The 144,179-nt window shown below is 38.8% G+C and overlaps 1 protein-coding gene across 2 annotated transcripts; it reads left to right on the top strand.

Annotated features, from left to right (window-relative positions):
* Positions 1–25,819: 25,819 nt before the first annotated feature.
* Sym (symplekin) lies at positions 25,820–117,350 on the top strand. Of its 2 annotated transcripts, XM_067155734.2 has the most exons (21): positions 25,820–26,124; positions 26,834–27,024; positions 30,792–31,025; positions 32,418–32,573; positions 33,309–33,457; positions 41,951–42,105; positions 61,695–61,964; positions 64,405–64,578; positions 68,908–69,069; positions 71,192–71,393; positions 79,604–79,814; positions 84,342–84,537; positions 86,638–86,879; positions 88,656–88,834; positions 90,686–90,857; positions 94,397–94,515; positions 101,157–101,344; positions 103,736–103,912; positions 105,019–105,105; positions 105,191–105,279; positions 117,126–117,350. In XM_067155734.2, exons 1-20 carry the CDS (start codon positions 26,032–26,034, stop codon positions 105,263–105,265), a joined length of 3,432 nt encoding a protein of 1,143 aa, XP_067011835.1. In that variant the 5' UTR covers positions 25,820–26,031; the 3' UTR covers positions 105,266–105,279; positions 117,126–117,350. The 2 variants fall into 2 exon arrangements, with proteins under 2 accessions (XP_067011835.1, XP_068085676.1); XM_068229575.1 differs by lacking the exon at positions 26,834–27,024.
* Positions 117,351–144,179: the final 26,829 nt, after the last annotated feature.

The raw sequence follows: 144,179 nt of genomic DNA, 5'->3' as shown, positions 1-144,179 counted from the left end.
ACAGAGTCTGGACCGATGTAGAATGTTCTACGAGTTTCGACCGATCAGATATAAATACGTACTGTTTCGCTCAGCAGTGTCTATTCCAGCAGGTTACAGTACGCTGCAGTGTATGTGTTCCAGCAGGTTACAGTATGTTGCCTGAGTGTAATACCAGTGTGTGGCCGGAATTTCTATGTGCACACTAGACTGTAGTATTCGCACAGTCAGTTCGCGGGTACCGTGATCGAGCGTGAAGCCGCTATTAAGTTTCAAGTTCGTGGAATTTAATCTCATCGTGTTGAATGTGGACTTATGCAGATTTCTTTATAATGTGACAACCTTTTACTCCGATAGGACGTGAGGTGAATTGTGTATCGTCTGGACATTATCTATTGACTGTTACCCTATACGAGTGTCTACGACCCACAAACGTTTTCGAGTGCTCGAAATTGAAATTTTATGGACTTAGAACTGATTACTCCTTGCCGAGTACTAAATACTTTGAGTTATAAACTGTGTTTGAATCCAAATTTAATTTACTAATCCATAAACTGTATCGACATTTTAGGTCATAAACTGTGAATTGTGCATGTGTGAACAGTACATTTCTATTCTAATGAACAGTGTATTTCAATTCTGCGAACATTTAGTTTACGAACAGTCGAACCAAGGACTGTCAGTACTCAATTAATTTCGTCTTTGGTTTCATGTTATTTTCAATACGTGAATGAGTTCTGATTCACGAGCGGAACATCTTTATTTCATTTAAATTATATTGAACAGTGCTTCAATGAACTGAGTCATGTGACATTACTGCACGTTGTACTAGTAACTCTGTTAAACTCGACAATCAGTTCCGAGTGGACTTTATGTTATGAATATTTCTTTCACTTGGCACGTGACAAAATTAAGTGACATTTCACCGAGACATTGGTGTTTGGACTTTGTTAAAAGCATTTATAAACACTCTCTCATCTGTGCAGAAGCAGCCGTTGCGTTAACTCGCCCCAGAGCTTAACGATGTTCATTCATGTTCACCATTTACAAGGACTACCTCAACGCCATGGATTTTCAAGACACCGAATAGATCTTCTAGAACTTCCATCGGGGGACGAATGGTGGTTCGCTGCTATGGAAAATGGAGCTGCCGGAATCCAAGGACATCGCCAGCCATAGGACGAGGAACATTTTCGACTGTATACGCTGTACAGAGGTGATATTAATTTCAATCTTTTAATAAACTCTGAAAAAAGTTTTTAGGATTTCTTTTCAACAAACCCTCTCCCTCTGTACGCACTTCAGCGACTGGTACACGCCCTGCGTCTCATCTCTACCGAAGTACCAAATTTACTGTTACAATATAGTTGTTCGTTTATAATGCTGTTGCTGAACGTGAATAAGTGTTTGTCTAATTGCAAATAACTCTGCAGAAAATATAGAAAAATTATTTGGTAAATGGAAAGGTTCAATTATATTGAAATTGGGAATAAAGAATGCTGCTCCTACGCCTTTTTCGGACTTAGAACCGTCAGTATGTATACTGATTTCGTTCTCAGATAAAGAAATTTTAATTTTTTTGGATTCGGAAGGACTATGAAGAACGTTGTGTTCTAAAGGAGAAAGGTGAGTTGTAGAGGATATTATGATCTTAGGTTGGAAAAGTAGGCTATTATAAGGGATAGAATACATAGGATGTTTTGGCAAACGTAGAAATTTATCGCTGTGCGTGCACAACAGTTTGTATGCCTGATAGATAGCAGGGGTTCGTTCTCCTCTTGGGGGATGTTTCGTATAATATTCATGTAGAAGCTGTAATTTTCGAATTAATGGTGACCGAGCCAAAGCAAATTTCTTTAGAAGGTATTTACCTGCTAAAGACTTTCTACGAATCCACAAAGGATATTCACCTGTTTCTACAAGTAAGGCATTTGTAGGAGTAGTTTTTAATGCACCTATACATATTCGAAGCGCTTTGTATTGTATGGTATTGAGATGTGAAACTATGGAAGGTGCGGCCATATCTATAAAAATGCACAATAATCTAATACAGAGTGAATTGTAGCACGATAAAGCGATAAAGTTACTAATGGATCTGCTCCCCAACTTCTACGTGTCACTGTTTTAAGGATTTGGATATACCCGTCCGTTTTTTTGCCGAATTGCATTAATATGATGTTTCCACGAGAGCTTATGATCAAATATGATACCGAGGTATGTGTGTTGAAGTGAGAACGGAACTAGAAATTCATCAAGTATTAAGGGGGAGTGGTCATACGATCTCTTGTGCGTAAAAAGCATTGCTGTGCATTTAGGAATTGATAGAGTTAGACCATGGGTATCCAACCACTTAATTACGTCACGCATTACACTAGCTAAGATCCTCCTGCATTCAGGGATGCTCTCATGGGAGATATATATAGTAAAATCATCAGCGTAAGACAAAACTCTAGCGTATGGTGAAATTATCTGTTCTAATTCACGCATATAAAAAGCAAATAGAATACCGCTTAAAACGTCCCCCTGCGGTACACCGGTCGAAGTCTGTCTACCCTCAAGTGGAGTATGTGGTGTTTTAACGATAAGAGTGCGGTATGTAAGTAATTGATATAAAAGTAATATGAACTTATACGGAAATCCATCTGATCAAAGTTTTTCCCATAGTAAATGTAAGAGGACTGAATCATATGCACCTTTGATATCTAAAAATAGAGCAATTGTACTATGTTTGCGATATCCAGCTAACGAAAGATCAACGATGAAAATATTAAGGGGGTCTTGTGTACACCTTCCTTTAAGGAAAGCATATTGTGATTTGGGTATGAGGTGATAATATTCCATAATCCAGACCAAACGATTTAATAGTATTTTTAGGAATGTTTTTCTTACACATGAACCCAACACGATTCCTCTATAATGCACCGGGTTGGTTGGCGTTTTTCCAGGTTTAAGTATTGGTATAAGATGAAAGATGTTCCATTCTGTAGGGATATTTCCAGCAGCTAAGATATTATTAAAATATTCGAGTATTATCTTATGGGTTGAAGATGGCAACAATTGAAGCATAGCATAGGTTATTGAATCTGGACCGGGAGCAGAACTTGTCAAAGATATAAGTGTTTGAGTTAATTCATGAAGTTGAATAGGTTGTAATAAAGTTGAATATAGAGTAGATTGGGAAACATTTTGAGGAAAAGGGAAGGGAACGGTATAATCTGGACTAAGAGAAATGAGAAACGGGGTAAGAATCTCTCGCGGAATGGTTGAATATGGGCGTTGTTGGGCAGCACGTATAAGAGTTTTAATTGCATTCCACAAATAGGCAGTGGACATTTGTGAAGTCAAAGATGATATGAAGGTTTTCCAGGCTGTCCGTCTCTTTTCATGAAATACTTGTTTCATTCTTGCATTATGACGCTTTAAACATAAATAATGTTGTAACGTCATATCATTTCGGTACGTCTGAAATAAACGTTTTCGTTTTAATACTAATTGGTGGCACTCACTATCCCACCAGTGTATATACTGATAGGGTCGTAAATACGTGGACACACAAGGTTTGTAAGGATGAAATATATCAATGTAGGTATTAATAATAGAATGAAGTGTATTATACGAGATAGGAGTTTGCTGAAGGTTACTAAGTTGATTGTGTATAAATGTGCAGTAAGTTTGCTTATCGAAAGTGTGAAATGAGCGGATATTGCTACGGATATGAGTTGCTCCTTGCGGTAAGCATGGTTTTCCAATACCATGCGTGATAAATATAGGATAATGATCACTGGAATATGTGTCTGATAGAGTTTGCCATGTGATTATGGGAGCCATGTGGGATCTACAAAGAGTTAGATCTACAGCACTAGGAGGTGTGTCAGGAGGGGATATTCTCGTGGGAGATCCATCATTTAATAATGTGAAATCATATTGCTGAAACTCAGATAGGAGATGAATTCCCTTTGGTGTATCATGCTCACTTCCCCATAACGTATGGTGACAGTTGAAGTCTCCGAAGATAATGACGTGATCTAAAGTATGAAATTGACAAAAAAAATTGTGCCCATTGATTTGCAGTAATGTAAACATCAGGAGGGCAGTAGACATTAATGAAATGGATATTATTGTGCGTAACACCTATGGCGAAAGTATAAGGAATTAGGTAAGTGATAGGTAAAATATGATAGGTAAGATTTTGTGGAATAAAAACCGCTACGCCAGCACTACCTGGTCCATCTTGTCGTTCAAGTTTGAAACCCGGTAAACGAAATATGGAAGAGCTAGAAAACCATGTTTCCTGAATGATAATGATATTAGAAGAGGTTTCGCGGATTAATAATTGTAACTCATGTTTTTTAGGAACTATGCTTCTTGCATTCCACTGCAAAATGCGAATCATATAATGCCATCATATTAGTTATTTGATCCATTAAAAGATATATAGTATGTGAGAGTTGCCCTTCTTCTCCGGCACTTTGTAATAGGAGTCCTATGATTTTTAGAATTTCTTGTTGAAGGTGACTTTTTTCTGATGTAGAATAGTTGCCTGTTGTGATTGTGAATTGCTGATACTCTTAGAAGGGGGCGAGGTAGAATAAGAAGAAGTGGAAGGATCAGTAGGGGTTACCTGGTGGGATAGATAGACTGGCCCCTGTGAGGGAGTTCGTTCATTACGTAAAATTGCCATATATTGCTCCTTATCAAACCCGGGGGTTGGAGTGGGTCTTGGAGTTTGTATTACCACTTGGGTGAATTTTATTTTTTTAGGATTTTCTGGAGGAAGGGGAGTAGAGGGGTCATTTCGTGGAAGGGAGGGAAGTGATTTGGATGCTGTTGTGGATAGTAAATGGGTAGCGTAACTTTCGCTTTAGCCTCTTCAAACGAAAGGTAATCCGTACTCATAACTTTTTTATTTCTTGTTGGTATTTATGCTCTGGACATCCGTTAGATCCGGTTGAATGACTACCCTTACAGTATGCACATTTTTGAAACTCTTCGGTACACTGATTGGTGGGATGTGCAAGAGAACATTTTCTGCATCTGACAAATTGAGCTTTGCACTGTTTTTCTGTGTGACCATATCGTTGGCACTTTCGACATAATATGGGTGAGAAAATGAACTGTTCAACTTGTAAATATACGCTAAAAAGAGAAACGTATTGCGGCAAAGCCTGGGTTCGAAAAATAATTTTAACAGACCCTGGAGGTAGATACTCAATATTCTCATTATTGACTACCCGTCTGTTGAGTCTTTGTACTGACTTAATGGGAACGGTAGATTGTATGTATTTGAGTATTTCATCATCCGTGAGGTTTTTATCAACGTCTCGGATCAGGCCAACTCTTAGTATATTTGAGGACGGAATGTATGCTTTTAACTTTAATGTGTCGAGAATGGAATGGCACAAAAAAATCGTTAGCTTGTAAGGCAGTAGTAAATGACACTTGTAAACGATTCCTCCCTTTTCGGGTAATGGATTTCACATTTAAAGCATTTTCGTGAAAATATCGCCCAAGTGCCATAGGGTGTAATTGTCCAAGATGCTGGTTATTATTGGATTCTACGAATACGTTAAATGGGCCATAATGATTGGGAGGGTAACAATCCTTTTCTATTTGAACACTAGCACCGTTATTTACTTGATTATTCTTTTGAGCAGGTGATTGTTCAGAGCTTTGAAGTGATTCATTTTCCATTAAATCTTCTACTTCCTGATTCATTGGTATTTGATCACTCAAATTATGTCCGCCTCCTCCGCTGGAGGCGGCCATCGTACCCACAAATAACTAACAATTAATATTGATTAAGTGATAAACACAGTATATCAAATGTATAGGAAGCACACGTGACACACTCAGTGCACTAGTGAACTTAAGCGAACAGCTTGAATGATCCGCACGAACTCGTAAAAAATCACTAACGCAATCGCAAAAACGTTATGCAGATCTCAGAAATCCTCAATGTGCCACGCGGATACTAATAAATACTAATAAACTTTCTGCGGTATTATGACTTTTTATTGTTCTTCTTCTTCTCCCCGCACTTGTTTTGTTTTGGAAGTAAATATGACCACGGCAGGCTGGATCCTTCGCTGCGTTCCACTCCGGCAGGATCGTGAAGCCCTGATCTGGCGGCCGCCGCCAACTTATGTGGCTACACTACCCCAAAGAATTAACGGAAAATAGTGGCCGAACGGAAATATTGTAAAGGAGATAATTAAAATAATTAAAAGTACATCGAAAAACTAACAATGAAATTGATTAATAAGACCTATTTGGTCCTTCATTTTACTGTTAAATAAAGAAAGACTGGTATATCATTTTACCAAAGCTTAAAAATAACCAACCTGTTTTAGACCGAACTGTGGTCAGATCAGTTTCATCGCAAAATTGCACGTATATTCAGGTTTGTTTGTCCAATCCTTGTCTTATTTCTCTACGGGGTCGTGTATGAGATGAGATGGAAATGTCGTGGAGGATTTTTATGACAGGACGCTCTTCCTGACGTCAACCTCATCAGAGGAGTTAATGAGAAGAAACGAATGTCGTGATATATGATAGTAGGAAGAGAGAGGGTGAAACTCAGTTCCGGCACATTGACTACTCCTGTCGAACAGCACCAAGGGGTCTGCCCAAGGTTTAAAGTTTCCATCCGACGGACGAATCACCATCAACAGCGTCATATGTCCTATATCCATATGAGTTTTGCGGACAGGTTTGAAATTTAATCCAGGCTTTTGTCACGCAATTTAGTGATAAGAAATTGTATTCCACCACTTCTCCTACCGTGGCGGCCAACATTCTGATGATGAAATATTTTTCAAACAACGGGACTCGAAGCGGCCAACCACGGTTTCACACCGTTTAGACTTCAACGCCTTAACTATCATGGACATTAGACGGGCTCTTCCACGTATATTCAGCCACAGTGATGAAATTACACTAATAAGGTAATAAACTGCGTGTCTTTTGGGTTTAGGCCTAAAGAATGTGAGCTTTTACTTGAAAATAATGTTACATACAACTAAGCTGTGACTTCATTTGGTATGATCCCTTTCATGACTAAGCTTAAACCATTACATGTATTCTCTCCGAAATACATCTCAATAAGTATGCACACATGAACATCTTTCGTAGGAACATACAGATTACCTCTATTCTGGAAAGAAATGAATGGGTAAGGATATCCTAATAATAATGTTTAACGTTATTTATTTTACGTCCGACTAACTACTTTTACGGTTTTTGGAGACGTCGAGGTGCCGAGATATTTTCCCGCAGGAGTTGTACGTGTCAGTAAATATAGCGAAACGAGGTTGACATATTTTAATGCAGGTACATACCTTTAAATACGACTGGACTGAACCAGGATCGAATCTGCCAAGATGGTGTCAGAAAGTCAGCGCCTCAACCGTCTGAGCCACTCAGCCCGGCTAAGGATTTCCTTTTTGTACAACAGCTTCCTTATAAGTATCACATTGTAGAGAATCGGCTAACATCTTTACCACAAATCCTGAGATATATTCAATAATATTCTGTGGTAACAAACCTAACACCCTATTTCGATTGATGCAAGATTACCAATCCTTCCACTCTACTTTTAACAGTAATTTTGACGTCCTTATAGTATATCTTTAAAGATTACAAGAGACTGAGACCGCTGTTATTCAATTATTAACACCAGCATATAAAAAAATTTAACTTATAACCATATGTTATAGTAACTCCGTCACAATGGGGCTAACGACAACAACTACACACCGGAAGGAAGTGAATTAGGCATCTTTAATAGAAAATTTGATTGCATTAATAAGTACGCAACGAATGTACATTGAACAACAGTACACCACTTACCGGTGTATGGAAACTCATATTCCTTCCTTATTCTCTCTTCGTGAATAGGAAAAACCATACCCAAACACTATACGGGTATTCGTCATAATGCCACACAGTAGTTTTCCGAAAATGCACATAAAATCAACATAAAACAAAAGAGAACATAACATAATAGCATACATGTATACAGTGAAAATATAGTGACGTAAGATGGCGGCGGCGGCAGATTTCCGGCTTCACTAACGCCAATTCTACGTGTTACGGCGCTGCCTGTCTATTTACTATATGTCTGTGCTGCGCTCTTTATACTGGCCTTGACAATCGTTTGTGAAGCCAGGCATAGAGCTGTAATCGGAATGTTTCACCATAATGCCGCTGGAGCGTTGGCCACCTAAGTAACTGACAGGAACAACGACATGAAAGATATAGACTGCTAAACATACTCGTTACAGCGCCCCTGGTTGAAGCACAGCGAACTAACTTTTGCCTGCAGCTGTCATGGCGGCTGCCACTTCTTGGTCTTGACAGTTAGCCCTTATTAGTTCAATGAATTGATGAGATTATACGTTATTGCAAATTAAAGATATATTTAAGAATAAACACGACATTTTCAAACATGTTTAATGTTGCATTGATGTTATACTGAAATAAGCGCAGTGAATATGGTGAGCATTTGCTTGGTTAAAACGAGAATTTCGTATGTAGAAGCAGTAGCCGCGACAAAGGGGGCGAGAGAAACAATTACATTTTTATTCCATTTTAGCCGGCTGAAACTAGGAATTACAGGATTATTATTTAAAAAAACAATTTGTGCAAATTTTTAATTATTAACAAAGTTATTGTCGAAAATACGTACAAAATGTCGTTCGTAGTGGCTAACCGATTTGTATAGCGCCAAGCAAGTAGCGGAGACTTCGCAAATGCTATGAGGAAGGGTAAGAGGGGTGTATCTTTTGTCAAGGTCGTGGACACAGGTATGATTCACCTGCTTGCCGCGAGCAATCGTCAGTCTGGCTGTCTCTTTAAAATTGTCTGTTAGTTTCTTAGTGTGTAGTCAAATACGAAATGATTTTTTAAATTTTATAATCACGCCGTACTTCTATTTCATTGTAATACGTGTGTAATATTGTTTCTTTGGTGAAAGTACAGTATTGAATCAAAATCTCAAAAAACTATTTTTGCCGCACTTAAGTTAGTAAACTATCAACCTTTACCTTTCTGTCGAAATTCGCTCAAAGAGCATCAAATCTTACCATTTTGTAGCTTTTTTATTCAGTTTTGATGTGTATACTCCCGCCCGCTAATCCCTCAACCCGCTTTATTCTGTTGTCTGTATATTCCCCCCCCCCCACTTCTAATCCCCAATCGCCGCTACTGTGTAGAAGAATGGATAATTCGGCGTCATGCACTAACATAAAGTCATTCACTACAGAAATACATGCTATACGTACAGCAGTTCATTAAGGAATTCACACGCGTAGAGAAAGATACAACTGCCCTTTCATGACATACCTTCAGTGTCATTCTGGTATAATTTTTGAATTTTGCTTCTTTGTCTGATTTGTTTTGTTTTATACCGTTTGCTACTTATGGCTACTTTCCAAGAACTGCTGTGCGACATGCAGCACATACGTCCGTTGGTTGCGGTGTAGAATATCCCTACGGTACCCTCAGCCTGTCGTAAGGGGCCACTAAATGAGCTAACCCCAGATTCTAAAGTTGAGAACACCTGACCCCTGGTTGAGTGTAGCATTCCTTCCACATACGCTATCCTACCAGCTTTACCACTTTAATATTTCTACCGGACCTCTCTTGGTCAAACCTCGCCTGACTCCATTCTACTGAATTCATAGCATACATTTATTTATTTATTTATTTATTTATTTATTTATTTATTTATTTATTTATTTATTTATTTATTTATTTATTTATTTAATTTAACATTGCACACCTTCTCAAGGATCGTACTCCGTCACACAACAACTTCTGCAGATCTTTCTATGGCAGATTCAGAGGAAATGTAAAATGGGGTGAATAGGGACAAAAAAGGAAAAAATAATAATTTATTCTTCAAAATGTCAACTAAAGATATTTTTGTCATTTAATGGAAATTGAAGTGTTCTTCATTCTTTTACCTTTTCAGAAAGTCTAAGGATTTATGCAAGAACAAATTTTTGTCAGGGTGGCCAGCCTGTAAGGCAGCTGATGTTTTGGCGCCAATTTTTTGGTTGAGGAAAACTTTAGTTGGTGAGCTAATTTCAGATCCTGAAACGGTGTGTTAGGATTATAATTACATTCGGTGATATTCTTTGAACTACTTCTGAAGTTTCTAGACGATTCCTGTGACTAACGTGTGTATTATATAATCTTTTTTAGAGACTTGTACCGTATAACCTGAAAATGGGGTGAATAGGGACAATGGAAAGATGTATAACAGAGACCCTCATTCAAAAAATCATTTACCTGTGGATGCTAAAATAGTGGAAAAGACAGTTTTGAAGGTGAAAGGGTCCTGTTAATACTTTCAGCAGCGGAGAAATTAAACATTTCAAAATCTGCTTGACGAAGATATGTTGCTAACACAGATGGAGCCGTTGTGTCTATGAAGAAAGGTGGGCAGACAATTTTATCATATGATTTCGAGGAGGAATTGGTAGAGTGTATTCTGACATGTTGTAGAACAAGGAATAGGGGAAGGAAGCTGGGTGAAAGTGAAGTTTTTATATGATCGAGGTGTGGAAAAGGTCTGTGTAGGAAAGGTACTGATAAACCCAGGATGAAATTACCTAGGAACATTTCTCAGTCAGTCTACGAAAGTGCCTGGTATTTATCTGTTCCCAAATGTAACCGATGAGTTTGAGTTTGAGCAGACACAGGTGACAACATTCTGAAGCCACCGGTTGTAAGAAAGGAAAGATATATTGTTAGTGAATTGTAAAGATTTCTGTTTGTTTGATGTGCCAAACATGTAAATTCTGCACCCATAATAAATTTATTGTACATTAAAAGCTGTTTAGAAACATATATTGCGTCCCAATCAACCCAAACACCGGATAGAATAGGGAAATCCATTTAGAAAACCGAGTGTCCCTATTGACCCCATCACTGGGGTGAATAGGGACAGCCCTTTAAAATAATATATACGGTTCTACAACTACGGGAGAATTTTCTGTATGTATAAAATATAAACACGCAAGTTCCTTTTTAATAGAAAAAATTACCCCATTAAAGTTAACCAATTCCTTCAAAAGTTACTAAGCAAAAACCGAAAAAAACTGTCCCTATTCACCCCATTTTACGGCATATGTTTTGCCTGCAAGTGTCATGGCTGCCAGTGGTTCAAGTAGAGTCAAAGATGGCCATCAGATTAGCAGTCTATTTTTTAAATGTCGTTGGACTGGAAGCTGTACAACGTAAATTACCGCATTCCCAGTTAAATTTATATTGTTTTACTGTCGTAAGTGTCGGTAATGTGTTCAAAATGAGGTGTTTGTTGCCTTGTTATTGATACTTGATAGTTATGTGCTAATGATACTTTTTTATTCTGTAGTGTGGTGATTTGATATTCTAAATTGTGTTCACAAATTTTGGAATATGTGATATTGTTGTGCGCCATTTTGTACATCGAACAGCAATTTTCTACAAATAAGAACATATGTAATGAGTGGCTCAAAGTGATTTCACGCCGTAACTTCGTCCTAAACAAGAATTCTAATTTATGCGCTAATTCGATTTTTTAATTGTGTAGTGTAGTGATTTGTGTTCGTGGAGTGAAATAACATGTAATCACCTTTTATAAGGTTTTATTAAACTTAAGACGACCAAGTGACGCATAAACAAATTCAGTGGCAACAGTAACATCTGACTAGAAGGTGTCAGAGAAAATATACAAATAAGACAACTTTAAAACTGGATTAAGACATGTCAAAGAGATCACACAAATAAATTAAAACATTCACCCCCACCTAGATAATAGTCCTTAACGTGGGCTGGACAGCGACGGATTCTTGTGCTCTGTCTCGGTAGCTGGTCACGAGTGGGAGAGGCGGTTGGACACCTATTTGTGAAATTGCGACGTGATTTTGAACCCCGTTTTTTCATCATACCATTGCCTACTGTCCATCACACAACCATATCGAGGTCATTTTGCAGTTGCGCACAAACTTGCAACTTATTTATTACTCTGTACAGAAGAATATCATCTGCAAACAGCCTTATTTCTGATTCCACCTCTTTATATATATCATTGATATATATTGAACCCATGACCTTTGTGCCCTAAGAACATTATGAGTTATGTAACAATTAAACTAAAAGTTGGATTCTTGATAGCATGGATTTGACACGTGACGAGGGGGTGATTACCTTTGGTCCCACGCTCTGGGGTACGTGACGTCAACCACACGTGTCGATGGCGGAAGAATCTCGAGTCATTTTTATGAACTATTTCAAAGCGCGTGTACACGGCGTGACCACGCCAAGTCAAAAAAATATAGTGCCTATCAAAGGAGGTCAATCATCTCACAAATCGAACCCGTAAAATTTTTAAATGTCCATGAACACTACCATCAGAAATGTAGCAAGCATGTAGTCACTTTCAAAACTCTTGAAATTGCAGTTTAGGTAAGTCAGAAAATTTATAGGAATTTTCTTGGCGGCAAAGGGAGAGATCCGAAGAGAGGGGGTAACTGCTATAAATATGAAGGGACGCCATGACGAAGCTTCCTTCTCCGGCATTTGTGATACAAAGCGGACGAAAAATTGTTGAGCTGCTCTGCGAAATCAAACCAACGAAAGTAGACTGAGTTCGGCTGCAGATTTTAGCCATTGACTCCATGAGGAGATAGTTTTCTTGAGTGAAATAACTGTACCAGATAGGACGGTCAAAGTACTGAAATATTCTAATGTGATTAAGTAATTCGTGTGCGGGAGTAATTATAATCCATCGTGTGCGTTCAAGCAATCAAGTGAAGGGTATTTTCTTTTTTTTATGCTTTATTCCAGGAAACCTGAAGAAATAATTATAAATTGTGAAGCCATGAATGTAAAAATGGCTAAATAAAATGCCAGGGTCGCAGGTGAGCCCTAAGACGAATACTGGCATGAAGACATGAGGTAGGTGACTTCCCATCTTACTGCCTCTTATATCTCGTCTCGTGATTTCTTAAAGTGTATTTGAATGGGGATATACGACGCAGTGGTCGCCCTACTAATTTTTGTAAATGTGAGAGTACGACTAAAAGAGTCATTGGTTTTATTTTCCACTTGGATAAATTTTGAAGTCTTGCGAAAGCCGTATAAGGTTGTAAAAAGTTATTGATAAGGGTTCTGAAGTGATATCACGTCCAATGTAGATCGTCATCCGTGTGAGTGTACTGCCTGTATTTTGTGATGTCGAAGTAAGATGTTCATTCGATGTAAAATTCTTCTGTCTGCAATTTGACGTTAATAATAATAATCCATGGTTACTCATTTTCAATCGAGAGGAAGAGCGCTGTCGGGTGGGAGCCAAGGGAGATGAATTTGGTCACGGAGAGAAACGTTTTTCTATGCCCATTTTAAGCTGTGTCTGACTGACAATAAAAAGATCTAGTAGAATGTTTCAGTCATTTCTCGTAAAAATCAAGTTATTAAATACGATATCATTTATGCGAAGTTATTCATGAGTAATGCATTGTGCGATATTAGATGTTGGGATTTCTAGTGGGGATTTTATTCCAGTTCTTGGTCGATGATAATTGTGGAGCTGGGAAACAGAGGTTAATTTTGTGAATCAGGTTGGACCTGTCATTGAAGCCGGGACACTGAAGCCCGAGGAATGTTTTATATGAGTTGAGATGAGATGTGCGAATCAGGTTAGAGTCCTGTCATTGAAGCCGGGATATGATAGCCCGAGGAATATTTTATAATGTTGAGAATGGAAAGAAATTCATAGAAATCCATAGCGGTATAATTTGCGACGCGTATAATTAGTGTGGGCATCTTGAAGCATAATCTGTGCATTTTGTTGGTTAGAATATCGTATTTGTTTAATTATGTCGGCAGAGTTTAAAGGGAACATTTGAGAAGTCAGTCAACTGTGAATAAACCAGGTGGTTCCTGTAACTGCCAAGTGAGCGAGGGGGGTGAGACACCTCAGCTAAATAACGGGAATAGGAGTGGAGTCGAGATTGTACTGCAATTCTCGGCCAGGGAGAACGTTAAAATGCTGGATTTAGTTGAAAATTCATAGCCGGTAATGATCTAAGTATTGTGAAATACTGTAATTGGGGACGTAATGAACATTGGAAACCATGAACTTTGAGTATAAGGAACAGAGTAACCCAATTTAAGGTTGTCCAAAATATAGAGCGATGGTCGTGATTGATCGGTTTGTCAGCGAGGGATGTGCAAAATTCATAATGGTAATGACGAGATATGACATCGTAATTATATGGCGAGTTGTTTGGTTTGTACGTAGATTATTAGGATATCCAAGTGTTAAACGGTTAGGATTAGATTAGATTTTTAAGCATGATATCACGAGATGAGATATATAGCTGGACATGAATGATGTAACAAATTCTTTTCCAGCCAGATAAACATCGCAATATTGAATTCACATCACAGCTGCGTAGAAATTTGTGAGGAAACCAGAGTCCGCGGAGATACAATTTGTTGTTTGTTAATATTTCGTTAAATCATTTAAATTTATTAAATTATTAAATTCAGTGAAACCGCATTTTGAAATAACTTTAATCAAGCGAATAACTTGGAGATGCATTCTGGAAATTTTAGTTTGTTGTCTGGGGAATATTAAAAATAAAGTAAAGATTAAAGGGACATATCCGAAGGAAATGGATTTTACTGCCACAAAGTTTGTGAGCATTGCTATTGTTGTAATTATTGAACTTTGATTGATTGAGCAGTGAATGTGCTGGGGATAGTAAAGTGGAAACTTTGGTCATCAACCGATGTAACTTAATTGTGTTTAGCCTTCAGCCTAGAAACTTGGATGGTCAGGGGGTCATCAACCTCAGTGACTTAGATTAGGGCCATATGCCATTGTAGCATCATTTCCTTGCGGTCATCATCCACAATGACTTTAAAGTAACTTAGAAGATTAGATGTCGGTCCATGACATAGACGCAGGTCACATCGATTCAATTAAGGGTCCATGCCGTAGAACCACTGTGTGGCACACACCGATTGGACGGCCTTAATTATACTCAGAGTCCAGAGTTCGTGTTACGAGGGCTGGACCATAACGAATCACTATGATGGTACATGTGGTCTCACATGGAAGCCGAATTTAAGGATTTCCAGACTTTCCTTTCTTAAATGATTAATAATTGAGATAATGGTTTCTAGTAAGATTGCCCATCAGGCAGTTACGTTAAAGTCTCACACCAGTGTTCTGACATTTATGTAAAAATGATTGTGGTGTCCAGTGGACATAATTGACTTCTATGATACCAGTGACAGATCGCTTCAGAATTTCCTGAATAAATAGGAATATTTTAAACAGACCTTTCATTCCAGTAGATAGATTAGAATTAATGAGCCCTACCTTTACCTCAGCAAGTGACGAAGAACCCGAAACGACCCAAGAGACAGATCTCATGAACTTTGCTGATAGGTAAGGAAGGTAGGTATCCCTCAATAAGGACCAAAAGGGTTCAGTAAATATAAGAAAACATAAAGGTCCAGTAATACTGTCTTGAGGAATTCCCCTCTTAATTATTACAGGGACAGATAAAGATTCACCTACTCTAATTCTCTGAGTTCTATTTTCTACAAACATAGCCACCCAGTCAGTCACTCTTTCATCAAGTCCAATTGCACATATTTTTGCCAGTAGTCTCCCATGATCTACTATATCAAATGCCTTAGACAGGTCAATTGCGATACAGTCCATTTGACCTTCTGAATCTACGATATCTACTATATCTTGCTGGAATCCAAGTTGAGCTTCAGTGGAATAACTTTTCCTAAACCCAAACTGCCTTCTAAAAACCAGTTATTAATTTCACAAACATGTCTAATATAATCAGAAAGAATGCCTTCCATGCATCTCAAACTGACTGGCTTGTAATTTTCAGCTTTATGTCTATCACCCTTTCCTTTATATACTATACTATAGCAACTCTCCATTCATTCGGTATAGCTCCTTCATGCAAACAATAATCAAATAAGTACTTCAGATATGGTAAATGAAATGGCGTATGGCTTTTAGTGCCGGGAGTGTCCGAGGACATGTTCGGCTCGCCACCTGCAGGTCTTTTGATTTGACTCCCGTAAGTGACCTGCGTATCGTAATGAGGATGAAATGATGATGAAGACGACACATACACCCAGCCCCGTTCCAGTCAAATTAATCAATGATGGTTGAAATTCCCGACCCTGACGGGACTCGAACACGGGACCCCTCTGACGAAAGGCCAGCACGCTAACCATTTAGCCAAGGAGCCGGACTTCAGATATGGTAGTATATCCTAATCCATTGTCTTCAGTATATCCCCCGAAACCTCATCAATTCCAGCTGCTTTTCTTGATTTCATCTTGAGTATTTTACTGCAAATGCCATTGTTGTCATAGGTAAATTTGAATACTTCTCTAGTATTAGTCATCTCCTCTATCTGGACATTATTCTTGTAATCAATAATCTTTACATACTGCCGACAGAATACTTCGGACTTTTGAAGATCCTCGCATACCCACTCCCCTTGCTCATTAATCATTCCTGGAATGTCCTTCCTGGGGCCTGTTTCTGCCTTAAAGTACCTATACATACCCTTCCACTTTTTACTAAAATTTGTATGACCGCCAATTATGCTTGCCATCATGTTTTCCTTAGCTGACTTCTTTGCTAGATTCAATTTCCTAGTAAGTTGCTTCAATTTCTCCTTACTTCCACTGCCATTTCTAACTCTATTTCTTTTCAACTGCACCTCCTTCTTAGTCTCTTTACTTCTCTGTTATCATATAGTGAATCTTTACTATTCCTTATCACCTTTGAAGGTACAAATCTATTTTCACATTCCTCAACAATTCCTTTAACCCCATACCAGAGTCTGTTTATATTTTATTTACCTTTTTCCTCCGATCATAGTTACTTTTTTAAAACTCCCTCATGCCTGTTTTATCAGCCATAAAGGACTGCGTAATAGCCCTAATTTTATTACCTTCCTTTCACATTTATTTTAAAAAAGCTTCGTGATCACTAATGCCATCTGTTACTTCGGTTTCACTATAGAGCTTACCTGGTTTTACCAACCCCACATTCCGAATGTTCTTCCCTCTAGTTGGTTCAATCACTTTCTGCATCAGCTGCTCTTCCCATATTAACTTATTTGCCATTTTTTGGTCATGCTTCCTGTCGTTTACAATACCTTCCCCATTGACATCTGATCAAACACACCCCTTACTGATAAAGACAAAGCTGACGCATTGCTGAGTATTATTCCACAGTGTTTTCTCCCTCCCCATCTACTCAGTTCACCCACCCTGACGAACCACCTATCCTCCAATATTGAGACCCTGTTCTCCCGCAATACTCCTTTCCCCATTTCTGCGATATTGATTTCACTCTTCCACTGAATGCACCCATCACTTCTCACCAAATCCATAATTTCATTCGCCATAAAGGAAACATTGCTCCTAGTACCGATCACATTACCTACCGCCATATTCGCGAAGCCCCCATGTCCATTCTTTGAGCTCTGTGCTCCATTTATAATACCATTATTTGCACCGGTGTGTTCCCCGAGCACTAGGGACATGGCCTTTCCTTCTCTTTCTTAAACTTCGCAAGACGCCTTCTTATATCACATCTTACCGTCCTATCTCACTTCTACCCGTAATATCAAAAATTTTCGAAGGAATCCTCTGTCAACATCTTTCTCGCTATCTTCAATCCCTTAATCTTCTTCCTTCTTCCCAAGCCGGCTACCGAGCAAATTTTTAACACAAGATGACCTTTTTCATTTTACTTCCTCTCTTTCCACTTCTCTCAAATCCCATCGGCCCGCAGCCCTAGTTTGCCTAGACGTAAATAAGGCCTTCGATTCGGTCTGGCACGAAGGTCTTTTTTACGAACTCAGCTATCTCCCTATACCTTCTATATATATTCTCTTTCGCATACTGTTTCACTACCTAATGTGTAGAACAGCTACCATTACTATTCATGGTACCCTTTCGTGTACTGATAAAACATTACTATTCATGGTACCCTTTCGTGTACTGATAAAACATTCGTGTAAAATCTGGTGTAGTTTAAGGTTCTCCTCCCTCTCCACTTCTGTATACCCTATTCACTTCTAGCTCGTTAATATTACTATTTTGTCTGTTTTGCAGAATGGAACTTCCAAATTTTGTAACAAGGTCGATGAACAGTTACCGATAAATGTGTTTTGTTTAGTACGGTATGTAATCCTGAACTTCAGATAGCGAAAACCACTAAATACGTAGTTGATGGTAATATTCGGTTTGTTAGTAGGGTCTCCATAGAGGTCAATGGAATAAAGATTATTACCTTTGTGTCCCAGTGTTCACTGTTTCACTACGGTAATTGAAATTTAAGTACCAATTGTCTATTAGTTAGAACCATTTAGAATTCCCAACCTTTGTAGTAGAGCATGAACCAAGTCAGTTTGAGGTGAATGTTTAAAGAAGTTACTGTATGTTCAAAGATTGGTCAGACGAAGAAGAGAAAAGGGCTTGTATCTTCATGGGGAGAAGAATTTTATTTCGACATTAACTAAAATAATCTGATAAAACATTAAATGCGAGGACGCATTCATTATTTTCTGAGCATCTATACCGTACATTTTGTGTTAAAGAGTATTGTATTTTACCGGGAAGAAAGGTACGGAACTGAGTCCCCGTAATCAAAATGTAAAACTTCGCGCTACGCGCCGGCCCAGCAGCACAAGACAAGACAAGAACAGTGAGAAACATGTGTGTGTATCGCAGTAGAGTTCGTGCGGCTAGCAGCGAGCGGTCGGCTCGTGAGGACCGCGATACTACGTGAGTGGCAGTCTTATTTCGCCGAGTTAATGACTTAAACTCCACAGTACTGAGTTTGGACTTTAGATAATTTCAACGATACGTGAGTGATAGTCTCATTTCGCCAAGTTCAGGACTTAAACTCCACATTTGAACTTAAAAAAATATTTCTGCGAGTTCCAAGTGATAATTTTATTTCGCCGAATTTCTGTGATTCACGAACGATAGAATCCAACCTTATTTAAAATTTGATGGTGATTTATTTAATCAGATGTTTCAAACTTACATTTCCTACGAGTGTTTTTGATGAAACAATCCGAACAGTGATAAATTGTGAACAATATTCACCTTGTCAAGTAATAGAAATACTTTGCTAATTTTTGTGTGTCGGAGTCCAATCTCTTCAGACTGTGACAAGTGATTAATTATTGAATTAATTTCAATCTATGACTGTGTCTTCGGACTTATTGAAATCATAAGGTTCTACAAATATCTCGTGTAGACATTGGACTGTGTTTAGTTCCAATCCGTGTTCAATCTGTGCAGACCTTGAACTGTGAGCTAACGATAGACTGTGAGTTACATATTCGAACATTGCTCAAGGTAGACGTTGAACTGTGTTGAGAAGTGAACTACATTCATGGTAGACACTAGATTGTGTTTAGGGTGTACATTTACCACAAATTAAACTGTTTATTCAAGACTAGTAATGAACTGTGCATTTAAACTGTGAGTTTTCAGTAGACTATTTTTTTAGTGTGATCAAACCACGGACTGTGGAGGAGTGAAACATATTTTCATTTCATTTCAAGTTGACGAACCAGATCGGTTCATATGTGAAACATTTTTCTTTTCCCGAGTGACTGAGTTAAGATTGCTCGTAACTCTAAACAAATATTTTGCGTGTGATAATTTCAACCTGTTTCAAGTTTCACATTTTCTTTAATCACACTACGAGTGACTCTTTCGTTCAAATCTGTCATTCAAGAAGCTCTTTCCGTGTCCAGATACTAATGTGTACAATCATAAGCCATTCTCCGCGCAACCAGATCTCAATGTTCACACTACTACGTTATTCCGATCTTCTGGACGTCGTATAGATATTCCAGAACTTCTAGAATTTCCATCGCGGGAGAAATCGTGGTTCCATGGTGCCGAGAGGGGACTGATTGCGGTACAAGGAGAGCAACCGGAGTTCGAGTACATCACCAGCCTGGATGAGAAAAGGATCATTGCCTGCATATCTGTTGTATGAAGGTGATATAATTTTAAACTTTGTTAATAAATTCAGAAAAAAAGCATTTTTTCAAAAAACCCTCTCCCTCTCTAAGCACTTCAGTCAGAACGGTACACGCTCTGCGTCTAACTTATGCTCATCAAAGTACCATATTTACTTTTACAGTATGAAATGCCAGTAATATAGATCAATTTGGATGAAATGCCTAAATCCATGAACGTAAGTATGAGATTACATCCCAATACGTCCGTACATACGGGTTAACCTTCGAAGCTCCGTAACTGCTTTGCCTTAGTACTGTTCAATAGTTCAATTCATTCAATCGCACAGTGGGCCAATTTCCAAACAACGCGGACAAAAATAAGAAAAGTGAAGTTTGTCATGTTGATTGTAGTACCCCGTAATACCGTAGGGGGGGGGGGACACACCACTGCACCTCGCTGCAAACCGACAGTACCGTCTACATTAGCATATGCGAGAAGTTCAAACACAGCCAGCTGAGCACCGGTCTCGCACGCATGTTCTCGTGGTTCATTGATAACGTTCGTTTGCACGTGTGTTTTTGAAATCGAATGTGATGGAAGGTGAATATGAAGGCGAGTAATCATTACGCATATGTGGAAAATGGTAATTTAATATTTCTATAGGGTGTACTTATTACAGATAAATATTGCGTTGTTAATGTGTTTGTTTATAAGAAACAGTTATGAGTTTGATGGTTTGCGTTATTTTGTAACAATTTATGAAGTATGTAGATTATTTTAAAACAATATACTTGTCCAAATGCGCCCATTCGTTTTTCACTCCAATTTCCGTTTTTGCTATCTCACTTTAAAACACGGCGCGGTTCCATTTAACTCGATTTGAAACAGAATTTTCTTATTTTTGGCTCGATGTTAGTTCCAAATTTGTATATTTAATGTAATTACATGTATATTATTATTATTATTATTATTATTATTATTATTATTATTTGAGCGCCATCATCACAAACTGAAGGAAGGCAAGTTAAAGAACAAGAAATAAGAACGTCAAGTAGGACAAGGAAACGACCAGTGTTACTAGAGCAGAATTTTCTAAGGTAAGAGGTAACAATAGTAATAAGCTAATGGGCGAGCTAAATTTGTTCCACCAGATTGTTCAGTCTTTAAGAAATAAAATTCTAAGTATGGAGGTTCTGTCGACTGATAACCTACGAGGGTATGATGTTTTATATTTAACTGAACATTGGTTGGTAGAGGATGAGATTTCAAACTTTGTACTAGAAGGTTATGCTCTTGCTCTTGTAGAAAGAAAATGAGGTGTCGAGGTTCATGTATATATGTAAATAATAATATCAAATGTAAGCAGTTGGATAAATTTCAATATCTGAATGTAGAGGAGCATTTCGAGGCTAGCATTGTTGAAATAGTGGATTATAAGTTAATACTTATATGCACTTATAGAAATCGTTCTCGTAATGTTGAAACTTTTTATACCGTAACAATATTGAAATTATTTTAGATGACCTACAGAATAAGAACAAAAATGTAATAATCATGGGCGACTTTAATGTAAAGAATAATGCTGGGCGAGGTAAGCAAAGGCTAGAAATGTTGCTTTCCTTGCATGGTCTAAGGGAAGTTGTAAATTAACCATCTAGAATATCTGGGGATACCAAGTCAGCAGTAGATGAAGTTGTATTGAATGAGGAAATGTGGAATTATGAAATAGAAGTTTGTGACACAGGTTTTTCAGGTCATTTTGCTCAAATTGTTCATCTAAATTTTAGGGTAACAGGAAACCGTAATTTAAGTAATAACAATGTAATTTACAAGGAATCTAGAATGAGTAAGAAGGAAAATATTTCATATTTTAACCAGTTATTGACCAAGGAAACTTGGGAAAGTGTATATAGAAATAACTCAACTAATGAGGCCTTCAGTGAGCTTTTGGGTTTGTTCAGCTATTGTTATCAAGTAGCAACACTAGTCAAAAGGGTAATTGTAAAAAATATGGGAATGGTGAATTACAACAGGAATTAGAAATTCAAGTAGACCATTAAGACTTTTAAAAGAATGTGTGGTATGGAGTAACACCTCATCTGAATTGAAGGATTATTGTAAGAAATATAAGAACATATATCGAGATGTTTTGAAGGCTGCCGAAAATTCCGTAATGAGAATGAGCTAAAAAATTCTAAAAACAGGTCTAAATGTACCTGGAACGTTAAAAAAGGGATAAAGGTTCCCTAGTTCTTATAAAAAAAAGAATATTACTCTTACAAATGCAGGGAAGGAAGACATTGATCCAGAAGAATTTGTAGAAATCTTTAGTAACTATTTTCTAGAAGCAGTTTTGAGGTTAAAGGAAAATGTTCAAACATCAATGACAAGAGCAAACTTGAATACAGTTCACAGGAATGTATCATTCGTGTTTCTTACTCCTGCGACTGAGCAAGAGATAGAGAAGATAATAAAACAAATGTGTAAAAGAAGTCTTCTGGTTTAGATGGTTATTCAAACTTCCTTTTTAAATGCTGTTACCAATACATAATGAAGCCTCTCTGTTATATGAAAAATTTGTCACTAACCACTGCTAAAATTTCAGACAAATTCAAGGTAACCAAAGTTGTTTCGATACAGAAAAAGGTTAGCGAAGGATTTGCTGGTAACTATAGGCCTGTCTGCCTCCTCTATGTATTTTCCAAAATACTGGAGAGAATTATGTATGACAGACTATTATCATTCTTAGAGAAGCATACTGTATAACTGGTTGCCAAAATGGCTTTCGTAAAATTTGACCAACTACCACAGCATTCATTAGCTCTACTGAAGGGATATATGACCCACTAGTTGGGAGGTGTGCATGTTTACAGTAGGTATTTTCTTAGACTTAACAAAACCTTTTGATATAATTGACCACTGCTTGCTTTTGGAAAATTTATACATGTATGTTCGGGGAATGGCCTATAACTGTTTCAAATCAAGAAGACAGATTATTATTATATCATATACCGGTACTGATTTGAGCAAAAATGAGATGAAGAATGTGTATTCCTGTGCCAGAAACATAGATCATGGTCTTCCACAGAGGTCAGTTTTAGGACCATATAATTTTTAGTATTTATTAAACATACGGTATAATCCAAATTGTCGATGATATTCAAGGAGAGCAATTAACTTTTTTTGCAGATAATATTACTGTTTTTTATCTGATGAAAGTGCTGAAGTGTTAGAATTAAAGGCAGGCAATATACTGAGTAATATCCTGAGCTAACTTGAAGATAATAAATTTATCTTAAGTAAATAGAAAACTTCTGTGCTTAGATTTCACCATAAGATTAATATAAATATGGAAATTGGTTCAATATCATTTGGAAAGATCATACTTGAGTACTCATCATCAACATTTTCGGCTTGTGTATGGATGAATCATTAACCTGGGAAAAGCAAACAGAGTTTATAGGGGAAAAAGCTTCGTAGAATTTATCTCATGATAATATGTTTGAAAAAAGTTTTTTATTTAGAGGCTTTCCGAATAATGTATTTTGCATATGTCCATCCCGTAGTAACCTAAGGAATCATTTACTGAGGGAATTCACGATGTAGAGAAGTCATTTTTAAGTTACAAAAGAAAATAATTAGAGGAATGGCCGGTGTCGACAGGAGCACACGCTGCGAGGAATACTTTAAACTTTGTTTTATTTTACCATTGCCTAACCTTTATATCTTCCATACACTTGTATATATGAAGGAGAATGTAAACAGTTTCAACATAAACTCAGATGTACATAGGTATATTGCTAGAAATAGACGCAGTCTGCAAATAGAACCAAAAAACTAAGGTTTATGAATCAAGTTTGAATTACGCAGGAGTACATTCATTTAATAAATTGTTACACTTCATTAAGCATATAAAGCCATGTTCAAAATTTAAGAAAAATTATTCAAATTTGTGTCTAACCATTGTTTTTATTCTATTGAAGAATACTTAGCTTTTGAAAATAAACTTATGTATCACTTTTTTTTTAAATCTGTGCCTCTTTACCACATTGTATATTTCTTTTTATTTCTCATGGCATGTATATTACTGTTTTATCCTTTGTTACGGTACTTTAAATACGATTATTGATGTGTCCCATATCACTGTATGATCAGTTGGATGAAATAAAATACAATACAATTTTATTATAGCAAATTACAGTTATTTCATCCTTAACCGACAGGAAATTTTTGATGCCGTTAAAACGCTGTTCTCATGAGTGTTTGGTGAAAATGTAAAGCAATTAGAAATTGATATATCGGACAAAACAGGGAGACCATTTGAATGCCACGCAGACGACAATGTGGCACTGAAAAACCTCTTCCACACTTTCAAAACAATGTCGTTCGAATGCAACCGAACTACCTCACGATATTATAAGAAGAATGTTGATTAGCTTAAGGGAACAATACACGTTCAGGTGACATTCATAAATGTTAACGAGAGATCTAGAATTTTTTGTTTCAATAAAAGTAGTTTTTCTTTCCGCCATTTTGGACCCGTCATTTTGAATTTTCAAAATAATATCTAATTCATAATTAGCGACGTTGAAAAACTTATATACCATTTTTTGTTTCAATTATTAATAGGAAAAGCACCCGAATACGCATATGCAATATTTTTGTTTCAATGAAACTATTTTTTATTTATGTCCGCCATTTTGAATTTTCAAAATAATAATAATAATAATAAAAAATTCATAATCAGCTTCCTTGAAAACCCTTCTATACTTTTTTGTTTCACTGAAACTAATTTTTTATTCATGTCCGCTTTTTTTCCGGAATTAGCCCACTGTGAAACTGAGGCCACAGCCCTCGAGAGTTGGCGCCTGTCTTTTAACGCTAGCAAAGAAAAAAAAAAGACGAACACCGCTCGAAAATGTTTTGTTGCCATGGTGACGATCCCAGTGATGCCACATTTTTAATAAATAATAATTGCCACGTGGCTTGGCATGCTCGTAGTCACTTTTGTGATGACATTTGGAGTGATATTATGTTAGCTTTGCTTTTATTGCTTTACGTGTTTGTTTTGTGAATACTATGTTTGCTATTAACTCACCCTTGTTAGTTAATCCGTGCCTAGCTGCGCCGTTTTTTAAAGTTTTATTCTCCAAGTGTACCATTAACATTCGGTGTTAAATTGTATATCAGTGTGGGAACTCTATTCTGTATTATATTTTTTTATAACTGGCTGATGGATGGATTTTTTCCCTGACTGAAATTCTTTGTATGTTGTACAATTGTTGATTTCTTGATGGCTTTGTTTTTGATGATGAGATCTCAATCATCTCATATGTATCGGCAGTGACGTATTATATATTAATATAATGACATTATTAGCTCGATCTTAGGAACGGGTCATAGTTTATTGAATTATCGTAGGCCAATATATTTTATTAAACACTCAGCCTGTATTAAAGAATGTTATGTTGCAAGGTTTCGTTACCAAGGCAACGCAGCGCTTGCCGTAGTTTCTGCTTTGGCCGCTCAAATGTCAAACTTCGACCTTAATCGGGATTTTTCCATCGGGGCCACGTACCAAGTACAATTTGTATATCCTCCATTTTCTAACACATATAATATATGATGAAATATGCGTTGCATATATCAGGAACGTGACTGAGTAATATCCGTAGTTCGTTTACATGCATTTTAATTTAATATTAATTTTTCTCAAAGAGTATAAGAGAGGAATTTGCTCTTACAGAGAAAGAGCTTGAATTCCTACCGGAGGAACGAATGCAATAAATGGCGTCTTGTTTTGTAACGTTGTAATATCGGGAATGCACATTTTAATTTTATCTTTTTTAGCTTATCTGCTATTGGTTTAATCTTTTAAGTAATTTAATACCCTAAATTCAACCTCATATTTCTGCCTTTCAATGTACGGTTTCAAACCTTCGACGTTATAGCCAATCGTTTAGTTTCTGAATTGTAAAACACCTAACCTATAAAACAGTGTGGCAAGCCGTAAATATGTCACTACAAGATATTGAGGCTCGGCGAAGTACTGCAGTCCAATTTTTTATGGAAGATGACTCAAATGATCAAAAGTCGTCGTACAATAAGGTAGATGTCACGATTTCAGTCTTGGTCATTTAAGGTTATATAGAGGGAGCAAATTAGCGCACGCAGCATAACCATTTTCGAAGAGTTAATGTAGTTACGTGAGCTAAGATTATATTTTTTGCTTCATTGTCATTTATTTCAATAATTCATTCTTTTGAACTTTTTTTAAAACATTTTCCCTATTCCCCTTTTGTACACAGAATTTTTAAAGTGATGGATTGGTGGATGATATTTATCGATCAATAGGGATAAAGAGAAGGTATAAGTTTCTCGAGACCACACATTGGTTAGTTCCCTGTTTATGTCAGTTGGTCACTTCCCTTGTTATAGGTTGTAGCACCTTGCTCTCTCTTATCCCATATTGGCACTCGATAAGTTAAACAAGCCATTTGAGATTTAAGAGAACAAACCTTTTCTGTTAATAGCCGACTTGTTTAAGTTGAAATCTTATAAAGAAGAAAAAAAAAAAATCGGTATTTGAATACTGAAAAAGCCTATTGAACAATAGAATTTGTCCTTCAAGAGCTCATCTATATAACATCTTTCCTAATTAATAAACTGTGAATTATCCTTATTACGAGTACTTTTAAACATTTACTTATCATTGTGTTTGAAAATATGAAGAATTTTAAGTAGGTATAGTAGATAGTGCATTGCTTGATGTATCATATTTATATAGCCTATATATGTTGATTGTAATTTGTTATAGATCGTAGAATGGTTGAATCAGGCTTCGGTGGCAGTGGAGAATAAGACTGACTATCTTCGTCGTGTTCAAGAGATAATAATTCACAAGGAAGAGAGCTTGCTAGATAACTTCCTTGATGAAGTCTTAGGCTTTCAAAATGATCGTAATACAGATGTTAGGAAATTCATCGTTGGCTTCATTGAGGAGGCATGGTGAGTATCAATTGATCAATAACCCCTGATCTGCATTTACTTAGGGCTATCTCCCATGTTGCACATTCCCTATCAGTTGTTTATCTAGTCTTTTCTTAAATTATTTCAAAGAAGTTGTGAGTTTATCAAGCATCTCCTTCAGTAAATTGTTCTAATCCCTAATTCCTCTTCCTATAAACAAATATTTGCCTCAATTAATCTTCTGAATTCCAATTGTATCTTCATATTATGATCTTTCCTATTCTTAAAAACTCCACTCAGGTGCACCTGTAAACTAATAACATTCCACGCTATCTTTCTGTGGACTTCTTGGGAAGTACTGCTTAGTTGAGCAGCTAGTCTCCTTACTCCCAAGTCTTCCTAGCCTAAAGTTTGCAATATTTTTGTAACTCTACTCCTTTGTTGGATTCCTAGTAGCTTTTTGATCAAGACTGAAAAGAATGTTAGAGTGAAAGGAACCGTTGAATAACTGAGGACTGACCAACTGATGAAGATCTATTGTGCTAATGTACCTGGTGACAGAGCCAGATGAAAGAGCACTGAATATAGAGGGGGGGGAAGGGAGTAGTTCCTGGCAAGGGTGAGTGCAGTTGTAAGTCGTATTTTGAACGAGAAATAATGAGAAAAATCTGTCCTGCCTCCGCTTTGTCCAGCACAAATCTCACATGGAGTGACTGGGATTTGAACCATGGTATCCAGCCAGCGGTGAGAAGCTGCCGCCTGAGCCACGGAGGCTTCTTTTTAAAAATTAAATTGACGTCAGTAAGTAAGAAATCCAAGAGAATTGAATGTCAGATTGGTGATACAAAGCTGGAACAGGCAGATAATTTCAAGTATTTATGATGTGTGGTCTCCCAGGATGGTAGTGTAGTACGAGAGATTGAATCGAGGTGCAGTAAAGCTATTGCAGTGAACTCGCAGTTGCAATCAACAGTATGCTTTAAGAAGGAAGTCAGCTCGTGGACAGTACTATCTTCACGTCGTTCTGTGTTCAGACCAACTTTGCTTTATGGAGGGGAAAGCTGGGTGGACTCGGGTTATTTTATTCGTAAGCTAGAAGTAACAGACATGAAAGTAGCGAGAATGATTGCTAGTACAAACAGGTGGGAATAATGACAGGAGGGTACTTGGAATGAGGAAATAAAGGCTAAGTTAGGAATGCACTCGATGGATGAAGCTGTACGCATAAACTGGCTTCGGTGGTGTGATCATGTGAGGCAAATGGAGGAGGTAACCTGAGAGAATAATGGACTCTTGTTATGGAGGGTAAGATGAGTAGAGGGGAGACCAAGATGATGATGGTTGGACTCAGTTTCTAATGATTAAAAGATAAGAGATATAGAACTAAACGAGGTCACAGAACTAGTTACTAATAGAGGAATGTGGCGGTGGTTAGTAAATTCACAGAGGCTTGCAGCCTAAACGCCAAAAGGTGTAACAGTCTATAATGAAGATGTATGTACTGCATGTATGCACATAATTTTTTTTTGTTAAAACACACACTATTTGTTTTAGTAAAATGTGCAAATTATTTATTATAATGCATAATGTTGGTGGGAGTGGTCCAATGGGCCGAAACATGTGCTAAATAGCCGTGCAGTGAGTTTTGCAATTTAAATTGTAAGTAAATATATTTGTGTTGACTAGGTGGATGAGGAAATTACCAATTTCTATACTATTGTAAATGACAATATAAAATTACACTGAAGTTTATTGTTTATAATCAGTCAGTCAGGTTATCAATTGACCTGTTGGGTTCGTTTCCTCCCTCTAGTGTTTGTCCTGTGTTCTTAGTCTTTTATTACCTGTATTCATCTTTATCTTTTCATCTCTTTTTTTTCCCTCTACTTATCTGCCTTTCTACTTATCTGCCTTTCTTCTTATCCTACACTTACTCCACATCAGAACTGCAGATCTGTCAAGATGGACTCTCAAAGAGTGTTGATGCCTGTCCTTCTGATGAAGCTGAAAAAACACGTTGGGGCCTGAGAAAAAATGGATGTATTAGGGTTGATGAGGAGAGAGTCATATCTGTTTTTAAGGACAGCTGTGTAACCGGGCTGAGTGGCTCAGGTGGTTAAGGCGTTGGCTTTCTGAGCCTATGTTGGCAGGTTCAATACTGGCTCAGTCCAGTGGTATTTGAAGGTGTTCAAATACATCAGCCCCATGTCAGGTACGTAAAAGAAATCCTGTGGGATAATATTCTGGGACCACGGCTTCTCTGAAAACCGTAAAAGTTGTTAGTGAGACATAAAACCAAAAACATTATTTTTATTATTATTATGGTAACATTGTTTGAAGATGTGGAGTTTATCCTTGCCCTTTTGTATTTTTGCATTTAGACAGTTCAGAACAATACTGTCGTAACTAGCATTTTTCATTTTTTACATGAAAGCGAAGTAAAGGCTTTCATACGCCAGAAATCATCCTTGAAACTTATGGCTGTCAGCGTTCTAGGCAATGCTAACAGCCATAAGTTTCCAGGGTGATTTCTGGCATTTATGGGAACTTTTAATTTGCTTCAATATAAAGTCTGAAAAATGCTAGTTGTTATACAGGGTGAACCAGAACTCCACCGACAAACTATCAGAGGTTGTTCATGGATACTTTCTTAGTGTATTGGTGTAAGGGACCTGTGGTGTCCGGTGGTTCGTTACATAGTGGCCAGATCGGTCACCAGACATGACACCAATGGACCTCTTCTGGGGGCTTGTGAAGAGCCTAGTTTACGAGATTCCAGTCAATATTTGCATGGACCTGGTCGCAGCCGTGGCAATATTACGCCAAACTTCTGGGATTCTTTAGTCAGTTAACATGTTAAATGTTAAAAGTGTTAAATGTTAACTGGTGACATCATCAACATGTTAAATGTTAAATACTGTTCCATTTGACATTGTGTCCACACTTAATAAACATGTTAAACTTGACTTCCTTTGTTTATATAGACGTAGTTCATCATATCAGTTTGTGGTAATACATTTAGGTGGCGTCTAGTATTATCAAACAAGGACAATGGACTCAGATGGAGAGGATTTGGCCTTTGTTATTGCCACTGTTGCTTCTTGTTATGATTTAGAAATGCAGTTTTATTAGGTACATTTCCTCCCGTCATCCTGCTCATTGCTTCAAAAGCAAACCACTTTGAAGTATAAACTTCGTCCGCTCCCGCTCCCGACTAAAGCTTTGCCTACTCTAATTTTCTGAGATCTATTTTCTAGAAATATAGCAACCCATTCAGTCACTCTTTTGTCTAGTCCAATTGCAGAGTAATGTCCTTGCTCCACTCCATTTCTGACTATAAATTTTAGTATAGTGCAGAGAGAACGACACACATGCACGTACTGTATTTGTAGCTTATAACAAAGAGAATGGGTGTTGTGGAGTGTTGTTACTATAAATCTACTTTACGAGAAGCATGTCGTTTAGGCTATCTGTTGGCATGGAAACAGCACGGAAGTTGCCGAAGTTGTGCCGACATCTCACGAACAACGAATTGACTTGACATATTTTCCACTTGGGGCGGAAAACATGCCAACATGAAGTGTTAACCTCAACATTCTGAGTTAACATGCAAACTCATGGACCATGGGTTCACTCTGTAGTATTGCTCTGAACTGTTGATTTATCCTCTTTCTGTTATTCCCTCTTCCTACTGTGACCTGTCATTGTTTTTATCCTAATATGTGTTTATATTCATTTTCCTATTTTTCTATGATTTGATTTGTTACTTTGTGATGATAAGTATAACATGTGCCTTTGTTTTCCAGCAAGAAAGATCCGGACATGTTGCCGCGAGTGGTCGCCAACCTGTCCATGCTGCTGCAGGACTCGTCGGTCCAGGTTCAGAAGAGAGTAATCCAGGCAGCCAGCCAAGTATACAGGTGTACTCTAGGCTGGCTAGCTAAAGCGAGAAGTGTGACCGAGGAGATGGAGGCCACATGGTCCATGATCGGCTCCATCAAAGCTCAGATTGTAAATTTGGTAGACAGCGATAATGACGGGTAAGGGAAAACATAACAAGGAATTGAAGGGATGCACGCAAAAACGAGCTAACCATCAAATTTGTGAAAATTGAGTTATATGCTGCCGCTCAATGATACAAACTACAGTTATTGATATGTGCTACCATCAGGGAATTATCCTTAAAGAAATACAGTACAAGGTTTCGAAGTTCTTGGAATATCTAAATCATCGTGATAGAATTAAAAAACCAGGCTGATTGTTAGTAAAAGTTTGCATAGATGGCGCCACTGTATCGGCAGGGTCATAAACACTACGGAATTTGGTAGTCCATGATACATGTCTGTTTTTGGTACGATGTTAATTCAAACTGGAATAAAAAATGCAGATATTATTTTCATTTTAATAATGCATTGCATAAGAAGAGTATTCTATCCAATAAATTAATTTAAATTTTTAAGTGTTTATACGGACATTTATTGTTTCTTATTGGCCATATTGTCAGGTTACAAACCAAATAAGGATGGCTTCTGCCTTTGTAGGTGATGATAATATGTCAACATAATCAGAGTTCTACCGACAAAAGTTACAGAAAATGTAAAAAGAATGCCAGAAACTGGGAAAGGGACAAGCAGAATAGGAAAAGGGTTAGCAGCGATTCTTTCATCACATACATAGGTGAACTGAGGGAAAAGAACAGCTTGGATGGAGACTGTAAATGTGCGTGAAAGTTAATACTCCCGCTGAAAAATGGTAATAGCATTTTGTGTTTTTCACGTTCTGGCCCAGTATTTTGTGTTCCATTCACCTCATGACTGAGCATGTTTTCTTGCGCTCCACAAAGAGGACTGACGAACTGTGACGTTCGGAGATCCGAGGTTTGAATCCCAGTGCTGACCGGCTATCCTGAGTGTGGTTTTATTCTGGCTTTTTGTACATTCCCTCCAGACAAATGCGTGGATAGTACCTTATTTCAAGTTCCCCGGCACCTTCCCCATGACGACAAACAACTAGCATTTAAGGAACCTTTCTTCAATGGGCTGGATTATGATTCAAGTGGCTACATCTGAACATAATTTGTCTCACTCCTGTTGTGATTATCAATAAAATGGCTGAAGTTGTTTGGTCACATTGAAAAAAAAGCTACTTTTTTGAGATGAAAACAGAAAATATGCTAATTTTATCCTCCAAAAAGTTATTTTTTCCATCTGTGAGAAAGTCTCTTTTTCTCCAATTTAAGGAAATGATGGTTAGCCCTTTTTTTGCGTGCATCCATTTAATTGGAAAAGTATGACAAAGTTACAATTAAAACTAGTTTATGGCCTATAATGTGCAATGCACTGGAGAATGACTGACAGATGTTAAGCATCTCCAATTAATGAATTGAGCATAAACCATTGAAAATATTAACATGTATTTTGTATCCATTACAGAATCCGTACCCAGTCTGTGAAGTTCCTGGAATGTATAGTATTAATGCAAACCTACCCTGAGAAGGACAGCATGAGAAGAGAGAATGATTTCTCATTAGAGGATGTTCCGTTGACCCTGAAGATTGCTCGGAGAAGAAAATTGGAGGAGGAAGCTCAGTAAGTATTATCAGGTTATCCTTCGGATTTGTTAAGTACAGTGCCTGTTCGTTGTTTAGTTGCTCCTACGAAGTAGTCAATGGGCTGAATTCTGCCTTGTTTGCCTTATTTCTGCATTGCCTATGGATATTACAGTATTTATACGCTGAAAGGTGGTATTAGAGTTTAAGTTAGAGAGAACGTGTAAAACATGAAAGGACTATGACAATCTCCACATCTTTATACACTGCCATCTTTAATTAAATTGGTTCTCTCTTCACCAATCCTATTTCTTCTACCCATCCATTTCTCTTCAGCCCCGACAAACTGCTTCCCCGCTTCAACACTCGTTGAGAGACCATCTCGACAGATCTGTTCTTAACAGAAAAAGTAAATCATAATGAATTGTATTGATTAATTAATCTTAAATAAAACTAAATATTTTTACAGCCAGACATTACTATTTATTACTTATTTATTATTAGGCATTCATGTTTCATGTCATTTAAAGGCTTCTTCTTCAGTGTGTATTTCCTTTAATGAACACCATAAATAACTATACAAATTAAATTATTTTATGATCCTAAACACCTAAATACAAGATAAAATTTACCACAGACTGCTGCAGTGTATTTCACATCATACTAGAAACTGCTCCGCAACGGAGTGAGGTTTAGAGAACGCAAGTTCCCTGGTGAAGGGGTAATCTGTCTGTGCGATGTCTTTCAGTTTTATTGATGGTATATTCTCTTTCAGCATGGTGTTTGACTTACTGCTTCAGTTCCATGGGTCTCAGCATATCAGCAGTGTCAACTTAATGACCTGTATGGGAACCATCACACTGATTGCCAAGATGAGGCCACAGTTCATGGGGAAAGTCATTGCAGCTTTAGAAACATTACACAGTAAGTATATGAACTCAATTTTTATCAGCCTCCCTTGAGAAATAACTGAAAAGAACTGAATTGTTTATAAAAGAGACACACTTCTCCAGAAAGGATTTTGATTTTAACACTTTTTAGCAGTATTTAAAATAGGTTTAGTATCTTTTGTGGTTTAAAATTTTTATTTCTATAATAATTTATATGCTATATGGCCTTCAGTTGTCTCCTGAAGAGAATCGATGAAGATACGGATCACTCTCAAGTGCAGCATCAAGAAGGCGAGAACCACAGTCTTCAAGCTGCAGCCACTCTTAAAGGCCGCAACCTGAATCTGGACCTCAGACTTAATGGCCCTTGCTATGTCTTTTTGGTCCTTTTTTACAGATCAAAATCATGGATACTGACAGAAGCTTCTCTGAAATGACTTGAGACATTCAAGTTGTGGTGCTATCGCCATTTGTCCCGTATCATCTGGTTAGATCAGATTCCAAACTAAAAGGTTTTGACACTATTGAAAAAGGAGTGGTGCATTATCAACACCATTAAGATCCGGAAATTCATCGACTTCTTGTTATGCGATGCGACACAACACCTTTATGAGTATGGCCTTCTCCATCTCATCCTCCAGGGAAAGATATGTGGAAGCCAGGGCCCAGGCAGAAGAAGGATTTCGTGGCTGGGAAACCTGTGTTGGCGGTTTGGCCATTTCTCAACAGCTACTTTAGATCAGCCATCAATAGGATGACGTAGCCAACAAGATTGCCAACTTCTGCTTATGGACATGGCACTTCCAGAAGGAGATGGCTACATGGCCTTTGGTCAACTCCTCAAGAGATTCTTTGGCAATTATGACCATAGTGTCCAGATTAAGCTATAAGTTTACATTACCATTCATTTTATTTACATTTTATGGCCTTCATTGGATCACTCTAGCCAAATTTTGTACAAATAATTTTTCCAGTTTCCTGTCAGCCCAGTACTTCTACATTTTCTCGGATGTTATCTTTCTTTCTTTCTTCATCGGAAGTCGCCCTTTCTATTCTCTGTTTGTTAATTCTAATATTATAATACCAACACTTACTTATGGATGCAAGACTTGAACTACTTCCTGAAGACAGAAATGTCTGCAGACATACATTGAAGAATACCTGGAGTGAAATGGAGTATGTACAGTAGAACCTCGATAATTCGAAATGAGTTAATTCAAAATCCCATGTAATTCGAAGAAGCTCTCGTTCCCGGAAACATGAGATACAGTTTTGCATGTTATTTAAATTGTGTAATTCGAAATACGGATAATTCGTAATTCGAAGTACATTGTCGGCCCCATTACCGAAATTCAGACTTTTAATTCGAAACTGCCTTTACATTTTAAAACAATAGTATGTTACAGAGTAATTTCAACTCGAAATTTATCTGCTTCATAATAGAACGCGTGTTCCGGAACGTGGAGGGGTAGCTTTCCGCACTTACACTCACTTCGGTGGGTCTACAGTGCGCTTCATGATTGCCATGTTGAATGAAATCGGAATTCTTTTGTATGCACCCTTTTAAGGAACGCCGTAATATCACGCAACAGGCAGTGTGCGGGAAAACAGAATGCGTGAACACTGGCGATGCCGACACTTGACGAAAAAGCGTGGCTCATATAATAAATTCGTAGGCACCGAACAATACTGTCGTTCAATTAAAAATAGGAGAGGATTTCCACCAATCAATACTTATTTATTGCATATATTAAACTACAGGACCGGTTTCAACCTCATATACAAGGTCATCTTCAGCTGAACCATACATACATATTTATATAATGAAGCTTTGATTAAGATTATGTTGTTAAAGGAATGCTATATGATGATGATGTACATTTAGTCACATACAAATGGGGCACGTCTTAGCGTGAACTGGCGTATATGTCATTCTGTACAATATTGCAACTGTATGTCTACAATATTATGTTGAAGGTCTTAAAATTAGTGTATAAAATATGTCTTTACTTAAACTAACTTATATATATATATATATATATGTACAAGATAAATACAATATATAAAAACACTTCATGCATATGAACATTCGTTCTTGCTTGTAGGTCAATACATCGACTAACTTCCGTATTTAAGTCTTATTTACAGTTGTACACTTCAGCTGCTATTCTTGGAGTTTGTAAAATTGCATGGGTAAAAAGTTTTGTCTTCCTGTGTATATGTGGGATAAAACACTTTCAAATTTAAAAAGGTGCCAAATGTATGGATGAAATTCAATTAAAATATGTTCAGCTCTGCTGTGTGTGTTGCCCTTTTTATTGGAACCATTTCATGTTGTCCTGTGGTGTCCGTAAATTTGGATGACATTGGGTTCAAAGTAGTGGCTCCTTTCCCATTTGTAGCTGTGCAATGATGTTATGTTTATCTGTGGAAGATAAGATTGAGTTATAAGTGATATTGTGTTGGAGGAATGTCTAAGGGTTATGTGTGTGAATTGGAATATGTACTTACTGTTGTTGGTGTAGCTGAGTTGTGTTTGACGTGCGAGCCTGTAATGTACTACTTCGTGTTCTTCTTGGGCTCATACTAGCTGCTGTGAGGGGGAGGGAAGGAGGGGTAGGGAGAGTTGTTGTTGTGGGGGTAGGGGTGGAGTTGGGTGTGTTGTTTGGTGTTTTTCTGTTGCGTGTCGTGTTCTGTTTATCGATTAACTTAAGGTAAGGGTTTCTTAGGGCGGGGATAACTGTATTGAAGATGATGTTAGTTTTTTCTGTGATTTCATTTATGTTGTAATTTGGATTGGTGTACTGATCTAGAGTGATGTAAAATTCTTCTGTTATGTTGTGCAGGGGGCCTTTGGGGTTTATGTTTAGGATTTGCATATCGTTATCGATGTTTGTAAAAATTAATTACCCATGCAATTTTACAAACTCCAAGAATAGCAGCTGAAGTGTACAACTGTAAATAAGACTTAAATACGGAAGTTAGTCGATGTATTGACCTACAAGCAAGAACGAATGTTCATATGCATGAAGTGTTTTTATATATTGTATTTATCTTGTATATATATATATATATATATATAAGTTAGTTTAAGTAAAGACATATTTTATACACTAATTTTAAGACCTTCAACATAATATTTTAGACATACAGTTGCAATATTGTACAGAATGACATATACGCCAGTTCACGCTAAGACGTGCCCCATTTGTATGTGACTAAATGTACATCATCATCATATAGCATTCCTTTAACAACACAATCTTAATCAAAGCTTCATTATATAAATATGTATGTATGGTTCAGCTGAAGATGACCTTGTATATGAGGTTGAAACCGGTCCTGTAGTTTAATATATGCAATAAATAAGTATTGATTGGTGGAAATCCTCTCCTATTTTTAATTGTGCAATTCGTCAATACGGAAATGAAGATTATAGATTACGATATCGTAGCCAACCAGGCAAAACGGAATGCATATAGATTTCGAAACTTAAAGATCAAACTAACGAATGCGATTAAGAGCATTGTTTTTCTGAAGGAATGTCTAAAAAATGACCTAGCACCTAAATTCTTGAGAAAATATAACAATAAACACAGGCACACCAAACAAACTCATAATGCGCAAAAAAGAACAAACAAAATCTGGCTGAAAGAAGAAATAAAGTTTTTATACCGTAAAAAACATCATCTTAACAATGAACTATACCGAATACATTTAAAGGCATCTAACGAGTTACCACATAGCTGTTGGGATGATTTTCAGCAGATTACGACAGAAAAAATCAGGAACTTAGCCACCAAAAAACAGAATACACTAAATAAGAAATTAGAAGCACTTAAACAACCATCCAAACCAAACCCAAAAACCGAAACTCCGAACACGAACTCTCCTACCTTTCCCAATGAAATCACTGAACACAAATTCCACCCACCCATAAAAAATCTCACAAATACGACTTTTAACAAAATGGAAACTATTATCTTGAGCAAGGGACCCAAGCACAATTGGGGTAACACATCAACTTTCCAGAACATTACAACTACTATCACCAAAATAGAGAACGCCATACAGAAAATCCCACATGAGCTACGAGACGAAGTCAGATATGATATTAAAAAAAGGCTCCCACAATATATCGACAAAATTCACAGTAACTCCCAAAATAATAAATCAACCAATAAAGTACACATAAACAAACTCAAAGATAAGATAAAACAGAATAATCTACTAATAATGAAAGCCGATAAGGGCAATACCACAGTTATTATCGACAAAGACCAATACATATTGAAAACCAAAGAATGTTTACAAGGTAACACTTTCCTCATCAAACGTAAAGATCCGACTAATAACACACAAAGGAACCTCAAAACCTTATTAAAAAATACACACTTTCTTTTAACAGAAATAGAATCCTCTAAACTTATAGTAATGAATCCTCAAATACCTACTGCTAAAGCTTATCCCAAAATACACAAAGAACATATTCCAATGAGACCTATTATTAACTACAGAGCAAGCCCAACCTATAAACTTTCGCAATTTATTCAACGATTTCTCAAAAAGCACTACGTATTCTTAGCTAATAAAACAGTACGGAACTCAATAGATTTTTGTAATAGGACAAAAGGATTAAAGATTGAACCATATCACAAACTCGCATCATTTGACATAATAAACATGTACCCGAACATTCCCACAAAACGAACAATAGAAATCATTGAATCTAACCTAAAAAGTCATAGCAATCTGAGCACTTTGGAAATAGAAAAGTTCATTAAATTACTTAATTTTGCCATTAGTAACAACTACTTTAAATTTCATTATACTATCTATCAGCAACAGGGTTTACCGATGGGATCTCATGCTTCTGGTATAATCGCCGAAATTTACATAGACTATTTAGAGCACACATTCATTAACAAAATAGACCATATATATTTTGGTGTAGATTTGTTGATGACATCTTTATCATCCTCGACAATAGGTCCACAAATGAAACTGATATATTAGATAAACTCAATACAATAGATTCCCATATAAAATTTACCATGGAATCGGAAAACAATCACAAACTGAACTACCTGGACATAACGACAACTAGACATGATGACCACCTTTCTTACAGAATATATAGAAAACCCACGCATACCTCAAATACATTTAAAATGGATTCCGTTCACCCCAACATACACAAAAGAGCAGCCTACTATAGCATGATACACAGAGCATTCAATATACCGTTAACAAAAGAAGATCTAAACAAAGAATTACAATTAATTCATGACATAGCTAAAAACAATGGATTCAAGAAAGAAATGGTTAACATAATCATTCACAAAATAAAATCCCAACCCAAAACCAAACTAACAAAAGTAAACGAATCCAAGAAAGATTATGCACTATTCACTTTCAATAATGTACACATATACCCCATAACTAACATTTTTAAAAAACATAACCTAAGAACAGAACTACACACAATAGTACCAACATCATACACAACATCAGAACAATCAACAGCAACAACAAATACAACCACTCAGGGGTATACCGTATCAAATGTAATAACTGCGAGACAAGCTATATCGGACGTACCGGTAGAAACTTCCTAACCTGATATAACGAACACATAAACGCGGTGAAACACAATCATTTTTCCTCAATAGGACAACATGTCACAGACTATAAACATAGTTTTACAAACATCGATAACGATATGCAAATCCTAAACATAAACCCCAAAGGCCCCCTGCTCAACATAACAGAAGAATTTTACATCACTCTATAGATCAGTACACCAATCCAAATTACAACATAAATGAAATCACAGAAAAAACTAACATCATCTTCAATACAGTTATCCCCGCCCTAAGAAACCCTTACCTTAAGTTAATCGATAAACAGAACACGACACGCAACAGAAAAACACCAAACAACACACCCAGCTCCACCCCTACCCCCACAACAACAACTCTCCCTACCCCTCCTTCCCTTCCCCTCACAGCAGCTAGTAAAAAAAAAAAAACTCGTGTCCTCATCCTGAGGTGGTGCAGCTCTTTTCAGGCACACCCCCATTGGAGGTGAGCTGCATGTACCATTTCAACCACATACCAGCCCTCCTGCCATTCTTAAATTTCTGGCAGTACCGGGAATCGAACCCGGGCCCCCGAGGACGGTAGCTAATAACACTAACCGTTACGCTACGGCGGCGGACACAGCAGCTAGTATGAGCCCAAGAAGAACACGAAGTAGTACATTACAGGCTCGCACGTCAAACACAACTCAGCTACACCAACAACAGTAAGTACATATTCCAATTCACACACATAACCCTTAGACATTCCTCCAACACAATATCACTTATAACTCAATCTTATCTTCCACAGATAAACATAACATCATTGCACAGCTACAAATGGGAAAGGAGCCACTACTTTGAACCCAATGTCATCCAAATTTACGGACGTCACAGGGCAACATGAATTGGTTCCATTAAAAAGGGCAACACACACAGCAGAGCTGAACATATTTTAATTGAATTTCATCCATACATTTGGCACCTTTTTAAAATTGAAAGTGTTTTATCCCACATATACACAGGAAGACAAAACTTTTTACCCATGCAATTTTACAAACTCCAAGAATAGGAGCTGAAGTGTACAACTGTAAATAAGACTTAAATATGGAAGTTAGTCGATGTATTGACCAACAAGCAAGAACGAATGTTCATATGCATGAAGTGTTTTTATATATTGTATTTATCTTGTACATATATATATATATATATATATTAGTTTAAGTAAAGACATATTTTATACATTAATTTTAAGACCTTCAACATAATATTTTAGACATACAGTTGCAATATTGTACAGAATGACATATACGCCAGTTCACGCTAAGACGTGCCCCATTTGTATGTGACTAAATGTACATCATCATCATATAGCATTCCTTTAACAACACAATCTTAATCAAAGCTTCATTATATAAATATGTATGTATGGTTCAGCTGAAGATGACCTTGTATATGAGGTTGAAACCGGTCCTGTAGTTTAATATATGCAATAAATAAGTATTGATTGGTGGAAATCCTCTTCTATTTTTAATTGTGCAATTCGTCAATACGGAAATGAAGATTATAGATTACAATACTGTCGTTGCCGATGAAACTGCATTGCTTTATTTTAGTGCGAGCCCAAACGGTCTTATGGTTTTAAAGGAGAAAGTGCCAGCCGGAGAATCGTACAAGGGTCGGGGATGGGGGTCATTGTAGTGCGTTGCAATTGCAATGCACGTGGAAGCGAGAAACTTTAGCCCCTCGTCATAGAAAAGTTCGATAAGCTACAATGTTTTAAGGGCGTCGGGCACTTTCCATCCCAGTACAAAGCATCTAAAAATGCAAACAGTACAGATATCCAAAAAATAATGCATTTGCACAGGGGAACCAGCATAATTTATCCTTGTCTTTGAATTGTGTGATTTTTTTTTTTCGTTGCGTGAGGTTATGTTCGTCATTGATTTATCCAAGTGCATTATTTGAACATTGTAAATGCACCTTGTTGGATACATTTCGGAAATAGTTTTTCCATGGCATTGGAAAGGTTTACACTGTGAATCGAGGTGATTGCATGTATTAATGGGTCTTAGAATACTTTGTGACACAGCAAGTGTTTACATTTCTGAAGTACGAGAGAAGTGCCATGGCAGGAAATCGTACAAGGATAGTCATAGGAAAGTTTGATTTTAAGGGCATCGGGTACTTTCTGCGTAAATACAAGGCATCTAAAATGCATACAGTATAGTACTCCAATGAATAAAGCACTTGAACATGGGAGCCAGCATAGATTTCTCCTCGTCTTTGAATCGTGCTTTTTTTTTTTTTTTCTTTCTTTCTTTCTTTCATTGCGTGAGGTTATATTTGCCAGTGAGAAATGCAAGTGCATTATTTGAATACCGTAAATGCACATTTTTGGATAAATTTTGGAAATATTTCTTTTTTCATGGCATTTGAAAGGTATAAACTGTGAATGAAGGTTAACTGCATGCAGTAACGGGCCTTAGAATATTTCGTAACGCGGCAAGGGTTGGTACTTCTGAATTGCGAATTGGCGGTTAATTCAAAATCACATAATTCAAAGTCCGATTTTTGAGTCCCAACGACTTCGAATTAACGAGGTTTTACTGTAATAGGATAAACACTATGACATGTCAGCATTAGAATAGGGGCAGTAGAAAAGAATACTGAGATGAACATGAAAGCACTAAAAGGCGGGAGGAAGGGGGCGACGATGGCCCAGGTGGACACACATGTATTGGCTTTGTCTTTTTTTTTTTTGCCAGCGAGAAAGCAGATTCCTTTATGCAATATAGTTGTACTCTTCTTCTATGTGTCTGTACCTCAGATAAATTATCTTTCTCTATTTTTATTTTATCCTATAGGATATGTAATACTGTTAAACGGATTTATTGTCCTAAATGAATACCTAGTCCTAAGGAAGTTGTTTTGTTTCCTTTACAGCCAATCTTCCTCCCACTCTGTCCAAGTCACAAGTGAGTTCAGTTCGTAAACACCTCAAGATGCAGCTGCTGAATCTTCTCAAGTTGCCGTCGTCTGTGGACTACCACAACAACATTACCACTCTGTTGACAGATCTGGGGGCAACTTACCAAGAGGTTAGTGCATTAGATGGTCCAGAATACTTAAAATTACTGGAGCAGAATATTAAGATATTAATATTGAATTTAGTATAAATAAAAGACATTTGTTGTTGCTGTAATGCAATATTCATAAGAAAGAACACCCATAACATATAGGACAAGTGTAAAACAGGTGAATTTCTGAGGGTTGTTGCTTTCATGCCCAGATCCACTACTAGAATGTGTTTTAATCTGTGTATCGGTTCAGTTATTACATAAAAACTGTTCAAAACTGACTACTGTTGGATTTTTGTTATGGACACTCGAGTTTAGGCTTTAAACTAACGAACCGATAGACTTATAGCAAAATGAGTTATACCAATATTTTCCTTGTTTAATTCTGCATTAGAGCATATAAGACAAATTGTTTTTGAAGTTCATTAATTATTTTTATTTGTGGTTGTAGTAAATATATTGTTCGGATTTTTGGCTTCTTTTCTAGGAACCGCTCACTTTAAAATATATACATAGAAAACTACTTATCTGATTGTAATCAAACTTTTATATGTTATTGTCACATGTATTCGTAGTGTAATACTCAAGTTACAATGTTTCTCAACCACCCCAAAGAAAGTTCTTACCATTTTTCTACAGCAACTTTTTCTCAGCCCAGGATAAATGTAGAACAAGAAACTTGGGCTTGTTTTAAAGAACTCAATCATGGTTATCATTATTATTTATGGTTATCAAAAACTACAACCAATGTAACCATTAAGAGTGTTACTGAATTTATGAAAAGTAATATTGATGGGTAGTTGTGCATGTGCTGGACCGTGTGGTTAACAGCAGACAAGGTGATGAAATCGGTTACACCGTTGAAAAAAAACTGTAACTTGAGCACTACACTACGAATACATGCAGCGGTAATATAACTAAATATTGTCCGGTTTGGTAGATCCCATATTCATGCAAAAAAAAAAAAAAAAAAAAGAGAGAGAGAGAGAGAGAGTTGCTATCACTTATGCCTCAACCATCATATTATGTATAAAGCCGCGTATACACTTGAGCATTCGCCCCGAATGAGCATGCGTTTACCCAGTTTTGCTCAGATGAGTACAGGGCGAACCGAATGGATCCGCATGCCTCAGCCCGATCCGAATGTTGTCGGTAACTCAAAGTGAGCACGTGCTCTGTTCGTGCTCATTGTGGACGGTTGTTGATGAGTGGGGTAGCCCGAACAGTATGAGCCGACTGCTTCCGCTATCGCTATGCATATGCGATCTCGCTCATGCAAGTGAAGTAAAGGAAGAGTGTGAAAGATAATTTGAAGTTGAAATGGAGTTGTCCCAGGATAATTGTCTTATCTTACTGGGGTACTACCACAAGTATTCCGTTCTGTGGAACCCCAAGGACGAGTTCTATTACAATTCCTTAAAAAAGGACAATGCTTGGAGTGAAATAGCTGCCCTCGTGCGAATTCCAAAAGATGAGCGCCGCAAGAAAATTGAAAGCCTCAAGGGTTCCTACCGGAGGGAAAAGGCAAGAATGAAAAGAAACAACATGACTGGATCGGGTAAGTACTGCAGCGTTTCTTTGTTCTTGTAGCTGTGTTAAACAGAATAAATAATAAAAACTAAACTACCTGAACTTTTGAGATCGGCATTTCCTTCATCACATAATATTGTTTCAGGACAGGACGAAGCTTACAAATCCAAATGGTTTGCGTTCAGTGCGATGATGTTCCTTGACGAGAAAACTGAACCACATGGAACACTGAGCGTAAGTTTTGAAAATTATCCTTAATTTACATTTTAAACGTGGCTCACAAGTGTTCAATTTTACAAATAAAGTAAATGAGGAAGTTATTGCAACAGAAGAAATTAATATTTTATACCCTTTATTTACAACAATACGTACACACCCTTGATTTAGAACAAGAAGTACACTATGCTGACGTAGTACTTTCACAGTGACAAATAGGAAACGGCCATTATGAACGGCTATCAATACACATCAGGCATATTTTTCTTGCCAGCTAACACATCCATATGAACAAAAATATTCTGCCAAATGCTGTCTTATTTGTTCTGCGCTCGCTTTTCTTTTGTGTGGCAATGTTTTAATGGGTAGAAGTGAACACTGATTCTCTGACACATCATTTCTCCAATCTCCAGGCTTTCTCCTTCAGCCGGGCTGAGTGGCTCAGACGGTTAAGGCGCTGGCCTTCTAACCCCAACTTGGCAGGTTCGATCCTGGCTCAGTCCGGTGGTATTTGAAGGTGCTCAAATACGACAGCCCCGTGTCGGTAGATTTACTGGCACGTAAAAGAACTCCTGCGGGACTAAATTCCGGCACCTCAGCGTCTCCGAAGACCTTAAAAAGTAGTTAGTGGGACGTAAAGCAAATAACATTATTAACATGAATTTCTCCTTCTATTTCACTATCGAAACTTGCAGGGGGCGTATAATAATTTCTTGAATGAGCACTTTTTTAAATTATGTAGACAAACTGTCGCTAATACAATGATCTGAGCTTTCTCAGGTTCTACAAGCAAAGGTTTCCGTACAAGGTGAAACACGTTTGATAATATCCCAAAACAATTTTCCACTACTCTACGCGCTCTACTTAATCTATAATTAAAAATTCTCTTTAATGATCCCTTTGGGTGAATCCCGGAATATGGCTTCAATAAATTATCATTTAAGGAGAAGGCTGAATCTGCCAAGAAAAAGTAAGGAAGATTTATATTTAAATCTTCAAATGTGGATGGCTTTGGAAGATTTAGATCACCATTTTCTATTTTCTTATAAATGTCACAATTTCTTAAAACACCTCCGTCTGAAATTCTGCCTTGACAACCAACGTTGACGCACAGAAAATTGTAGTCAGCATCCACCAAAGCAAGCAACACGATACTGAATTGAGAATTGTAGTTGTAAAAGTCACTCCCACTTTTAATTGGTGCTTGTAATGTTACATGTTTCCCGTCAAGTGCTCCCACGCAATGCAGGAAATTCCAAACTTGGTTGAATCCTTGAGAAACGGTTAACCATTCTTCGGTGGTAGACGGCAGCTGAAACAAAAACCTTCCAAGGTTATTGTAATATATATATATAAAGTCCTTATACAATTGTTAAACATTTTTATAGTTATAAATTGAATAAACCCTGTATAAGCATTGCATATTTTTCTTACTAATAAATGTGGTATATTGTATTACTGTACTGCAGAACACTAGAAATATACATTCCCTTGATTAATCCACTCTCACACATCAAGCGAATGACTAGGTCATCGGCTGGTATGGTATGGGATGGGTTGTATGAATAGTACCAGTTGTACTGATCCCTTTGACAAAGCCACATTGGTTTATAGAAATTCGTACAATGTTGCGTAGGCAATGATGAAGAATAAGTTCAAAAATCTTCATCGTCAGACATAATAAATGTATTGGTCGGTAGATGACGCTTTCGCCCAAATCACCTTTGCCTTTCCAAATAGGGACTGAAGTGCTGATCAACCAAACTGCAGGTTATCTGTACCGGTATACAAATCTGAATGTTATCGGCTGAAATAGATGCATATCGACTTATGTACAGAATTTCAAGCTGTTTCAAGTTAACAGAAATAACGTTAAAAAGTAATTGATAATGTAGAGTTTGAGGGATGTTCCACCATTCAACACATTGCAACAATTTATTAAATTATAAATAAGAAGACCGATTTCGACTCCCATGGAGTCATCATCAGTTCTTGGTGATAATTAAATTAAGGGGAATCTGATAACAATTGTCATAACAAAAAATCCATGCACCTATAGGTGGTTGCATGGAAATACATCATTGAGTTGATAGATATTACCTTGAAATGCAACATACACTTGGCAAGGAGAACTTGGAGCTTAGAAAGTTCCCAGTTCTGGCTCTAACAGTCTTATGTTCATAGAACACGGAACACTGGAATTACATGTACTGGATTGAAAATAATTACAAAACACAATTAGGACACTTATAATGGTGTGGAAAACTTGGCTCTCTAAGAGCATTCTTGGATTTGACAGTCCTGTTTCTGTCTGAAAAAGATTGGATGAAATACACACCATGAAGCAAAATGTATTAAAGACATAGATCTAGTCTAAACTGTCGCACGTTCATGTACACGGAGCACTGGGAACACTTGTATTGTTTGATAACACACTTGTTCTAATGAAAACACTTATAACCATATGAATATTGGTGTTACTAGAACGTTTATGGGTTTGACTGTCCTGCTTCCCCTGATTAAAGTAGTGAAATAAATATACATTGAATGTTAAAGATAAACTACTTGGTATTTAAAGTTCTGGTTCTTGGTTTCAAAAATTGTCATGTGTTCGTGGAACACAGAATATAACTGCTGGTTCTGCTTCTGTCTACTGGAAACTAATATATTAACGCTGTTGAAATTAATTGATTGAAAGTTTATACACTAACGTGAAACACTTGGTACTTTAATATTTTTGGATCTGAGTAAAATATCGTATGTTTACACAACTTGGCATCGACTTGTCGAGCGGTCTTGTCGCAATCAAGCAGAATATGTGAACCTAAAAAAAAAAAAAAAAAAAGACGACTTGTTGACTATTACAACCACACATGAACTTATTAGTAGAATTAAGCTGGTTGAAGAGCTGGGGGAAGATCCTTCAATATGGAATACTTGCTATTGTAGTTGTAACTGTCGTCGCTATTGTTGTAGTATGGTGATGGTATGGCCTTGGCTTATGGAAGCGTGCATTGAAGGTGTCTGAGGAAAAAGAGAAAGAATGACAAACTGTTGTGTGTGTGTGTTCGAGTTAAAATGAAAGGTTGTTTTTATTAATTTACTCACTCCGTATCCGCTCGTGCTGACCAGCCGTTTGAAGATTGGATTACGATCTGTTCAACTGTGCTTGTGTGTGTGTGCACGCGCGTGTGTGGTGCTATTGTCGGTTGGGAGAGGGGGGGAGGGGAAGGTGTGGCTTGCTTTGGATTGGTTGAGGTGTGGAATGGGGTGTGTGATAGAGGGGGTGGGGGTAGGGGGAAGTGCTTTGTTGTAGAGCCGTTCTGTCTACATAAGTCTATATGATGAGGGGGTGAATGACCTCGTAAAGAATGTTTGTTTTTTCGGTGGATTCGTTCAGATTATGATCAAAATTAACTTGTTGGTCTAATGATACGTAAAATATTTCTTTGATAATGAGTAGGGGTCCCTTTTCCATGGTTTCAATAATTTGCATGTCTTTATCTATGTCGGAGAATTTGATTGGATTCGTACATGTGTAGACCCATGGCTGAATGTCTGTTATGTTTAACTGCATTAATGTGTTCGGTGTATCTGGTGTTAAAGTTCCGTCCTGTCTGTCCGATGTAGCTTGCTGTACGTTTGGCACTGTAATCTGTAGATGCCTGATTTGCGAAATTTGTCAGATTTATTCATGGTCTCTGGATTGTGGAAATGAGAACGATTGTTGTTGGTTGTTTTGAGTGCTTTTTTTACCCAGTGTTTCTGAAATAGGTTTGTTATTTGGTAAATTGTATCATTGTTGAAAGTAAAAACTGAAAAGCTGTCTTTTTGTTTCTTTTCTTTGATAAGAGTAGATTTAGGTTTGTTTTGGATTTTAGAAATAAAGAGCGATTGTTCTGATGGTGTCTAGTTCCCTTTTTAGGTTGGAGTGAGTTAATGGAATATTAAAAGCCCTGTGGATTAAGCTATAGTAGGCTGCTATTTTGTGGGAGCTAGGGTGGATTGAGTGGTGTTTTATAGTGTTGATAGTTTGTGTAGGTTTCCTGTAAATGTCGTAAGTGAGTAAGTGTTCATTTCTTGTGACTGTTAAGTCTAGAAAATTTAGAGAACGGTTGGACTCTGTTTCCGTTGTGAATTGTATATGGGGATTCAGTTTGTTTAACTCTTCAAGAATGGTTAGGCTGTTGGTGTGTCTGCCATCTATAATTGTCAAGGTGTCATTGACAAACCTGGTCCAGAAAAAAATGTGTTTCATTTTGCTGATGTGTGTATGTTCTAGGTGGTCTAGGTAAATGTCAGCCATGATGCCTGATGTGGGTGATCCCATTGGAAGGCCATTTTGTTGATATATTATTCCATTAAAAATGAAAAAGTTATTGTTAAAAGTAAACTTAACCAGACTGATGAATTCTTCTATTTCAAGTTTACTCAGTTTACTCATTTGAATGAGTGTGTTATCAAACAATACAAGTGTTCTCAGTGTTCCGTGTACATGAACGTGCGACAGTTTAGACTAGATCTATGTCTTTAATACATTTTGCTTCATGGTGTGTATTTCATCCAATCTTTTTCAGACAAATCCAAGAATGCTCTTAGAGAGCCAAGTTTTCCACACCATTATAAGTGTCCTTATTGTGTTTTGTAATTATTTTCAATCCAGTACATGTAATTCCAGTGTTCCGTGTTCTATGAACACAAGACTGTTAGAGCCAGAACTGGGAACTTTCTAAGCTCCAAGTTCACCTTGCCAAGTGTATGTTGCATTTCAAGGTAATATCTATCAACTCAATGATGTATTTCCATGCAACCACCTATAGGTGCATGGATTTTTTGTTATGACAATTGTTATCAGATTCCCCTTAATTTAATTATCACCAAGAACTGATGATGACTCCATGGGAGTCGAAATCGGTCTTCTTATTTATAATTGAATAAATTGTTGCAATGTGTTGAATGGTGGAACATCCCTCAAACTCTACATTATTGGTTAAACGTCAACACGGAAATGAAGATCATAACTTACGAAAAAGTAATTGAGCGAGAAAATGTTAATATATAATTGAACGTTACGTCAAAAAATCTTCATTTCATGGAACCTATCAAGTCATAACTTCCATTTCATCTTCATTATGTTTGTATTTTTTTGACTGCTGGTACAGAAACATTTCGGCTAAATTAAGTTTGTGTTTAAATGTGAATGATAAAACGGGCAAACTTCTAGTCCTTATGTCGTTTATTTCTTAATTTATGACAGGAAGAACATCTCGTTCGTTTGCGTTTCACGCGTAATCTCTAAGATCTTTCATGAAGTCATTTCTGACTGTGTTAATGACAACTCGAATATATTCCTTCATAAATTGGTATTTAATTTTAAAACTTCCGACATCTAGAAGAAATGGGTCACTCCACCTCTTAAAGGTTTCTTTTTTTTTCTTTTTTTTTTTTGCTAGTTGCTTAATGTTGCACCGACACAGATAGGTTTTGTGGCGACGATGGGACAAGGAAGAGCTGGGACTGGGAAGGAAGCGGCCGTGGCCTTAATTAAGGTACAGCCCCAGCATTTGCGTGGTGTGAAAATGGGAAACCGTGGAGTACCATCTTCAGGGCTGCCGACAGTGGGGTTCGAACCTACTATCTCCCGAATACTGGATACTGGCCGCACTTAAGCGACTGCACCTATTGAGCTCGGTTTAAAGTGTTTTCTTTTACGAACATTTTCAGCCTCTATAACCAAAAAATGTCCGTCTTCTATGTTAAAAATATCGTGGAGATCATCAACGTTATTTTCCGTTTTTTCAGTGTGCGCATAATGGATAAGTCGGATATTTCACCATGATTATATTACTGCAAACAGTAAGTACCACTAAAATAAAATGATCACTCGTTTCGTTTCTGTCACTCGCTGCAATACAACGCTTATACTAGGGTCCTGGTCTGTATAAGCAATTCAGTGAATAACTATAAGAGATGTAGGTACACAAGGCTTATACAAGGTTTATTAGTAATAAATTGCACATAAACGGTGTATAAACCTGGTATAAAAGTTATACACCGTTTATTAGTAAGACTGCCATATTATATATTTTATTACTTTTACTTTACAGAGGCAGCGTTCTGAGGAAACCAAACAAATAATTGACCAAGAAAGTGCTGCGAGCGCCTGCACATCCAAAGCTTTCAAGGCACCAACAGGTCCCCCACTTCACAAGAGGAAACAAGGTGGGAGAATGGATGAAGCTTTTCAGTATTTAAAAGAAGCAGCTGAAGCAGACACTCCACAAGACGATTGCACGTCCTTCGGATCATACGTGGCAAATAAACTAAAAAAGTACAGCGAACGTGAACGTGCTATAGCACAACACCAGATATCAAATGTATTTTTTAACATTGATATGGCTAGATACAGTAATTGCCAAACTCCCTTGATCCAAAACCTACAACCTCAACCTCAACAGTATTACCCGTTACCACAAATACATTCATCAACTTCAAGTCAGGAATGCACAAATATTAATGTTCTACAATCTCCACTAAGCCAATCACCCTCTTCTCCCTTGGCAGTTTTAACAAATTCGAGAAACCCATCTCCCGCTTCGGAAAATTCCGATTCAGCTCAATCTTATTACCAAACTTTTGCTGACTGTGCAAATTAATGTATCTTATTACCAAACTTTTGCTGACTGTGCAAATATGTAAACTCCTGGAGTTTCATTAATACTTTTGTAATTTTTTCTTTGTATTTGCTATAATAAAATTCTTCTTCATAAACTATTTTTTATTTAATTATAATTTTGCTTACTTTCACATAATCCTTTAAGCAGGCTGTAATAGCTTGGCACACTTCAGGTATGATTCTGCCAATGGCTTGTTTCGAAATTTTGAAGAGGTACTGCAAACTCATGTAAGAGTCTCCTGTAGCCAGAAATCGTAGTGTCACAGCTAGGCGTTCCTCAGCAGATATGGCTTTCCTAAATGTTGTGTCCTCTCTCTCAGTTGTAGCCCTGATACTATGCAATATCCATTCAAAATCCTCGGACGACATTCTCGTGAAATTTTTAAAATTATCTTCTGTTTCATGTCCGATCATTTTTAACAATTGAGCATTGCATCTCTTCTTCATACAGTTTTCTTTGCCACCACCGCTTTCTCCTTTTTGTTTTCAAGGAATGCAATAAATACATATAACAATAACTGGCAACGATCAATTTTTGATTCACCATTGTAGCCTCAGATCAGGCAGAACACTACACTACACTTACACAGATGGTGTTCTCGGTCCGCACGAGGTCCGAACACAGTGGAAACTTGCTCAACAGATTGGCATGCGGGTTGTGCTTGTGCGCTCCCGCATCGGCAACGCATGCTCATTCGCGGCGAATGCTCATGTGTATACGCGGCCTAAAGGATACTGGTTCTATATACAGAACTAACCATTTAACAATCTTTTCTGCATAACATTTCTGAGGTAATGATAATTTTAGTTTTCACTTGCTGATGTACCTGTGCTTCACTGCGGAATCCTCAGTAAGAAGACTGCCTTTGTGGTTTTCCCAACTGAAGTCATCATAGGTCATTACAATGACGTCAATAGAAATGTAGCGATTAAAAGCAATGTTATCATGTAAATGCTGGATCAAATGAAAAACTGCATGTTTTGTCCCTTTTAACGAGAGGAATGGCATGTTAAAGAAGAGAGAGATCTAACTCCCCTGCTAGTTCCAGCCAATATTCAGGCAGGCTGTTATACTCGGCATGCAGCAGTACCACAGTCTATTGGAAGTGAGTGGCAGTAGAAGACACAAAGCACATCACAACAAACAATGATCAATTAAATTTTATTGTTGATCAATTTTATGAGCTTTCTGTATTGTAGGCCTTCACATTTTGTTTCCTTCTATCTCTGTGATATTAGGGCATGTTTTAAAATTATATATAGCGTAGACTGTAGTTCCTTATTCCCTGAATTTACATACCAATTTTCAATAAATTCTGTTTACCCATTTTCTCGTGACTTGGCGCTGATATGGACTTAGCAACAAAAATCCAAAGTCATGATTATCTCTGTAAGGTAAAAATGTATGACATAAATGATCGGAAATTTAATAACACTAGATAACTTTTGATGGTTCATGTTTGTGTGTTACTGTAGTCACGTCCTAGTTCATGAACCATGGGCAACGGCCTAGTGGCCTAGTAAGTGGTCCTGAGTCGGGATACCAGTTGCTATGGAATGGGAGTGGGCATCTCGGACATATTCTGAGTCATGGTCCTCCTTGTGCTCAGGCGGCTAGGACTATACAATTCACCGGTGGTCCATAACCTGTTAGAGGAGAGATCCTCACTTGGACTATGAGCAGGTAGGGTAGCATCCTGCTTCATGAATTTACCGAGCTCAGAACATTTTAAGCAAGCCTCGGACCTATGGGAGTAATGGACCCACTCCCATTTGACAGGTGAGGGACTCCTTGGAAACAACTTGGCAAATGAAATGGAATTCGATGGGGAGCTATCAATATTAATGGGGCTTATGGAAAAAAGAAGGTAGAACTGGCTGAGTCAGCAAAGAGGATGCATCTGGATGTGCTAGGAGTAAGTGATATTCAGGTAAGGGGAGATAATGAGGAAGATATAGGATTTTATAAAGTGTACTTGACGGGTGTTAGAAAGGGAAGGTCAGAGTCTGGGGTAGGGCTCTTTATCAGGAATACAATTGCACGCAACATAGTTTCTGTTAGGCACGTAAATGAGCGAATAATGTGGGTAGATTTGTCAGTTGGAGGAATTAGGACAAGAATTGTGTCCATGTATTCACCATGTGAGGGTGCAGATGAGGATGAAGTTGACAAGTTTTATGAAGCATTGAGTGACATCGTGGTCAGGGTCAACAGTAAGGATAGAATAGTGCTAATGGGCGATTTTAATACGAGAGTTGGGAATAGAACAGAAGGATACGAAAGGGTGATTGATAAATGTGGAGAAGATATGGAAGCTAATGGGAATGGGAAGTGTTTGCTGGACTTCTGTGCTAGTATGGGTTTAGCTGTTACGAATACATTCTTCAAGCATAAGGCTATTCACCAATACACATGGGAGGCTAGGGGTACCAGATCCATAATAGACTATATCTTAACCGAATTCGAATTCAGGAAATCTGTTAGGAATGTACGAGTTTTTCGCGAATTTTTCGATGATACAGACCACTATCTGATCTGTAGTGAACTAAGTATCTCTAGGCCTAGGGTAGAGAAAATGAAATCTGTCTGCAAACGAATAAGGGTAGAAAATCTCCAGGACGAAGAAATTAGGCAGAAGTACATGGATATGATTAGTGAGAAGTTTCGAACAGTAGACAGTAAGCAGGTTCAGGATATAGAAAGTGAATGGGTGGCATACAGGGATGCTGTAGTAGAAACAGCAAGGGAATGTCTAGGAACGACTGTGTGTAAAGATGGGAAAAGGCGAACATCTTGGTAGAATGATGAAGTGAGAGCAGCCTGTAAACGTAAAAAGAAGGCTTATCAGAAATGGCTCCAAACAAGGGCCGAGGCAGACAGGGATTTGTACGTAGATGAAAGAAACAGAGCGAAACAAATAGTTGTTGAATCCAAAAAGAAGTCATCAGAAGATTTTGGTAATAACCTGGAAAGGGTAGGTCAAGCAGCAGGGAAACCTTTCTGGACAGAAATAAAGAATCTTAGGAAGGGAGGGAAAAAGGAAATGAACAGTGTTTTGTGTAATTCAGGTGAACTCATAATAGATCCCAGGGAATCACTGGAGAGGTGGAGGGTATATTTTGAACATCTTCTCAATGTAAGAGGAAATCATCCTGGTGGTGTTGCAAACAGCCAAGCTCATGGGGAGGCAGAAAATGATGTTGGTTAAATTATGCTTGAGGAAGTGGAAAGGATGGTAAAAAAAACTCCATTGTCATAAGGCAGCAGGAATAGATGAAATTAGATCTGAAATGGTGAAGTATAGTGGGAAAGCAGGGATGAAATGGCTTCATAGAGTACTAAAATTAGCGTGGAGTGTTGGTAATGTAGCTACAGATTGGACAAAAGCAGTAATTGCACCTATTTATAAGCAAGGGAATGGGAAGGATTGCAACAACTATCGAGATATCTCATTGATTAGTATACCCGGCAAAGTATTCACAGGCATCTTGGAAGGGAGGGTGCGATCAGTCGTTGAGAGGAAGTTGGATGAAAACCAGTGTGGTTTCAGACCACAGAGAAGCTGTCAGGATCTGATTTTCAGTATGCGCCAGGTAATTGAAGAATGCTACGAGAGGAATAGGCAGTTGTGTTTATGTTTTGTAGATCTAGAGAAAGCATATGACAGGGTACCGAGGGAAAAGATGTTCACTATACTGGGGGACTATGGAATTAAAGGTAGATTATTAAAATCAATCAAAGGCATTTATGTTGACAATTGGGCTTCAGTGAGAATTGATGGTAGAATGAGTTCTTGGTTCAGGGTACTTACAGGAGTTAGACAAGGCTGTAATCTTTCACCTTTGCTGTTTGTAGTTTACATGGATCATCTGCTGAAAGGTATAAAATGGCAGGGAGGGATTCAGTTAGGTGGAAATGTAGTAAGCAGTTTGGCCTATGCTGACGACTTGATCTTAATGGTAGACTGTGCCGAAAGCCTGCACTATCTTGGAACTTGAAAATAGGTGCAATGAGTATGGTATGAAAATTAGCCTCTCGAAGAATCAATTGATGTCAGTAGGTAAGAAATTCAACAGATATGAATGTCAGATTGGTGATACAAAGCTAGAACAGGTCGATAATTTCAAGTATTTAGGTTGTGTGTTCTCCCAGGATGGTAATATAGTAAGTGAGATTGAATCAAGGTGTCGTAAAGCTAATGCAGTGAGCTCGCAGTTGCAATCAGCAGTATTCTGTAAGAAGGAAGTCAGCTCCCAGACGAAACTATCTTTACATCGGTCTGTTTTCAGACCAACTTTGCTTTACGGGAGCGAAAGCTGGGTGGACTCAGGATATCTTATTCATAAGTTAGAGGTAACAGACATGAAAGTAGCAAGAATGATTGCTGGTACAAACAGGTGGGAACAATGGCAGGAGGGTACTCGGAATGAGGAGATAAACGCTAATTAGGAATGAACTCGATGGATAAAGCTGTACGCATAAATCGGCTTCGGTGGTGGGGTCATGTGAGGCGAATGGAGGAGGATAGGTTACCTAGGAGAATAATGGACTCTGCTATGGAGGCTAAGAGAAGTTGAGGGAGACCAAGACGACGATGGTTAGACTCGATTTCTAATGATTTAAAGATAAGAGGTATAGAACTAAATGGGGCCACAACACTAGTTGCAAATCAAGGATTGTGGCGATGTTTAGTAAATTCACAGAGGCTTGCAGACTGAATGTTATGTAGTATTTATTAATAGGACCACTAATAACATAAATATTTGAGAATTAAATTTAAGGCCTTCCCCTTAACTACCATATCACTCAGCATGAGTATAATAATTTATGGCCTTGGTTGTAGTGACTTATTCAGTGATTTTACATACCGATTTTCGTTAAATTCTCATCAATCATTTTCTCGTGATGCGCGTACGTACGTACTTACAGACAGAAATTACGGAAAATAAAAAAAGTGCATTTCCTTGTTACTGTGGACACTAATGATACAGAAATACCATTCTTTTTAAATTCTGAGCATTGTACGGACAGAACTCTTATTATATACTAGCTGATGTACCCGTGCTTCGCTACGGAATTCTACATTGTATACAGAATTCTAGGTTAAGTAGTGTACACACTGTGAGCAAGATTGTCTTAAATTGTATAGCTCTTAATGTTACCCTAGAAACGCAACGGGAGGTTACCAAACATCTTTTCTCATATGAAGACTGAGGGAATTTTCACTGTAATGGTAGACCCGATTTCATACCATCAGTCACAATCAGGTTGGGATGTTTTCATTATAATGCCTTTTTACATCCTCAGAAAGACTATCTTAGTGTTTTCCCAACTGAAATGAACATACAATGACATCAGTAGGAATGGCGCGATTGAAAGCAATGCTTTCATATTAAGAAATACTCGTTCAAATGAAACACCACACATTTTTTCACTTTTAACAATCTGGACTACGCTGCCGATCTAACAGTCCAAAGTTCCAGACCTGGAATGACCAAACCGCAGATAGCTGTAATCCGTGAACACTCTTCAGCGGGGAGAGGGTTGAATAGTGGAGACTCCCAGGGCAAAAACTATGCCCAGTTACTATTCTGTTTCCTAGGAGCACCCGATGAGTTGGAAAATATCAATTCACTACACTGGCGGCGGAAAAGTCTATCTGACTTGAAGGCAAATTTTTCCTCCAAGCCAGAAGAGAAACCCCCTCTTCACTGCTAGTTTGGAATAAATTGAATGTAGAATTTAATAAAAGTGAAGAGAAAGAAGCTTTTCTTAAGAAACGGCTCTTTTCAGAGTTGAATTTAGAGTTATTTAGTGAATATTGTGGTGCTATAACTTGGAAAAGCCTAAATTGTTATTCTAGACCAGGCCATACTACTACTACTGCTACTAAGTGAGGCTCTGCCTTAAGTATGCACAGTGCTCATTCAAAATAGCGTGTCAGAATAGGAATCGAATAGCTGAAATACTATGATGAACCAGTGTGTTACGTACCAGCTGTATCAGAAAATGTATGAACCAGAGGGATGACATGCTAAAGAAGAAACTTTCCTAACTCCCTGGCTCTTTCCCGCCAATATGCAGTCAGGCTGTTATACTCGGTACGCAGCAGTAATCCCATCTATCGGAGTTGAGAGGCAGCATAACAGACAAAGAACATCACAATAAACAATGGTCAATGTAATGTTATTGTTGATCAATGTTATGCACTTTTGATATTATAGGCCTTCACATTTCATTTTCTTCCGACTCTGAAATACCACTCTTATCATAGTCGGTACGGTAAAACTGAATAAAAGATAAATGATAGGAAATTGTATTCTCTATAACTTCTTTATATAGTACTTTTTCGATAGGACCAGTAACATTGGTATTTAAAAATTACATTTTAGGCACCTTCCCCTAAACTACAATTTCATCCAGGATGAATAAAATTGTTTATAGCTTAGACTGTAGTTTCTTATTCCCCGACTCTATATACCGATTTTCATTAAATTCTGTTAACCCATTTTCTCGTAACTCGGCGTTGATATGGACTCAGCAACAAAAAGACAAATTCATGAATATCTGTGTTTTCATAGCCGGTACGGTAAAAGTGTATAAGACATAAATGGTCGGAAATTTAATTTTGTATAATTTTGGTTATGTAGTATTTATCGATACGACAACTAATAATATAAATATTTGAGAATTACATTTAGGCCTTCCCCTAAACTACCATGTAACTCAGTGTATATAAAATTACTTATAGCTTAAATTGTAGTGGCTCATTCTACGACTTTGCATACCAATTTTCAATCAAATAGGACCACTAATAACGTAAATATTTAAAAATAAAATTTTACTCCTTCACCTAAACTACCATTTCACTCAGTGTGAATAAAATTATTCATAGGCTAGATTGTAGCAATGTATTCCTCGACTTTGCATACAAATTTTTATTAAGATAGGACTGCTAAAAACATAAATATTTGAAAATTGAATTTTAGGCCTTCCCCTAAACTACCATTTCTATTAGAGCGAATATATTTATGGCCTAGATTGTAGCGACTTATTCCCCGACTTTGCATACCGATTTTCATTAAATTTTCTTCGGCCGTTTTCTAGTGAAGCGTGTACATACATACAGACAGATAGACAGACAGACAGACATTACGGAAAAGTAAAAAGTGCATTTCCTGGTTACTGTGGACATGACCGATACAGAAATACCATTCTTTTCAAATTCTGGGAAGTTTACAGACAAAACTCTTATTTTATATATATAGATAGATATAGATTGCATGCTAAAACAACACTTGCAAAAACGAAAATGTCCGGATCATCTTCCTAAAATATAATTCTCTTTTCCATTAGTGTAAGGAATAAAATAATATAAAATAAATTACTGTAAACTGCATTCTTTTGAGTCTCTGGTGTAAACGTTAAAGAATAATCTGAGCTGTATTGTAGTACAGTGAAATTTTAAAGGAGACGGCTGCATTTTTATACTGTTCTCAGCTGAATCACTTTTGTCTATGCTGACAGTGTTATGCTGAAAAATTGAAATTAGTTTCCTTATTCTTTAATTTGTATTTTTTATGAAATGTGTAAGTCCACCAGATTCCTGTAACACACGTCAAAAAAGATACATAGTACGTGCATAAAATGTCTTTAATGTTTCCAATTTACGCCGTGTGTTGCCTGCAGTGCTTGAACAGCAAACTCGTGCAGGCTAGATGTCGGTGACCTTCAGTGCCATGGTGAGAATTTGCCGCACTTGGTATTGTGCATTGTTTGCTGATTAGACGCAAAGGCAAATAGTGTTTCTCTGGCTTCCCCTACACTCCCTAAACATGGCTTTTAAATTTACTGGTGACGTATTCTTCTATGATTGTGACTATGTCATACCTTTTAGATCATTCCGCAAGATCACATACATTTAGTGAGGAACATAATATTATTTCGAACTAGCAAAATACCCGTGCTTCGCAACGGTATTATACTGAAATTTATAATTAAATGCTTAACGTTTCATATACAATCCGCCGAAATTTGCGATCTAACTCGTTTTCTGAGAGAATCCGCCAAAATTCGCGATGTGACTCGTTTTCTGTAAGATTACGGCAAAGTTCCTCCCATTTTTCAATCTTTCTTTCCAGCAATCGATTTCATACTTCCCGGGCTAGGTCCAGGTATTCCGCCCGGTAAGTTGGGTCCCTAAATCGTTGCCATCTCTTCCTATAAGCATTTTTGATATGGATCAAATCCTTGAGGAGATCTGGCGTGGTGTCGTCTTGGGTGCCTTGGTGATACTGAACCCGCGGCCGGACTGCATTCGTAGTCATTACCCGGCCAAGATCCGTTCCCAACGCGGACCGCGCATTTTGACGATGGTCCAGAATATGATTATTATTATTATTATTATTATTATTATTATTATTATTATTATTATTATTATTATTCAGGACCCCACAGCAAGATGCAAGACCGCTACTTGGCGGTAAATTACGTCTGCTGCCATTGTCATTGCTGACTATGTGACCAGTACCATTGTCGCGCGTAGGCAAGTGCGCGGGATTTCTGGTGATACGAATGATATACTTCCATGCATTATTGACCTTATTATAGAGGTGAACAGTTGCACCGTCAATGTCATTTGTATCGTTTATTTCAAATTTTTTTACATTTTTATTTGTATGCCAGGAGAATCTACTGTAGTCTAATCTAAGAACGTTCTCCAAAGGAAAAGATGGCTCTTGAAAACAAACCCAGGAAAAATTAAAAATGATCGGTTTATGATCAGAATAAATACATTGAAAATCCACAGCCTGTTTCCAGTCATTCGACTGGGTCAGGAACGGAATGAATGAAGCCCCCATCTAGCGGCGAGGATAGGAATTGTGCTGGCTGTCGAAGCCTGTCACACTCCTCTGGGGCAATGATTAATGAATGACAGATGGAATTAAATGATATTGGAGAGTGTTGCTGGAATGAATGATGACAGGGAAAACCGGAGTACCCGGAGAAAAACCTGTCCCGCCTCCGCTTTGTCCAGCATAAATCTCGCATGGAGAGACCGGGATTTGAACCACGGAACCCAGCGGTGAGAGGCCGGTGCGCTGCCGCCTGAGCCACCTTGGTTCCTAATAAGTACATTATTAACAGTAACATCAATTGGTTTCAACTCATTTTTCACCCCACCACCATGAAGATGATTTACCCCTTCCCCAAGAAAAAAAGGCATGCTTCTTTATGTTTAAAGGAGATTCCAAATACCAATGTTCACGTCTGTTACCTTTAGTTTTGAGATGTAAGTATCCCCATAAAAATAATTCACTTTTTTCACTTCTTTTCACAATCTCCCCCACACCCTAAGTGAATTTTCCGACAAAAATACTTGTTTCCTTAACAGTAAAGGATTATCTAAATACCAATTATCATGACTCTAGCATCTTCTGTTTTTAAGATATGTGTCCTCATAAATGGAATTCAACTCCTTTTCACTCCCACACCCCAAGATGATTCCCCACACCAAAACACGTTTTTCTTTGTTTTTAAAGGAGATCCAAATGCCAATTTTCATGTCTGTAACAACTTTAGTTTATATTAGATGTAAGTATCCTCATACAATTAATTCAATTACTTTTTCAATTCTTTCACCCCCCCACCCCCCCTTCATTGGATGTTCCGAGAATACGAGTTTCTTTACTTTTAAAGCAGATTCCAAATACCCAATTTTATGTCTGTAACATCTTCAGTTTTTGAGATATCAGTATCTTAATTAAAAGAATTCAACCCCATTTTCAGTCACTTTTACCCCCACCGCCCACCCAAGTTGTTTTACCGAAAACAAAAATACACGTTTCGTTATTTTTAATACAGATAATAAATACCATTTTTTCACTTCTGTAACATGTTAAGTTTTTGAGATATACTGTAGAAAATCTCATTTTAAAATTTCACCCCCTTTTTAGTTTCCCTTAAGTGGAATTTCCAAAAACAAATCACCTACGTTTCTTTACTTTTACAGGAGATTCCAAATACCAATTTTTACGGCTGTAATGTTTTATGTTTCTGAGATATACTGTAGATATATCTTTCTAAAATTTCACCCCAATTTGTCACTCCTGTTTAACCCCATCAATTGGATTTTCACAAACCAAAAAATATGTGTTTCTTTATTTTTTAAGGAGATCCCAGATACCAATTTTCAGGTCTGTAATACCTTCAGTTTCTGAGATATAAGTATCCTCATTAAAGGCATTGAACCACTTTTTCACCCTTTTTTACCCCTCCTATTGGAATTTTCAGAAAACAAAATAATACGTGTTTCTTTATTTTTGAGATATAGATTCACTCATTTTAAAATTTCACCCCCCTTTTCACCCCCTTAGCTACGGAATATACAAAAATCCTCTCTTAGCGAGCACCTACATTGTAATATAAACATATATTCAAAATTTAATTTCTTTATGTCCAGTAGTTTCGGCTCGGTGATGATGAATCAGTCAGTCAGTCAGTCAGTCAGGACATGTCAGATGTCAGATCAACTCTTGAATCAAAATACTTGAAGACTAAATCACATGGAGGTTTCAAAAGATATTTTAATGTATCATCATATACAAAATCACCGTGGCTGTGCATATATTTTCGTTCCATCTACACACATTTATTATTCTTATAATTCCATTATTTTTCATATAGGTCTGTACATTGGATATTGTATTTGGAAAAAATATTTCTCCCCCATAAAACGTTAGAACACTCAAAAGGGCTTCATTCTCTCCTTGAGTCAATGGCACATGATGTTCCCAACTGGTCACCTATCCAAGTAGTGGTGGTTGTGATTATTGTTTATAAGAGGAAGTACAACTAGGCAACCATCCTCACTTATCCAAACACTGTTCACACCCAGTGTAGCATAATGCAATGGTCAGATATAATACGGTGCTTTCAACATGGTATGGCTGTTGTCAATCAATCAATCAATCAATCAATCAATCAATCAATCAATCAATCAATCAATCAATCAATCAATCAATCAATCAATCAATCAATCAATCAATCAATCAATCCCCACTGATCTGCATTTAGAATGTCGCCCAGATGCCATATTTCCTTAGTGGCTCTGTATTTTTCTTTACATTTGAGAAACATGCACTTAGTTTCTGTTGGTGTGTCTTAGGCTATTTGTTTATTTTTCAGGTAATGAAGTCATATCCAAAGATGGAGGAAGTACGTCGTCGTCAAAAGCGCATGTCTACCACCCAACACCAGGTAATACTCGGCAAGAAACCTCGACTGGATGTCGAACTCGAGGAGGACGAAGATGAGGATGAAGAAGAGGAGGAACCCATTGTAGAAGAGCGTCCTCCCGGCGTTCACCACACGGACATGGCCATCGATGTGACCGAGCAGTATATTGTGGAGAGGCTATCGCCAGAGATGGCTACTCAGCTTGTCCTCGTCTCCATGGTACGGCACTTCTCTCTATTTCTTTGATAAAATGTGAAGGACTAGTGCAGATTTGAAAAGTACGAAACTCTGATTTTTGTCAGTGAAATGAAATGAAATGAAGTGGCGTGTGGCCTCTGGAGAGGCCTGGTGCAGGTCTTTTGATTTGATGCCCGTAGGCGACCTGTGCGTTGTATTTTTTTCAGTAAGAGTACTGGGAAACTATTATTTTTAAAGCATTTTACATTAGTTTTTACAAGAATTTTACATTAGTTTTAAGTGAATTTAAGTATATTTCTTGCCCTCTTGTACTTGATTACTACATATATGTTTCCTGATAATAATAATGTTATTTGCTTTACGTCCCACTAACTACTTTTACAGTTTTTGGAGACGCCGAGGTACCAGAATTTTGTCCTGCAGGAGTTCTTTTACGTGCCAGTAAATCTACTGACATGAGGCTGACGTATTTGGTCACCTTCAAATACCACCGGACTGAGCCAGGATCAAACCTGCTAGGTTGGGATCGGAAGGCCACCGCCTGAGTCACTCAGTCCAGAGTATGTTTCCTGTCGCACTATATCATACATGAACAGTGCTAACACATTACAGTTTTTGAATCAAACCCATGTTTCGGTCATTTTAAACGTCAACTGCTCTCATCTTTGCATTAACGCTGACCTTTGGTTATTACTGTAATACTGGCTTAAACTAAACACAGCAGAAAACCTATCTGCATACCTACTGCTGCTATGCTACTGAGCTTATAGTTTGCGTCAGATTCTCAGAACAACGTTGTTAGGCCAAAAGAAATGGACTATGAGGAGAAGTTGACATTAAAGAAGCACGGCAGTCTTCTTTGTAAACCAGATGTGGTGGCGAGTGGTTTTGGTTAAATAGGTGAGGGCTTCCATCCAAGAGATCGGGGTTCGAATCACACTGTCGGCAGCGCTGAAAGAGGGTTTCTGCGCTTTCCTGTTTTCACACTGGGCAAATGCTGGGGCTGTACCTTAATTAAGGCCACAGTTGTTGAAGTCTTGTCTGTCTATTAAATCTTCAGCCCAAAGACTGTCTGGATCCTCAAAAAAAACACCACTAAAGGTTCTGTGGTTATAGTGAAACAGAAAAGACCGATTGTAGTACCATATTGAGGCATACAAGGTAAGATGGGGAGCGAGATAGTTTGCCATTGCTTTCTGCACCAGACCAGAGTTTGGTAATGCACCACAACTGACCCCTTGAGTGGCATCTTTCATACAGTGCGTTTACATGTAGAATTAAAATCAATTTGAATATTTTCCATATTTGAAATACCGTACCATATAAACTGGGTCTTGGTTTTAATTGAGTCTCAAGGTCAGTACAGTAAAATTTGTGATCCATCAAACTCTGTATGAATTGAGTTCCATGTACAAATGCGGATCATACTGAGATTGTATTGAAAACTGCGCATGCATTCCATGTTTGTTTGGTTGAAAATAATTTCCATAATCGAATCTGAGCTGTTCGTTTTCATTCATAATCGATAGCCGACTGAATATTTACAGGCAACAGAACCACGAGAAAAAGACAAATTGTCATCCTCAGAAGTGCTTTTAATACATCGATGATTAACTTACTAAGCTACTTCACTTCGCTAAGCTATTTAAAAAGCACATATGAAAATAGAAACATTACAATCCATCAATCTCGTGTCACGATAGGTTGTTTTGAACAAGGAGTATAGGAAATATCAGTATTACCACAATTCTGTAGTGTTTATTTACATTGGCAGATTCAATACAATACTACATGCGTACGGGGATCATATTCAGTACTGTAACTGTACTCAGATCAATGTTAATACCCATATAAAAATGGTAATAACTTCCTGACCTACTAGTCGTGCTCAGGTCAACCTGTATCGCAGCAGGTTCATACTGTCACAGCCATAAATGAGCCTGAGACTTTGGTGGAAACTATCTTGTTCTTTGCTCTGTGCTGAAAAGCAGGTACAAAAATACTGCATCCGTCAAGAAATTGTTGAACTATGGTGTTAGAAAGATTTAAAAATAGAGAAAACAAACATCATGATTTCACACTATCATTCACATAAAGTTAAGCAATATATTTTTACCTCCAAGTAAGACAGCTACTATGGGATAAACAAGTACCACTCAAAACCAAGATGGCACTGTATAAATCATACTACACCCCTATCCTCACATACAGCCTGGCAAATTGAGACTAGGAGGTTGAAATCGGGTCTCCTCAGTGACATAGCTGTCTAGTTGTTTCGAGGCTGAGGCCACTGGTTTTTAAACAACAACGTCGTTTGCTTTCAGCATGTTAAAAGATCCCTGCAGGATAAACCTCTAAACCCAGTGCTACAATTAAAATTCTTAGGAAATCAAGAAACATTCAACAAGGACTGCCGTAGTTTTTTTAATGGCTTGTATTGTATGACATGTTTCTGTTGTAGGCCAAACTTCCCGACACGATGCCTCCGCATTTCAGTGCCATGTACACGCCCATTGCTGCTGCTGGGACACACGGCCAGATCAAGCACGTTGCGAGGCTCATGGCCACACAGTGGACGGCAAGTGGGTTAGGACCTGGTGCAAAACAGGCAAAGAAACTTCAGGGTACAATTAAGGTAAGTTGATATAGTGAACTTGACCTGATGGAGACTAAAGAATTTCTTTGAGATGCTGAGAAATTGAGCACATTTGTAATGTTTGTTGATTTTAATTTCATGTATATTTATTTACAAATTTCTTATCATTATAGTTATTTTTATTGTATTTAACTTCTATCCTTAATATTTGAAATGTGACTCTCTTCAGTTCTCCTCCACACAATAAATCGTGGAATATTAGTCGCTGGATTTCTATTGTTATCTACATTGAAGTCTAATTTGGTTACTGGTCGCATGTCACATAGCTTAAGCTCAAAATACTTTCACTATTAAACAGTTATCTAGAGTATACTTTGATGAATCAATTGAACTGTTACGTAATCCTGTAATGAAAGAAATATACATTGCTATTAAGTCAGCATTACTTTAAGAATACCATTGAAGCAACTTTACTGTTTTGAGTAAAGACTAATAAGAAGTACAAGTTTAACTAGATCTTTGGCTAGGAGAATTTCAAAGAATGGGACTGATCATCATCCTAACTAAAACCGTTGATTTGGTGATGAGTGAAAATCCTGGAGCAGTCTACCTGTTCATACGAAATGAAGAATTAGATATTAATAATTTCAAATATAAGGACGACTCATCAAAGTTGCTGGCGTCTGAGATGAAGTTCCTGAGGTCGAAAATTCAAAAAATAAAACTTGACAAGCTAAGGGATGACATGGTTAGAAAGGATTGAGACATAATTGTTAGATTGGGTCAGCATGTCCAGATTGAGGGCATGTAATGAGGATGGAGCCAACAAGGACAGCTTATGTTAACTTGGAGAGACATGTAGCAGGAAAATGGATGGTGGGAAGACCAAGCATAAAGATGGACATTTCAGATGGGGAAGGACACTGGAGGATGTCATTAACAACAGAACAGTGTAGAAGAGACTCGCCAACAGTACCTGGGAAACTAGAACAATAAAATGATGATGTTGATGATGATTAGTACTTAAGGAGTTCTGTTTCTTCTGACTCTATCGGAAACCAAGAAGTTCGTCATCTACTTTGGAATAAGACATTTCCCCAAGCTTTCAAGGTGACACTACAAAACATATCTCATACCAGTTCTTACTTACAGACTGGAAGCAGCAACTTCAACTGGACCTACAAAAAGTCATTAACAAGCCACTGAAGTGAAGTTCCTCCATTCTTGTCTCCAAAGAACAAGGAGAGACAAAATGAGTGAGAATGTCCGACAACTTGGATTGAAGAGGAATCTCTTAAGTTAGCCATATAAAAGCAAATTGATGATGGATATGGTCATATGAGAAGAATGGCTTCAAATACCACCCCAAGAGCATAATATGAAAGGGTTGGATTGTTGTTGGTAAGAGAACCGGAGGTGGCATCGTGAAGGTTGGGGGGAGGGGGGACCTTGCAAAACGTAATGTAAGTAGACAGCAAGAAATACATCAGTTGTGAGTGGATAGTACGAACTGGAGCAGTCTCACTAAAATCTGAACCTGGCTAGCTGGAGCAGGGAACTGATGATGATGGGAAAAAAGTGCCAATACACTTCATTGGTCTGCCTCAAATTTAAGGCTGTATTAATGGGTCTAACAGGGTTCACTCAGCTTCATGAAGATAATAGAACTATTTGGTGGTGCAATGAATGTTGCTAGCCAATGATACAGGGCAAGCATTCAGGACACTGTATTGCCTTGCAGGCCTGGTTGATCGTGATCATATTTGTTGTTATAAGAAGACTAATATCAAGGTCATTGTCCTAAGCAACCAGTGTATAATTAATAACAATTCTTCTTCTACTTTAGTGTTTGTCCCTCCTCGTGGCAGTGTCCGTTGTTTCCATTTCTTCCTGTTGTGGGCTATGTCAGGATGGAGATCTTGCTTTCAAAGTCTTTATGTAGCACATCGGCCCATCATTGCCTTGGTTGCAACATTTTTTTTCTTCCAGCAACTTCCAAGGTTTGGCCCAGCCCTTCTTTGGGATGGTGGCTATTCCTGATCACAAAACATGCCTGAATCATCATAAACAAAAAAACTCCCTTGTAATTTCTCCTTGATTATCCAATTAAATTAATTGGAGAGTTAAACAATATGAATTTCTCCAGTATTGATACAGTTTCAATAAGAAGGTTGTTTTGAATTTCTTTTTTATACATACATACATACATACATACATACATTATCATTATAGACTGTTATGCCTTTCAGCGTTCAGTCTGCAAGCCTCTGAGAATTTACTAAACGTCGCCACAATCCTCGATTTGCAACTAGTGTTGTGGCCTCATTTAGTTCTATACCTCTTATCTTTAAATCGTTAGAAACAGAGCCTAACCATCGTCGTCTTGGTCTCCCTCTACTTCTCTTACCCTCCATAACAGAGTCCATTATTCTCCTAGGTAACCTATCCTCCTCCATTCGCCTCACATGACCCCACCACCGAAGCCGGTTTATGCGTACAGCTTCATCCATCGAGTTCATTCCTAAATTAGCCTTTATCTCCTCATTCCGAGTTCCCTCCTGCCATTGTTCCCACCTGTTTGTACCAGCAATAATTCTTGCTACTTTCATGTCTTTTACTTCTAACTTATGAATAAGATATCCTGAGTCCACCCAGCTTTCGCTCCCATAAAGCAAAGTTGGTCTGAAAACAGACCGATGTAAAGATAGTTTCGTCTGGGAGCTGACTTCCTTCTTACAGAATACTGCTGATCGCAACTGCGAGCTCACTGCATTAGCTTTACTACACCTTGATTCAATTTCACTTACTATATTACCATCCTGGGAAAACACACAACCTAAATACTTGAAATTATCGACCTGTTCTAGCTTTGTATCACCAATCTGACATTCAGTTCTGTTGGATTTCTTACCTACTGACATCAATTTAGTCTTCGAGAGGCTAATTTTCATACCATACTCATTGCACCTATTTTCAAGTTACAAGATGTTAGACTGCAGGCTTTCGGCACAGTCTGCCATTAAGACCAAGTCGTCAGCATAGGCCAGGCTGCTTACTACATTTCCACCTAACTGAATCCCTCCCTGCCATTTTATACCTTTCAGCATATGATCCATGTAAACTACAAACAGCAAAGGTGAAAGATTACAGCCTTGTCTAACTCCTGTAAGTACCCTGAACCAAGAACTCATTCTACCATCAATTCTCACTGAAGCCCAATTGTCAACATAAATGCCTTTGATTGATTTTAATAATCTACCTTTAATTCCATAGTCCCCCAGTATAGTGAACATCTTTTCCCTCGGTACCCTGTCATATGCTTTCTCTAGATCTACGAAACATAAACACAACTGCCTATTCCTCTCGTAGCATTTTTCAATTACCTGGCGCATACTGAAAATCTGATCCTGACAGCCTCTCTGTGGTCTGAAACCACACTGGTTTTCATCCAACTTCCTCTCAACGACTGATCGCACCCTCCCTTCCAAGATGCCTGTGAATACTTTGCCTGGTATACTAATCAATGAGATACCCCGATAGTTGTTGCAATCCTTCCTGTTCCCTTGCTTATAGATAGGTGCAATTACTGCTTTTGTCCAATCTGAAGGTACCTTATCAACACTCCACGCTAATTTGACTACTCTATGAAGCCATTTCATCCCTGCCTTCCCACTATACTTCACCATTTCAGGTCTAATTTCATCTATTCCTGCTGCCTAATGACAATGGAGTTTATTTACTATCCTTTCCTTTTTATTTATTTTTTAATTCTAATAAGAATTTTGTAAACTGACAAATAGTCTGTGAGGGCTCATCAGACTCCATGTGAAAAACAAATGTCATCAACTCTTTACACTGTCATGTCAGCATTCCATCAAAAATTGTGATACGTTTGTGTGGATCTGCTAACGTGTATGTAGTTTTCTGCTATTTGTCGGCAGTTTGGGAACACTTTCTTCTTAGACATCTTCTTGACAGTAACATCCTTATTTTGTGGCCTCTCATTTCACACCAGGCAGAAGCTGGGGCTGTACCTTAGTTAAGGTCACAGCTGCTTCCTTCCCACTCCTAGTCCTTTCCTATCCCACAGTCGCAATAAGACCTGTCTGTGTTGGCGCAACATGAAGCAAATTTTAAAAAGCCCAGCCGTATTTCCAGTGCGAGTGTATTATGGACATACTTCCTAGCTTTCATGAATGTCATTGATCTTCCATTATGTTTTACTGTGTTATTTGTCTCTTCTACCTTTTGACTTTTGCAAAAGAAGAATTAGTGATGTAGGTGCTTTATTGAACGATATTGATTCTGATACTGATGAATTTGATTTTGTTGTGTTTCTGGTACTTAGTATTGGATTGTATCTTACAGCCACCACTAGTTGCTGTAGAAGAGGAAGATGATGAGATTGTGGCTCCTTCAGGAAAGAACTCCATCTCTACGGTCATCTCTGGTATGATGGACAAGGAGCAAGAGATCATGACTAACAAAGTTACAGCTGCTACACTCTTACCTTCTGGAGGAAGCTTGAAGGTGAAGTATAACTGCAGTCTATACACAATATAACATGAAGTTCCCAGTAGTTATCTATCTGTGGTTATGTGGGCTTATCTTGAGTACCACCCAACAGGTTTTGTATAGAGCATTTATTGAGAAAGGTCTAAGTATGAAACATTAATCTATGACAAAAGGGAACTGAGCAGTGCTAATTTTAATAAAGGGAAGTCAAAGAAAAACCTGACAATTCAAGTACTTTCTTAGCTTGCGATCTCTGAACCGTCTGTGGTAAACTCCAAGTATGTGTGCAGGAATTATTGAGCATAAAATTCTCTACAAAAATATCCAAGATGGTATTTAATTAATTTTGTAAAGTTAGGGCTGTTGACCCTCTCTTAATCACATAAAATTTTTGAGATATTTATTGCATTAATTTTGAATATCATGGTAATCAATTACAGTTGATAAAAAGCATGTAAGTCAAATAAGGAGTGAACAATAATACAGTTAATTACGATTACAATAATGAAAACAGTGTAGGATAAATAGCAGAAAAATATCAAATCAGTAACTGAAGAACATTGTAAGTTAATACTGCAGTGTCTATATTAAAGTAAAACTTATTCTACTGAATATGAGGATATTATTGTGTTACTGTGTTACTATGTTATTTATTCTTAGGAATCAATGTATTGGGAAAAATGTTCATGAGTAAATTTGAACCAAAAATATGGTATTTGAGGCTGAACAATACATTTCTAAGAGTATTTGTTTATAATACCAGTAAACAATTATATACCTAACAATTTCATCACCTCCTTCACTTTCACTGCATCAGTTGGCATCATATTTTTGTCATCCGAAATGTCAGTCTCTGAGAGCAACAGGGTGGGATGGCATACAACTACAAAACCTGTTGCATAGATCTTCCTATCCATGCTTACACTCGGCTCCGTCAAACCATAGTTGAGAAGTATTTCACTGCTAAAATACTTCAACACTGACTTCTGAACTTCTTGCCCTGGAGTAGGACATCAACTGGTGCTCAGGTCCAGGGCGGCTCTTTGCCTTAACATGAAACAAATTTAAGACACATTCTGGAACCATATTGTATGTAGGGTCTTACCAGAGACTTTTATACACTCTCCCTTATATGCAACCCCCAAATACTCTCATAAACAGATTTCAAAGAACTTTGAATTTTATTATCAGACATTATTCCAGACCCTAATTCCTCGTCCTGTAAATGAATATTTGCCCCAGTTTGTCTTCTCGAATTCCAACTTCATCTTCTTTCTTCCTTTGAAAGCTTCAGTCAAGCTTATATGTCTACTAACGCTGTTCCACGCCATCTCTTCACCGACAGCTTGGAACGTTCCACTTAGTCAAGCAGCTTATCTCCTTACTTCCGAGTCTTTCCACTCCAAAGTGTACAACATTCTCATCACACTACTCTTTCCCCAGAAATCACCCAGAACAAATTGTGTTGTTTCCTTAGGATTTTTTTTCCAGTGTTTGTATCAAGTAATGCTGGTGAGGGTCCCATGCACTGGAACCATACTCTAATTGGGGCCTTACCAGTGACTTATATGCCCTCTCCTGTACGTCCTTACTACAGCCCCTAGCGGTGACTTCGGGGGGAGGGGGGGGTCCTCCCACTTTGTGGAGAAAACTTAACATTTTTATTCCATTTTAGCCACTTGAAACTAGGAGTAAAAAAAAAAAATTTTTACAAGCCCTCTTGACTTAGCTAATTCGTTCCTTTATTTTCTTTAATTGTTAACAAACTTGGATACTTTTTATTGTTTGTACATTTTTGCACCCCCTCCTCTAAATTGCCAATTGCCACTACTTCTCATAACCATATGAAGAGATCTGTAACATTTATTTACAGCCTCATTAATGTGATTACCCGAATGAAGATCTTTCCTTACATTAACACCCAGACCCTTAACATTGATCCATAATCTATCCTCTACTAACAAAAGCTGCAGCCAAAAAGTTTGGACTTTTGTGTTTTCATGTTTGTTCTTTCTGTAGTTCTCTCTTCCCATGTTGACCTATTGCGTGTTTGTCTTTATGTTCCTGTCTTTCTGAATATTGCGTTACTTATGTAAAATTATCATTAGATAAACCCTACTGTTTCTTTATTCTGTAGGCAGTGAAGCAGCGAATCAAGACTCTGAAACTTTCAGAGATCACTAAACCACTGGATGACGATATCAAGAAGGAAATGTTGGAGTCTGCAATTAAGAGGATCCTGAAATCAGAGAAGGATGCCCTAATGGGAGGTGTAGGTCCAGTTCGAAACAAGATCATCACCACCCTTGCAGCCACATATAACCAGAAAGTAAGAGAAGGTAAGTTAATAAGATGGACATTACTGCTTTACACTTGGGCATACCACTTGGTGAAGTCCTTACATCCATTGAGACTTCCCTTGACTACTGAGTGCTCAACACACACTCCTGGACTTCTTTCCTCTTTTCGCTGATGTAGTTCATCATTATCAATTTTCCTTTTCTGCTATCAAGCAAGTTAGCAACGTGATTTGGGTCACATAGCTGTGAGCTTGCATTTGGGAGATGGTGGGTTCAAACCCCACTGTCAGCAGTCCTGTAAGATGATTTTCTGTGGTTTCCTATTTTCACACCTGGCGCTTGCTGGGGTTGTACCTTAATTACGGCCATGGTCACTTTCTTCATTGCTGTAGGACCTCTCTGTGTCTGTGTGACATAAAGCAGCTCCAGCCTGGTTGGATTGTTATGACACCTTTCCATCTCCCTCTATTCAATCACTGTTGCTGCTGCTGAATTCTCTTGCAGTTTAGGTATGCTGTTCTCGATTGAGTTGAACCACTTTAGTTGGGCCTACCTTGCATTGTCCTTCCTTTGCCTCTATTTATTTCCCACATGCTGCCAGAACCTGCATCTATCATGACTACCCTCCGGAAGTGTTGGTAACAGCTCCTCTTCACTTTGATCACATGTGCTCATTTTGTATATCGTAGTACTTTCTGTGTGTGCAAGTTGCTTTACGTCACACCAACACAGATAGGTCTTATGGCGACAATGGGATAGGAAAGGGCACGGTGTGAAAATGGGAAACCACGGGAAACTATCTTTAGGGCTGCCGACAGTGAGGTTTGAACCTACTATGTACTATCTCCCAAAAGCAAGCTCACAGTGGCGCATGGCCAACTCGCTCGGTCGTACTACTTGTAACTGTGGTATTGTTAACATGCACTATTTATGTTCTCTTTGTTTTAATTTTTATGTTATATAGGCGTACCAGCCTTCATCATTCACTTCAGTATTCTTCCCTCTTCCACTCTTCTAACATTTTATTTCCTTCCATTCTGCCAGAAAGCTTTTCCACTGAGATTTCCTTCCTGACATCCTCTTTTCTTACTCTTGTCTTTTCTATCTTCTTCCTGGCTTTTGGTAATGTTTTCCATTCAGATGCCCGTAAGAAATGAATTTACCGAGCTCGATAGCTGCAGTCTGCGGCCAGTATCCAGTATGGAAAATTCTAAATTCCCATGGAGGGAATTAGATATTTTTCACCAATAGAGCATGTCATCCAGTATTCGGGAGATAGTGGGTTCGAACCCTACTGTCGGCAGCCCTAAAGATGGTTTTCCGTGTATTCCCATTTTCACACCAGGCATATGCTGGAGCTGTACCTTCATTAAGGCCACGGATGCTTCCTTCCCACTCCTAGCCCTTTCCTGTCCCATCGTCGCCATAAGACCTATCTGTGTCGGTGCGACGTAAAGCAACTTGAAAAAAAAAATGAATTTAATAATTAATTACATAATTTACAAATTCATTGTACAGATTTCTTTAAAGTACAGTGAAACTTCGTTAGTGTGTTCGCCATTAAGACATTTTCTCACTTAGCATGTTGTAAATTCAAAGTCCTTATTCACATTGTATTAAATCTATGTAAAAATACTTCACTTATCACATTTTTGCTTTACTGCTTAGTATGATTACATTTTTCGTAGCCCCGAAAACTTTCTTTGTCATCTCTTGTCATTCCTTGTGAAAAGAACATGGATAAGAGCCCTCGCCACAGGAAGCAGGGAAGGGAAAGCTGCGCAGGTATGGAAAAAGGCCTTGAATTCCTGAACTTTACAGAGTAAATTACACCTTCGGGGAGCAAGCCTTTCTGTGGTTTCCCATTTTCAAACCAGGCAAATGCTGGAGCTGACCACAGTTGCTTACTTCCCACTCCTAGCCCTTTCCTGTCCCATCGTCACCATAAGACCTATCTGTGTCGGTGTGACGTAAAGCAAGTTGTAAGGAAAAAAAGAAAAAACATGTGAAGTTGATTAGTTTGTGGATAGCCCAACTATATATACCGAAAGGTTGTGAAATCGCTTACTGATGAAGACAAAATTAAAATCCAGGAAGTGAATAGGCATCCACATTTTTTGGCAGTGGAGCGTATATTGAAACTTGCACCTTTGAGTTTCGACTGCCCGTTTTTTTTTTTTTTTTTTTTAAACGTCGCACTAACACATCGGAGGTTTTCAGCGATGAAAGGGTGGGAGATGGGGAAGGTAGCCGCCGTGGCCTTCATTAAGGTACAGCCCCAGCATTTGCCTGGTGTGAAAATGGGAAACCACGGAAAATCATCTTCAGGGCTGCCGACAGTGGAGTTTGAACTCACTATCTCCCGAATGCAAGCTCACAGCTGCGCGACCCTAACTGCATGGCCACTTGCTCGGTAAGTGTTCTCTCATTCAGGATTGTAGTCAAAGTTATTCTCTCACACATGGCCAAGTTTAACCTCCAAATGATTCATGATCGAGGAGTGTGACCAGGAAACTATGTTTGAGAATGCTCTGGTCCAAAATATAAGGCTAAAGCTAACATTTGTTTCAGAAAAAGTGTGAACTGCAATAATATTTTGATACTTTTATAGGCACCAGTGCAAATGTTTTCATAGGCCTGTTTGATGTCTGGTGTTTTACACACCTTTTAATACACTTATTTAACACATTGCTGACCGGATGCTTGAGCTTGTCACATACCCTGTGGACCGGACATTTTTCTACTAAGCATACTAGGGTGCACTTGATTATAAAAACGTAAATAAATATTAAACCAATCAATATTTTATCTTTAAAGTTGGTATGGGTACTCTCCAATGCCCCTAGTAATAGTGGATCTGCTTTTACAAAACCATATTCAGCGTCAATTCCTAACACATCATTAATGTTTACATCGTTGTCGTCGACAGAATCACTTGAATAAATAAGTACACTAGGTAAATTACGGCCTGTTAAGGCTTGAATATCACTTCCGCTATCACTCTCACATTCAGTTTCCACTAATTCATTAGACTATTTCCATTTGAACGATCATCGGCATATAATTCTTCTAAAATATCGTCGTCAGCTAACACCGTATTCTGCGGGCGCTCCATCTTGTCATTGACTGAACCGGCAGAAAGAAAGTCAATTAAAAATAGGAGAGGATTTCCACCAATCAATACTTATTTATTGTATATATTAAATTACAGGACCGGTTTCGACCTCATATTCAAGGTCATCTTCAGCTGAACCATACATACATATTTATATAATGAAGCTTTGATTAAGATTGTGGTGTTGAAGGAATGCCATATGATGATGATGTACATTTAGTTACATACAAATGGGGCACGTCTTAGCGTGAACTGGCGTATATGTCATTCTGTACAATATTGCAACTGTATGTCTAAAATGTTGAAGGTCTTAAAACTAGTGTATAAAACACGTCTTTTCCTAAACTAACTTATATATATATGTACAAGATAAAAACAATATATAAAAACACTTCATGCATATGAACATTCGTTCTTGCTTGGTGGTCAATACATCGACTAACTTCCGTATTTAAGTCTTATTCACAGTTGTGCACTTCAGCTGCTATTCTTAGAGTTTGTAAAATTGCATGGATAAAAGTTTTGTCTTCCTGTGCGTATGTGAGATAAAACACTTTCAATTTAAAATAGGTGCCAAATGTATGGATGAAATTCAAGTAAAATATGTTCAGCTCTGCTGTGTGTGTTGCCCTTTTATTAGAACCAATTCATGTTGTCTTTTTGGCGTCCGTAAATTTGGATGACATTGGTTTCAAAGTAGTGGCTCCTTTCCCATTTGTAGCTGTGCAATGATGTTATGTTTATCTGTGGAAGATAAGATTGAGTTATAAGTGATATTGTGTGGAGGAATGTCTAAGGGTTATGTGTGTGAATTGGAATATGTACTTACTGTTGTTGGTGTAGCTGAGTTGTGTTTGACGTGCGAGCTTGTAATGTACTACTTCGTGTTCTTCTTGGGCTTATACTAGCTGCTGTGAGGGGAAGGGAAGGAGGGGTAGGGAGAGTTGTTGTTGTGGGGGTAGGGATGGAGCTGGGTGTGTTGTTTGGTGTTTTTCTGTTGCTTGTTGCGTTCTGTTTATCGATTAACTTAAGGTAAGGGTTTTTTAGGGCGGGGATAACTGTATTGAAGATGATGTTAGTTTTTTCTGTGATTTCATTTATGTTGTAATTTGGATTGGTATACTGATCTAAAGTGATGTAAAATTCTTCTGTTATGTTGAGCAGGGGGCCTTTGGGGTTTATGTTTAGGATTTGCATATCGTTATCGATGTTTGTGAAACTGTGTTTATAGTCTGCGACATGTTGTCCTATTGAGGAAAAATGATTGTGTTTCACTGCGTTTATGTGTTCGTTATATCGGGTTAGGAAGTTTCTACCGGTACGTCCGATATAGCTGGTCTCGCAGTTATTACATTTGATGCGGTATACCCCTGAGTGGTTGTATTTGTTGTTGCTGTTGATTGTCCTGACATTGTGTATGATGTTGGTACTATTGTGTGTAGTTCTGAATGCTATTCTTAGGTTATGTTTTTTAAAAATATTAGTTATGGGGTATATGTGTACATTATTGAAAGTGAATAGTGCATAGTCTTTCTTGGGTTCGTTTGCTTTTGTTAGTTTGGTTTTGGGTTGGGATTTTATTTTATGAATGATTTTGTTAACCATGTCTTTCTTGAATCCATTGTTTTTAGCTATGTCATGAATTAATTGTAATTCTTTGTTTAGATCTTCTTTTGTTAACGGTATATTGAATGCTCTGTGTATCATGCTATAGTAGGCTGCTCTTTTGTGTATGTTGGGGTGAACGGAATCCATTTTAATTGTATTTGAGGTATGCGTGGGTTTTCTGTATATTCTGTAAGAAAGGTGGTCATCATGTCTAGTTGTCGTTATGTCCAGGTAGTTCAGTTTGTGATTGTTTTCGGATTCCATGGTAAATTTTATATGGGAATCTATTGTATTGAGTTTATCTAATATATCAGTTTCATTTGTGGACCTATTGTCGAGGATAATAAAGATATCATCAACAAATCTACACCAAAAAAATATATGGTCTATTTTGTTGATGAATGTGTGCTCTAAATAGTCTATGTAAATTTCGGCAATTATACCAGAAGCGGGAGATCCCATTGGTAAACCCTGTTGCTGATAGATAGTATCATGGAATTTAAAGTAGTTGTTACTAATGGCAAAATTAAGTAATTTAATGAACTCTTCTATTTCCAAAGTGCTTAGATTGCTATGATTTTTTAGGTTAGATTCAATAATTTCTATTGTTCGTTTTGTGGGAATGTTTGGGTACATGTTTATTATGTCAAATGATGCGAGTTTGTGATATGGTTCAATCTTTAATCCTTTTGTCCTATTACAAAATTCTATTGAGTTCCGTACTGTTTTATTAGCTAAGAATACGTAGTGCTTTTTGAGAAATCGTTGAATAAATTGCGAAAGTTTATAGGTTGGGCTTGCTCTGTAGTTAATAATAGGTCTCATTGGAATATGGTCTTTGTGTATTTTGGGATAAGCTTTAGCAGTAGGTATTTGAGGATTCATTGCTATAAGTTTAGAGGATTCTACTTCTGTTAAAAGAAAGTGTGTATTTTTTAATAAGGTTTTGAGGTTCCTTTGTATGTTATTGGTCGGGTCTTTACGTTTGATGAGGAAAGTATTATCTTGAAAACATTCTTTGGTTTTCAATATGTATTGGTCTTTGTCGATAATAACTGTGGTATTGCCCTTATCGGCTTTCGTTATTAGTAGATTATTCTGTTTTATCTTGTCTTTGAGTTTGTTTATGTGTACTTTATTGGTTGATTTATTATTTTGGGAGTTACTGTGAATTTTGTCAATATATTGTGGGAGCCTTTTTTTAATATCATATCTGACTTCGTCTCGTAGCTCATGTGGGATTTTCTGTATGGCGTTTTCTATTTCGGTGATAGTAGTTGTAATGTTCTGGAAAGTTGATGTGTTACCCCAATTGTGCTTGGGTCCCTTGCTCAAGATAACAGTTTCCATTTCGTTAAAAGACGTATTTGTGAGATTTTTTACGGGTGGGTGGAATTTGTGTTCAGTGATTTCATTGGGAAAGGTAGGAGAGTTCGTGTTCGGAGTTTCGGTTTTTGGGTTTGGTTTGGATGGTTGTTTAAGTGCTTCTAACTTCTTATTTAGTGTATTCTGTTTTTTGGTGGCTAAGTTCCTGATTTTTTCTGTCGTGATCTGCTGAAAATTATCCCAATAGCTATGTGGTAACTCGTTAGATGCCTTTAAATGTATTCGGTATAGTTCGTTGTTAAGATGTTGTTTTTTACGGTATAAAAACTTTATTTCTTCTTTCAGCCAGATTTTGTTTGTTCTTTTTTGCGTATTATGAGTTTGTTTGGTGTGCCTGTGTTTATTGTTATATTTTCTCAGGAATTTAGGTGTTAGGTCATTTTTTAGACATTCCTTCAGAAAAACAATGCTCTTAATCGCATTCGTTAGTTTGATCTTTAAGTTTCGAAATCTATATGCGCTCCATTTTGCCTGGTTGGCTACGATATCGTAATCTATAATTTTCATTTCCGTATTGACAATTGCACAATTAAAAATAGGAGAGGATTTCCACCAATCAATACTTATTTATTGTATATATTAAATTACAGGACCGGTTTCGACCTCATATTCAAGGTCATCTTCAGCTGAACCATACATACATATTTATATAATGAAGCTTTGATTAAGATTGTGGTGTTGAAGGAATGCCATATGATGATGATGTACATTTAGTTACATACAAATGGGGCACGTCTTAGCGTGAACTGGCGTATATGTCATTCTGTACAATATTGCAACTGTATGTCTAAAATGTTGAAGGTCTTAAAACTAGTGTATAAAACACGTCTTTTCCTAAACTAACTTATATATATATGTACAAGATAAAAACAATATATAAAAACACTTCATGCATATGAACATTCGTTCTTGCTTGGTGGTCAATACATCGACTAACTTCCGTATTTAAGTCTTATTCACAGTTGTGCACTTCAGCTGCTATTCTTAGAGTTTGTAAAATTGCATGGATAAAAGTTTTGTCTTCCTGTGCGTATGTGAGATAAAACACTTTCAATTTAAAATAGGTGCCAAATGTATGGATGAAATTCAAGTAAAATATGTTCAGCTCTGCTGTGTGTGTTGCCCTTTTATTAGAACCAATTCATGTTGTCTTTTTGGCGTCCGTAAATTTGGATGACATTGGTTTCAAAGTAGTGGCTCCTTTCCCATTTGTAGCTGTGCAATGAAAGAAAGTCGACGTTTCGAAACTAAATCAAAGAATAAAAGAGGCCGTGAATAAAAGAAAAGTGGCAGATATACATCTACAATTTATTCTACTCAATGTGCACGTCCGAAATAGTTCAAGATATGGTCAAGAGATGTCACAGGAAGACCGAAAACAATGTTGTGAATAAAACCGAGATTTCTCGGGGACCGTCACCCATGTGTTAATAAGCCTGTGTGGAAAAGATTTTTGTATTTGGTATTTGTTCTCTTTTTCATGTCTTTTAATATTCTCATCTCATCTTTAGAAATGGTAGATAGCGCATGTATTTCACTGTACCCGTACATACAGGACGTAAAATGCACACGTCTAAAAATAACGTATCAAGTGTTTCCGTATTCTTCTTGGAGAAGTTTTATTTGTGTATTCGGTAATACGTTTTCTCGCTAAACATGTTCTCTTTCCTTGTCCCCTGTGGAAGTGTCTTAATGAGGTTTTACTGTACCTATTTTTGACAAGGAAAATAAGTCAGTGCAATTTAAAAAATAGATCTATTTCACCAGATCTTCCAGTGTGCATAATCTGGGACTTAGCTTGCATTGGTACAGATGTTGAAAATCATCTGTGCAAATAAATAGATACTTATATCAACCCCTTTTGGCACTTTTTAAGGCCCTTCTCTGTTTGTTTTGTGTTCTTAGTCTTTTACCTTCCGTATACATCTTTTTCTTTTGTATCTTCCGTATTCCTGTAATTTTTGTATATTATTTATACTTACTACTGATGCTTTTACCAGAAGGTAGGCATTCTTGAATAATGAGGTAATTAGAGGATCAAACCAGCCTTCGGGCTGAATACCCAATATACATACAACTACGTACTAGAGTAATAAGGTACGTTGTTGAGAGCTGAAAGTGTTGAACACATGTGTTGCAGTTGTGTTGAACTTCTTGTTAGAAGACTTGAGGTCGAGGATCGATCTTGGCTTTGCTTGGCTCTATGAAGAATACAGCTTCATGCAAGGATTCAACAGGATGCCTGCTTTCCTCAAGCACGACCATCCGAGTCCTGACTACAATTACAACAAGCTGCTCTGCACACTGGCGAGTAACCTTATTGAGAAAACTGATGCCAAAGATAGAGATTTGTGAGTAAACCCTTTTGCTTTCTGTATGGGAAGTTGAAACTTTAGTGCCATGATTTAGTAATTGTAAAATCAAAGTCATTAAATGGTTTGCAACCACCACCGTCACCCCCACCTATGACCACGACACCCCCTGCTCTTTTTACGCTCTACCGATTCGGAGCATTTATGGTACTTCTTCACCTTCCACCAATATTCTTCTTTAATTCTGTTCCATTCCAGGTTCCCTCTTATGCTAGTCTGTTCTCTCTCTTTGCCTCAAACTTAACCTTCATCATCTGTTTTGGTATCCTTCCTTCCCTCTCCCCCAGCCATTCTCTTTATATGTCCAAACATTCATAGTCTGTTCTTCTCAGTTCTGTCGCTCAATGTTTCTAGTCTAATATCCACTCTGTGTTCCTTGTCTTTTCCATCAGACTTCTTAAAAATTTCATTTCACGGCTTGAATTTTACTCTCCTCTCTTCTTGTCATTGCCCAGGTCTCCACTGCACATGTCAGTTTGCGTATATAGTACATCGTGTAATACACTTCATTCTTCCAAACTAGATTTTTTACTTTTTGGTAGAATGCATTCACTTCTTGCACCCTTTTGCTAATCTCTGTATCCAGCTGTGCAGTTTGCATTAGCTCACTTCCTAGGTATTTGATGCTGTCCCCAGTTTTCAGGTTCTGACTTCTAATATTTATGATTCCTTTCCCCACTCTATCACTTCTTGTTATCACCGTTGTCTTGCTCTTCTCCACTCTGAATTTCACACTGTATTTCACAATTTTCTCATTCAGTATGTCACAGGTAATAGTGGTGATAGCACACTTCCCTGTCTTACCCCATTCTGTCCTCCCAACTTGAGTCTGATCATAGCTAAAACACTTCCCTTATGTTGCATGTAGAATTTCCGTTCCTTCACATACCTGTTTCCTTGGGTACTCTGTCATATGCCTTGACTACAATGGGAGATAGTCGTATACTGAAATAAATCAGGTGTTGAGATCTGGTAATGAAATCCAAGCATTACGGCTGAAGCACTCCAAAATATCCTGTCAATCTGGTTGGGCTGCAGCTGTCTTGGTAGGCCACGGCCCATAATCAGCTGTAGGTTTTATAAGAGATATGAGCTGTAGTGGAAGATCTGGGAGACAATGTTTAGAGTCTCTTTTTTTATTATTTCAAGGTAAGAAGTGTGGGAATACTGTAGATGAGGTTAGCATTAGACACGTGGTTTCCCATTTTCACACCAGGCAAATGCTGGGGCTGTACCTTAATTAAGGCCACGGCCGCTTCCTTTCTTTCCTATTCCCCATCATCGCCATAAGACCTATCTGTGTCGGTGCAACGTAAAGCCCCTAGAAAAAAAAAAGGAAAAAAGAAAAAAAAAAGCATTAGACAGTTATGGAGGCATTCAGTTTGATTACAGAGATCTGAAGACTCAAAGCCCAAAGACATTAAACTATATGTTTTTTTCTTTTCTTGTAATAAAATGTAGTGTTAGATTTTTCCCCACTGCATATACATTTCTGAGTTGTTGTATCATAGGATTTCAGCAATTGTCTAGACTGGTTCACCTTCCCTTATGTCCACTCCCTCACCAGTCACTGTAGTCATCGCTACACAAGGACTACTTGTCTCTGTTGGTGTATGAACACTGAAACCTGTAAGTTTTCAGTCCTTAAAACAACTATACCACACTCACAAGACTCCTTCTAGCCATTCATTGTGTCATTATTTGGTGTATTTTATCTTAACAGTTCATCCGTAAATGTGGAGGTACGAGGCCTAATGAGTCGGGCTGCTGTATAATAGGAGAGTTTTTCTTTATTCGAGTCTTAGGGTACTATATGAGAAATGGATGAAGTATGTAAATGTACAATTATACTCATCATCATTATCATCATCATCATCACCATCATCATCGCCATAGTCATCATCATGATCACCACACCCACTTTAAACAGTTTCCAGCCTCCATGGAATCTTAAAGGCCGCTCCTGACCTGAAGAACAGCGGCCCCCTTACCTGGGGTACAGGTAGGGCAATTCCTCTGAATGACATTTGCCATACAATGTAGATAGAATTTCCTCCTGTGGGGGACCATCTCCCTCCCAAGAGGGCTCCTTTGCTCGAAGCTGTTCACCCTGTGTGGGTGGCAGGTTATTTCTAGTCACCCAACACTTGGTGTTGAGTCGCTGGTTGTGTGCTCTGCTCTGTTAGCATAGCTAAGCCAGACAAACAGTAATTATAACAAAACTTTACCACCTAGATAGAAACAAACAAACAAATACTAGAATACTAACAAACACAAAAGCAAACAATATATACATACGAGGGGGTACCTAAAAATAACCAGAATAACATTGCCGTGGGTGAAACTTGTGAAGTACGCATTTCTGCCACTAGGCGTGTATAGTGCAACTCATTCCCATTTCAGTGCCGCCTGTATCGTCGACCTGGCTTGTTCTGTTCATCTGCAGTGATTGTTTTTGCTAGCGCTATGTTTTGTTTTTTATAATGGTAAGTTTCAAGTGAACAACATGCAAACCTTTAATTGGGAAGTTTTAAGAAGATTGCGCAACAGTTTTTGTCAAAAAATTCCCGATTTGTGGCAGACTGGAGACTCGTTCATCCACAACAACAATGCACCTGCACACACAGCCATCTTAGACAGTTTTTGGTAAAAAATGGCATGGTTCCACTGCCCCACGCCTGACCTGGCTCCGTGCAACTTTTTCTTATTTCCACGCATGAAAAGGGGCAGGAAAGGACACCGATTTGAAATAATTCCATTTTTTGTTTTGGTGGGGTGGGGTGGGTACTCCCTCATATGGTGTCAGTTCCTGCCCAATCCAGCCGTAAAACATGGCCAAATCCCCATGCGCAACACAGTTTGCACCTGCAACTCCCACAGATGTGGGAAAAGAAGTAGTAGTAGTAGTAGTAGTAGTAGTAGTAGCAGCAGCAGTAGTAGCAGCAGCAGCAGCAGTAGTAGTAGTAGTAGTAGTAGTAGTAGTAGTAGTAGTAGTAGTAGTAGTCAGTTCCTGTCCAGTTTTTTTTTTTTTTTTTTGGTAGTGGTTTAATGTCACACTAATACATCAAAGGTTTTTGGTGATGCAAGGGTGGGAAAGGGCTAGGTTTGAGAAGGTGGTGGCCATAGCCTTAATTAAGGTATAGCCCCAGAATTTGTCTGGTGTGAAAATGGGAAACCACAGAAAACCATCTTCAGGACTGTTGACAGTGGAGTTCAAACCCACCATCTCTTGATTACAAGCTCGCAGCTACAAGACCCTAACCATATGGTGGCCAACTCGCTCGGTGCCCAGAATTTAGCAATCTTAATTGCATTAAGGTTAGCAAGTACTAAACCATCCATTGTACATCTACTGGGGAAGAAATTACAATGGCACAGGTGGTCAGTAGTTTTTTTTATTTTGTTTTGCTAGTTGCTTTACGTCGCACTGACACAGATAGGTCTTATGGCGACGATGGGACAGGGAAGGGCTAGGAGTGGGAGGGAAGCGGCCGTGGCCTTAATTAAGGTACAGCCCCAGCATTTGCTTGGTGCGAAAATGGGAAACCACGGAAAACCATTTTCAGGGCTGCCGACAGTGGGATTCGAACCTACTATCTCCCGAATACTGGATACCGGCCGCACTTAAGCGACTGCAGCTATCGAGCTCGGTGGTCAGTAGTTTAGTGTTCTCCACAGTCTCAGTATGGAAGCCTTTTTACCAAATGAACATACCATAGGTTGTTATGCAGGTTCTTTCTTGCCCACAAAATCGTCTAGGATATCACTGAATCTCTCCCAGTTGCTCTTCTTTAGGTTGTATCTTCTACAGAATGGTGTAACTGTAGGCCGAATCTCAGGAGCGATGACACTTTATGGGATTCTGATGAGTGGTCAGAAGCAGAGGAGAGACTGATTTAACACATGGTGGCTGTCAGATGTATCCAGCAATGTTTATGTGACATCTACAGTATCATTCAATACATGTCTCACTACTGTTTATATATTTGGATATACTTATAAACAATACAGAAGGCTGCAGTGAAGAAATTCAGTACAGGATGGGTACAATAAAAGTAAAAGAAAACCTGTGGACTAAATGTCCCTTAAGAGTTTTGGCCTGCCAAGATGACTGACGTCCTCAACAGTTACAACAAAGTTAACTAACATTTTCCATCTTCTCATACTATTCTGTCATTGTATTCTGGAAATGTTCTCTTTTCCTTCCTGATTTCTCTCCTTTGGTGATGTACACATGCATGTTACATTTTGTATACAGTATATGGTATGTCAGTATTACGTGCGTCTATCTTTCTGTATTATGACTTGAAGCATCTCTTGTTTGTTCCTTTACATTCAATATATTCCTTTCCATTATCGGTCAGTCAAAGGAACAAAATCATACATACATCCATACATACAAGTGGACTTGATTGGTCAATTGATTCATTTATACAGTTAAAAGATTAACTCATTATAAACAATACACTTTTGATAGACTGGTCAATGATGGTGTACATTTCACAGGTTGTTGACGAGGTTATACCTGGAGGCTCCTCTTATAACAGAAGAGGCGACGGATCTACTGCGGAACATGTGTGCAGACGAGAGCAGAGCTCCCGTTGGTCTACATCTGCTCATGGACCTGGTGATACGTCGCCCACCTCGTCAGCTCATCTTTCTCAACGCACTTCTTGTACATACGGCACACGAAAACTCTGAGGTGAGACTATTATATACTTGAACTGCTTAGAACTTACTTTGCCTTCACTGGCTCTTTTTCCTTTCACTTGGCTGTTTCCTCCTCACTTCTGTCCTTTCCTCTTCCCCTCCTGGAAACTGATGAAGTTTTTTGTCAGTCTTCTGAAAGTTGTTCTGTCTTTTTTTATATCTTCTTTTATCTTGATCTCTGCTCATCACCATCATCATAATCGATTAACTCCAGTTGTTCAGGAGTGGTATTCGAGCCCCCTCCATCTTTGTCCATGAATTACTCTTCTCTCATAACCTTCCACCAATCTTGTCTCCTATCAGTTTCATGTCCGTATTGATACTTAGTATCTATAATCACAAAGAATGAGTACTGTCCACCTAATCAATACTTTATTATATCTTGTTACTAAGCAGTACTGGTTTCGACCTTCACAGAGGTCATCTTCAGCTGGTCATAAGATCTAAAGTTAACTTAAAATAATTTTAAAAACATTACTAAATATAATGAAGAATGTCACATGATGTGAGTGATAAGATTAAAATATACAATATATAAAATATACAATGATATGATGTATCTTCTGGTACAGCTGTATCTTCATGTTCATTATTCAACATTCTTAATCATATGAACTTAAAAGAAAAACAACATACATAGTTGAATATTCTAGAATGCTTGGTACAAACATATCTGTGAATGTACAAAATTAATATAATTCCAAAACGTACCGCAAGAATCATGTGAACATTTTTTCGTATTTTAATGTATTATTTGATAAATTTTATTACATCCATATCATAGAATGTTCCAGAATGTTTAGTATAAACATACCAATGAATGTATAGAACGATTCACCAATATGAACTGAACTTCAAAGTGTACTTCAAGAACGCCATAAACATTTTACTTGTTGAAATTGTATTTCACCAAATTATCTACTACTCACAAACAGTACCGGTACACTAGAAATTTATGTAACACATACATGTCATAGAATTTTGACGCTTGTTTTTAAACCAGAAGATACATCATATCATTGTATATTTTATATATTATATATTTTAATCTTATCACTCACTCATGTGACATTCTTCATTAGATTTAGTAATGTTTTTAAAATTATTTTAAGTTAACTTTAGATCTTATGACCAGCTGAAGATGACCTCTGTGAAGGTTGAAACCGGTACTGCTTAGCAACAAGATATAATAAAGTATTGATTAGGTGGACAGTACCCATTCTTTGTGATTATAGAATCTTGTATCCTCTCCTCAACATCTTTTTTTAGTAGATTGGTTAATTTTTTCTGGGTCTTCCCACTGGTGTTTTTTTACTTCTCTTTCATATTCCCTTCACCGGGCGAGTTGGCCATGCGGTTAGGTGCACACGGCTGTGAGCTTGCATCCGGAAGATAGTGGGTTCGAATCCCACTGTCGGCAGCCCTGAAGATGGTTTTCCGTGGTTTGCCATTTTCACACCAGGCAAATGCTGGAGCTGTACCTTAATTAAGGCTACTGCAGCTTCTTTCCAACTCCTAGGCTTTTCCTATCCCATCATCGCCATAAGACCTATCTGTGTCGGTGCGACGTAAAGCTGCTAGCATATTCCCTTCTTTCAGTCCTGCTGGCACCCATCCATTTTACATGGCCAAATCACTTCGGTATTGCCTTCTGGATCTTTTGTACTAGAGGGTCTCCTGTTCCCATCTCCCTTGGATTTTTTGTTCCTTATCTTGTCCTTCCTGGTCTTCTGGATCATGAGTCGTAGGAACTTTATTTCTACAGCATGGAGTTTTGAGTTGCCTTGTCTTGTTAATGTAGCAATTTCCTGGCTGTATGTGAAGATGGGGGTATAGTGGGTTTTATTTAGTATCATCTTAGCTTTCAGTGTTACTTATTTATTCCACAGCAGTTGTCTTACTTGGTAAAATTGTGTTGCTTCTTATGATCTTTTCTCATATGCCTGAGCTCTTCTTTCTCCTTACTCAATAGTTACCAAATTTTTCACACGGCTGCTTCGTACCATCTTCTAGCCCTTTTCACCATTGTAATGTAATATGTCTGGGTTGTTGAACATATATGGGCCCTCACGCTGTTGTTAACCTTTACCAGGTACGATCGAGGGCCATCCAGTGCGTGGTGGAGTTATACGATCGAGGTGATCTTCGCTGTATCATAGAAGAGTACGCCATCTTGTACCTGAGCTTCCTGAGACTTCCTCAGCCACCAGACGTACTGTTCGGTGCCGACCGAGGTCGTCCCATGAAGGTCGAAATGTGGAACGAAGATATCATCAAAGTCTGCCTCTACCTGTACCTGGCTCTCTTGCCTATCAACGAGAAGCTCATACATGAGTGAGTAAACATCCTCCTTCATCAGTTTTTATATGTTGTTATGAAGAAACGAGTGATTGAACATGACATTCGTTTACCTTGGAGTCAAATGTCTCTGATAATAGTGAGTGATGTCATGCATATCTAGTTGATGGCCATGGGCAACCTGCATGTCTTGGAGCATGTGATAATGAGGGAGGGAGAGGGTGAAATCTGGTGTTGGCACTGAGCCTACTCCTGTCAAATAACACCAAGGGGTCTGCTCAAGGATTAACATCTCCATCCGACTGATATATCACCATCACCAGTGTCGTGCCCTCACTTCATATGAACACTGTGGACAGGTATACCTACGTCTCCTAACCTGCCGACCAACATTCTGATGGAGACTTTTTTTCCTCCCAGCAGGACTTGAACTGGCAAACCATGGCGTCAAACCATATAGACTTGACACCTTAATGATATTGGCCACGAGTTAGCCGTGCAGTTATGGGCATGCAGCTCTGAGCTCGCATTTGGGAGATAGTGGGTACGAATCCTACTGTTGGCAACCCTTCTTGGTTTCCCATTTTCACATGGCTGCTTCCTACTGTCTCCTAGCCCTTTCCTATCCCATTATTGCCATAAGATCTATCTGTGTCGGTGTGACGTAAAGCCAATTATTGTAAAAAAGTAAAATAGTAATAATAATATTGGCTACGAGGCGATATTCTCTGGTAACTACAAGTTTTAATAGGACATTAAACACTTGTATGTTCAATTGCTAGATATTTGGACAAAATGAATGTCTATTGGCCATAGTCTGAGTAGGGAAGAATGTGATATACCTTGACAAAGATGTTATAAGTCCACTTATGGTAAACTAGAATGTTACGAACAAGAAATATTTTACCATTACTTCTTCATCAGACTGACAGGAAAGAGTCTCCTGTTTGACTGGTACTCGGGCCTAGCATACTCTGTGGGGGTAAATAATAATTTTGTTTGGCTATTTCTAGCCGAGTGTAGCCCTTGTAAGGCAGACCTTCCAATGAGGGTGGGCGGCATCTGCCATGTGTAGGTAACTGAATGTTATTGTGGTGGAGGATAGTGTTATGTGTCGTGTGTGAGTTGCAGGGATGTTGGGGACAGCACAGACACCCAGCTCCCGGGCCATTGGAATTAACCAATGAAGGTTCAAATCCCTGACCCGGCCAGGAATTGAACCCGGAACCCTCTGAACCAAAGGCCAGTACACTGACCATTCACCATTGCTAGGTACCAACTGATGAGCCCACCCTAGCACACGAGGGCGAAACGCTGGCAACCAAGAATGAGTTAGCCTGAAAATTTATAATGTCCAATAATGGACCATTTATATTGGTATTATAAATTTACTCATTCAGGACAAATATTTCAGATTCCCAATGGGAATCAACATCTATGTCACTTGAGAGCCGTGCCGAGAAATGAGCATCAAACACTAACACACCGTGGGTTTCAGTCAGTGCCACCGTAGCATGCTTGCTGTGGGCAGAGCCTATCAGCAAGGAGGTCCTTGTTTAAGTCCCTCCCCTGGAAAAGTTCATTTCATGTTGTTTCTGACCATCACCCTCCATATACATGACATCCCTGTGAAAATTTGTTTCCAAATTCATTGTGAACAAAGGCTCATATAGCAACTCGCGTTGTGAGAATTAGTGTATGAGAGAGTGGGCATGTCTCCCAGTTGTCTGTATTCTGTCTTTGACATGCATGAAGTTTCTGTGTTAACTCTTAGGAAGTGTGACTATTAATTGTACGTCTTTTCTGCCTTAGGCTTGCTCGTGTTTACGTACAGACTGTCGCCGACGTAAAACGAACGATTCTCCGACTGCTGGAGCAGCCTGTGCGAGGAATGGGCATGGATTCACCCCAGCTCCTTACGCTAGTAGAAGAATGTCCTAAGGGAGCAGAAACCCTTGTCACGCGTGTTATACACATTCTCACTGACAAAAGTAAGGCTGTGATTCTTTTGTTCATACGTAGGATGTTTATTATGTTTGCAGCATTAAAGTTGCCTTTGTCTTATTTCAGATGAAGATTTGTTTGGGATTTGTGATGTTAAGATATCATTGCAGGAATGTAGTTTGATTGGGGAAATCCAGGAGATAATATGAAAACACACAAGATTAATTGTATCTTTATTCATCCTGTTTCTGAAGATCAAAAACCACAATTGTAATTAAGGGATGTTGAGTGTGAAGTATACCATAAGAATGAGGACAGGATATCTATACAATGGTATCCTCAAAGTCTATTGTTTCATTGTTAAAACTAATTATAGGGAGGTTAACATGAATTACATTACACTGAAAGGTAAATTATATAAGTCTTACCTCATTTTATTTGTAGGGGAGTGTTTTGTTAATTACAGAGGCTAGGGACTAACAACCTGTCCCTAGAAATAGCTTGATTTTTATAACAAAATATTATGAAGTACAGAAAGATGTTCCTACAGGTGTTGTGATGCATTTAATAGAGCAGGTATGGAAGTTGTTGGTCTGGAAAACAGAGATCTGCCTAACAATGTTTCACATCACCTTATCACTTCTACCTACAGCCTTAGCAGTTCTTTTCACAATTTGGGAGATCTTTCTTCAATACAGAATTTTAAAACATTGTGGGTGTGGCAACCAGTAGTTTGACAAACACTGCTGATGAATAAAACAATACAATGGATGCAAATATTGAAGTTTGATATTCTACTTCAGGTACTATAAGTTGATGGAGTACTACAGAATGTATCTGCATGCAGTTGTATCCTGTATTCATCCGCATACTTTTACAGCATGATTATGTAAAAGTTGTGCATCATCAGTGAGTTTCCTATTTATTTCTTTGAGAAATGTGCAGTTTAAACATCCCTTGTTCCAAAAGCCATTCATGAGTTTGTAGTCAGTGACTGAGAAGTAGAAGTGGTAACATAGCAGGACCGCTTGGCAAGCTACGTGTAGCTAACGCTCCTGTGGGAGATGTTCACTTGGTCTGTAACCTAATAGGCTAATTATTTTTATTTTGCAAGTGAATAGAGGTTTATGAAAGTTAAGGAAAAAGTAAGTTACTATGCACAATTTATATTAACGGTGATTACATTCACAAAAAACGAAACAGCAATCATACTACAGCTCATTAGTTTTATATAGAGTGTGTTTGTTACTGGTGTTAACAAACAGAGCAGCTGTAGTGTGTCAAGAGGACAGTCACATCATTTTGGGGACCAAAATCGGGCCACTATCCAGAAATTGAAAAAGAACTGTTAAAATTTGTAACTAGAGTAAGAAATGATGGCTGTTCAATTTTACTTGAAATGCTGCAGTTAATGGGGCTGGGAAAAATAAAGAAGTTTGTAATATATGTGTCTCACAGTTTAAAGCAAGCACAAGGTGGCTTTGTAGATTTATGAAGAGGAACAAGAACATTTCTCTTTGAAGGATGGCTATGAATTCTGAGTGATTGTACTGAAAAAGTGTGGAATTCCATTGATATTTTGAATTCAAAATTAAATTTACGTAATTTTACCTCTCCTATTTTCTGGGTTATAATATGAGAATAGGTTTTGATCTGTATCAACATCCCCCAGTTGCTTTGTGTCGAAACGATTGCACCTGTTGGTTCTCTTGCTTCACAAGCTGCTCCTGCTCAACAGACGTAATGAAATACTAGCTCTCTTGCTTGCAGAAATATCTGATTACACAAATAATTTAAAGTAATTTAATCAATATTTTTATTATGCACTGTTTTCTTACAGTTTCCAGCATTTTGTCAGATTGTTCCACTGTGCTGTATCATGATTTGGTTTGTTGCAGCTCCGCCAAGTGCAGAGCTGGTGGCTCGTGTCAGAGACCTGTATCATACTCGAGTGTCGGATGTACGGTTCCTCATCCCGGTACTCAACGGTTTAACCAAGAAGGAAGTCATCGCTGCACTTCCGAAGCTCATTAAACTGAATCCTGTAGTTGTCAAGGAAGTCTTCAATAGGTAATGGATCTCCTTAAAGCTCTGTACAGTACAGTGAAACAGAACTGTGTTCTTAGCTGACAATATTCACTGCAAATAGTGGCTCCTTGTACAGACGCATCCAAGGATGAAGGTCGAGGTTGAAATGTTCAACTTACCTTACTTTCACTTGTAACTTATGGAAAGGAACAAACAAATGACGAATGAAGTTAGAGAGAAAGAGAGTGGGGTAGGAATGTGAATAGGAACACACAATAGGAAGAACAAATTGGCAGTTCCATGTGGGAAGAGAGTGATACAGAAAGTGAACATAAAAAAGACAAGTATAATTTTCACATTTTCAGACAGATGGCTCTCTCCTCATCAGTCCCATTTCTTCTCAGCCCGTAATGAGCTCATTTCTGTTTCCCAGCTTCAATCAGGAGATGGCATCAGCGGTCATTGAGGGGCCATCTTAACAGCTTGAATCTTGCTGTGAGAAGTGTAGGATATAAATCAAGCTCGTCAGGGGCTGACAACTGGGATTGATCAAGAGAAAGCCAATCTATGTGAAGATGTGCAGATTGTCCTGTCCATTTGTGTTTTCTTTCTACTTTTTTTCCATTCCCACACTGACCTGTCATTGTGTTTAACCTGTTAATGTAATCATATCAATCCCACTCTGGGATGAGAAGTATTCATCATCATTTTCATTTCCCCTTGTCCAGCTCCTGCCAGGTCGGGGTGTTGCCTCTCCTTCCACCACTCCCCTTCAGTAATTATATTCCATTCCACTCGTCTTTTTCCTGTACTGTACTTGACAGAGTCCATCCATCTTGTTCTGGGTCTCCCTCTTGTCCTCTTTCCTTCTATCTTAGCCTCCAACACTTGTTTTGGTATCCTCCCCTCCTCCATCCTCGTAACTTGTCCAACCCATCTCAATTTATTCTTCTCCATCCTGTCACTCAGTTTTTCTATCCCTATCTCTTTTCTGACCTAAATATTTCTTACTCTGTCTCTCCTTGTCTTCCTTACCATATTCCTCAGAAACTTCATCTCACTGGCCTGAATTTTTTTACTCTCATCTCTTGCTGTCAGTGTATAAGTCTCTGATGCATACATTAATACAGGGCTATAGTACATCTTGTACAATATCTCTCTATATTTCATAAGAACTCTGTTCCAAACCAAGAAGTATTGTCAACAGTAAATAACTTCCTTGTGTCTGAGTGGTCACTGTCTTGGCCTTCAATCCTTGGGACCCTGGGTTGGATTCCCAGCCAGGTCGAGCAATTTTAATCTGAAACAGTTAATTCCATAGCTTGGGGATTGTGTGTTTGTGCTGCCCCCAATCACAACACACAACTCTATACTTCACCACAAATTCGGGATTTCCTGTACATGGCAGATGTGACCCACCCTCATTGGAGGAGCTGCATTTAGCTAGTAAGAACTGCACAAAATTATTACAATTATTGCTAATGTTCATTATGTAGTGTTGAGAAGAATTAACTCTTGTCCTTTGCAACCGTATTGATATTAGGTTTATGAAGTTGTAGGAAACTCTCATGGCCTTTCCTGCAGCTGATGCCTTCATTCTTTGAGAGTTTGGTACTGTTTCTCTTTGTTGTACAATTAATGATAAGAAAGGCTTAAAATTCTGGTTTTTTTCTCTCTTTATCACATTAGTCACCATCCTCCTTCTATTTTGTGCGTTCATATTTATTTATTTATTTATTTATTTATTTATTCTGAGTATTGTCCCAATGAGCTATTAGCTCAAGGGAGGGACTGCCCTTTACAATTTTGGCTTTACAATACATGGTACAAAAAAAAAGTTTATTATTCTTAATTTTTTTTTTTTTGCTATGGGCTTTACGTCGCGCCGACACAGATAGGTCTTATGGCGACGATGGGATAGGAAAGGCCTAGGAGTTGGATGGAAGCAGTCGTGGCCTTAATTAAGGTACAGCCCCAGCATTTGCCTGGTGTGAAAATGGGAAACCACAGAAAACCATTTTCAGGGCTGCCGATAGTGGGATTCGAACCTACTATCTCCCGGATGCAAGTCACAGCCGCGCGCCTCTACGCGCACGGCCAACTCGCCCTGTTATTCTTAATATAATATACGTTGATCACAACAATGTTGGCAGTACACTAGAGAAAATTAACACTTATGTTTAACTGTGGCAATAATAATTGATAAATTTCTGTATATTTTTGTGAAAAATAATTAAAAACAGACTTTTTAAATAGTGAAAGTTTTTAAATATTCCTTAACTCAATTGACAAGTTGTTATACAATGCTGCGGCTGAATATGCTGTGCTTTTTATTCCATACCTTGAAGAGGATACGTTGCCAGTGTATATCTGATCTATTGACCTAATTTGATAGTTATGAATGTCTTTCCTGTACCTAATTTCTGTGTTTAAGGAGATCATACCATGTTTAAATTTACACATGAGCAGTGCTTCAGAGTAGGTCTTATGCGTCCTGAAAGGTAAGATGTTTGTGTCCCTGTATATATCAGTGGAACGTTTCATAAAGTTGTTGTATTTATAAATTAATCTTATGGCCTTTTGTTTTTTTAAGTGTTTCATGATCATTTATTTCTTCTCTAATGCACGAATCCCAAATCACATTCATGTTCTGTAACATAGATGTGAGTGAATAAGAGAGAAATAAATGCTTCTAAGTTGCTGTGTAGTTAATTCTATGTCGTGTAAACTTTTCAACACCCTTCCTAATTTCCTTTCTGAAGATAGTGAATGTTAAGTACATCAAATTAGCAGACCGTCAGTTGGAGAATATGGACAGTTTCACCTACCTTGGCAGTGTAGTCTCTAGAGATAACTTCTCCACAAGAGAGTTCACCAGCAGGTTGTGAAAGAGTTCCATCTTCTACCAACAATTGAGCACCCTTCTCTGGAATAATATCAGCAGTGCTCTACAGCTTCTCTGTTCCGATCTTAACCAGTAGTATTGAAACGTGCACAGTCACAAAGAGAGCAAAGACTGCGTTAATCAGAGATGAAGTTCCAGAAGACCGTGATGGATGAGTTAAAAAATGAAAGCTGGGAATAAGATGTCCCTACTAGACAGAATCTAGGTGATTGAGATACGTGATGATAATGGAACCATTGAGAATAGTAAAAAAGAGCACTAGAAGAAAAACGCCTGGTAGGAAGACTGAAAACCTGCTGGATGCAGGGCCCTGAGATTAAATGATAAATACAACTTATGAAACGTTCTATTGATATATACAGGGACACGAATATCTTACCTGTCAGGGTGCATAAGACATGCTCTGAAGCACTAAAAGGAGGACACTGAATGATGTCGTGAGGAACCAGGTGAGTGGAAGAGGCTTATGAACAATACCTGGGTAACTGGAACCGTAAACCAGTGATATTGGTGATCACATCCTTAAGACAATACCCCGGTCTCCCTTTCTTAAAGTGGCTGGCAGATGTTATGATGATAAATTGTTATCTTTGCTAAAATAAAAACATGTTCATTGAATTAATTTTCAGGGCTGCCTTCTGTTGTGAAATAACTTTATTCTCGTTTTAATTCCTAGGTTACTAGGTACTCATGCGGAATCCATGAATCACACATCACCGTTAACGCCAGCGGAGTTGCTTATAGCACTGCATACGATAGACCCTTCGAAGTGTGAACTGAAAACAGTCATAAAAGGTAGGTGCAGGTTGAATTTTGTTTTAACTGTTAATGATTAAATACACCACACCCAGAAAACTGGAGTTGGATAATGATGTTGGTGAAGATTGTGTGTGGTGAAATGATAGTTGTTTTCTGTGCGGTTATATTTTAGTATTTAAGGCACATTAGATTGAGGGATTAGAACAGACAGTAGAATCCCTTGACTCATGGTAAGGAACTAGAATGCACTAAGGAAGTTTGAGGAGACATTCTCATCATTTTATTTTCTACTTATTACTTGTGTCTGAGTATACAATTTTTTCGTACCTAACAGACCACTTCACTGACAGTACATTTTTTTACTGTACTCTCCAACTTTTGTATAAGACATACGGTCACTCAAATTCTACTTAATGGATTTTATTGGACTTGGCGAAGCTGTGAGCCAGTTGTTTGATCCCTTGTTCAAACAATTCACGTCCACAAGAGAAGGTTTGCTACTTTTAAGTACGTGGTCTTTGACAAGTACATCCCAAGTATGATGGTTGATATTAGTCACTTTCATGGTTTGTTTTAGCTAATCTTTGTAGCATTTCAAAGGGACCCTTCAGAGTCTTGTGCTGGAGCAAAGTTCACCATCATGGACTTGCTGATCAACTCTTAGTATCACTCATGGTGTACATACCCTGTCAGTCCAATGACCAATGATGATGGCTTTTACACTGAGCAGAATGCTTACAAGAAGTTTACTTGCTATAGATGAAATTAAATGAAATAGTGTACGGCGTTTAGTGCTGGGAGTGTCCGGGGGAAAGTTCGACTCACTAGATGCAGGTCTTTTGATTTGACGTCCGTAGGCGACCTGCGCTTCGTGATGAGGATGAAATGATGGTGAAGACAACACATACACCCAGCCCCCGTGCCCGTGTAATCAGCCAATAATGGTTAAAATTCCTGATCCTGCCGGGAATCGAACCTGACACCCCTGTGACTAAGGCTATCACGCTAACTATTTAGCCGTCGAGCCAGACACTTGCTGTAGATAGTATTGGTATACCACATTCATAGTATACGTGATAACTATCGTATTGTCTACTGAGACTGGCTTGTACAGGTACTTTGAAAAGCATGACCGACAAAATAACTAAACTCCATAGGCCGAATTTGTGAAGTGGCAGTAAGAAAACAAAATATATTGGTTGGTTAGTACGTTTTTCATATACAGTTGCAACCTTGTTAGAGCATTCCTCATTAACACGTTTTCCCTCTTAGCAGATTGTAAATTCAAAGTCCCAATTCTCATCGTATTAAATCTATATAAAATACCTCGCTCATCGCGTCACAAATGTTCGCTATTACCGCTTAGTACGATCACATTTAGCCCTGAAGATATTATTTGTCACCCCTCGTGGAAGGAACGTGATTTCCAACTTGGGTAAGAGCCCTCGCCACAGTTGCGTGATAACGGGAAAAGGCCTCGAATTCTTGAACTTCACAGGATAAGTTGCACCTTCGGGGAGCAAGCCATGAGCCTCAGAAATGCTCAGTTTTGCGTGCTGGTTAGCAGTGAAACTGCAGAATAACACAATGAGCCTGTTTTTGCTGGTATTTCGCGTTCTGTTCAGAAGTTAGAAATGTATTTCATGTTTAGTTGTACAGTGAAGGGTAGCGAATATTTGACACGTGATAGCCTAATTATGTATATGGAAAAAGTCATGAAATTCTGTACTAATGAAGACAAAATTAAAGTCTGTCAGCAAGTCGACTGGCATCCACATCTTTAAGCACTCAGAGTTGGCGTGAATGTTGAAACTCTCACTGTCCAGTTCAGACACGATCATTCGAGTCGGTCTTGGTCGATCGAAGTTTTGTTTGATTCAAAATGGCGGCCAGAGTCATTCTGTTGCAGTCACACATGGCCTTGTATAACCTCCAATTCATTGCCTAAGTGCGGGACCAGAAAAATAATGTTTATAACCCACTGGTCCGAAATGAAATGCTTCTAATAATATTTTAGAAAGAGCGTGATCTGCAATAATATTTCAATGTTTTTATGGGCCCCGTTCAAATGTTTTCACATTTGTTGTTTCGTGTTTTTAACACTTTTCAGTGCACTGTTGTTATGTTATAAGCCCCAGGGAAATAAGTTTTCATATTTGTTTTCACATGTTTTATACACCTTTCAGTACTCTCTTCTCATAGTTTTCACTGTACCCGCTGATATCGCCTTATGTCAGAAAAAATCGTATCTTAGTGTTTCCATATCCCTGCTGGATAGTTTTTATTCGTGTATTCAATAGTATGTTTTCTCGCTTAACACGTTCTTTTTCCTTGTCCCCTGCAATAACATGTTAATGAGGTTTTACTGTATTGTTTAATTAAATTGAATATTTCAAGGCAGTCACCGCAGCTTCTCTTATTAATGCCTGATCAAGGTTAAATGATTTGCAGAACTTGATAAAAAGCACCAACCATTTTGCAAATGATGTCAGAATATAGTTTCAATTCTCATATCAGCTGTAGCTGTTCTTTCCTCAGTCAAGTTATTTTTTTATTATTATTATTATTATTATTATTATTATTATTATTATTTTTTTTTTTGGTTCGTTGTGCCCAGCTGTGGAGCGCGTTTGAACTTATTTTGCACAATGTTTCTTCTTCTTTTCTTCCCAATATCTCTTCATTTTTTCACTGTGTTCCTTTCTGCGTGTTTCTGTCCAGCCTGTATTTTTTCTTGTTGGTTTCTCTGCAAATTTATGTTTGTTTACTAAGCTTCTAAATTTCATTCTATCTTGAATGGTTTCGTCCTCGATACCCATTTCTTGTAGATCTTCATGTATTTCTGCTAACCAATTGTTGCGGATTTTCAGGGTTAGAGCTAGGTTTAGAATTTTCTTTGTCAGCCTGTTGTTATCCATTCTGTGTAGGTGTCCGTAGAATTTTAGTCGTCTCTTTCTGATGGTATCTGTGATTTTTTCTGTGAATTGAAAAATTTCGTGTGGTTTCTTTTTCATCCAAATTCCATTTTCGAACTTTGGTCCTAGGATTTTTCTAAGAATTTTCCTCTCTTGTTTCTCAATGCTTTTCATTTGTGACCTGCCGCCAATGATCAGTGTTTCAGATGCATAAAGTGCCTCTGGTTTGATGACTGTATTGTAGTGTCGTAATTTTGCATTTTTTGATATACATCTTTTGTTGTATCTGTTCCATGTGATTTTGTAAGCCCTTTGCAGTTTAGCAGTTCTTTCTTTGTTAGCTTCCTGATTTAACCCTGCTGGCTGAATAATTTCACCTAGATACTTGAATTTGTCTACTTGGGAAATTATTCCACAATTGGTGATTAATGGTTGATTGTCGAATCTTGATTTAGTTCCTTCCATAAACTGCGTCTTTTCAAATGAAATTTGAAGTCCGGTTTTTGCGGCTATTTCATTCAATTTTTCTATGGATTGGATTGCTTCTTGTCTGTTGTTCGAAAGGATCGCAAGGTCATCTGCGAAAGCTAAGCAGTCAAGGTGAATTTTGTCTTTAAGAAGTCTGCCAATGTTTATACCTTTAGTTTCTTTTCTCCATTCACGAATCACTTTTTCCAAAACTAAATTGAATAGTAGTGGGGATAGTCCATCTCCCTGTCGGACGCCAGTTCTGATTTCGAACGGTTCAGAAATTTCTCCCAAGAACTTAACTTTTGATGTTGTGTTGGTCAGAGTTTGTTTAATCAATTCCCTCGTTTTTCTGTCGACTTGAAATTCCTCTAGTATGTTGAACAGGGTCTGCCGATCTATGGAATCATACGCTTTTTTGAAGTCAACAAAGGTGATTACTGTTTGTTTGGTTTTGCGAATCTGTAGTATGGTTTTTAGGTTTAGGATTTGTTCTGCGCAGGATCTCCCTTTTCGGAATCCAGCCTGATAATCTCCGATCAGGTGGTCTGTTTGTTTCTCTAATCTATTAAATAGAGCTTTAGAGAAGATTTTATATACGAGTGAGAGGAGAGAAATTCCTCTGTAGTTATTAATATCTGATTTGTCTCCTTTCTTGTGAAGTGGGTGAATCAATGCACATTTCCAATCCTCTGGAATTTCTTCAGAAAACCAAATGTCCTGTAAGATTTTTTGAATACTCTGGGCCAGTTTGTCACCACCAATTTTCAACATTTCAGCGATTATTCCATCTTCTCCTGGTGCTTTGTTGTCTTTTAAATCTTTGATTATTTGTTTGACTTCTTGTAATGTGGGGGGTTCTGAATCTGGATTAGGTGTTGGTTTTTCATAGGTGAATTGTTCCTTTGGAGATTCACAGTTTAAAAGGTCCATGAAATGGTTTACTAGGAGTTCACAATTTCCCTTATTACTTGTTTCTAAAGTCCCATCTGTACGTTTGAAACAGAGACTAGGTGCCTGGTAATTGGATAATTCTTCTCTGAATGTTCTGTAGAAGTTCCGTGTATTGTTTTTCTTGAAATCTTCTTCTATTTCTACCAGTCTGTTTTGATCATATTTTCGTTTTTCAGATCTGATGATTTTTGAGGTTTGTTTCTGTGTTTTGAAGAATTCATCACGATTTTGATCAGTTTTATGGGAACTCCAGTTTAGCCAGGACCTAATTCTGACTTCTATGGCCTTGTCACAGGTGTCATTCCACCACCTGTGTTTGCGTTTCCTTGGGGGATTGCTGATGTTTTGTGAAGCTTTCAAGAGTGTGTCCTTGAGTTCTAGCCAGTTTGAAGGAGCATCGTTGGAGATATTCGCAAGGAAATTGTCTGAGTTCTGTCTCAGAAATTCAGGGTCGATTCTTGGGTTTCTGATTGTTTTGGTTTTCTTCCTGTTGGGTTGAAACTTTACTTTAACAAGAGATAGGTGGTGGTCGGAGTCAATAATTCCCTTTTTGACTTTAACGTTCATAATTTCTTTTTGGTTTTTCTTGGAAATAGCCACATGGTCTAGTTGAAATTCTCCTAAATGCATGTTCGGGGATCTCCATGTCATTTTCTTTTGTGGAAGTGCCAGGAAATGAGTTGACATCAATTTTAGATCGAAATTCTCGCAGAAGCCAATTAAACGTTCTCCATTTTTATTGGTTCTTTTGTGAGCAGGGTAAAGTCCTACAGTGGTCCTAAATTTCTTCTCTTTGCCAATTTGTGCATTGAAGTCCCCCAGCAGAATTTTGACATGATGTTTTGGAACTTTGGCTGTAGTTTCTTCTAGTAATTCCCAGAAGTCATCTACCTTCTGTGGGTCTTTTTGATTGTAATTGTTTGTAGGTGCATGTGCATTGATTAGTGTACAAGCTTTGTTTCCTGATTTGATTGTCATTAGCGAAATTCTTTCAGAAGGAGATGCAAAGTATAATACCGAATTTGTGATATTTTCTCTCACTGCAAAACCAGTGCCAAATTGTAATATTTTGTTAGGGAGGAGGGTAGCTGGTTTACCTTTATAAATTCTATAGTTTCCTGATTCAAAATGATTTTCGTCACTGTACCTAGTTTCTTGGAGTGCCAGAATTTGGATGTTGAGTTGGTCTAATGTGTCTGTTAAGTGCTTCAACTTTCCAATTTTGCGAAGCGTGTTGATGTTTAAAGTGCCAATAAAATGTTTTTCCTTTGGGCGAAGAGATTTGGGAAGCTCCGATACATTCCCGCATGATGTTCTCGGTCCCCCAGAATCCGATGACCGAGAAAACCTAGTATGAATACTAGGGCCTGGGGTAGTAGTATCATTAACTGACGTTGCCATCATGCTAGTAAGTTGAAGATAATGGGGAGATTGATCTTTGTCAATCTCATAGTTACAACTAAGGTATTGAGCCTCAGAGGTTGCCTCAAGATGTTTTCTGGCTGTGCCTGTTTTTGGTCCGCGAGAGGTATTTTATTTCCCTCAAGCCCTCCGGACAAGTCCGGCGAGCCCCCCGATCCGCCACCTGGGACGCGCCCGATAGGGGAACAGGCAAAACCCCCACGGGATTATTATTATTATTATTATTATTATTATTATTATTATTATTATTATTATTATTATTATTATTATTATTATTATTATTATTATTATTATTATTATTATTATTATTTTATCATCTTGTGTGTTCTTATTCATGTTCCTATCTTTCTAAATATATGATTCTATATGCTGTGTGTGTGTTTTACATCGTCTGTCTGAGACATTGGGTGAATGGTGCCATATCTGAACAGCAATTTGGCTGTGTGATGATTTGGGTAAGCGGAAGATCTGTTCTTGATTTGTGCTGCACAAGCTGACGGTTGAGTAAAAAGCAAAAAATGGAAGCTTCTGGAGATTTCATTACCGTGTGTGTAACCAGGATCCGTCCTTTCTATGAATCGTCATCATGGGGGACGAGTGCTGGTGTTACTAGTTTGATCCGGAATTCAAGCGCCAAATAGATGAAATGGTGTTCACGACTTCCCTGTGAACAAAAAGGAGTTGGCTGTAAAAGACCAAGGTCAAAGCACCGTTAATTGCTGTTGTGACAGCTGTTCAGCAATCGATTCCTAAAGAGGCCTTCCAGAAGCTGTATGAACGTTGCCAAATGTGTGTTGTAGTGGATGACAGTTATTTTAAAGGGAATTTGTTTGTTTTCTAATAGCATTAATCAGACATTTTGGGCAGATTGCATATAACTAGAGAGTTCCTCTAATACATAACATGGTCTCATTTTAGCGACATCCATGTGTTTTGCTGAGAAGCAAGCCTACACGCAGGAGGTGCTGGCGGTAGTGATGCAGCACCTCATGGAACTGAACCCCCTGCCTACGTTACTCATGAGGACAGTCATACAATCTCTCTCCTTCTATCCTCGTCTAATCGGCTTTGTCATGAACATACTGCAGAGGCTCATCTTGAAACAGGCAAGTATCTAGTGACTTTTAAACAGTTTCCATATGCGTTGAAAGTCAGGGGAGATTTTTTAATTTAGCATGAAGTCAGTGGAGATGAAAAATATTAAATTGAAAATTATGTATAGTATTTCATTTTCACCTATTAAAGTTGGATGAGCACACCAGTGGTAGTCAGTTGAGGGGTCTGGTAAGGTTGGCATTTTCAGATGTTTCACTGAAGAAATTAACTTAACATTCAGGGTATCATTGTAAATAATAATTTAAATAGACATGATACTGTATAGGCTTTTGGGCTTATGTTGTGTCAAGAAAATAAGGTGAAATTCTTAACATTTTGCAGAGAAACTATGCTCTGCGTCCTCAGAAGAAACACACAGGATATGTGAAGGCTTTCTCATGGACAGTCGAGTTTTTCTGCGAAACGTTAAGAATTTCACCTTATTTTCATGTTTATAAGTACGGGCCGTGAAAGCATTAATGGCAACAATAATTTAAATGATGATGTTGTTTTTGTTATTATTGTTGTTGTTGTTATTATTATTATTATTATTATTATTATTATTATTATTATGATAAATAGTAAGATAATTTTAGCCCCATGGCATTGCCTCATTACACTAGCGAACAGTTTTCTGTTGTATGCGATTTTTTATCGGATCCTATGTATTTCTGCATTGCTGTTAACAAATCTGATATTAGTTTTCTTATGCATGGTCTAGTATTCTTTCTACTGTACTACAGTGGTCGCGGTCAGATGTGTATCTGAGTCTAACATCTCACTTTATCCATAAGTGCCCACGCTCTAAATTCCTCTTCTGCTTTGAATCATCCTTAGCAAGTTTATGGCGTCTTTTTCATAGGTTCTTAACGTCCCAAAACCGCATTGAATAGAAATAAATACTTGAAAGTTTTAACGTTTCCTTATGCTAAATGAGGGTTTTGCCCTAATGTGAAATACGTTAAATCAAAGATAAATTAGTATTGCACTTATGGAATGATTTTTGGGACTTGGAATTTCTTCTACTCGTCGTCATAAGACCTCTCTGTGTCATTGTGACGTAAAACAAATTAAAAAAATAAATAAAAATTTTTTTCTATTAAATGCAGGTTTACTCTAAATTGAAGTCACGCAAAATTGGGGTTATACTGTATATACTAACCTATAGCACTTAGTTCAATCCATCCCTTGAAAGGCCGGCTCTACTTCAGATTGAGGTCGGCATATTGAAATTGAGCAATAACAAGTGTTTATATAAATGCAATGAAAATTTTTTCCCATTGTTATGCAAATAAACTTGTGTAAGGCATTTTCATCACAACTTTTTAAAACCAAAATTACATACAAGGCCCGTTTATTTATTATTGTCAACTATGAATTACAAATGATGCAAAAGAGATGCTGCTATGATAAATTTTCAGTCCCCCAGTATTGTGTAGAACCTGTGTGGAAGCCTGTAGCAGTGACCATTCTCTGAATGATTTTAATGGAGCGGTGTGTCACCTCTAGAACTTCGGGAACAGTTTGGAAGTGGATGCCATCTTTAATCTGTGGTATGAAATGAAAATCGCAGGAAGTATGGGAGACAGAACATCTTCGATACCAACAGTTTGACAGGTCTCTCACAGATGCTGTCATTGAAGGCTTTGACCCTGTGTGCTATGGTTCTGTAAGGCAACGCTTCTCAACACTGTCATGCTGTATGACCATCTACGTGTTCAGTTTTAATCCTGCTCCACTGTTGCTGTTTCAAGAAGATCTTGGATAATAACTGTCTGGCTTATCTCTCTCTCTCTCTCTCTCTCACTACAGCGCACGTAGGGATCATGGGATGAATCAGTCCATGTACTGTGAGGTAGTTTGGGTACCACTATACTGTGTGCATACACGAGAAACACTGGTTCTGTTTCCTGGTGTGCATACAACAGAGTTACTACTAAGAAAGAAACAGCCCTTATATAACCCATCATACACATCCAGATTGCTTGACGGAGAACCTTTGAGTGAGAAAAGTAGTTTTTGAAAATTGTATATAAACTTTATAGTTAAGCTACCGAAGTTAAGAACATTATGTTATAAATCCATAGCTACATTCTCCAGTTTGTGTGTATCAGTTCATCACGTGCTTTGTTGTTGCCAGGCTGAGTGTTTGACGGTCGAGGCGCTGGTCTTCTGACCCCAGCATGTCAGGTTTGATCACGGCTCAGTCCGGTGATATTAGAAGCTGCTCAGATACGTTGGCCTCATGTCAGTAGATTTACTGACACGTGAAAGGAAATCCTGCGGGACAAAATTTTGGCATTTGGCTTCTCCGAAAATGGTCATGAGTAGTTAGTGGGGTGTATAAAAAGGAAAAAAAACAAAAATGGGGGCAATAACATTATTATTCATTGCTTTTGCAGGTGTGGAAGCAGAAGAAAGTGTGGGAAGGTTTTATCAAATGCTGCCAGCGCACCAAGCCCCAGAGCTTCCAGGTCTTGTTACAGCTTCCTCCAGCACAACTCAGCGATGTGTTTGAAAACTCTCCTGACCTGAGACAGCCTCTCCTTAGCCATGTGATGGCATTTACAGAGAATCAGGTAATATTACTAGGCCTCTGTCATCTAGTATCAGGAAGGGTACAAAATGTTTACATATAATAATACTTTATTGATGGCTTAACACCATGTTACGTTAGAAGGTATAAGAGAGAAATTGGTATTGTAATAACATAACAATTGAAATTGTTAGTACAGCACATCAAACCAGCTAAGTTCACAGTATGTTTTCTAACATTTTTCATAAATAAAGGAATATGAACAGTCAAACTGTGGAAAACATAATTGGTTCTGTGCAAGTTCCTTTCAAGAGATTGATTGAATCTTATGCATCTAGAAGGATCACAAATGTTGACTTTTTCCAGTAAATCAGTGCACTTTATTTTTTAGCTAAGCTAGGCTAATATCAAAGTGTTCACATCTTTCTTGAAGAGATTGTAAGTTCAAAGTTTTTGTATTTTTTAATATTCTGTGGAGTCATATGAGATACTAATTCTGTAAGAATACAGACGTAAAAATTTATATTGGTCGGACACTATCCAAGAAATGGAAATGTAGAAGAATGGTTGCTACCAGTGTAGTTAATGGAAAGGAACAATCAAGTGACAACAAAGATAGAAATACATAATAAAATACACATCGGTGTGGGAAGAGGAAGAAACAGAATGAAAACACAGAAGGACAAGGACAGTCTTCAGATAGACAGGCTCTCTCCCCGTCAAATCCAGTTCTTCTACATCCATTGCTTCTTAGTCCCCTACAAGCTCGCTTCTGTTCTTCAGCTTCATCAGGAGGGCGGACTTCAACACTCGATGAGGGGCACCTTGACAGATCTGCGGTCTTGGATGTGGGAAGAGTAGGATAAGAAGAAAGCAGATAAAGAAAGGAAAAATAGATAATTGTGTCATGTTTATCCTATTCTGCGTTCCTATCTTTCTATATACTATATGTGACTTGATTCATCATTTGTTTGTTTCTTTACTTATAGCAACAGCTGTGCGGATTGTGGTATTTTCAACTTAGTTTAGGACGTAACCTTCCTGTACTCTGGTGTTATGTACAGCCATGACATATATAGATTTTCACTTAATTTAATGGGTTGTATTATATACTGTAATTTCGTAATGTTTTCTCTCATGTGTCTTCAGAGAGCACACATACCTCAGTCCATCATGGATGTGTTACTAGGGAACCAGAGACCATTGCCTGAAGAGTATGATGTTGATATGGATCAGGTCAGTATCAGCTATCGTACCTGCTGTTCACTTTGTGTTGAGTCTAGTAAATGTCCCATGGTGGTAATATTCCATCTCTTTCTAGCATTCACCGGTGGAGCTGACCATTGATATTAAGGAAGAACCTGAAGTAGAGCCGGCCCCTCCAGGGATGGATTGAACCAAGTGCCATTGGTTAGTATATATACAGTAGAACGCCTATTTAGAATTTTTACATGACCGGGCGAGTTGGCCGTGCGCGTAGAGGCGCGCGGCTGTGAGCTTGCATCTGGGAGATAGTAGGTTCGAATCCCACTATCGGCAGCCCTGAAGATGGTTTTCCGTGGTTTCCCATTTTCACACCAGGAAAATGCTGGGGCTGTACCTTAATTAAGGCCACGGCCGCTTCCTTCCAACTCCTAGGCCTTTCCTATCCCATCGTCGCCATAAGACCTATCTGTGTCGGTGCGACGTAAAGCCCCTAGCAAAAAAAAAAAAAAAATAATAATTTTTTACATGGACCTGATTTTTTAACCTTAAATGGGGGTGTACCTTAAATTGAGGTTTCAGTAGAAACACCTTTTCCAGAAATCTTTGCCTGTATTAACATAAATTGTACCATCACGCATTATTTACACAGTGACAGCAATAAAACAAGGAGATACAGTAGAACCTAAATAATTCAAAATCGGTTAAGTCAAAACCCCACCTAATTCACAGCAGCTCTCGTTCCCGGAAACATGAGGTACGGTTTTGCATGTTATTTAAATTGTTCAATTCAAAATACGGATCATTCGTAATTCGTAGAACAATGTTGGTCCCATTACTGAAATTCACACTTTTAATTCAAAACTGCCTTTACATTTTGAAAAAAAAAAATTAGTATTTTACAGAATAATTTAAATTCAAAATTTATCCGCGTCATGGTAGAACGCATCTTCTGGAACGTGTAGGGGTAGCTTTCCACACTTTCACTCACTTCAGTGCGTCTACAGTGTGCTTCATATTTGCCGAGTTCGAGTAAAATCATAATTCTTTTGTATTCAGCGTTTTAAGGAACGCCACAATATCAGGTAGCAGTAGTGTGCAGAGAAGCAGAATCTGCGAACACTGGCGATGCCGACAGTTGGCGAAAAAGCGTAGCTTATATGATCAATTCGTAGGTACCGAACAATATTGTCAGTGCTGATGAAACTGCATTGCTTTTTTTTAATGCCGAGCTCAAACGGACTTATGGTTTTAAAGGAGAGAAGTGCCAGCCGGGAAATCGTACAAGGGTGGGGGTCATTGTACTGTGTTGCAATGCACACAAAAGCGAGAGACTTCCTCCCCTCTTCATAGGAAAGTTTGATAAGCCACAATGTTTTAAGGGCGTCGGACACTTTCTGTGCAAGTACAAGGCATCTAAAAAATGCAAACAGTACAGTAATAAAAAGAAATAAAGCATTTGTACTGGGGAACCAACATCTTTTATCCTCATCTTTGAATCGTGTGTGTTTTATTTTTCCTTTCGTTGCATGAGGTTATGTTTGCCAGTGATTTATCCGAATAATATAAATGCCCCTTGTTGGATACATTTTGGAAATAGCATTTTTCCATGGCATTTGAAAGGTTTAAACTATGAATCAAGATGATGCATTACCGAGCTCGATAGCTGCAGGCACTTAAGTGCGGCTAGTATCCAGTATTCGGGAGATAGTGGGTTTGAACCCCATTGTCGGCAGCCCTGAAGATAGTTTTCCGTGGTTTCCCATTTTCACACCAGGCAAATGCTGGGGCTGTACCTTAATTAAGGCCATGGCTGCTTCCTTCTCAGTCCTAGCCCTTTCCTGTCCCATCGTCGCCATAAGACCTATCTGTGTCAGTGTGACGTAAAGCCAATAGCAAAAAAAGAAAAAAAGGATGTTGCATTAATGGATCTTAGAATACTTTGAGACACGGGAACGGTTGACATTTCTGGCGTTTTTTTTTAAATAACGTAATTTGAAGTCCAATTTTTGTGTCCCAGCGACTTTGAATTAATGAGGTTTTACTGTATCTACCCTAGACATTGTTCTGTAGTTACAACTTTGTGCTGAAGGTTACTCTTTTGTTAAACTGCCCTTGCTATCCAAGCAAGAGACTTGCATTGCACCATAACTAGCTTTGGCTCGATTGTTCTTTGAAAATAAATAAATTGAATTAAATAATTAATGCATGTGTGCTTGGGTACAGCCTAACAAATTGTTCCTTTGCACTGTCATCAGATTAACAGACCTATGTTATTTGCAGAACCCAACTGAATAATTGCAAGGCACATACACAAGAAAATACGGTTGCTAGGTGATGGATCGTTATCTCGTATATAGGTACATTTTCACTGTACACTGTGTTTGACCGAGATGAAATTACTGATGTTCACTATCTAACCTTACCTCTGATGGTCGCATATAATAATCACATAATAAAGTACACTTTCGGAGGACCACTTAAATGTTATTAAGAAAATACCGTTTGTAAAAAATAAAGTGCACACAAGTCTCTGATTTATTCAGCAATACGTGAACTAAAACACACCAGTACTGTATGTACTGCCTGTACATATACAATTATACATTCACACATATGAGGTATGCACTGACACTAAAAAAACACTAGAAATATTATAAATTATAATATTATTATATTATATATTATAATATTATAAATGTTAGCACTGTTGTGCAAATACATTATTTTATGAGACTGTTGCCTCCACATATTACTTGCAGCATGTCTGTCGCGCTTCACTCTTCGTCCCTAGTCAGTCACGCCAGAAAACAGTCCCAGAAGCAAAGTGCTGCCCTCTATACACAGCTTCAACAAATATAAATGAAATACTACAATATTGTTAAGTTAAAACAAATAAATGATATAATTACTTAAATATAATTATTAATGCAATATGTGCAGTAACACACTGTTATGCCTTTTAGCATTCAGTCTGCAAGCCTCTGCGAAATAACTACCGTATTTCCCGGCATAATCGTCGCACTTTTTATACCAAAATTTTCGAAAAAATAGGGTGTGACCATTATACGAAGAATTTTTAATACCAGTATTTGTATTACTCAAAAAATGTATTTATAACTAAATTTTATTTGATACAAATTTAAGATGCCCGTAATACTCGCGTTTATACATCAAAATAATTAAAATAGTCTAAAACAAAATTCATAATTATTCGCAACAATTCGGCGAATGTTTTTCCAACCTGAAAATAAAAATGAATGTATTAGGTTAATTGTCATTAATTTGAGTATTAAAGTTAAAATATTACACTTGCAAAAAATTATCGCTTTGTTGTGAAATACGGACTTACCGGTACACAATTTATTCCAAATCTTCTGTGTCGCTATCGCAGGTTTTTGTTTCTGATGCGCCGTCCTCGCCGCTGTTAATACCAGTATCAGATTCTTCGTCTCTCTGCCACACTGTGTCATCTTTGGATCCGTCTAGTGCATTCGAAATCCCAGTCCTTTTGAAGCTCTTGGAGACTAGTTCAGGTGGTATAAGATCCCAACTCTTCATCACCCACGAGCATAACAAGTCCAAGGGTGGACGCCTGATATTTCCAGTGGGCGTCAATTGCTGATCGTCGCTCATCATCTACCAGTTGTAAAATCGACGTAAGTGGTCTTTAAAGGGTTTATCAAAACATACGTCTAGTGGCTGCAAAGCAGATGTTAGGCCACCAGGAATGACTATCTGACGTGTCTTATATTTACTGAAAAGTTGCTTCACTTCGTTCACGAGCTGACCTCGGAAACTATCTAAAACAAGCAGAGCTGGTTGTTTTAGTAGTGCACCGGGTCTTCTATCCCACACAGTTTTAACCCATTCCAGCATGAGTTCTTCGTCGATCCATCCCTTTGGTTGCACTCATACATGAATTCCATGGGGAAACGGTATATTCTTAGGCATTGTTTTCCTCTTGAAAATGGTGTAAGGCGGCAACTTTCTTCTGTGAGCTGTAATGGCTAGCATTGCCGTGCATCGCAACTTCTCACTACCGCTGGTTTTCATTAATACACTCCGTGATCCTTTTAGCGCAATAGATTGGAGTCTGATCGGCATTACCGATTTGAGAAAGCAAGTACGAAGTTTCCTTGCACAAACGTATGACAAATCTTTGTAAATTTACAATCTTGTCCGTGTAATCAGCAGGCAACTTTTGGCTTAGTGTTGTTCTCCTTCGCACTGACAGATTGTGTCGTCGCATGGCTTGCCTTAAACTGAGTTATGTTGTGTTTGCGCGCTACCTCCCGTCCCTTAATTTGTAACATTTCATATGCTACACTGCAGCCATTGCTACATATTTCATTGACGTACATAAACACTCCTTCGTCAATTATAGAAAACTTCCCTGTTTTAGGACCTCTAAACGTGCGTCTAGGAGGGTTTGTGCTTTTTAGCTTGTTTTTTAATTTCCGCCAGTCACGCACCAACTTTTCACTCACTGAAAATTTTCTTTCTGCAGCTCTGTTCCCGTGCTGTTCAGCGAAGGCAATTACGCTTAGCTTGAACCCCGCAGAATAGTTTCTATATTTTCCCATAATCGCTTATAAATGTTTCACACGTTAATGTTTTGCAACATAGATGACTTTCCGTAATTGTTCACTATTAAAACAAATTATTTTTACAAACACCCCAAACACAAATTAAAAACTTAAATTCTCACGCACACAAGTCTACAGTAATCACGTCAGTCACAAACAAATAAATGCATCTGTGATCTGTCCATTCCAGAGCAGCCAATCCTTTTAGGTAACAAGGAAGCATGCAGCAATTTGTTATCAGTTGAGCTCGTTGGTTGCGACACACTAGTGCGCATGCGCAACGCTCGCAAACTGGAGCACGGACGTCTTCATACATCGCTCTAGCTAGTGCGGTGTAGATCTACTGTAGTTGATCGTGTTCCGAGATGTCAGTAACAAACATTCATTTTTTCAATTTCTTTTAAACATACGGTAATTAGGTTAATATTTCTTCCCGTTAATGATGATTTTACATTACATTACTGACGAGTTTATAAAATAAAACTTTAATACCATTGGATAATAATTATCTTGACTGCTTGGGTAAAAGTTTTCATCCCATGCCCGGACACTTATGACGTAGTAGTAAGATAAGAGTCTAGCGATGACAACCGAGACATCGTAAATAATTCGGCTGACCGTGAGCTGAATAATTCCGTGGAATTCTGTGTTATCGTCTTGGATTTCACTTCGTGCGCAATAACGCAAGAGCTGGCCCCGTGGTGTAGGGGTAGCGTGCCTGCCTCCTACACGGAGGCCCCGGGTTCAATTCACGGCTGGGTCAGGGAATTTTACCTGTATCTGGTTCGAGGTCTACTCAACCTACGTGATTACAATGGAGGAGCTATCTGACGGTGAGATGGCGGCCCTGGTGTAGAGAGCCAAGAATAACAGCCATGAGGATTCGTCGTGCTGACCACACGACACCTCGTAATCTGCAGGCCTTCGGGCAGAGCAGCGGTCGCTTGCTAGGCCAAGGTCATTCGCGACTGTTGTGCCGGGGTGCGGGTGGTTGTAATGCAGAATTCTATCAGACCTCTTGTCTACTAGAAGACAAGTGTGTGTGTTGGTACCGGTCTTTCCTGGCGACGTTGCTGATAAGCGATAACTTACAGCCTTACGTATTTCAAATGAGAACTCATAATATGTAGGTGGTGAATAAATTGTACACTGTCTCGCGACCACGTTGTCAAACTGCCGATAGCCTACCGGTAAGCCATGCGTCGTACCGGTATTATTTATTTATACGTTGTGCAACATCTTGCAAATGTGACTGTGTTGCCAAATTGCCCATAAACCATACACGTATTTAAATTGCGCATTCATGTGCAACTTACATTGCAGTTCCATTTACCTTTTAACCAGATTGGTGAACAAAATTTGGACGTGCGACGATTATGCGATTAAATGTTTAAAATCCAATTTTTTTATTGAAAATAAAGGATGCAACGATTACGCGGTGGCGATGATTATGCCGGGAAATACGGTAAGTGCTTCTGTATTCCTCTATTTATAACAAGCTCTGTAGCTTCTTTGAACTGCACACCTCTTAAAATTTTGTCTCCCTCTATGTCTCTTATTTGGTTAAGAAATAGTTTTCAATGTTATTTAGGAAGATGTTCGTGCTATTATTCTTGATAATGGTGAGTCCATGATTAACCCTTCCTTTTGACAGTAGATTTTTGTCAGGGAATGCAAATACGACAATATGGGCTTTATAATGAAATTTATTTTATGCAACGGTGAATGCATAACTGCTTTGGTTTAAGGTTGTCTTATAAGGTTGTACATGATTTTTCATAAAAGTTGCGAAGGATACCAAACTTGCAAAAAAAAAAAAAAAAAAAAAAAACCACACACATTAAAATCAGTATGAAACAGCAATCATTTGTTTGAAAAAATTTGCAGATGTTTTCCAAACAGCGGCCTACTCATTAGCACTGTATAATTCGAATATCTGAACGCACATATTCAGTTTCATTCCTAAAAACTGTAATAGCATCACTCCAGAGACTTGTGGCAGACGTTTCCATTTTCTTATTTCAAGTGGTGTCACCTAATCTAGGTTTACCACACACGTATTATGAAAATATATTACAAGCTTCCTGTAGAGTAATGATAACCCTTTCACTATACATTTATTATTCACACACTTTTTAGTGATAGATTTTTGTTCAGGGCTGAGGACTTGGTTCCGCTAATACTGCCAACTGAATGGAAATGAAATCTGAATTGAATCGATAATATGATCGTTGATATGAATTTTTTAAACCTTTATTATCTTAAACCAACAACTGCGTCACACACACATTATATAACATTACTTGATGTGAATCTTGTTCCTAGCTTGAATTCTATAGTTTGGCTTTGCTGTGTAAACAATATTAGTAGTAGTACGTAAAGTGTACGTCAGATGTCACACAGCGATGCATAAGCGTTTCATATAGAGCATTCCAACCTTAAATTGCAGTACAGCGAAGATGGAGTGCGCTGTTGCAAAATTGACGTGTGAAGATCATGCTCGAGTGTGACTCAAACAGGGCATCACAGTTCCACATTTTTCGTTTGTAATTTTGTAATTTTAAGTTCATTCATTCATTCATTCATTCATTCATTCATTCATTCATTCATAAATTCATATTTGTAGGATGGTAAAATAAATATAATGTACCTTAATCACTGGTGTTGCTCTCAGACATTGGACGTACAGTTATCATTTCTCCAAGGCCAGATGTTCCCGCTTTGGATGAACCGGGTTCGGGAGATGAAATTGAGGATGATCCGGATGATGAAGAAAGTCTCATTAAAAACTGTTCATCATCGACATCGTCCTGATTCGTCTGCTTTCCACCAATCTCTTTCATTTTTCTTTACTTTGTTCACGTAATTTGCCCAATTGTCCACCGTAATGTTCTAATACGCAGCGGTTATTAAATTTTCCATATCATTTTTCTTGAATGATACGTTATGATACCGGATGTAGTTTTTCACCTGGAACCACACCATATCAATAGGGTTTAACTCGCCGTGGTAAGGCGGGAGACATAGAATCTGTCGACCTGTCGCTTTTGCCTTCATCTATTCTCTGCTTATCATACAGAGCCCTATGCTGAGAAGCCATGTGCAACAATTTTCGCTTGATCATCTCGTCCTCAAAAGATATTTGTTTTTTACGTGACCACTGTACGATGTCATTTTTCGCCAAGAAGCCACTGGCAAAGGTTGCAACTTATGGGAATGATAAGTGGCATTATCCAGCTCGATCACGGCACCTTCGGGAGTGTTCAGCATCAGTTGTTCTGAAAAACCACTTCTCATAAATTTCACCAGTCATTTCCTCGTGGGCATCCGCCGTGTTTTTATGGCATAAAAATATAAGTTCAGCATTTGGAACAAAACCATGTTCATTACCCGCGTGGACTAAGGCGAATTGCGGTCCTCGGCTTTTCGATGGCCTAAGTCCCAAACTCACCCCTTCAGCGGCGGCCTGCCGTGCACTTTTCACTGTTGTTTCCTTCCATTCTTTTGTCACTGTCTGCCCACTATTTACCCATGATTCATCTGTGTAAATTATAGCTCTATTTTGTGTCCTCAAACGTTTTATCTCCCTGAGATATCTGTGCCTCCAATTAATAATTTCATCGGTTTCAATGAAAGCTGCTTTATTACCCCATCTTAAATAACGGAAGCCTATATCATGTAAGAAGCGATACAACGTAGTTTTGGAAAATCATGGCAAAGAATCTTCTCCATTTACCCGACTCAAAATCACGGTCAATGTCGGTGGTATGTTAGCAAATAAAAGAGAGTGAACCACCCGACGCACTCCACTATGCACAATTTCATCATATTTAATTTTCCTTGCATTTTTCTGCCGTCCTCTTTTTTTTTTTTCTTTTTTTTTTTTGCGGGAGTTTGCAAAGGACCATGTGTGTGTTCCTTCCTTATAGCATAGATTGTTCTTTCGGAACAACCTTTAGCTTTAGCTGTTTCACTGACTGCGCTACTCACATTCATAGTCTTTAAAAAATTAACCAGGACATTCATTATAATATTGCGTTCTTTTCCCCTGAGTTTACCTACAGAACGTTTCTTTTTAATTTGACGATCCATTGTACATCCTTCTGTACTTTTTCTTTGAACTAAGAACCCCCGCATGAGCACGAACTGACAACTACACAGACTACACAAACACAACAAACACAGTCCACTTGTCCTCAAGAACTATACATTTATCACTGATCTTTATTTAATCAATCTTATAATACTGATTAAATGAACACCACTGCACACGGCTGTCAGTATATTTAAAAGCTCACTGTTTGGAAGATCCCTGCTGGCCAGCCAGCCAGCTGTCACTCGTGAAACGTAAACAGACAAGACGTTCTCCCTGTCATAAATTAAGAGATAACGAGATAAGGACTTGAGGTATGATTTAAAAATAACTTCCATATCCTAAGACCGTTTGCTTCGCTTTAACCACGCCATGATCCTTCTGCACTTTTTCTTCAAAATTAGATCCCCACGCACGAGCACGAACTCATGAACCACATAAACGAAATACACTTTCCCTCAAGAATTGTACATATGTCACTGATATGTATTTAATCCCTATTATACATACTACTGACAAAATGAGCACTGCACTGCATGTGACTGTCTGGAAATGTTAAAAGCACATGTTTGGGAGATCACTACCTGTACTTCAGCCAGCCGAGTCACGCGCGAAACCAAAATTCAAGGAGATATTCTTCCTGTCACAACTTAGGAACTAAGCAAGATAAGAACTTCGAGATTGTTTTAAAAATAACTTCCGTATCTGAAGTCCATTTGCCTCGCTTTGAACCCCCATGCAAATTCAGTACGAAAGACGCTGGCCAGCGACTGACTTTTTCGTGCCTGCACATAAAAATCCCTGAACATGACTGAAAATAAACTCATATACTGCATTTTGTTATCATTTAAATTTAAAAATAAACTTATCTACATCGAGCTGAAATGTTTCTTTACCAGCAGTGAAAAAATGAGGAAAATAATGAATATAAAAGAGGAGTTATGACATGATAAGTTCTATGCAATGAAGATTTTGCATTTGACAAAACTTTCCATTATATTACCATTTTCACACTAAATTATAGTTTTACATTTTATTTTTTTGTTAATGGCATCAAATGCGCCTGAAATTCTGTACATAACACAATATTCACCCATTTTAACCGATAACGTTCTGATTTACGGATATTTGGCAAACCCGCTGCATTAGAGTAGGACAACGCTACCCGCAAAACATGGGAGAAGGAAAGAGACGGAATTATCCCATTACTGCTGTCCTGCATTTTTAGGTTGGAACGCTCTTTAGTTCGTGTTTCAAAAGTTGCCAATACGAATCTCGAAGATAACTGAGGTCAGCCGATTCAGCACCAGGGTGTCCTTCTATCACTAAAAAGTGTGCGAGTAATACATGCAAAGGGCCTTTCTGAAATTTAACCAGATGTGAAAGTACATAACCTAATCTCTAAAATTAGTTATGCTCACCATTGTATCTTGAAAAAGAGAATCATCACATTCAGTACATAGTATTAAGCAATCATTTACTTCAGCCTCTATTTGTAAGGAGTTAACAACTGCTTTCAGTGCACTTATTGCAAAAATGTGTTCTCCCAATATTTGTTTACACCAGTCGTAGTTGTAGGGAGAGCTTGCTCACTTGTGCACGAGGAATCGATACGGAAGATGATCAATGGAGACTGGAGTAGAGATAACAGAAAACTAACACGCCCGAGTTTGCCCGTAATAACGAATGAATCAGTAAAGAGGGTTCTCCTTGTAACTGAAAGATATTACACAGATGATGATCAATGGAGACTGGAGTAGAGATAACAGAAAACTAACACGCCCGAGTTTGCCCGTAATAACGAATGAATCAGTAAAGAGGGTTCTCCTTGTAACTGAAAGATATTGCACAGATTAATATAGGAATTTTCGAAGGGCATAATAATATTTTCATTAAAACGGCGTTCACCGAGCTCGATAGCTGCAGTCGCTTAAGTGCAACCAGTATCCAGTATTCGGGAGATAGTGGGTTCGAACCCCACTGTCGGCAGCCCTGAAGATGTTTTTTTCTGTGGATTCCCATTATCACACCAGGCAAATGCTGGGGCTGTACCTTAATTAAGGTCACTGCCACTTCCCACTCCTAGCCCTTTCCTGTGTCATTATCGCCATAAGACCTATCTGTGTCAGTGTGACGTAAAACAGCTTGTAAAAAAACGGGCTTGCTTCTGCTGTACTACAGTGGCCCAGTCGGAAGTGTGTATCTGGTCTAGCATCTCACTTTAGCTCTAAGTGCCCGCACTCTAAATTCCTCTTCTGCCTTCAGTCATTCTTAGCAAGCTTATGATGTCATTTTCATAGGTTCTTAATGTCCCATAACCATAATGAATAGAAATAAGTATTTGGGAACTTTAACATTTCCTTACGCTAAATGTGGGTTTTGCCCTATTGTGAATTACGTTAAATTGAATATAGTATTGTATTGCTCTTATGGAATAATTTTCGGGACTTAAAATTTCTACCGTTGAACAGGTTTATGCTAAATTGAGGTCAGCAAAATCGGAGTTATACTATAGTATTTATCCTACTTATCATTTTTACAAATGGAGGTACGTAACTCCCTTAGTACATTATTATTATTATATGTGCTTCAAAGGAGGGTTGTAGTGGTCTCTCAGTGGTGGAGAAGTGTCATTCCAGCTGATAATTTCTAAAGTAAATACAAAATTTTAATATTCCACCTTCTCAATACAAAAAAAAAAAAATACTAAAAAATACTAAAGAAGGTGGAATATTAAAATTTTGTATTTACTTTAAGCATAGTCTCAACTCAATACGGAACCTAACAATGAAGTTTATTACTTTGAATGATAATTTCTAGTCTAATTCAAACTAAATATACAAATATAGGTTATTTAAAAATAAAAAATAGACAGTTTTGACCAAAAATCCTTTGAGAAATACCTTTAACAATTTATAGGCCATCAGTGACTTTGGTAAATACAAGTCAGTCTGGTCAGCTGTTAAGAAGCAACCAAGATAACAACAACTGCTGCTTCTCTTCCCAATCTAATTTGCAAGTGAAGAACAGCAGTTGATCATCACTGTCTTTTGTTATAAGACGGAAAATAATCTGTCATGCAGTATTAATTGCATTGTTCAGAAAACTTCAAATATTTTTGCTTTTGCTTCTGCAGTTTATGCAGCTCAGTTTGGTGGTACAGTCCTAGGATTTTGCCGTAAGACGACAACATAACTTAAGATGTATTGTAACACCTAAAATGCAACAACAACAACAAAGTCCGCTGTTTACACCAGCCTGTCATTATTTTTATGTTTTTTAAATATTTACTGTTCCTTTCATAGCTCCCTATCTGTGGTATATATTTGTTTGTGTTGTTTTCTTTTAAATTTTCCTATTTTCTCTTTCAGCCGAGTACTTACTCATCTTTATCTGCAAGTTTTGCTTCAGACTGAAGGGAGGTGCCGCGGTGTACGCGCATGGACTGCTCCGAGATTTTGTATTTTAAATACAAAAAATTATAATTCCGTTCAAGGTTAGGTGTGGCTGAAAGGAGTTGAATGGACCAAGTCAATGAAATAATACGAAGATGATTTTTAATTCCTGTCTCTCTGTTGATTAAAAAATACACCGAAGAATAGGGTAATATTTCTTCTACTCGCTTCCTAACTTGTGTATCATGCCCTTGCTCCTCATCCAGACACTGACTGATGTAAACCAAAATGTAGATTTATTATGTTTTGCTTTAAACCCTAGTTGCATTACAGCCCAATTGACCTTTTCTGCAGGAGAGAAACAACTAAACAAGAAATACAAAATAATGTTAAAAGTATAAACACATAAAAGGAGATATTACAGTGGAAGCCCAGTATAATATGGTCTCATACTCAGTATGAGCCTTGGGGGCTTTGGCATTTCACGGAAGCAACCGGAAATTAATAGTCACCTGACTATATACTATGTTCACTTTTCTAAGATTCTTGCCAAAGATAAAGAGTTGTGCTCGCCAGCGAACAGAGCCCTTATTTTCCCTCTGTTGCCCACAGAGTGTACAGCATAGCAGTTTAGTTTGGCTTTGAGTTCATTACACGTGTCTTGATGTCGCAGAAAAGGAAAGTTTATTCACTTGGTGAAAAAACTCAAACGAATTGGTTGAACGAAAGAACGCTACGTCAAAGGCTTCCCAGAAGGAGCCGTTAGAGGGTGGATGAAGGAAGCAAGAACTTGCATGGACACAGTTGAAAGTGATTTGGGGTTGTAAAGTAAAATATTTAATCTGGGAAAAGATAGTGAACTAGATGAAAGTCTCTACAGGTACTGAGGAAAACAATGTGAAGTTGTACCATTGTCTCAGGACCAGTTGTGAGAGCTCAAGGCATGGTTTACATGGCAGCAATGACTTTAATGTATCAAATGGGTGGTTCAGTAGAAATCTCATCGTGGCAGGGCAGGGGAAGTGTGGTGATGTGACGGTGAATCTGCTGCACAACACTTACAAACCTTTTTTTTTTTAACTTATATCGACATTTAGCCTCTTCAGCTCCTTGGCTGAAAGGTCAGCCTAGTGGCCTTCACTTTATAGGACCCTGGGTTCGATTCCTGGCTGTGCTGGGAATTTGAACCCCCATTTGGTTAGGTTTCTTAGCTTGCAGATTGTGTATTTGTGATCAACCTATATTGGGCATGTACTGGATTATTATTATTATTATTATTATTATTATTATTATTATTATTATTATTATTATTATTATTATTATTATTATTATTATTCATGCAGGTCAAAGAGTAAGTTTCCCTATTGTATAATTTGAGAAGAAAGGAATGAAGCATAATGATGTAACTTCTGCTCTGTGTACTAATCCCACTGTTATGTAGAAAGTGAATAGAACTTTGCTGTAGTAACAATGCAAGAATGACTAAGGTTACTGAATTAAAGGTGAAAGGAGACGGACATAATGGAGTGAGGATTCGTCGCACTGGCCGTGCGTCACCTTGTACACTAAAGAGGTTTATCAAGAGAGCTTGTTTTGACCTTCTGAATTTTTTTTTTTTTTTTTTTTTTTTTGTTCTTGTTGAAGAAATAGTGGTTCTTTGAGACCTTGAAATCACATTATCATTTCACCTGCTATTGTATCAAGAACTTCACTGTACAGTTGCAAGTTTTTAAAATTATCTTCCTTTTGTTGGTTTTAGGAGTTTGAGCAGTCTCATTGCTGGTAAGCTTGCTATATAGCTGGTCAAAATCGGTGTGTTTCTGTAAGATGGGAAATTTTCATTTTCACATTATCCATGCAATACTTGATGTCTAAAGCCTTAGACTGAAGAATAATGAACAAGGTGTTTCCCAGTGCAAAAATATAACTGAAAACCTCCAACAGAAAAGGAAAATTGAGATCTGTCTGTGACGATGCATACGTTAAGCAGTCACGAAAGCTTCTGTCCCAGTTATCTGGGTCATCAACAATGTTGTCAAAAAAAACTGAGGAACTCTCTTTTGTTTTCATGTATTCACAGTCCTCTTTCCTGACTTCTGATTCATTGAGTGCATTTGCACGTTTTGTGTAATGTGAGAAAAACTGTAGAATACCCTTTAATGTCTTAACAAATATTTTACATTCTTTGATGAAGATCACAAGCTGGAGTGTAGCAATGAATTAAAACTGCTTTGCATTCTGTTTTCACAGGTGACTGAGAGTTCAGATGATCGGAAAAGTCACAGCGTAAGTTCCCAAATATTTAAAAAAACATGATTACTCAAACCAGCTGCAGAACGATTGCTACTAAACCCCCCAAAATATTTCCTGAAATTCAACTGTTTTTCACGTATCAAAAAACGGTGGAAAGGTGTAACAGGCTTCCAGTGCCAGCACTTTCATCTAGCATTATGGTAACAAATGGTGCATCTTCTATATCCCTCTCGATTCCATCAAGAATTACATCTGCAGGTTCTCAGTTATTTCATTTTGAATTTTGTTTGATGTGCCCTTGAATGAAGGAGCTCTTTAGTTGGGTGTACACTTTACTATTGTGTTTTGAAAGAGTCTGCAAGAAGACTTAGTTACCACTATTAACCCTTTCCGCTCGTGTGTCAACCTGAGGTCGACAACCGTCACTTAGCGTTATAGCTCCGTGTGTCGACCCTGAGTCAACGCAATGTTTCGCCGCTCGTTGCTAGGTTACCTGGAATGCCAGGGCTTTTGTACTTCGTTGGTCCCTTCCGGAAACTGAAAGAAACCAAATGGGTGTGTTTTAGTTTTTTTTCTGCTTGGCAAAATTGCTCCGTTTCCTTGACAATGGAAAGCAGTCGTGTGAAGCAACATGGCAGCGCACGGTCTGACCGAAGCTGAGATTCTTGCGTCTGTTTCGGCTGATTTTGATGATAGTGACCATGAAAGTGATGAAAATTTTGAATCTGGCGATGAAAGTGATACATCCATTAGTGGTTCAAATGACGATATTGATATCAGCGTTGCAAGAAATCATGGAGGAGGCGATAATATTTGACTCGTCACAGTCCCAGTCATACAGTGACCGGGCGAGTTGGCCTGTCGCGTAGAGGCGCGCGGCTGTGAGCTTGCATCCGGGAGATAGGGGGTTCGAATCCCACTGTCGGCAGCCCTGAAGATGGTTTTCCGTGGTTTCCCATTTTCACACCAGGCAAATGCTGGGGCTGTACCTTAATTAAGGCCACGGCCGCTTCCTTCCAACTCCTAGGCCATTCCTATCCCATTGTCGCCATAAGACCTATCTGTGTCGGTGCGACGTAAAGCCCCTAGCAAAAAAATAAAATAAAAATAAAAGTCATACAGTGCTGACTTCAAACACTCCTTCGAGATCGTGGAGAACGGGTGATGCAGTATTAGCCAAATTTCCTTACGGATTAGTCAGTGGATTCGTAAGTTGTGGCAATAGACCTGAAATAGGACTAGAGTACTGGTAGCTATATTTTACTGATCAGTTGATAACCTCTATTGTCCATAAGACAAACAAATTTGCCGAAATGAAAATACAGCAAAATACTCCACTTCAGAAGAGATCTATCTGGTTTTCTTGGAAAGCTGTGACATTAGATGAGCTGAAGGCATTTACTGGTACAATTATCAACATGGGGATGAACAGTAAGGCAGAAATGCAGGATTATTTTAGTGAAGACTGGTTGGATAAGCAAGCAGGGTTTCATCCAAGCATTTGCTTTGAACGCTTCCACACACTCAAGACACTGTTAAGAATCGAAAAACATGATTTTGTGCCACGTAAATACCACACATTCATTAATTTTGTAATTCCTTTCTGTATACATTGTTACAACCAGTACATAATACCAGGTTTTTAAATATGAAGAATGCTGACAGAAATAAATATGAGTTGGGAGAAATCAGGACTTACAAATAATTCGAGTGGAAAGGGTTAAGTAAATCCTCTGCTTTTGCAGTGGCCTCTAAATGGGAGTTATTGTCTAGCCAGCAAACAACACGTCAATCAACCATTTCATGATTTTCCTCTTTGAACTGACTTCAGCATTATGTTTCATAATGTCCTTTCTATGTTGTTCATTTAACCCTCAACTGGTATCGTATATTTTTGTAACGCAACTGGTATCATGGTATCTGTCAGATTAATTTACTATTAATTTACTATTCAATTATTTTTTAATTTGTTGTTGTTTATTGAACTTAATTACTTGGAACATATGTTTTCAAACATGTCACAGCAAAACTTTAGGAGAAAAAACTACAAATCTAGAAGATAATACCAAATTACTAAAATGTAGCTCCAAAAATGTACACCTTCATATTTTTCTCAAAAATCTAGAAACAAAACTTTTAACGATTAATTCTCTGCTATGTCAGTCCTTTATACAGAACCTACATTTGGTAAAAGAAACAAATTACTGGAAAACTCAAAACATAAATTCACACATCGATGTCCAAAATTCATGCTTGTTAGATCATCTTCACTTTGTTTCTCTGTCTTCCCCCTCCATCATTATGAACTACCTCCTGTTCTGAATCCGTTTCATTATTACTTTCTATCTGATGATCTGGATCAATATCACTGTCGTCCAGCATTTTAGTAATCATTTCTTCTATACCTATTTCGAAGTTTGGTGGATTTGCTCTCAGAATTCGTTGAGAATAATCGGTTTGTTTCCACATTATCAATCTGTTCAATTATTGAGATGGACCTGGTCGTGGCTCCATATTACACGAATTAATTACATAGCACAATCACGAATAATAATATTATACTAAATGTTCACACCACCTTCGCTGCATGGAGCCAACACTCAGCTGAGAGTTACACACAGGGAGAAAGAAGTATGACCCAACATGGAGAGGGAATGGCCGCCAGAAAGTTTGGCAGCTGTCTCGCAGATATGATACCAGTTGAGGGTTAACTGAAAGTTATTTCTAGACCTTCCAAATATTTTAAATTTTGTAATTATAGACAGATGACATGTGTTCTTTCATTTCAAATCCTAGCTTTGGGAAAATTACTTATCTCACACAAAATTCCTACAAATCTGAACTCCTTTGTCAGTTTCAAAAAAGGAACACTAGGCCAACAAAATAACTTTCCTTTGTTCACATGTAGTTAACCATTTAGTTGTAGAATAATATTCCACTTTAAAATGATGAGTGTACTTTTTCTTTTTTGTGCTGACACTGATATCGGGGGTAGGTCTGTTTTGTGATATAATTTTCTGTTTTTCTTTAAAACTTAATTCACCAAAGGGAATAATTATTCAAATGGTCAAGTATACAGCATAGTGATGCTGGTAGCTGGTCTTCTGAATTAGCTTCTTGTCTGTGCTTGTTCCTCGCGGCCTGCTGTGGGGGACCAACTCTGCCTAACAAGTTCCCATCCATTACAAAATCTGATGCTGCTGTAGAACAAAACCTTATTTCAGCTTTTGCTCTTATATGATTTGAAAAAAACTGGAAGAACGGGAATTAAAATACATCAGATAAAAAGGCAGCAATATTGTCTATGAGTTACAAGAGATTATTCAACTTCTATAGCACCAAACGCCTCTGCCCACAAATAATACACTGGTGTGAAAGGAGCAGGTCTCTTCAAGCTATCCTGTACACAAGGAGAACTAGCGTGACCTGAAATTGTCCGAATCAGCATGCCGTTTGTGGAGAGGTGGAAGCCAGAGCTAGTAGTAAACTACAGTAGAATTCAGTAAGAGTCAACATATGACAGATGACTGTGGCAAGTGGTCTGTTAAGTAATTTCAAATGTTAAATACACTGGAGGAAAAAAATATCCAAACACCATGAAATAAGAATGTACAATATGGAAATGTTGAGAATATACACTGACTGACAGAGCAAATGCAACACCAAGAAGGAGTGGTCAGAACTTTATGCCAATTGCAGGGTAGACTGACGTCACTGAGGTATGCTCATGATGTGAAATGCGCCGCTGTGCTGCGCACGTAGCGAACGATAAATGGGACACGGCGTTGGCGAATGGCCCACTTCGTACCGTGATTTCTCAGCCGACAGTTATTGTAGAACGTGTTGTCGTGTGCCACAGGACATGTGTATAGCTAAGAATGCCAGGCCGCCTTCAACGGAGGCATTTCCAGCAGACAGACGACTTTACGAGGGGTATGGTGATCGGGCTGAGAAGGGTAGGTTGGTCGCTTCGTCAAATCGCAGCCGATACCCATAGGGATGTGTCCACGGTGCAGCGCCTGTGGCGAAGATGGTTGGCGCAGGGACATGTGGCACGTGCGAGGGGTCCAGGCGCAGCCCGAGTGACGTCAGCACGCGAGGATCGGCGCATCCGCCGCCAAGCGGTGGCAGCCCCGCACGCCACGTCAACCGCCATTCTTCAGCATGTGCAAGACACCCTGGCTGTTCCAATATCGACCAGAACAATTTCCCGTCGATTGGTTGAAGGAGGCCTGCACACCCGGCGTCCGCTCAGAAGACTACCATTGACTCCACAGCATAGACGTGCACGCCTGGCATGGTGCCGGGCTAGAGCGACTTGGATGAGGGAATGGCGGAACGTCGTGTTCTCCGATGAGTCACGTTTCTGTTCTGTCAGTGATAGTCACCGCAGACGAGTGTGGCGTCGGCGTGGAGAAAGGTCAAATCCGGCAGTAACTGTGGAGCACCCTACCGCTAGACAACGCGGCATCATGGTTTGGGGCGCTATTGCGTATGATTCCACGTCACCTCTAGTGCGAATTCAAGGCACGTTAAATGCCCACCGCTACGTGCAGCATGTGCTGCGGCCGGTGGCACTCCCGTACCTTCAGGGGCTGCCCAATGCTCTGTTTCAGCAGGATAATGCCCGTCCACACACTGCTCGCATCTCCCAACAGGCTCTACGAGGTGTACAAATGCTTCCGTGGCCAGCGTACTCTCCGGATCTCTCACCAATCGAACACGTGTGGGATCTCATTGGACGCCGTTTGCAAACTCTGCCCCAGCCTCGTACGGACGACCAACTGTGGCAAATGGTTGACAGAGAATGGAGAACCATCCCTCAGGACACCATCCGCACTCTTATTGACTCTGTACCTCGACGTGTTTCTGCGTGCGTCGCCGCTCGCGGTGGTCCTACATCCTACTGAGTCGATGCCGTGCGCATTGTGTAACCTGCATATCGGTTTGAAATAAACATCAATTATTCGTCCGTGCCGTCTCTGTTTTTTCCCCAACTTTCATCCCTTTCGAACCACTCCTTCTTGGTGTTGCATTTGCTCTGTCAGTCAGTGTATTTGTCGAGGTAACATATTTAATTGATTAAAGGTACAAGACTACAGGTTAATATCTGTTTGAGAAAAGCCATTGCAGATGTGCCATGCTGGTCCATTAATAGCCTGTGTAATCGCGTGTCTGTTGAATGCAGGCATGAAAACCTGCATACATTGTGTCATACAGGTGCCGGGTGTTAGCTTGTGGGATGGAGTTCCATGCCTGTTGCACTTGGTCGGTCAATACAGGGACGGTTAATGCCAGTTGTGGTTAACCCTGGAGCTGTCCAATGATGTCCCATATGTGCTGGACTGGGGACAGATTGGGGGATCGAGCAGGCCAAGGCAACATGTTGACACTCTACACTCTGTAGAGTACGGGGGTATGCATTATGCTGTTGGAAAACACCTTCCTGGGAAGGCTGTTCATGAATGGCAGCACAACAGGTCAAATCACCAGACGCACGTACACATCTGCAGTCAGAGTGCGTGGGATAACTATGAGAGTGCTCCTGCTGTCATAGGAAATTGCTCCCCAGTCCAGAACTCCCGGTGTTGGTCCAGTATGTTGATGCCGCAGACAGGTGGAATGCAGGCGCTCACCTGGCCTCCTCCTAACGAACACATGGCCATCACTGGCACCAAGCAGAACCGGCTATCATCGGAAAACACAACAGACGTCCACTCCGTCCTCCACTGAAGTCGCAGACGACGGTGGTTTGAGGTAAGTGGAATGCAGGGCGTCTGGCTCGGAGATGTCTTTCAAGTAACTGATTTCAAACAGTTCGTCATGTCACTACGGTGCCAACTGCCGCTCGAATGGCTGTTGCAGACGCAGCCTACTGCATCACGGCCACAGGTGGTCCTCCCTCTCGGTGGTGCCACGGGGACATCCGGAGCCCGGTCTTCTTGCGAGCTTACCTTTTGGTGACGACTGTTACCAGCATGCATGCACAATGGAGACATTCCTAGCAAGTCGTTCTGCAATAATCAGAAGGAAAATCCACCTTCAAATAGCCCTATCATACGGCCTTGTTTAACCGCAGTGAGCTGTTGATACTGGTCATCGTAAAGGCATTCTTGACCCACACACAGTCACTCTGTTCAATCTCACAGGTAACTAACATACTCGCACAGTACAGCCCGTTTTAAAGCAAACCTGATGTGCAACGTCATGGGGCCGCTATTAGTGCCACGTTAATGCGATTTGCGGGAAATTTGAATCAGCGTCATCTCTCAGATGTATAAAGATGCCTACCAACGTTCGTTAATCTAGCACAACTCCGTCTTGGTGTTTGGATTTTTTTCTGGCAGCATAAAAAATCCAATAACACGTATATTTACCATGATGGCGGCCGATGACCTTCGATGTTAGGCCCCTTAAAACAACAAGCTTTACCATGATGGTTAGGGGACTAATCTAGTCCGACATGCCACTGATAGCTACACTTCTAGAAAATAGAACTAGAGTAGGTGAAGTTTTATCTCATCCTGTAATGATTAAGAGGGGAATTCTGAAAGGCAGTATTATTGAACCTTTCCAATATGGACCATTTATATTGTCTTATATATCTTATATATACAGTATAAATGAAACGAGTAAAGAACTGGCATCGCAGGTAAAGTAATAAGTAAGTTAGAGGATTGTGAGTGACTGCAAAAAGGATCTTGACAGTGTTGTGAAATGGACAGCAGGGTGAGAAGTCAAGTTAGAAGATTCACCAAGAGGAAAAGTCCTCTCAGTTTTAATTACTGTATTGATGGGGTGATGGTACCTCATGGTAAGTACCTCATTGTTGATACAAGGAAAATTCTTCATTGGAGTAATCACATTGATGGGAGTGTAAATAAAGCTTACAGATCTCTATGATTATGAGGGTGTTTAGAGGTTGGAGTAAGGATGTATATAAAGGAGAGGGTGTATAAGTTACTTGTAAGACCCCAAATGGAGTACGGTTCCAGTGTATGGGACCCTCACGAGGATTACTTGGTTCAGAAATTGGAATAGATTCAAAGGAAAGCAGCATGATATGTTCTTGGTGATATCTGACAAAATAGTAGTAGTACGTAAATTTAGCAAACTTTGGGCTGGAAAGACAGTTCGATTAAGCTGTATGTTTTGAGCTGTCAGCTGCGAGATGGCATGGAATGACTTTTGTAGACGAATAAGCTTGCGTAGAATTTTTAAAAATAGGAAAGATCATAATATGAAGGTAAAGTTACACGTATAATTGAAGAAGATAAATTGGGGCAAATATTCATTTATAGGAAGGGAAATTAGGGACGAATAATTTACCAAGGGAGATGTTTGCTACATTTCCAACTTTTTGAAATGATTTAAGAGAAGACTAGGTAAACAACTGATAGGGAATCTACCACCAGGGCAACTCCCTACATGCAAGTCAGTAGTGACTGACTGACAACTAACAAAAGTAGTCAGTCAGTGCAACGTTACATTGTTGATCAGTTTTATGGGTTAGGACATTGTAAGCCACCACATGAAGTTTTCTTCCGGCTTGGCGATGTTACAACATCTGAGGTCAAAGTCTTCTTTTATTTCCATCTCCCTTCATGACTCTCTTTTTTAAATTTTGTGTTTTGCTTCTCAGTTTGATGTTTAGTGTAATGATCTTCCGAAATAATGTGGGCTGATGATCATGCTCTTTTGTACCTCTAAAGACCATAACAACCATCATTGCAGTTTAACTCGTTGCTATTACAACTGAACAATATTTTCATGTCGGCGGTGTTGGACTTTGCCCTAGTAATCTAAATTCATTAATATCTCCGTCATCACAGGTCATACGGTAAAACTGTACAAGATATAAATAGTCGAAAATTGTGGTTTCTTATACATTTTGTTATGTACAGAACAGGTTTTAGATGGAACATATTTTTTCGGAGATATTTGGAAGTTGGTGAAAAATATACAGTAACTAGCTGTAAATACTCGTCGTTGACGGGAAAATCATATAGCATGTGCCAAGTTATCTAACTCCCCAGCTATCGAAGATCAGTGGCAACGGAAGAGACAAACCACATCATAGCAATGGTCAGTGTAATGTTATTGTTGTTCAGCGTTATGAGCTACTAGTATCGATATTGTAGGCCTTCACATTCAGTTTTCTTCTGGCTCTCTGATACTAGGGCATCTAATGTAAAGAGAGTCCTTCCTTCTTTCATCACTCCCTCTTCTCTTACTCTTAAGTGATAGTTCCTTTATGATTTTCTTCCAGTGGCGGCCTGTGACAAAATTATCAGCAGGTTCACAACAATTCTTGTTCATGTCTCAAATGTACAAAAGTATAACGAAAATCAGTAAAAGATAACATTCTTAAATCATTTCACAAGAAATTCTTTGTGCTGTTTCTTCTCTTACTTAAAATAGGTAGAACCCTTATAACCGAGGATCCATTTTATCCGAGACTAATAACTAATAATTGAGTGTAACACAAAACTAAAATTATTACTACTAATAATCATAGGATATAAACTTCATGGTTTTGATCCGGATTGAAATGTGATCACAATAATAATTATAAAATTGTTGTAATGGTCCATCTTTTCTTCAATACTATAATATGCAGTATTTTTGAATTACATTACTAAACTAGGGACTAGTTTCGGCCTTGGCTGGCCATCATCAGCCTTAATGTAATACATTTGGTAACTAAACAAATGTACAAACATACAATTGACATAAAAACATGTACAAACACACAATTGACATAAAAACAAATGTACAAATACACAATTGACATTAAAAATCTGGGTTGAACTATGTGTAAAATTTGAAAAATAAATTAGGCTCTAAATTCTTACCATCTGGAGTTTGCTCATCATCCAAACTCTTTCTTGCATTAATATTCATAGAATTGTTAGGTCATCATTGCTAATCATTACAATTTCAAGTTCAAAATGGGAACTGGTAAATGTTGACAGGTCGTCAATCACCAAATCTACTTGAGTGGTATTAGCAGTATGCAAGCCCTTAAACACCACTGTAAATAACCACCACCTGACACAGAACTGCTAATGGTGTTTCCACATCAACCAACGTAAATAAAATGAAATATTCCCGTAGTGCTTGTTAAAATCAAGCTGAAATGCTGTTGGACATTGTCAGGACAGCACATGAAGATATGGTTAAAACTGACACATTCTTGATTTGTGGCTGGTATAAATTCACAATTCATTGCGGTGTCCATGAAGTTAACTTGAATAAATGATAGATAAAATTAATGAACTGAAGGAGAAAGCGTGTTATTCAAATGGCATAGGTTAAATGAGACTTACCTCTCGTTGCGGCATGTGGTGCGTGGCCTATTGTTGTGTGCTTAATACTAACGGTAGTGAGATTCAAAGGAAAAGGAAGGGGCGGGGCAAGTGGAGAGGTCGTTGGTTGATGTGGAAACACCATTAGCCGTTCTGCGTCAGGTGGTGGTTATTTACAGTGGTGTCTAGTGGCTTGCATGCTGCTAATACCACTCGAGTAGATTTGGTAATTGACGACCTGTCAACATTTACCAGTTCCCATTTTGCAATTGAAATTGTAATGATTAGCAATGATGACCTAGCAATTCGATGAATATTAATGCAAGAAAGAGTTTGGATGATGAGCATACTTCAGATGCTAAGAATTTAAGGCCTAATTTATTTTTCAAATTTTACACATAGTTCAACCCGGATTTTTAATGTCAATTGTGTATTTGTACATTTGTTTTTATCTCAATTGTGTGTTTGTACATTTGTTTAGTTATTAGATGTATTACATTAAGGCTGATGATGGCCAGCCAAGGCTGAAACTAGTCCCTAGTTTAGTAATGTAATTCAAAAATACTGCATATTATAGTATTGAAAAGGTGGACCATTACGACATTAATTTTATAATTATTATTGTTAGTACTACTAGTAGTACTACTAAAATTTCGTATCCTGGAGAGGTAAGGCGAACCTCCTAGACACTGACGTCTTCTGTCAGGTCAGGAGATGTGTTGTGGTGAAGGTGAAAGGGTAGCGGCCGTGGCCTATAAAAGGAAGTGTCACGACATTTGTCTTAGTGAGGAGAATGGAAAACCATGGAAATCCATTCTCAGGACAGCTGACGCTGAAACCAGCCCACCACCTTCCAAATACAGAGCTGAAAAGCCGTGAACACTGTAAGCCGAAGCTACTCTGCTCGGTGAAAGTAAAATTCATGGCAACTTTACTAAAATGTTCTATTGCAGTGAATATTAAAGGATGCGAACATTATGCTTAGTTTCTACATAGCAAGAAGTTCACCTAGGTATGACAACAAGTATAAAAATTATGGGTACCGCATTTACCGGAATTCAAATTAATTTCACTTGAAACGATTCTCCATCCACAACGTTGAACAAACTTCTTCCCGCGATTACAAACATGTGGCCAGGATTAATAGTGAAATCTTCTGGCATGCTAATATAGTAGTAACTTCCGGGAGGCTGCGGCTAAGAGTAATAGGGAAGGTGGCGGACCCTTGTGGTGAACTGTAATACTGCCTCTGGTTCATGAGTCGTCGTACACAAAAAGGCACATACGTTACCAAGCTCCACGCTTATGGGGATATCTGTGCACAAACGATGACATCATCTGCATGCTCATGCGTATAGATATCAGGATCGTAGCACAAAATCCAGTCTGCTCCCTGCATTGCCAGTCAGAACGAGCAGCTATCAGTGTAATGGAGCTTCAATATAAATTGAATGCTTTCGGTCGATTGATGAAATCAGGTCGAAACAAAGGAAACAATTCTGAATTATCCATGAACAGTAGCGGCGATTGGGGGGGGGGGGCAGTCGCCTCCCCACTTTCTGGAGAGGGCCGATGACCTTAGATGTTGGGCCCCCTTTAAACAACAAGCATCATCATTATCATCAACTGTTTGGAGAAAATCTTACATGTTTATTCCATCTTAGCTGGCTGAAACTAGGAATTATAGCAGTTATTAAAAACGCCGTTTGTACAAGCCCTGTTGTCTTATCAGATAATTCTTTTCTTTATTTTCTTTAATAATTACCGAAATTATTAGCGGAAATACACACAAAATGTCCTTTGTCCCAGCTAACCGATTTGTATAGTGCCACAGCAAATAGTGGAAACTTTTTCCTGTGCTATGAAGAAGGGTACTGCCAGGGCTATATGTTATTGCTAAGGTCATAGACACTGAGGTATGATTCACCATCTCGCCGCGTGCATTCGTCAGTCTGGCGGTCTCTTTAGTGTTTGTTAGTTTTTTTAGTGTATAGTCAATAGTAAATTATTTTAATTGTATAGTCACGGCGTATTCCTTTTAACTGGAATAAATGTGTAATATTGTTCCTTTGGCAATAGTTGTATTGTATGGTATTGAATCAAAAAAAAAAAAAAAAAAAAAAACCTATCATTTCCACATTCAAGTTGGTAAACTGTCAGTCTTTACCTCTCTGTCGAATTTCGCTGAGAGAGCATAAAAACTTACTATTTTGTGGTCTTTTCTGCGCTATATCTCACAAACCCGGGTACTGTTTGTTGTCTGTAATTTTGTTTTGGCCCCGCACTTTTAATTCCCAATCGCCGCTACTGTCCATGAATGCGTCTATGTGATTGAGAACAGGATGTTCCCGTGCTAGTGTGCTCTTGAGAGCCCGCCGCCACTTTTTTCTTCTCATTTTTATAATAATTTTTACGATTTTCCTTGTCGATGTGGACCGATGAACACGCGCTTTTACAAACCCTCACCAGGATTACTTTATTCAGGAACTGGAAAAAATCCAAAGAAAAGCAGCTCCATTTGTTCTGGGCGATTTCCGACAAAAGAGTAGCGTTACAAAAATGTTGCAAAGTTTGGGCTCGGAAGACTTGGGAGAAAGGAGACGAGCTGCTCGACTAAGTGGTATGTTCCGAGCTGTCAGTGGAGAGATGGCGTGGGAGGACATCAGTAGACGAATAAGTTTGAGTGGTGTCTTTAAAAGTAGGAAAGATCACAATATGAAGATAAAGTTGGAATTCGAGAGGACAAATATTCGTTTATAGGAAGGGGAGTTATTGATTGGAATAACTTACCAAGGGAGATGTTCAATAAATTTCCAATTTCTTTGCAATCATTTAAGAAAAGGCTAGGGAAACAACAGAGAGGGAATCTGCCACCTGGCCGACTGCCCTAAATGCAGATCAGTAGTGATTGATTGATAATGATGACAAAAAGCGTCGCCAGTTAACGTTATTGAACGATATTTCCATGTTAGCAATGCTCGGTGTTGATATGGACTAAGCAACAAAAGTCTAAATTAATGAATTCTATTATCATACAGTAGTCGGTACGGTAAAAATGTATAAGACGTATAAGACATAAATGATCGGAAATGCAATTTTATATAACTTCAGTTATATAGTATGTATCGATTGGGCCGCCAATCATCATCATCATTATCTAAAGGCTTCGCCTTGTCGCTGCAACCATTGATCTCTTCCCTCTGCGATCCTTTTCATCTCTCCATAACCTTGGCATCCCATCATCTCAACTACCTCTTCAATGATCTTCTTCCGTGGTTTCCCTCTGCCTTTCTTTCCTATCACCTTGCCTTCGAACATAAGATATTTGAGAATTAAATTTTAGGCCTTCTCCTAAACTACGGTAGTATTTCACTCACCGTGCATAAAATTATTTATGGCCTAAACTGTAGTGCCTCATTCACCGACTTTATGTACCGATTTTTTCAGCCATTTCTCGTGATACCCGTGCGTAGGCCTATATACCTGCACACAGCGCATTTCTTTCTTCTTCCGTGGTTTCCCTCTGCCTTTCTTTCCTATCACCTTGCCTTCGAACATAAGATATTTGAGAATTAAATTTTAGGCCTTCTTTGGACGCGACCGATGCGGAAATACCATAATCATCATCATCATCTGTTTATCCTCCATGATCGGTTTTTCCCTCGGACTTAGCGAGGGATCCCACCTCTACCGCCTCAGACTACGCTTCAGACTCTTGGTCGGGGTATACAACTGGGGAGTATGACCAGTACCTCGCCCAGGCGGCCTCACCTGCTATGCTGAACAGGGTGGAGGGATGGGAAGATTGGAAGGGATAGGCAAGGAAGAGGGAAGGAAGCGGCCGTGGCCTTAAGTTAGGCACCATCCCGGCATTCGCCTGGAGGAGAAGTAGGAAACCACGGAAAACCACTTCCAGGATGGCTGAGGTGGGAATCGAACCCACCTCTACTCAGTTGACCTCCCGAGGCTGAGTGGACCCCGTTCCAGCCCTCGTACCACTTTTCAAATTTCGTGGCAGAGCCGGGAATCGAACCCGGGCCTCCGGGGGTGGCAGCTAATCACGCTAACCACTACAGAGGCGGACGCGGAAATACCATTCTTTTTCAAAATTCCCACCCATGTACAAACAAAACTCGTATATAGATAGACAAGTTATTCAACTAATTTTTCAATTCTTCCTCCCCCCCCCCCCCAGCTAAGGGTTTTTTCCCGAAAACTAAAGAATACGTGTTATTTTTAAAGGAGATTCCAAATACCAGTTTTCACGCCTGTAACATGTTAAGTTTTTGAGATATACTGTAGATATGCTAATTTTAAAAATCACCCCACTTTTAGTTCCCCTTAAATGGATTTTCCGAAAAAAATATATTTATGTTCCTTTACTTGTACAGGAAATTCCAAATACCAGTTTTCGGATTTGTAATATTTTACGTATCTGAGATAATTTGCAGATATAGTCTTTTTTAAAATTCAGCCCATTTGTCACTCCTGTTCACCCCCTATTCATCGGATTATCTAAAAAACACCAAAAAATATGTGTTTATTTTCAAAGGAGATTCCAAATACCAATTTTTACGTCTGTAAACTTTTAAGTTTTTGAGATATAGATATCTTCATTTTAAAAATTCACCTCCCTTTTCACCCCCCTCAGCGACGAAATATCCAAAAATCCTCCCTTAGTGAGCACTTACACCCTAATATAAATGTATCCTGAAAATTTCATTTCTTTATGTCCAATAGTTTTGGCTCGGCGATGATGAATCAGTCAGTCAGGACATGCTATTTTATATAGATAGATAGATAGATAGATAATCGCCCTTCCTTCCCTCTTCCGTGCCTATCCCTGCATAGCAGGTGAGGCAGCCTGGACGAGGTTCTGGTCCTCCTCCTCCCCCGACCAAAAGTCTCACGCTCCAGCACACTGCCCTTGAAGCGATAAAGGTTGAACCCCTTAATATTGTTACGCCACTCTTTAAGCCTACCAATCAAATAATATACCGGTATATCCTAATGCACTCTCCGGGTATCCCTGATCTGTTTTACAACAACCCAGGCAGACAGACGAAATTTGTACTGACAATCCATTTTCGACTTCACCAAGTCCGATATAAAAACGAAGTATGAGGCAATTATTTTAAATGTACAAGCAAGAGTAAAATTATGTATACTGATATCGTAAACAAATGTACTTTCACAACAATGCGTAGTTCTAATGTAAAGTAAAGAATGTCACAATATTATATTATGTCAAAGAGATGTATGTTTCGTGCGGTCCTGCGCGTGACGTCAGTCGTGACGACGTGACCAAAGAGGATTAGACTGAAGTCGACACCAACGCCACCTAGCGCTACAACGTCGCCTTATGCATGACATTTCAAGTTTTGGCTGCTAGGTAGCACTTCTGTCAATGCAGTAATCATCGCTGCATTTAATGATATCTTACTTCTTTATTTAAAATGAGCAATAATTACACACTATCGAACATAAACATGTGAATTACACATACATTCTATTCCTTATGCATTATTATACAGCATTTAAAAAAAATTCACTTAAATGAAATCTAACTATATAAGCCACCGTTTGAACAAGGTTTCTCGGCTGGGAGTCGTGGCGTGCTCCTGTAATCCAGCTACCTGGAGGCCGGGTTTAGAGGATGGTTTGAGGTCGGGAGTTCTGGTGCTCAGTGACCTACGTTGACTTGGTGTCCGCACTAAGCTTGCCATCAACATGGTGACCCTGGGGGAGCTTGGAGTGACCAGGTTGGCTAAGGAGAGGCGAACCGGGCCAGGGGGGAAACCCAGCAGCCAAAAGTCTCCGTGGCAAGCAGTAGTGGGATAGCGCCAGGGAGTTGGAACTGAGTGGCAGCCTGACCAACAAAGTCAGACCTGAACCTTTTGTCCTGTTTCGACTCTGTTTTTAAAAATACGTACTCTTCTCTTTCTTTCTTAATCTGTTTACCCTCCAGGGTTGGTTTTTCCCTCAAACATAGCGAGGGATCCCACCTATACCACATCAAGGGCAGTGTACTGGAGCGTGAGACATTGGGTCGGGAGATACAACTGGGGTGGATAACCAGTACCTCGTCCAGGCGGCCTCACCTGCTATGCGTAAGAGGGGCCTTGCTGCGGGATGGAAAGATTGGAAGGGATAGACAAGGAAGCGGCCGTGGCCTTAAGTTAGGTACCATCCCGGCACTTGCTTGGAGGAGAAGTGGAAAACCGCTTCCAGGATGACTGAGGAATCGAACCCACCTCTGCTCAGTTGACCTCCCGAGGCTCATTATAATGAGAACTAAAAAACTGCGCAATTATTTTAATCGCCTTCAAACTTTTATCAAAGTCCGCAACTGTTCTTCCTCATTCGTTATGCTTACTCTTGTATCAAAGTCTGCATGCAGCTCTCCCTGCTCGTAAGTTATCCCTACTATCACATCAATATTAAGCAAATTCCCTTTACACTAGGAAACAAATTAGTTATGTCAATATTACTTACGTTGAGAAGTTATAAAAATGCATCTAAGCAGATAGGAAAGGCCTAGGAATTGGAAGGAAGCGGCCGTGGCCTTAATTTCCTCAAGGAAACAGCAGCAGCAAAATAATAACAATAAGAAGAAAGGACAGCAAAATATATTTTGAAAGGAGAGTATATGAACATAAATAACACATATCCATCCTGGACAATGAAGACCAAGTATGGTGACATCAAAAGAGCCAAGAACCGAGCTCGATAGCTCCAGTCGTTTAAGTGCGGCCAGTGTCCAGTAATCGGGAGATAGTGGGTTCGAGCCCCACAGTCGGCAGCCCTGAAGATGGTTTTCCATGGTTTCCCATTTTCACACCAGGAAAATGCTGGAGCTGTACCTTAATTAAGGCCACGGCCGCTTCCTTCCAATTCCTAGGCCTTTCCTATCCCATCGTCGCCATAAGACATATCTGTGTCAGTGCGACGTCGAACAAATAACAAAAAAGAAAAAAAGAGCCAAGAAATTCAAATACCTAGGTGAAATTCTTACTCCAAACATCAGTGGAAAGGCAGCAATTGAAGATGGGCGAAAAAGATTAGAGACGGCATTCAGACTATGTCAGAACACTTCTTCTTCTCCTTCTCCTTCTTAAACTGTTTACCCTCCAGGGTTGGCTTTTCTCTCGGACCCCACCTCTACCGCCTCAAGGACAATATCCTGGAGTATCAGAGATCGAGACGGGGGATACGACTGGGGAGGAGGACCAATACATCGCCCAGACGGTCTCACCTGCTATGCTGAACAGGGGCCTCGTGGGGGATGGGAAGTTTGGAAGGAAGAGGGAAGGAAGCGGCCGTGGTCTTAAGTTAGGTACCATCCCGGCATTTGCCTGGAGGAGAAGTGGGAAACCATGGAAAACCACTTCCAGGATGGCTAAGATGGGAATCGAACCTATCTCTACTCAGTTGACCTCCCGAGATTGAGTGGACCCCGTTCCAGCCCTCGTACCACTTTTCAAATTTCGTGGCAGAGCCGGGAATCGAACCCGGGCCTCTGGGGGTGACAGCTAATCACACTAACCACTACACCACAGAGGCGGACTGTCAGAGCACTTACAAATGGAAATCACTCTCCTAGCAGGCTAAATTCAGGCATTACAGCACTGTAGACGAACCTGAATACTTATATGCAGCTGCGATAATAAGGGACACTCATATTTGGAAAAGGAAGAGAGTTTATTAGAAAGATTCTTGGACCCAGGAAACCAGCAGATGAATTTACTTTCCGCCAAACCAAGAACTTCACAAATTAACTACCACAATTAATAAAAAGGGACTGGTTTTCTGTGAGCACGGGGTCACGTAGATATCAGCTTGCATTCGGGAGATAGTGAGTTCGAAGCCCACTGTCGGCAGCCCTCAAGACGGTTTTTCGTGGTTTCCCATTTTCACACCAGGCAAATGCAGGGATGTAGGCCTACCTCAATTAAGGCTACGGCCGCTTCCTTCCCACTCCTAGCCCTTTCCTAACCCATCATCATCATAAGACCTATCTGTGTCGGTGCGACGTAAAGCATATAGTAAATAGCAGAAAGGCTCGCCAACAGGAAAATAGGAACACGTAAGGCCCATGATGAAAGAAGTCCATCGGTATCTAGAAAAGTGTGAAATCAGGATAGAAGACTTACGAAACAGAGAAATCTCGAGAAGAAAAGTTGCGGAGGTGGAAGGATCTGTCCGAAGAGAAAACCAGAGAGAACAGAGTATTCTAGGCAGAAGAACGAGCACGAGTTAGCCAACAAGTGGAGTAGTGGCGAAAGGCGAAAAGAGATAGCGAACTTGAGTAAATGATCGAAGTTATGTAATCGCAATCCATAGGCGGTTGAAACGTAATAATAATAATAATAATAATAATAATAATAATAATAATAATAATAATAATAATAATAATAATACATGTTTATTCTAGGCTGGTGCTTTAAAAATTGTTTACTACTGATGTTAAAAACAATCCGGACAAAATCCATTGTAGGTCTACGAAATTTCCTTCCTAACTTAAGTACTTATTTTTTGCAATGGTATGAAGCACGCTGTAAGCACTGCAGCCTTGTTATCTGCTTGCTATGATAGAACTGTTGTTGTTTCCTCTTTGTTATATTTAAGGTTAAACGTTTGTTTGGAAGTGCTATTGTTTTTCATTTTAACATCAGCATCTATCTATACAGCTCAAAGAGCTTGAATAAACGCAAAAATATTGGGACGTGGACTAATAGAATGGTTCTTAAAATGTGCGTGGTAAGATTCACACGGGTTTGTGGTGCTGTTACTGTCTAAATATTCTGATGACCACAATAAGGGAGGAAGTACTGAATGTTGTAAGATGCCCTAATATCACAGAGTCGGAAGAAAACTGAATATGAAGGCTTACTATATAGAAAGCTCATAAAATTGATCAACAATAACATTGCATTGACCATTATTTGTTGTGATGTGCTTTGTGTCTTCTGCTGCCATTCATCTCCGATATATGGGATTATTGCTGCCTACCGAGTATAACAGCCTGCCTGAATATTGGCGGGAAGTAGCTGGGGAGTTCTTTAGCATGCCATTCCTCTGGTTCATATATTTTCTGTTCTTCTGGTTCGTAACACACTGGTTCATCATAGCATTCGAGCTATTCAATCCCTACCCTGAGGCAGTGATTAGAATGAACAGTATGCACATTTAACGGAATAATGGCAGAGGATTATTCTCGGCTGTCTGCGGCCTGGTCATTCCAACACTCGAACGTTGGACTGTTAGATCGGCAGCGTAAAATGTGCGGTTTTTCATTTGATCGAGTATTTTTTATGATAACACTGCTTTTAATCACTGACGCCATTGTAATGTCCTACATTGATTTCAGTTGGGAAAATCCACTTAGACAGTCTTTCTGAAAATTCCGTAGCGAAGCACGGGTATATCACCTGGTATAATATAGAATTTAAGAAATCGCTGATAGGTGTATACTTTGTCCGACTCGTTGGCTGAATCGTCAGCGTTGAGGCTTTCAGCTCAGAGAGTCCTGGGTTTGATTCCCGGCCGTGTCGGGGATATTAATCGCGTCTGATTAGTTCTTCTGACCCTGGACTGGGTGTTTGTGTTTGTCCCAACACTTTCCTCTTCATATTCAGGCAACACACTACGCTACCAACCACCACAGAAACACGCAATAGTGATTGCATCCCTCTATACAGGGTTGGCGTCAGGAAGGGCATCCGGCCGTAAAACATGGCCAAATCCACATGTGCGACACAGTTCGCACCTGCGGCCCTACCGATGTGGGAAAAACGGGGGAAGAAGAAGAAGAAGACTGATAGGTGTCTGCATTAAGAAGGCGTGCAGTCCTTCAAGGAATTGAATCTGCGACTCGTAATAATTATTTGTTCAGTTTCTGTACGGGGTCCGGTATGAGGTGAGATGAATCTGTCGTGGTGGGTTTTTATGACCGGATGCCCTTCCTGACGTCAACCGCGAGTTAATGAGTTGCAATAAAGGACGTGATATATGACAGCAGGAAGGGAGATGGTGAGACTCGGTGCCCGCACACAACATAGCTCAAGGCTTAACGTCTCCATCCGACGGACGAATCACTATCAACAGCGTCATATGCCCTCACTCCATACGAGCACTGCGGAGAGATTTGGGATTTAATCCAGGCTTTTGGTACACAATCTAGTGGTTAGAAATTGTATACCACCACCTCCGAAGGGTGAAAACATACTTCTTTGCAAATAATTTAAGGAGTGTAAATTAAAGTAAATGTTTACTTTTTAAATTCCAATTTGAAATGTCAATTAAGTATTGGTTGTTTTCTCAAGACTTTTTTCATCGAGCGAACTGGTCGGGCGGTTGCATTCGGGAGATAGTGGGTTCGAATCCCACTGTCGGTAGCCCCGAAGACTGTTTTCCGTGTGGAGGAGAAATTTACATATCTATTTTTGTGCTATTAAAGTATAATTTCATAAAAATGACGAAGTACTGTATATTCTCCGAGGTTTCCGCAAGGAATACATACTGGGTTGGAGAGAAGAATGCCGAAATTGTATGTTGGCGAAAACAACGAGCACGTAATAGCCAATGAAGTTCTCCACAAACTTGATAAAAAGAAAGACTTGTAAAATGAACGGAGACTGTTGGATCTCTGGACTTCCGTACGTCTAGCAGAAAAGCCTGGTTTTTCCTGAGGGAACTTGGAAGTGGTAACCCAGCAGATCGCGCTAATACGGCTGTAGCCTCCAACCAAATAGCCGCCGATAAAGTCGCTATGTCCCGAACTACTCAAGTCATGTCACCTAGGTTTTTTTGTGAGCTCTATCAATCTAGGCACCGCCCATTCATTGGAAAGCAGGATAAAACGTATTATTTATTTAATCCTTTCGGCTCCTTAGAACCAAGCTTTATTCTTGTCAGCCTGTTTGGTTTTCTAGTACTTCTTGATGGATAAAGTAGTTCTTCACTCTGTAGACCACTTTTCACCAGGTCGTCACCTGATTCTTTTCGGAAGATCCTTTGTCCAGTGTAGCCACGTTTTGAACTTATATTTTTCTCGAACCAGTGTCTCAAAGACACCAGTTAGATCTTCCTTATTATTATTATTATTATTATTATTATTATTATTATTATTATTATTATTATTATTATTATTATTATTATTAAAACACGACAGCCTTTCATTTCTTTTTCTCTTGCTTTTTGTTCATTCAGCCTTTGACTTCGTCTTAACCACTCTGCTGCAGAAATATTAGGACTTTGTCTGGGAAGATCCTTTATCCCTTCGACTTTCGCCGCGAAACCCGCTGTGTCCCAGACGTCTTCTGATGTAACGCCCTTTTTAATTCCTGGTGGACTTGTTGAAGCGAGGGACCTGTTGGTCCGCATTCTTTTGATATGTTCATTAAACATCAGTTTTGTCTTCCTCGACTCGAACTTTTAGTAGGACTCCTTGTAAGACCTTAGGTGGAATTGAATTCGTCTCCTTGGACTTTCTTTGGTCTTTGAATTTTCCCTAAATTTCCCCCAAAAATTTCTTTCTTCTTTTATCTACCTCCGAAATTGTTATTCTGGCCAAGGTTTCTGGTGCGTGTAGACAGTCTGCTAGGAGAGGCATCTTGAATTGTATGTCTTAACGCAGAGCCTGATTGCTTTGCCGTGTTCTCAATGGCACCTTGTTCGTGCACGTTTGTGATAGGATAAATTGTATTCAAAATAAAAATGCTACGTCAGTACTGATGCTAATGAGAGAACTAATGCTGTTTCAATTAATCTGTTATCGGAAAATGTTCTGGATAAAACTGTTCCAGTGTAAGCCACGGAGATTTAATATTTAAAATCGTAGCTGGACGCGTGATGTCAGTGCAGGATCGATAGTTGATGACATTCTTAACGTGTCACGGAGCAGGTTTGCAGGGGACTCTGATCAGATGACGATCACTCCGCATGTACGCTGCGAACTGAAACATACGGATGTTTTGAACACTCTAGATGTCGTTTTAGAAATGAACCAAATGTGACGTCAAGTAAAACTGGGACCAGACATGTTTTATAAGTTTATAGAAGTGATTTCATAGCGGTCAATGTAAGTATTAGTTATTGTTTATACAACATAATGGGAGATGTAGAATTATTTTCATGGTATTACAAGGACCCTCATTGTCTTGCCTACATGTTCCCGTTTCGTATTGCTATTTCTTGGCGCATGACAGAACAGAATGTAACTACCACTGAAGTTCCTCAATCAATCTCAATGGTGGCTGTGACAATATGGAGGTTGCTGAACTATGGATATTGGGAGCCCGACTTGTGGGCCTGGTGCCACTCATAGGGCTAGTCTTGCTGCAATAGCACTTTCTGATCCAGTGAGGAAAGCAATGGCAAACTAGCTCACTCCACATATTGCTTTGTACGCCTCATTATAGATGCTGCCGTTGGTGTTTGCTGTTTCATTATAAACGCATTATCTTTGGAGGTGCTTTCTGAGGATCCAACCAGCCTCCAGACCGAAGACTTAACAGACAGACCTGTCTCCTTTCAATTCTCAATAATAATAATAATAATAATAATAATAATAATAATAATAATAATAATAATAATAATAATAATAATAATAATAATAATAATAATAATAATAAAGTCCATGTATACTGAACTCACCAAATTTAAGTCAAAGCAATGAGTGATTTACGGCGTGTTTTCTTTGTGACGATTTTAGAACCTTCGTGAAGCTAATGAAATGACCTCGCAGTTTCGATGAACAATATTTTGCAAGAAGTAAGTTCTGGTACGAAAATCTTCTTACGTTGGCCTTATGGCTGGGGACCATCTGAAAATTTGCGTTACGGAAGTGTAACCCTAGCAACCGTGCAGGCTGTGATGTAAGGTATGGACTGATGGCCACACAATGTTACCTAGCAACCGTACAGGCTGTGATGTAAGGTATGGACTGATGGCCACACAATGTTACCTAGCAACCGTACAGGCTGTGATGTAAGGTGTGGACTGATGGCCACACAATGTTACCTAGCAACCGTACAGGCTGTGATGTAAGGTGTGGACTGATGGCCACACAATGTTACCTAGCAACCGTACAGGCTGTGATGTAAGGTATGGACTGATGGCCACACAATGTTACCTAGCAACCGTACAGGCTGTGATGTAAGGTATGGACTGATGGCCACACAATGTTACCTAGCAACCGTACAGGCTGTGATGTAAGGTATGGACTGATGGCCACACAATGTTACCTAGCAACCGTACAGGCTGTGATGTAAGGTATGGACTGATGGCCACACAATGTTACCTAGCAACCGTACAGGCTGTGATGTAAGGTATGGACTGATGGCCACACAATGTTACCTAGCAACCGTGTAGGCTGTGATGTAAGGTATGGACTGATGGCCACACAATGTTACCTAGCAACCGTACAGGGTGTGATGTAAGGTATGGACTGATGGCCACACAATGTTACCTAGCAACCGTACAGGCTGTGATGTAAGGTATGGACTGATGGCCACACAATGTTACCTAGCAACCGTACAGGCTGTGATGTAAGGTATGGACTGATGGCCACACAATGTTACCTAGCAACCGTACAGGCCGTGATGTAAGGTATGGACTGATGGCCACACAATGTTACCTAGCAACCGTACAGGCTGTGATGTAAAGTATGGATTGATGGCCACACAATGTTACCTAGCAACCGTACAGGCTGTGATGTAAAGTATGGATTGATGGCCACACAATGTTACCTAGCAACCGTACAGGCTGTGATGTAACGTATGGATGGATGGCCACACAATGTTACCTAGCAACCGTACAGGCTGTGATGTAAGGTGTGGATAGATGGCCACACAATGTTACCTAGCAACCGTGTAGGCTGTGATGTAAGGTGTGGATGGATGGCTAGACAATGTTACCTAGCAACCGTGTAGGCTGTGATGTAAGGTATGGATAGATGGCCACACAATGTTACCTAGCGACCGTACAGGCTGTGATGTAAGGTATGGACTGATGGCCACACAATGTTACCTAGCAACCGTACAGGCTGTGATGTAAGGTATGGATAGATGGCCACACAATGTTACCTAGCAACCGTACAGGCTGTGATGTAAGGTGTGGATAGATGGCCACACAATGTTACCTAGCAACCGTGTAGGCTGTGATGTAAGGTGTGGATGGATGGCTAGACAGTGTTACCTACCAACCGTGCAGGCTGTGATGTAAGGTATGGATAGATGGCCACACAATGTTACCTAGCAACCGTGTAGGCTGTAATGTAAGATATGAATGGATGGCCAGACAATGTTACCTAGCAACCTTTATTTATTTCCACAATATTCTTCCAAGATGTGATATTTTGTAATAATTGGCTTATTTTCAGGTTGAAGACTTGCCAGTGAGATGAGCTCTTCCAATGATACTGAAGATTTCGCCGAGACATAACACACAATTTATAATGCACAATTCGTTCGTTATATATGGAAGGAAAAAGAGCCTACGCCAATTTCCTAGTGGACCAGAATCTGAGGACACTGATTCAAACTTGGACCAATATTAAATTTTTACTCCACCTGGTTATTTTATTTCCCACTCAGTAGTGGTGATGTAAGATCGATTGTTGAGTGCGTTTTGTTCTTACTCTTGTATAGTGAAGAGACTTAATGGAGTGGAACTTGCGATGGTATTCCTCTATTTTCTGGCGAGGCGAAAGTTCAGTGCGTGTGGACGTGTGTGTATTGTTTCTACTGAAAGGGAAGTTCTACGTCAGATGTGTTTGACAGGTGTCTAAACAGGCAGTTTTGAAGGAAATGGACATTAATTATGTCTTTGAGTGAACCGAGCGAAACAAGCCCGTCTGAAGAGTGCAGTAGCGTGTATGAGAAAACAGAAGGCAGTGAAACAATTAATGTGCCACAGACCACTCCAAGTCCAATACAGATAAAGCCGAAAGGAATTCTGCTAGGAAGACAAGGTTTCTTTTGGACCAAGAAGACGCTCGATCCAGAGAAGGTAAGCTTTTTCTGCTCTCTTCTCTCTTAGTGTTGGTCCCCACCCCCCCACCCCCATACTGGCCCTCTGTCGTCACTTAACACGACTGTGTGCTTGTTTAGGCAGGGTGCAGGCCTCGGTAAGGTGTAAAGCTGCTTCACGGTTTTCTACTTACTTCGATAGTCACCTTCTCACCGACAGAGGCGACTTTGCAGCTTATAAACACGACCATCACGACCACGACGGCGTCCGGCTCCATGGCTAAATGGTTAGCATGCTGGTCACAGGGGTCCCGGGTTCGATTCCCGGTAGGGTCGGGAATTTTAACCATCACTGGTAATTTGCCTGGCACGGGGGCTGGGTGTATGTGTGTTGTCTTCATCATCATTTCATCCTCATCACGACGCGGAGGTTGCCTACGGGTGTCAAATCAAAAGACCTGCACCTGGCGAGCCGAACCCGTCCTGGGATATCCCGG

The sequence above is a fragment of the Anabrus simplex genome, chromosome 11, assembly GCF_040414725.1.
Source record: "Anabrus simplex isolate iqAnaSimp1 chromosome 11, ASM4041472v1, whole genome shotgun sequence".
Lineage (NCBI taxonomy): Eukaryota > Metazoa > Arthropoda > Insecta > Orthoptera > Tettigoniidae > Anabrus > Anabrus simplex.
This window is presented reverse-complemented; position numbering and strand designations above follow the sequence as displayed.

Bases quoted from the DNA above. Each gene is read 5' to 3' on its own strand.
- Sym (XM_067155734.2), top strand. From the start codon at position 26,032: ATGTCACTACAAGATATTGAGGCTCGGCGAAGTACTGCAGTCCAATTT. The intron at 71,394-79,603 runs GTAAGTTAATAA...CATGTGTTGCAG, and splicing joins TAACCAGAAAGTAAGAGAAG to TTGTGTTGAACTTCTTGTTA. The intron at 84,538-86,637 runs GTGAGACTATTA...AACCTTTACCAG, and splicing joins CGGCACACGAAAACTCTGAG to GTACGATCGAGGGCCATCCA.